The sequence below is a fragment of the Enoplosus armatus genome, chromosome 8 (assembly GCF_043641665.1).
Source record: "Enoplosus armatus isolate fEnoArm2 chromosome 8, fEnoArm2.hap1, whole genome shotgun sequence".
NCBI classification, from domain to species: Eukaryota; Metazoa; Chordata; class Actinopteri; order Centrarchiformes; family Enoplosidae; genus Enoplosus; species Enoplosus armatus.
Window position 1 is genome coordinate 11,558,062 of NC_092187.1, and position 114,150 is coordinate 11,672,211.

The 114,150-nt window shown below is 41.5% G+C and overlaps 7 protein-coding genes across 12 annotated transcripts; 5 read left to right on the plus strand and 2 right to left on the minus strand.

The window, feature by feature from the left end:
• Positions 1-3,198: 3,198 nt before the first annotated feature.
• On the plus strand, positions 3,199-17,166 carry sort1b (sortilin 1b). Its single transcript, XM_070910123.1, has 20 exons — positions 3,199-3,759; positions 5,451-5,510; positions 5,722-5,795; positions 5,881-5,983; positions 6,146-6,307; positions 6,690-6,763; positions 7,722-7,771; positions 8,016-8,143; positions 8,696-8,840; positions 9,110-9,265; positions 9,744-9,850; positions 10,080-10,182; positions 10,283-10,454; positions 10,978-11,168; positions 11,279-11,468; positions 12,364-12,480; positions 13,299-13,407; positions 13,549-13,661; positions 13,851-13,980; positions 14,793-17,166. Exons 1-20 carry the CDS (start codon positions 3,487-3,489, stop codon positions 14,805-14,807), a joined length of 2,472 nt encoding a protein of 823 aa, XP_070766224.1. The 5' UTR covers positions 3,199-3,486; the 3' UTR covers positions 14,808-17,166.
• Positions 16,966-18,817, minus strand: ngrn (neugrin, neurite outgrowth associated). Its single transcript, XM_070910124.1, has 3 exons — positions 18,409-18,817; positions 18,173-18,283; positions 16,966-18,101 (listed from the first exon to the last, which is right to left on the minus strand). Exons 1-3 carry the CDS (start codon positions 18,645-18,647, stop codon positions 17,510-17,512), a joined length of 942 nt encoding a protein of 313 aa, XP_070766225.1. The 5' UTR covers positions 18,648-18,817; the 3' UTR covers positions 16,966-17,509.
• A 367-nt stretch (positions 18,818-19,184) lies between these two features.
• nfyal (nuclear transcription factor Y, alpha, like) lies at positions 19,185-25,340 on the plus strand. Of its 4 annotated transcripts, none has more exons than XM_070910310.1 (10): positions 19,185-19,280; positions 20,063-20,167; positions 20,356-20,442; positions 21,396-21,542; positions 21,980-22,111; positions 22,209-22,311; positions 22,425-22,594; positions 23,250-23,423; positions 24,020-24,133; positions 24,355-25,340. In XM_070910310.1, the coding sequence occupies exons 2-10, from the start codon at positions 20,087-20,089 to the stop codon at positions 24,418-24,420; spliced, it is 1,074 nt and encodes a 357-aa protein (XP_070766411.1). In that variant the 5' UTR covers positions 19,185-19,280; positions 20,063-20,086; the 3' UTR covers positions 24,421-25,340. The 4 variants fall into 4 exon arrangements, with proteins under 4 accessions (XP_070766411.1, XP_070766412.1, XP_070766413.1 ...); XM_070910311.1 differs by having other exon boundaries at positions 24,023-24,133; XM_070910312.1 differs by lacking the exon at positions 20,356-20,442 and having other exon boundaries at positions 24,355-25,338.
• A 1,132-nt stretch (positions 25,341-26,472) lies between these two features.
• On the plus strand, positions 26,473-42,599 carry ahcyl1 (adenosylhomocysteinase-like 1). Of its 3 annotated transcripts, none has more exons than XM_070909751.1 (17): positions 26,473-26,696; positions 34,156-34,270; positions 35,104-35,247; positions 36,089-36,189; positions 36,299-36,401; positions 36,814-36,908; positions 37,056-37,162; positions 38,305-38,421; positions 38,566-38,629; positions 38,740-38,828; positions 39,025-39,095; positions 39,367-39,461; positions 40,103-40,201; positions 40,590-40,658; positions 40,812-40,890; positions 41,100-41,220; positions 41,316-42,599. In XM_070909751.1, the coding sequence occupies exons 1-17, from the start codon at positions 26,505-26,507 to the stop codon at positions 41,320-41,322; spliced, it is 1,668 nt and encodes a 555-aa protein (XP_070765852.1). In that variant the 5' UTR covers positions 26,473-26,504; the 3' UTR covers positions 41,323-42,599. The 3 variants fall into 3 exon arrangements, with proteins under 3 accessions (XP_070765852.1, XP_070765854.1, XP_070765855.1); XM_070909753.1 differs by lacking the exon at positions 26,473-26,696 and adding an exon at positions 31,233-31,322; XM_070909754.1 differs by lacking the exon at positions 26,473-26,696 and adding an exon at positions 32,789-32,928.
• A 1,186-nt stretch (positions 42,600-43,785) lies between these two features.
• On the plus strand, positions 43,786-46,178 carry hspa1b (heat shock protein family A (Hsp70) member 1B). The gene has a single exon (XM_070910055.1). It carries the CDS (start codon positions 43,786-43,788, stop codon positions 45,703-45,705), a length of 1,920 nt encoding a protein of 639 aa, XP_070766156.1. The 3' UTR covers positions 45,706-46,178.
• Positions 46,179-48,532: 2,354 nt separating this feature from the next.
• On the plus strand, positions 48,533-69,245 carry kcnc4 (potassium voltage-gated channel, Shaw-related subfamily, member 4). Its single transcript, XM_070910130.1, has 4 exons — positions 48,533-49,141; positions 63,237-64,173; positions 64,743-64,919; positions 69,178-69,245. The coding sequence occupies exons 1-4, from the start codon at positions 48,533-48,535 to the stop codon at positions 69,243-69,245; spliced, it is 1,791 nt and encodes a 596-aa protein (XP_070766231.1).
• A 21,059-nt stretch (positions 69,246-90,304) lies between these two features.
• Positions 90,305-103,669, minus strand: slc6a17 (solute carrier family 6 member 17). The gene is made up of 11 exons (XM_070909724.1): positions 103,369-103,669; positions 99,230-99,387; positions 96,984-97,110; positions 95,677-95,858; positions 94,845-94,955; positions 93,904-94,145; positions 93,612-93,804; positions 92,113-92,305; positions 91,854-92,013; positions 90,841-91,003; positions 90,305-90,667 (listed from the first exon to the last, which is right to left on the minus strand). Exons 1-11 carry the CDS (start codon positions 103,667-103,669, stop codon positions 90,305-90,307), a joined length of 2,193 nt encoding a protein of 730 aa, XP_070765825.1.
• Positions 103,670-114,150: the final 10,481 nt, after the last annotated feature.

A 114,150-nucleotide genomic window follows, 5' to 3' on the forward strand; every position in this document is an offset into this window, starting at 1 on the left:
ACAGCCAAGTTTGATTATATTTGTTTAGCTGTATGTCTGTCTCTATAGCATCCTGTAGATTGGTCATCTGCACTGTATATTGAGAGCTAAGGAACACTTAAGTAAATTTCCTGTATGTGTCAACATACTTGGCCAACAAAGATGATTCAGATCCTGATATATACGTATTAGCCAATGTTACTGTGCAGTTTCTGCATTGTTTATTTCACGTAATGGATCATTTTAAAGAGATTTTAATGTTTAAATCGACGATATGTGACTGAGTACTCTGCGAGAATGGATTGCCAGCTGAGCAGGAAACTGCCCCAAGGCCCCAAGATCCTCAAGAGCCCCAAAAGTCCCAGGTTCACTGCATGTCAATTAGTTGCACATAATTTGATCAATTGCAAATGAATGAACTTCAGACTTTGCAACACCAAGGTACAATATCAACTTAGTGGGTCCTGCATTTTTACCTAATCTTGTAGGGGGGACCTTGGTTATTTTTGTTTAAATTGTTTTCAAATAGTGCATATACCTAAACTGAGTTTTGCTCAATCAAAGCACCAAAAACTGACACACAGCACAGAAGGCAGGAACAGTTTTTTATATTGTATTTTTGCTCAAGACACAATGATGGTAACCGCTGAAAAGAAACAAAATACTTCATACTGCCTCCAAAAAGGTGAAGTGCAACCATTTAATTCTGAAAAAAGCAAAATTCAAATGCTTGAAACTATTCACGTACTGAATAATTCTGTTATTCTAATTATCTTTACTTCAGCATCAGAGTTTGCAGAGTGTAAAATGTCAAAAAAAAATGCTCTGGGAGGATACAGTGAATGCACAGTTATGATGATTCCTTTTCACTAGAGGTCGCCATTGCCACAGACACTACCTGAGCATTATTAACCTAACCATTTTATTACAAAGCAGGGCATGTGTTTCCCATGACTCCCATCAGTGTAGGCAGAACTCATTCACACACAGGCTGTCCATGTAATTCCCTCAGTGTGGGTCAATGGAAATGCTTGTTCTTGGGTTTGGTGAGCAGGGAAATTTAGGCACACTTGGTTCCATCCCTTAATTTGCCTTCCTTCTCTCAACACACCGGGCATGTCAAAAGGAAAGTCTGGGTGCTTGTAGAAAAGCACAGTACACTAACAGAGTACATCTCGAAGGAATAAGAGTGGCTTTGTTCTCCACCTTCTAATAGTTGACTGGGCTGCCATGGGGGAGGGGCTGCAACTCCATTGTACAGTCCCTTAGTGGAGGAATGCTGCTCTCCAGATCAGATTGTTTGGCTTTCTGAGTAAATCTGGGAATCAAGAAATACACAAGCAAGACTTAATACACGCAAAGGGTGTTCCTGATTTGCCAAGGCACATTTGAGTGTAGCTAAGGTGTGGATTCCTTGGGATGTTCAAGGTTTCAGGGTTTTTGAAGCCACTGAAACCTGTTCAACAGCCTTTTATTTTTGGCTGTGATGAGATGACTCTTTTTGTCACTTTGTTGTTGCAGGCTTGAAAACTTGTTGGACGGGTTGTGCCACACCAAAGGCTAAACAAGAGAATAATGAAATACTCAGCATGTCTATCTGACCAGGTTCCTCCCATATTCTACCAAGCCAGTTTCAGTTATCATGCTGGTGTGACCAGGCAACGATGTCCCGCCCCGCCCAAATGTTGGTTCACAGAAGAGACGACACAACAAGGGAAACCTAAAACTGCATATTGTCATATATGGATTACAGTTTGTGGTCTGTAGTTTGAATCTGTTCACTCAGGCCTATAGCAGCTGTGGGTACAGGGATTTTTTTCCTCTGCAACACATGACCAGTAGTCATGGGTTTGTTATGACCCACTGTCCCATCACATGCACTAATTTGATAAAGAACGCAATCTGACTCACGACAACCAACAAAATCAATAAATATAATTTAAGAATACAGCAGGTTATACAAAAGCATCCACTCAAATTAGTGTACAGAAGTTAAGATCATGTTAGTTAGAAAGGTTAGTTTTCCTCTTTGGCCCTGTTCTTCTTCACTATGATGACCGCAATTATAAGCTCACCGCTCAGCTATCTCAAAATTGTTGAGACTGAGAACTGAGACTGGAGTTCAGAGACATAAATGAAATACTGTGTACTGTGTTACTGTGTTAATATCCACTGGTCATTTGTTACAACAAATGTCATTATATTACGTGTTTTTTTTCTCCAGTGTTAATTTATATTTGCATAAAAAAAGCATTTCAAATACTCTGAGTGCACAGGATTTCGATTCATTGATGGTGACTGGTGGAGAGATTACTCAGGTTCAGTGTGATTTAATCTCTTGTTTAAGCCTCCAAACATCACACCAGATCCAGATGTTTAATCCCTGACAAAGCAAACTGTAGCACTTTGCAAAATGTTATCATTGTATTTCATTTTGCACATATTCAAGGAATTAAACTGAAATGTAATAGAATCAGACATAATAGTATAGTCATCACACTTATATACAAAGGCCAGTGAAAACACACCTCTGAATTCAAAGCTCACCAGTTTTTTGGACGTCTGTTGGTTTTCATGTGTGGAAACGTGGAATGTTTCCCAATGACATTTCCACCTCTGAATTGTGTGTTTGCATACAAAATCAACTATAAATTAACTAATATTGTCAGATGGCAGGTGGAATCATTAAAATAAGTTAACATGAGGGGGAAAAGGCTTTTCATCTTTTTAGACTTTGGGAAAATAATGGGAATTGAATAAATGCCAGAGCCTGGAGGGTGGACTAATGGGGCTGAGCCAATTAATGAAAATTTTAAAAAGCATTAAGGTGCAATTCCACTGTTATTACTGTGTGTGTAATTTCCCTGATGTGTGTTTCCTCTATTTAAATACGCCCCACCGCCACACACACACCCATAGACAGACAATAGTGAGCGAAAAATTCAATTTACCAACTAAAAAATTAAGTTCAGGCTGGATGGAGTTACATGATAGTATTGCTCAACCTATCTAGACGGGCTTTGACATCTAATTATGCTGCTTCTCACTTTGACACCGCCTTGTCAGAGTTAAACCAATCACAACAGCGGATAGGTGGACCAGAATAGAAGGCCAGCCAATCACAGTGGCTCGTCTCTGCATAGAGCATTACGACCGCAGCCACAATTTGCGTGATCGGTACAGTGTATCATGTTGGCTAAGGAGTTGCAGTGCTAATAATTGGCGTTAAATACTCCGGTTAATTTGGAAAAGTGCGATTTTTTGCCCTGTTTTGATATATTTTCCCGCTGCCTCGCGGGGAAATAGCCGGAGCTTTGAGGTCGCTCCGTGTTTTCAAAGCCCGAAATAGTCGCTGTCAGGACTACTGTTTTGTTGATGTCATCAGCGGCAGAGCTGTAGCGACCTTCAATTTCTAGGCAAGACCGGGATAAACAAAGACTCGTTTTTTGGAGGGGTGTTTTTTGCGTCTTTGTTTTGTTTTCTTTGCCGGTGACACTAGCAACGAGGATGGGACTGTTGCTGCCCTGTATCCTGCTCTTATCTGTCCCCACTCTCTCAACCGGTTCAGATTTTCAGCAGGGATCCAAAACCCTTGGACAGTCGGTTTTTGTGAAGCACTCATACATTGAAGAGAAAGCTGCGAAAATCGTAAAGAGGTCCCTGCCTGCATGGCTGGCTGCATCACCAAATCACAAGATAAAACGGAGGAGCACCGAGCAGGGCGACTCCTGCAAAGCTCTTCAAGGATTTGACACCAAGTTAGCAGACAACACCCACCGTGTAAGTTACCAACTGAGGTCCTGTTACTCTTCGCACGTCTTACAATTAAATGAGCCTAGAAAAGATGATGCGCAGGTGCTAACCAGGTGCACGTATAGGCCTAATCAGCTGTTCAGTGTCCTCAGAAACCTAGCTACTGATGGGCTGTTTTCCACTCAACTGTAAGCCCTGAAGCCCAGGGTAACAGTTGGATAGAAGATATTGCTATTGTAGATGTATTTCTCCTCTTGCACAGCAAAATCATGCTATGAAAGCATTATATATTATGTATCATCATCAAAATGTCTTGCAGAGTTCTGGCGTTTCCTACACCTTTTACTGAGCTCAAACAAGCCATTAAATGCACCTTCCTTTCTGTTGGCTACCAGTTTTGGACTGCCATGATTTTTTTTCTCCTTTTCACATTTGGTGCAATGAAATACAGTGTAGTGAAACGGCAACAACGCCTATTTTCCTCATGCTTTAAGACCTACGTAGGCTCCACTGGAGCACTACCAGACCGGTTTACCTCTCAAATGCTCCACTAATGGCTCTGACCTATATCTTATTCTTCTCAAGGATGCAGCTGCATTCTGTGTCTGAGGATCCCACTTTTCTCCTGCCTCACTGAGAGTGAATCGGCCTTAATGTTGACAGGGAAATTGGCTCAGGGGAATCCATGTGACCGGCTGTGTGGTAGTTATTTTGTAATTAAAAGCTGTGTTTGTGTGGTAGTGAAAGCAGTTAACAAGCAGGGGATACAGAGAGACTACAGTATTTAGTTTTTACTTGCACTTAAAATCCTGAATTGGAGGGTAGGCTGAATTTGGTTTCACCAGATGTGTAATGGATTTTATAGTTTTAGCACAGAATTTTCCCAAGAAGAGAAAGCACCCAAATTTATGCCACTTCTAAAATATCTTTGCAACTATGCAATGCTCTCCTCAAAACAGCAGAGCCCTGTGCTGCTTATTTGCCTAGCTCCTCATTGCCATGTGATCAACTTTGCATTGCAGTCTTTGTATACTCTGTCCCGGTAATCTAAAGTTGACAGAATTCCTAGAGGCTCAGCCTCGTCATTCCCCTCGAGGTTACTGCTGCAGGTCCCACCGGGACTGGAGCTGCTTACAGCATGAGCTGCTGAAAGAGACAGTTGAATGGGTTTCACCAGTCAGGACTTTTATGTCAGGCAGCTGAACTCTCTTTGACAATGAAAGCAAAAGTATTTCTGTTAGAGCCACGCTACTAAACTGACTTGATTTGCTCAAAATAATGCCCAGGGTTAAAATTTGATTCTTGATCCATAGTTTTAATGTGGTGTCTTTGCTGAGAGCAATCGGCTTGGAGCCTTGTGCTTGCTGAAATGCTTGTCTGGTCTGATAAGTGGTGCTCCACTTTTTACACTTTGTTGTCTGTGCTTGAACACACAGTGAGGTGAAACATGTTGCCAGTCAAAGCAATAAAGCAAATAAAAATGTAGTCTGGAGGCAAAATTTGCAAATAGGTTTTAACGTGCAGTTTATAATTGTGTGGTTAGCTCATCCCTCTTTGTGAGCCAGGCTCAAACGGTTTTTCCTCTCATAATTCAGTATCTTTCACACAGATGTTCAGACATACTCCTCAACTTGTGCTGTGGTTTTTAATACATTTATTGTTTAAAATTATTTTTGATGTATTTTACATATATGAACATGTTTTTGTTTTTTCCTCAGTATACCTTCAACGACCTGAGCGGGTCAGTGTCGCTGGCCTGGGTTGGAGATGGCACAGGGGTGAGTGTTATACTCCTCTCACATGCAGTGCTGTTCCTCTGTAGGACAAACTTGGCTGGGTTATTTAGTGAACTGCATGAAAGCGACAGGGTAGTCTGCTTGCAAAGAACCTCGTAGATTACATAATGAGTTCCCTCGCATCAGGGTCTCCTGCACATTAATAAATGATCCTCGCTCCACTTTCCTCAAGCTGAACCTTCTTTCTTGGCAGGTCATCCTGGCTCTGACGACTTTTCAGGTGCCCTTCTTCATGATCAGACTAGGGCAGTCCAAACTCTATCGAAGGTAAGTCTCATGATCTCACCTGTTGGGAAAAGGGACATGCTTTGTATTTGATTTGCATTAAAGTCTTGCTGACTTTGTCTGCCAGTGAGAACTATGGGAAGTCGTTCCAGGACGTGACCAGCCTCATCAACAACACCTTCATCAGATCAGAGTTTGGCATTGCTATCGGCCCCGAGAACTCTGGGAAAGTAAGTCATGTCCTCATCAAGTCCTCCGCTTGTGAATTCACCACGTTTACTTCATGTTGTCAAATGTAGAGCTTCTGTAATATGTGCCTGCTGTAAAGAACCTGTAGCATCTTATCATCTTGTGTGGTTTCATCAGTCTGATTTCTGGACTCTGTCTTGTAGGTGATCCTGACAGGAGAAGTGTCTGGAGGTCCTGGCTCTCGGATCTTTGTCTCCGATGACTTTGGAAAGAGTTTCACCCGACAGGACCTGCCCTTCGTCCCCCTGATGCAGATCATATACAACCCTGACAATTCCAATGTGCTGCTGGTCCTCAGCAACAACGTAAGTAGTGAATGTTGAAGAGCTATATTTTGTTGGGAAAGTAACCAGTCTGGGTGTAAGTTAGCTAGTCTATATAAACATGAAAGCTCCAGTATGTACATGGGTATCGCAGATTAGTAGATATTTTAAATATGTCATTTGTTTACGAGGGCGAGCCACCGTTTTCATGGCCTGTTGTTAAACCCTTAAGCAAATTCCATCATCTCACTTCCTCGTAGCAAGAAGACTCTCATTGGTCCATCATTTTGTCTGTGTTTGCACAGAGTACATTTATTAACACGGATATGGTGTTTATGGTCAGCTCTAGTATACTAAGTTCTGTGTGACCTTTGTAAACGTTGGTGTCAAGTTCATAATTCTAAATCTTTTTTTCCGTCCTCAGAATGAACTGTGGCTGTCTGAAGATTTTGGCAGCAACTGGAAAAAGATCCACGACATGGTGTGTCTGGTGAAATGGTAAGAAACGAGACAAACGAAGGATGTTAGCACCTTTTTTTCAGGTGCTTAGAGAACAAACAGCGGTGTTATTCAATATCCCCAAGTGTCTGTGTCTCAGGGAGATATTTCTCTTCGGTGAGATTAGGGAGGAGTGGAAGAACCCCATTCTTATTGGTCTGGCATGTAGCAAAGATTTCAAGAAGTGATATGATATCTGTTAGTCGGCTGTGAAGTCTTTTCTTTAGTTTTAGTTCCTCCAACAAGCTAATTATTACAAAAGAAGTGAAGTTCTACCTCTCTTTGCTTTGCTTTATCTGTGATCAAAGTACTTCATGACTTCTTCATGCTAACTTACTCTCTCTTGCTGATCGCAGCACTCTTGTTGTTCTAGAGGCCCGTCCTGGTATGTATTCCTTAGTGACCAAGGCAGCTTTAAATGTCTTTTTTAGTTTCAGTTTTAAGGCTGTGTTGTCAAGGTCACCAAGTCTGAGAGGAGTCTACGTACAAAACAGTCATCCTGAAACGTAACCTTTTATTAGTGTCCCAGAGATGCTGATGTGAACACGCCCCAGGAAAATTGGGTCATTTTCAACTGGGGCAGGAGCTTTCTGAAGTCAAAACACAACACTCAAAAGAAAGTACATATTTAGAAAGGGCATGGCTGTATGCTGGCTGTATTTGATAAGCCACGTCATGTGATGCTTACTTTCACAATCAAGCAAAACCTATTATGAGAATAAGAATGCGTTGAGAGTCCTGGGTGAGACCTGATTTCTTCCTTGATGCAGGAATACTCCTCAGCATTTCACATCCAGATTTAGTTGTTTATCGAGATGTAAGAACACAGAGAACTGTCATGTCCTTGTCAACAAAGCAGTCTACATCTATTTTGCTTCCATGTCCTTGACACTGTGGACTCAAAATGTGTGTGTCTGCTTATCTGAGATTCTTGGTACTTCTTCCACTTTGATTCTAGGGGAAGAAAAAATACCATCTTCTTTACGGCCAGCTTCAACGGATCCTGCAGTAAGTGATCCATCTTTAAACTAAGCCTGAAATAAAATATAAACATGCTCAAACCCCTCTACTTCGACCTCATCAATGTGTGTATGTGCATGTAGATTACTGTGGAGCAGTACATATAATGTCTTTTAAACTTTCTTGAGACAGTTTAAAAGATAAGCTCCTCCTGTCCACACTGAACCCCAAATTGCTCCCGATGGTCAGGCCAGTACCTTGCATGGTTGTTTATTTATTTTTTTTTTTTCAGGCGATCGGGGAATGTTGGAACTGAAGAGGACGACAGACTTTGGCAAAACCATCAAGACTGTCGCCAGTAAGATCTACTCCTTCGGCCTGGGTGGACGCTTCCTCTTTGCCTCTGTAATGACAGGCAAGGTCAGTATACAGCAGATACAGAAAGATGATCAGGCATCCAGAGACAAAATATTGATGGTTGATACCTCTGTGTTTGTAAGAAAAAAGCTTCAGTCTACTCAATGTGAAATACAGTACGCTGTCACGGTGTAGCTCTAGATTGTTTTCATGACAGGGAATTTCAAATGTTGTATTGTTATATTTAAAATTGATATTCTTCCTATCTCTGTGCGCGCTTTAAAAGAGAAGTAATTGTGTAAATATGACCCATGAGTAAATATGGAGAAGTATGGTATTTTAAAGGAGAACTCTCCTGATTTTACACATCAAAGTCTGTGTACAGGTCTTGGGTTCAGGTGAAATGCTCAGAATCTGCATGTATGAATAGTTTGCTAAATGTGTGCTCCATGGCTAGCTCATGTGGTCATAGTTACACTCAAAATACTTAGCTCTCATGACACATATTGGGTGCACATTTCTGTTTCTTTTCCTTTGCCTGATTTTATAAGTTTATAAGTCAAGTTCATTTGCATGAGGTTCATTATTATCTCTTTCCCGCCTCTCTCTCTGCAGGGCACTCTGAGGATGATCCACGTGTCTGTGGACCTGGGCGAGACGTGGAACATGGCCCAGCTGCCCCCTGTTGGTCACGAGCAGTTCTACTCCATCCTGGCAGCGAACGATGAAATGGTCTTCATGCATGTCGACGAGCCGGGAGGTCAGTCCATACAGACACCTCACCTGTTTACTCTTCATATTGTATAGAAAAGCAATAATAATATAGAGAGCAAAAAAAATAAAGAATTACATGTACTTTTGGCCATGTAGTAATAATAACTAAATAATAACATAATAACTCCATAAGCTGCCTTGTTATTTGTATTACCATCAGTGCATTATTTGAAATGACCAACTCTGAAACCCTGCATCTGAATTTCTCTGCAGCGTGTGTGAACCAGTTTTTGTCTTTTTTTTCTACGTCCACAGATACAGGATTTGGTACCATTTATGTATCAGATGACCGGGGCACTGTGTACTCCAAGTCATTGGAGCGCCACCTTTATACCACCACGGGGGGCGATACAGACTTCACTAACGTCACCTCCCTGCGAGGAGTTTTCATCACCAGTATCCTGGCCGAAGGTAGCTCTATTCATGTGCCTGTGCTTAGATAAAGGAATATCAACACATGCCTGTACTCAAATTCCCCTCAGAAAACACACACGTATGACTTCTCCATTACATATCAGAGGGAGGGCGTTAGGTAAATATTTAATTAGCTGTTAAGCGTTAGATGTGCTGTCTGTCTCAAGCGGCTGGCTGACACACCAGAAATACCTCACATCTTAACTCCATCATGTCTGCTGCTCTCTGTCTTTCCTCCGTCTTTTTCATTGTATTTTAATCTGCTCTTTTTCTTCCCTCCGCTCTTCTACATGACCACTCTGTGGTTACATGATTATTGCCAGGGCAGTATGAGTCTTACACTTGCATTGCTTACTCTTGCTTGCTTGTAATTTTTGGGTGACTGAATTTAACCTTTATTTACACACATTGTTTTTGAATAGGAGTATCAGCTAAACGTTTAAGGCTGCCTGCAAATGTGTCCTTGTTGTTTCAGATAACTCCGTGCAGTCTGTGGTGTCCTTTGATCAGGGAGGGGAATGGGTTCCACTGCGGAAACCTGCCAACGGCAAGTGTGATGCCACAGCCAAAGACCCAGACAAGGTAAAGACCAGAGAAAACATAGAAATTGATTGGTCTTGATGAGAACTGTTATAGGGTTAGATTGTTTTTGATTTAGTTTTGATAAAATTACTTTTGGACTGCAGTGCCAAAAAGACCAAACACAGTACATGTACCGTGGCAGTATTTGTTAGTGTTATTGTTTTGACTTTGGCAGTGTTGGTACTATAAACAGTCAGATACCAAATGCTGCTTGTGTTTGTATCAACAGTGCAGTCTCCACATCCACGCAGCCTACAGTACTGCTATGAAGCTGAACGTCCCCATGGTACCTCTGACTGAACCAAACGCTGTGGGTCTCATCTTAGCTCATGGTAATTCAGAGCTTTCATCCCAGTATTTTATTCTCAGTTATTTAACTGGATAAACAAGAGGCTTTTTTTGCCATCTGACCACTTCTGTGTATCTCATCAGGGAGTGTTGGTGATGCCATCTCAGTGATGAGGCCTGATGTATATGTGTCTGATGACGGGGGGTACACCTGGATAAAGGCCCTCGATGGGCCCCATCACTACGCTATTCTGGACTCTGGAGGGCTGCTGGTTGCTGTGGAGCACAGCCCCACTCAACCTGTCAGCAAGATCAAGTGAGTTACAGTTAGAGGGAACGGAGGAGTTTGGGTTGGACCAAAGCTGATGCTGAGAGAAGTCTTTTTCTTTTTCTTTATGTATGTATTCTGAACTGTAATTGGCCTTTTTCACAGTAGGTATTTTGACTTGTCATAGTAGGAAAAGCATGTTACTAATAACATTAACGATGGCTTGTCCCAGTAAGCCGTGACAGTGAGCCAGCATGCACAATACCAGGACTCTGAAACTGAAGCGGCTAAATGGAATTCAGCCATCATTCATTTTACACCTAAGCGTTTCCTTGTGAAATGTCAAAATGTCTCTTGTGAAGATTTTTTTTCCAAGGTTCTTAGTGGAATAATCCACTACAATCCACTACAGCCTTTGCTTGTTGCGTTGCGTTCCTTCACGCTACAATACATTACACTCTTTACATCACAGCAATGCTAATATTGCGTGCTATACAACTCCCTCTCATATGTTATGACTTTACTTTAAAGTTTCTTGGGGTCATGCTAATGTTCTTCGATGTCCTGACAGATTTTCTACTGATGAAGGACAGTGCTGGGGTGTGTACACTTTCGCCAAAGAGCCCATCTACTTCACTGGGTTGGCATCAGAGCCGGGAGCTCGCTCCATGAATGTCAGTATCTGGGGCTACAGAGACTCCCTCCTCAGCCAGTACTGGATCTCCATCACCATTGACTTCAGGGATCTTCTCACCAGAGACTGTGAGTGACATAACTTAATTTTAAAAGCATGCATAAATAATTTATAAATTGTTTGTCAATCTTTTTTTGAGATTACATGTAAACAGAGTCCAAAATATTGATGTTTGTAGGTGACGACAAGGACTATGTGCAGTGGTTGGCCCACTCTGATGACATCAGTGACCCCAAAGATGGTTGCATGCTGGGCTACAAAGAGAGGTTCCTGCGTCTCAGGAAGGACTCTGTTTGCTGGAACGGACGCGATTACGAGGTCAACACCCAGCCAACCCCGTGTCCGTGCACCCTGGATGACTTCCTGTGGTAAGACGTTCGCTGTGTCCCAAATCCATACTGCAAAAACGCCTGTCTTAAGATTTACTTAATACTTTTTTTCTCCCAGATCTTTCTGGAGCTGTTTCACCACCATCCATAATGTATTTCAAGCAGTGCAGCTCTTTCATTTCCTTTGTGCATTGCATTGTGGGAGATTATTATCCATCAGAAGCACACTCAAAAATTGACTATGTTTAAAATGTATTCTGTCTGGTTCATTTTGTCATTATTTCCAGTGTGAGCACACTCTAGACCAAAAACCTGCTTAGACTTCGTTTATATTTGGGACTTGCTGTTAGACTTGTATGCTCAAAAGCTCAAACACAACAACTCAATGTCATAAGATTAGATCAGAAACTGTTTATTGCCAAGTAACATACATTACAAGGAATTTGCCGTGGTCTGAAGGTGCTATTGTTTTGACAACAACAAAACAATGCGCTCCAACAGACCAAGGCAGCCATCCGCGGCGCTATCTTGGATGTAATAATGTTAGATTTCAACTTACTTTTGATGATTATGCACTTGTCCTTACTTGTCCTGGGTGGTGACTACCAAAATATCCTGTTTAGGTAGAAGTACTGCTAACTGACTCATTGCTTTTATTGAAAGAAAAACGATCTTCTTAAGTAAAGGTTAAAGGTTGCTCCTTTAAATGTGATTCACTTCAAAATCTGACGTTGGAGCTCATGTTAAATTTTGAAACATAAAATACAATAACTTGTCCACATTAAACATGCCAAACTGGTATTGAACAGCAGTGTAAAAGTATCCTGGAGGGGGTTTTTCCTCTAAAAAATTGGTCAGTTACAGAGATAAGAGTGAACGTAGGACATTTGTTCTACCCTTGCTTACCATCCCAGCATGTTCCGACTCTTTGCAGTGACTTCGGATACTACCGTCAAGAGAACAGCTCAGAGTGCGTGGAGCAGCCGGACCTGAAAGGCAAAGTGCTGGAGTTCTGTCTGCACGGCAAAGAAGAGCAACTGCAGACTAGTGGGTAAGGCTCTAACGTCAGTCCAACAGATCTCTGCGTGCCACAACCTTTTTTTGACAAGATGAAGGAGGTAGTAGTGAATGTGTTGACCCACTCCTTTGATAATTGATGACTTGTTTTAACTCGTCTCTAACTGTCTTGCTTGATAATTATCTGTATTTAATGTGTAATTTTACGACCAGAGTCTTACCTGAGCAGTGATGGTGATAAAAGGTTTATTTCTTTTTTTTAGTCCATTTCTTTATTTACAATATTAAAACATGTATATATATGTATATATATGTATATATACATAGTGTAAAAACACATTTTGCACAAGGCTATCACCTCTGCCACAGGATTGGCATCAGTGTTTGTCAGAGGAGGCGAGAGGTGAGAATGAGGAAGTAATTGTCATGCAGAGATCAGTCAGAGGAAGCTGATGAGGGTAAGAGTGAGTCTCAATGAGGAAGGAGTGAATGCTGACCAGAAATGCAAAAGGAAATGTTTGGTAAATGCCTCACTGCACACATACAACACATCTATTAGTTACTTAATAGAAAAGGAATAGTTGTAACACAGAACATGAAAACCCAGTTAATCCATTATGTGCAGTAGGTAGGGTAAGCTGTTGTGTTAACACAGATTCATTATGTGTAGGTAATCGTGAAAATCAAGAAATGAACACTTAGTGTAATAACTATGAACTGTTTTAGACTCATTAGCATTTGTCAGAGCCAAAACAAGTATATTGTTTTACTGAATAATAAATAAATAAGAATCCGTGTATCATCATGTGCAACTAACTATCATTAAATCACCGACGTGTCTTTGGTCCACAGCTACAGGAAAATCCCTGGAGACAAATGTGAGGGGGGAGAGATGCCTGAGCGTAAAGAGATCGACCTCAGTAAGAGGTGTGTGAGTGACCTGGTGGGCCCAGAACTTCTGGTCAGTACCTCTGTCTACTAAGGCTTCTGGAAAATGTTATGTATATAGATGTATTCATGCTGTATGTTTACCTACAGTGCATCTGTTACTGTACTATCATTTTTTCCTAATTTTTGTTTTGTCTGCTGTTATTTTTTACAGATAGACAGTCACTCCTCCAAGTCTGTACCCATAGTGATAACAGTCATCGTCGTCATGCTGCTGAGCATCGCAGCAGGGGTCGTCTTCGTCAAGAAATACGTCTGTGGCGGCAGGTTAGTGTATCTTTACACATATATGTGTAGTCCAAAACCTGTCTGCAGGAGGACATGTCCAGGATAGCAGACTGTATTTTTGTCATTGAATTTATTTTCTTTTATTGTCCTTGCGTTGATCATGAATGTGTTTCTGTATTTTTCTGATGATTTTTAGTGACCTGACAGTATTTTGAACGTGCCCTACAGGTTCTTGGTTCACAGGTACTCGGTGCTGCAGCAGCATGTTGAGGACAATGCTGTGGAGGGGGTGGACGACCCGCTGGAGACCAACCACACTCAAAATGGAAAGATCGAGTTTCATGACGACTCAGATGAGGTACAGTGGATAGCTTTTCCTCCATCACACACAAGCTAAGATAGAAACATGGCAACCAGGTTTGTCCTCTAAGACTGGGCTGGTGTTGCTTGGGTTTATGGACGCAGAAAGAAGACATCTATATGTCAAGGGCCTCATTTATCAACCTATTAAACATTAAGAACCCTACAGTAATGAAGCCATGCTGTCCCACTGTGCACACCTACTGTACAGGCCCACCACCTGCTGTGACGGCTGAACTTGTCTTCTATAAATAGTGAAGGTGTAGCTGATATAACACAAAACAAAGACAAACACTATTGATAAGGATCCCTTAAATGTGCTTTTTAAAGAATTGTGACCAACCTTTCAGTGCTCTCTGGTGGACAAACTATGTAACGACACTGCCTTTAAATGACCTCAAACAAACCTTTGCCATTTCTGGAATTTCTCAGCTGATGCATACACCGATACCAAAGTAGCTGTGATAAGCTAATACTTTCCTCATCACGGACAATCAGTTTGAATCAAGACTCCTGGGAAGGGACAGACATGCTTTGCAGCTTTCCAATTTTTGTTTTTACATACAACATACAACATACAACAGTAATCTGTCCAAGTCAGACATTGTAGCTGGGTTTTTGTTTTATTTTTTATCAGAGCGTGATTTTACATTACTGCTACAAAGTTATGACATTAACATGAATTCACCTACAACTGTGTCACTTGAGTAACCCAGTTAGGCGTGTGTGGATAAACATAAACCATAATGTTTTCTTGTTTGCTCACATGTTGGTTTTAGCTTCATTGGTTATGTCCTTGTCTTTACGCAGGACCTGCTTGAATAGCAGGCACAACCTGCCGTGCAACTGAGCACCAGGTTTCCAGTCCACCTTGTGGCCGGCTGCTGTTCCTGTCACTCTTTGTCTCCAGCTACTTCTTCCTTTCACCTTCTTGTATGAACATTGACCTCAGCTACCAGACGAAGAGTCTGCGTCACTCTGCTGTCATCTATGAAGTATAATGAATGTACGGAGGCCTCCTGGGACTAATGTCGCAGTTGAGGAGAACTATGAAGGAGGTCTTGTAGTGCTGTGCTTCAGTTACTGATTCTATTGGTCGAGTTTGAATCTCTAAGTTATTTATTTTAGGGAAAGAAGAACTGATGCAGCAATTTGAACTGCTGACAGAGCCAGAGTAGTGGGTTTTTGAGGCAAAGCTAGTTGTATAAATCCACCACCATTGCATTACGGGTCCTGCCTCTCCCATCACCTGGGAGTGCTCGTGGAAATACTTCTCACTTCTGTTGGAAGATCTGTGTCCTTTTTCTCATGCACTTGTACATAAACCTGTTTTTCTTTGCCATTTTTTTGATGTGAGATCATCATATTTGGTAGGTGTAAAAAACAAAACAAAAAAAAAAGGTTGCTGTTGGTAGTTGGTTAATAACTCTCCCAAACCACCCAAGTCTTAAATCCCTACTTTTAAGTATTTGTTGGTCAAAACGTGTGCCCCAGACAGCCAAGAGTATGTAAATGTAAGGGTTTTTAGCCTCCTCCTCTCTGGGCACTGATCCCTGGTTGTAGTCTGTACTTGGAATACAAGCCTGTATAATTTTGGTACTCCATTGGCTTTGAGATCCATGGTTGAAGTAATAAGACGCAAGTGGAGATTTCCAATTGCATTAGATTTGATAGCAATAATATGTTTAAATTCAGTATATTGTCCATGCACGTTAAATAATCCTATTGGTACAATATCTCTAATGTATCCAGTTGCTCCGTTTGATGAATGGAGATCACGTGAAACACATTATGCATCGATGTATAGGGCGGTAAAGTGTGTCTGTTTCAAGACAGGACTTGTTCAAAAATTAATGTCTGCCGTTCTAACTGCCCAAAGCACAATGTCCTTTGTATGCTTAGAGTTTGTAGTTTAACATTTTTCCTAAATGTGACCTAATGATTAACGTGATAAAGACTGTAATAATCACTGTAGTCATATACAAGTCGTGTTTATAATCATTTGAGCAGTTTTTGTACCAACAAACTTTTGAACTTTATGTAACAAATGACTAATTGTGGTTTCGAAGATGTTCAGAAATGATTATAGTTTGATAGTAAATATCTACAGATATTTTTTACATCAGATTCAGATAACTGAGTACATCAATATAATTTGGCAGCAAGAGCAATGCGAAATTCGATTCAATTATGTAAATGTTGTATAGCCTGATTAACACTGTAGCCTAGTAGAAGAGGTAACATACATGGTTGTATAAGTTGCTTTTTTTGTTTTAATTGGTATTTGCATCTGAGCTGGAGCAAATTCTCTAAAATAACAGGGTTATTGAAAGTTTCTCATTGGTGTCTTTTACAGTGAACTGGTGTTTTCTTTGTAATCATCCTGATACTTCTAAACTGGATTGGCCAATGCCTTTCAACAGCTCTGTCTCGTCTATCTCGTCAAGTCTTAGAGGTTTTTTTTCTCCTTCTTTTAAACGTGTTGCACAGTTATTTGTCTGTCTTGTGTTAAATACGTTGCTTTCATACAGGTTTTATTTATTTGTGACTAGCATGTTCAAAGTGCAGTAAATTGGATGTGGTTAGACAAGTGCCTGGTGTGAGGATATGATGCGAGGCCCTCCCAATGTGTGGCCAGCGTCTATTTACTGATAATTATTTATATCAGCTGATGTGTAACCAGTTTCATCCAGTATGTCAGTGACACCCCTAAGTTGCACTTGTTGCCTACAATGAATCCTTGAGCAGTAAAGGCATTGTCTGTTTCATACACGCTCCTATTGAACTGCATGTTAACTTTCAATAATATTTAAATCTACAGAGCTTGGTAAAGAAAGTAGCTTACAATAACCTGGTTATTCTTTCTTTCATGTCTTGGCATGAGACTAAATTCTGGCTGTGATACTTTTGACAAGAGATTCAACTCAAATAAAAAACATAAGAGTGGATAAAGAGTTAATATGTAGCTGCTTTACACTGGGAGACACTTATTAATGTTGTTTATTGCATTAAGTGAAGGTAACACATTTTTCTTACAGTTAAGAACTGCTGTTTAAATTAATTAGTCATTGTGATGGTTCTGTAAATATACAAGGTTACATCTTTGTATCTGCTATGTTTCTCTCTTCTGTATATTTGAGGCAGTTTTCTTTGGGTTTGCCAATAAATTCCTATGTTCCTCTTATTTTAGTCACCTGATTCTTATTTTGTTACTAATAGTGATGTAAAATTCTCGTTACAGGATTGCTGGTCCTTTAAGTACAACTTGAGCTTCTGTGTCCTCTGCCTAATTTCACAAAAGCTGCATTTATTTCAGGTATTATTTCCATGTTTTACCTATTTCTATGGGAATAAATACAGAGATCAAGATATAATTACATGGAGGAACAAACGTTGAAATAAACAAATACAGAAATTGTTGTTTTACTTTGCCTGTTTAGCCTGCACAATAATCATCTGTTTTAAGTGTTCTCATGCCAACCTGAACATCATACATGGTTAGCCAACAGTCCAACACAGGAAGGTCCTCAGATTCTATACAAAAAATTGCCCTCTGCATCAAAGAAGTCATTCCCAACTTGTGCCACGGGGGAAGGCTTTTCCATTTCCATAAACTCTTCGAGTTCTTCTTCTGTCAACACGAGTCCATCCCAGCTCTCCTCGTCCTCTTTGTCCTCCTCTGTTGGATTTGTGTTAGTAGCGCTGTCCTCCTCTGTTGTTTTTGCCATTGGGGCATCTTTACAAATAACAGCTCTGGACTGGGTGGGCAGAACCATAACAGGGGCAGGACTCTTATTAGCCAGGGATCCTGAGCTTTCACTTCGAAGCATTAAAGTCTGCTCAGCCACAGGCACCACTGCACCTTCTGTACTTCCTTTTGGGAGTACAGCTGCTGCATGGTTTCCAGGCAGCTTCAGCCTGTCCCGCCCTGCCCCAGCACCCGCAGGCAGCACCTGCTGACCGACTACAGACATTACTTTAGCATTCTGCTTGGCCTTTCTTTCTGGAGCGGGGACAAACTTGCTCCTGAGGACCCTCAGGATGACATCAGGGGTGACAGAGAAGCCCTCAGCCAGACGCTCTACTGTCCACTCAACTGGTTGCTCTTGCTTCAGATATCTGAAAATTGAGTAAGCCTCATTTATGTTGTAGACAGAAAAGCTATTTCTTGAGATAACAAAGCTCCTCACCTGATCTGCTCAATAGCATCCCAGGTTAGCTTCCTCTGTGGAGGTCCTGATGGAGTCATCTGCCTTCTCAGTATGTGATACTTCACAGTCTTCTGCCTCTTCCTCCCCTCACTGAAAAACACAAGATAGGTATCTTAATTATCAATAGATTTTAAAAGACAGCATAGACAGAGCATTGTGTATTAATATTTTTTTCTACACTAGAATAATGTGTGATTACTCCTGCTGACACTTACTCAACCAAGGCCTGGAGCTTGTCTTCTACATCCTCCATTTCAAGGTCTTCATCAGACATCTCATCGCTGTATCTTGAAGCTCTGTTTGATACTCTGTCCTTGTGCCCGAGGCTCTGTCCCATCCATGCCTTGCTGGCACCTCTGCTGGCAAATCGACAGCCGTTAACAGAAACTGAAGGCATCACTGACGGAGCACCAAGCCTGGAGAGGAGGGACAGGACCTGGAGAGGTCGGGCCATGCTCACAGACAGTGTGTCCTCCCTTTTTGAGCCAATGTAATCGGCTTGTTTTGCCAAAGACGAGGTTCACACAAGTTAAAACACACGTTAACTGACATTAACACACGTCTAGTTGCAAACTGTCCACTGTTTTGCTGGAAACACCTTCACCACACCTCCACAGACATGCCACAGACCCCATGAAACTCACAACTGGAACTTCCGCAAACATGAGTCTCACAACATAAAGACGGTGCGGTGCTGCCGACTACCGGAATGGAGGTGCAGATATTAAGAGGCCCTGAACTGAACAAAGACGTTCACTTGTAACATGAAACACAAAAAGTATCATCCATCGCATGATTCACCGGCTAGTTGATTGTGTCATTTCAATTCCTAATAATGCGATAAATAGACCCATACAAGAAATAATATATCCTAAGGGAACAAAAAATATAACTCAACGGCGACATCTGCCGGGCGCCACGGACTCTGCACCCTGCTCTGTCCCCAGGATCCATGTGTCACGCAGCTGCGCACCTCCTCCCAGGCGCCGTTGTTTCATTTGCGCCATTTTGTCCGCTCACTTTGTTGATTGGGCTTTAGCGAGCTGTACCAGAGCCAATCAGAGGGAAACCGGACAGCGGAGATACGGTAAGGGAGACCCGATTGAAGGCATTGGTAGTTGTCAGCACGGATTGGTTTGCTATGGACCAACCAAATTACTAACCCTGCTAAATGCAAAAAACTCGAATGGCAGTTTGATTTCGACCGCTGCGTCCGAGGCTGGTTAGGCTGCAAATACCTTCTCGTTCTCAATGTTGGCTCATGTGAGGAAACATGATCTCTGGTGGTCGACAAGCCTTAGCTAACGTTAGCTAGTTAGCTAAAATATCGAATCTCTAACAAAGGGGTGGCCCGCCCATCAGTAAACGTTGCTCGGGCAAATTATCATCAGCTCAAACGTTAATAAACAACAACCCACCTAAAGACTAACGTTAGCAATTTACCTGTTAACTAGCCTCCGTTCTATGCTTTCTAGCTTTTACCACGCTTTTTAGCTAGCTAACTGACGCTAGCCTTGTTAGCTCTTACGAAAACAGTCTGTTAACAAAACACCCTGTTCAAGAAAGCCAGCAACTGACCTAAATCACCCAGTGTTTGGAAGGTATATCACCTCTAAAATTCAGACATATGATTTGACACATTATGACACGAGTTAGCCTGTTGAGTTGAAACGAGAGAGGCCTCTAATGTGTCCCTATTTAGATAAATGAGTTGGCAACAGTAACACGAGCTAGATACCGGTTGGAAAGACAAACAACCTCGTTTTTTTTCTGTATGCTCGAGAAGGTTGTGGGCTGCGTCTAAAATACATTGCTAAGAATTATAAATCCAACGTTTGCTAATACTGTATGTGTCTCTTTTGTCTTAAGAGAGGATTGTGACAATAACAAGCTATGGAGCAGTACACCACTGCCACCACTACTACTGGGGAGCAGATAGTTGTGCAGACTTCCAATGGACAAATCCAACAGCAGGTGAGCTCAGAATTTACTCAGATAAATTTGGTTTGGATAATGATACCATAGCACCAACACTTAAACCCCCTGCTGTAACATCACAGATAACAGGTACCCATAATTAAAGCGCTCCAGTGGATTCCATATCCAATCTTTTTTTCTAATAATTATTTGTCTGAGACTGTATTGTCCTGCCTTGCCTGCAGACACAGGGCACAGTGACGGCTGTGCAGCTGCAAACAGATGCGCCAGTGGTGACGGCCTCAGGCCAGCAGGTGCAGACACTCCAGGTAGTGGTGTCACCGCCGCCCTGTGTCAGTGTCATGACAGTGTTACAGCCTACGAGTCTGCATGCTACAACCAGGGCTGTTTTTCATGACCCATCTTTGTGCTGTTTGGTTCATCCTCCTCCCCCAGCATGTCTTACAGCTGCCTGAACTGCATGATCCTCAACACAGTGTGTTGTGTGTCAACCTCGGGTTTCTGCTTGTGCTCTCATGGCTGTCAAAAGACTACTGTTTGTCTGAGTTGTGTTTGTCTCTTGCTTTTAAAAGCAAGTTTTGCAAGTCAGACGCTGTTCTTACTGATCAAGACGAAAGCCATCACATGGTTGTATTTTGCAGTTAGCATAAGAACCAGCATTGAACAGCATGGACCCATAGTCATCATTAATGGCTGTCTATTATCATTTAGCTGTGTTTTTCTTATTGTCTTGATGCAAAATGGCAGTGGAACCCACTGCCATCTTCCCTCTGGCATTTTTCCCTATGGTACAACTGCTGCCACAGGCTTTCAGTTGTCCATTGTGGTCACTCACTCATTTATGGATGCAAGTTGGACCATCTGTACTTGTCAAGTTGCATATGTGAATGCAAATTCATTTTATGGCAGCATCTTGTCTAATCATGTGCTTTTAAGCAAATCAAGTTGAAATGAACTTCATGTAACCTCTTGGTTCAGCAGCAGTATTCCAGTAAGTACAAAACCACTTTTGCATTTGTAGCCTAACTTCATGACAAAAATAGTTGAGAATATACAGTACATAAGCTACAGTTTTGATCCACTATGGAACTGGAAGGTTTCATGTTTGTATATCCCAAAACAGAAAGTGACAGCAAATCATCAAATGCTTACACCCTGGATGTTCCCAATTTGACATGATTGAGCAGTCCTGTGAGTCACACTTAAGTGATATTGAGGGAACAAACACTGGCAGTGCTACCATAACAGCTGTATCTTTCTGCAGGTCCAGGGACAGCCTCTGATGGTCCAGGTGAGCGGTGGGCAGCTCATCACATCATCAGGGCAACCCATAATGGTGCAGGCCATGTCCGGGGGTCAGGGTCAAACCATAATGCAGGTCCCTGTATCTGGAGCCCAGGGTCTACAGCAGGTAGGGGATAAGGCCCAGTTACTAGATTAAGATCTGTATTCAAATTGTGCCACATTATCCTGTACAAGGACATAGTGTTCCCTGTTTAATAGAATTGGTAGACGTGAAGGGTGGGTGTAATATTTTACTATGAGAAGTACATTGTGACTGGGCTTTCATTTATCAGTTCCTGTACATGTTGATGTTGACAAATGCTACTTACTTGTCTGTTTATGTAGCGATTACTTGATTTTGCAATGCAGGTGTAATTATTTTTTGTGAGGTTGTCTAATTTAAAGTGCCAGAAAATAAGTGTTTTCCTTACAGTTTATTTGTGCAGATGTTTGAGGTCACTGTAGTTAATTGTAAATTAACCTATTCTGGGACATGCTGAATTTACCATCTAATTGAAAAGTGAATCGAGGCCAATCTGTGTGTTGTGCTGTGTCCATGTGTAGATTCAGCTGGTGCAGCCAGGTCAGATTCAGCTGCAGGGCGGTCAGACTCTTCAGCTGCAGGGCCAGCAGGGTCAGCCCCAGCAGATCATCATCCAGCAGCCCCAGGCAGCCATCACCGCTGGGCAGAACCAGGTGTTAAATCCTGAACAGTTGAATGGCAAATCCATTTAATCAAACTATTATTGATATGATTACTGAGTGTCTTCTCTCCTGACTTGTGGTTCCACAGGGGCAACAGATCAGTGTGCAGGGCCAACAGGTGGCACAGACAGCAGATGGACAGACCATCGTCTACCAGCCTGTCAATGCAGATGGTACCGTCCTGCAGCAGGGTAAACTCATTTTTCTCCTACCTTTTCTGTTTGCCTTCTGCCGTGAAGACTTTACAACGAGGAGCACTGTTGAGTCATTTTGAGTAAGAACTGTGATGATAATCTGTTTGCAGGAATGATCACGATTCCAGCTGCCAGTTTGGCAGGCGCCCAGATTGTACAAGCAGGGGGTGCCAACACCAATACCACTAACAGCGGCCAAGGCACTGTGACCGTCACCCTGCCCGTCTCCGGTAACATGGTCAATGCAGGTGGAATGGTCATGGTAAGACCCTGTGCAGAGGTACCCAGCATCTTATTACTTTTTTTTTTTTTAAGAAAAAACCTAGACTCTCACAAGGGTGTGCTGTGTAGTGGAGAGCACATAGCTTTTTAGAGCACCAAGATAGTTTTTGTGCTAATCATAACCTTTCTCTATCCAATGTGAAACAGTAGACACGTAGTGTAGTAATGTATTATTTTGTTCTCGTGGAATCATATAGTGATGATATGATGCAGTGAATATTACAGTGTTTATTTAAAACCCCTAACACCCATTGTTCACCCACACAGGCATTATGTTGTCTGAATAGACCTCTTCTTAGGACTATATAGGCGTTTACAGACTGTGTTTGATTGACATCTCCCTCACCTCTACTGCAACTTACACTTTTATGGTTCTTATTAGTTCAGGATATTTGGTGGCCTCATGGTCCACCCAGTGTCAGCCTGTAGAAAAGTGTATTTAGCTAGAATGACCTGTGTGGGTGCACAGGGCCTCTGAAATTAGACTATAAACATGAAAGCTGTATTGTGATTGTACTGTATAAGGCCTAATGATTGCTCTGATACTAATTTAACTATTTGCACTGTAACTGCTTGTTTGTGTCAGTATGCTGGCTTTCCTTGCCAGAGGTTCTAAGCTCTGTGTCCCTTGTTTGTTCCTCTCCCTCTATCAGATGGTGCCTGGAGGTGGTGGAGTTCCCACAATGCAGCGTATCCCCCTGCCGGGGGCTGAGATGCTCGAGGAGGAACCTCTGTATGTCAATGCCAAACAGTACCATCGCATCCTGAAGCGAAGACAGGCCCGGGCCAAGCTGGAGGCTGAGGGCAAGATCCCCAAGGAAAGGAGGGTAAGACACATTAGTTTTCATCTTACTTCACAGAAACATGGGCACGTTGACGTTCTCTTCCTCACTACCTGCCAAATGCAAGTGCAAATGTTTCAAGCCCTTGTTCCTCTCTTCACCAGGTACTTGTTTATGTTGTCTTTCTATCATTTCATGCTGGGCTCATTCTGTATATCATCTTGTGCTGTGAAATCGGCTGTCCATGAGTTTATATGGGGGTTTTGGTGTGAGCCAAAACAATGAGCAGCATAGAGCCACAGACTGGGGTGTTAATTGTCAACAGGACTGGTAATACAACCCTTCCACATTAAAAGTAGTCATTTAATTTAAAGGTTATATTAAAAAATATCCCCGATAAATATTTTACAAATTGCATAAAGAAAACCTACCTTTAGTGGTATCTAGCCATGTAATCTCAGAAGGATATCTCAAAACCTGGACCAGTACCTGCATGGCTAGATACCATGGGAGGCAAATAAGAAAATGTTTAGTTTGTTGGAGTGGGTGAAGTGGCCTTTGAACCAGTACTGGTACAAAGGTGGTACAATGTATCCACAATGTTAAACTGGACCAAATCCAATACATTTGCATTTTCTTAGCAGAAATACCTACACGAGTCTCGCCACCGTCACGCTATGCAGCGCAAGCGAGGAGATGGAGGACGTTTCTTTTCACCTAAGGACAAGGAGGAAATGGCTTTGGCCCTGGCACAGGTAAGAAGCTGTGTGTAGAAAAACATCCCTCGGTAATAAAAAATATTTACTGACTCAAGCCTGTAAATATGTCATTCATTAAAACTAAGCACTTAAAACTGCCTGACGTCCTTTTTAATTTGTCACTTTGTTTGAATAAGTGATATCTAATTTTGGAATGAAACTACTCATAATTTATGATGGGGATACCATAATAATACCTTTCTCCCCCTCTGGCGCAGCAACAGCAGGATGCAGCCCAGGCAGCAGCAGATGAGACGGTGGCTCAGATGATCCGAGTCTCGTAGCGCCGTCGCCGACATCATCACTTCTGTCTGTGAACTCTACCCTGCCTGAGCCCAGCTAACCGATCTCCCGCACCTTCTCCTCTCACTTTCACTCCTTCCTGCCCTCAGACACCAAACCACGGCCCTGCCACTGGGCTACTTCTGTTATCTCTCCACTCCTACACCGGTCTTCCAGGGAGCTGGCCGTGTGGCTGCTGAGCCCTGTGGACTGTGCTGGTCTTCTTCACTGAAATAGACGATGCTTCCACGCTCAGCTTATCTGGTTGAGCACTTAGGGCCATCTTATTATTTTCATAAGGATTTGTTTGGACAATAATGAAACATGAAGGGATGGGTAACCAGGGCTAGAGGAAATGACAGCTGTGAAGCCATACTCTGTCAGACCCTGGTCTGTTTAAAAACAAGAGTTTGTCACCAGTGGATACTTGTTGCTTTAAATATTTTTTGTAGATGGTACAGAAGTTTTTTTCAGAGACACCCATAAAGCGTTGATGCTACGCTGGTGTCCAACATCTTTTATGTGATGCCCTGTATTTTGACATTTCATTTTTTTCAACCCATGAACTGTGGGGGATGGGGAAATGTGATATGTGTGAAGATATTGTACAGAAATTCTTTTCTTCCCCAGTGTGTATCGGATGTATTTACTAATTTGCCCAATTCAATTCTGTGGATGCGTTTTATACAATTTCCTGGTTAGACATAGCGTTTGTTGGAAAAAATGACAAAGTGTTGCATCACATTACACTTTCTATCCATGTAGTTACTACTTCATTGGTCAGTGTCAAGTGTTTCGTTTTTTTCATTGTAGATAATAGATTTTTTTTACCCATCAGATGCAGTTCTGCGATGTTATTTTTTTTATATATAATGAAAAAATATTGGACATTGAATTCATGAAACCTATGTCAATTAAATTTTATTAAGTGACTCAGGGTTATTTGTGGTTACTTCACTTCCAGTTTTGGTTAGTTTACACTGTCATCTTTTCATTATTCATTCAGGATCTCCCATGAGTCAAATCCAGGGGCATGCTATCAGAGTTTAATGGGAGCTGTAGTTGTATACTTTGGTTTTGGTAGTTTAATAAATAATGTATCATATTTTATAAATATTATTAATATTAATCTGCAAAGAAGTATCTAGTCAGAAATGTAGTGGAATAGTATGAAGTAGGATAAAATGGAAATGCTCGAGTAAAGTACAAGTATTTTGAAAGTGTTCTTAAGTCCAGCGCTGGAGCAAATGTTACCTTCTTGTACTGGCCATGTTGCAGCTTTAGATTATTACTTTATTTCTTAGCTAATTATAGTTAAGACCATTTAAATTAGTTGTATAACTTTGTGTTTACATATTATACAATATTCGTGTCTAATGGAACACACTTGATTTAAATTCGTTCTGAAATGGGACAACAAATACATGGTATTTTGCCCTGGCTTCAACTCACAGGTTAAACACTGTCTGCCAATCACACGCTATAGATTACACACGGCCAGCCAATCATAGCGAAGCAGGCGGGACTTGTAGTCACCCTTCTACGAGGTTTAACCCCGGGCTAACCGGATAGGTCAGCTATGGAAAAAGAACATCTAGGTCAAGCTTGCACCGACTGACAAGTAGTAACGACTAAATGCAATGTAATTAACCAAAGCTAACGCTACTGATGATACGAGGAACGAGCCTCAGCCGCTACTTCTCCATTTTCCTCTGCACCGGCGCTGACTGGACGATCACCGCCTACACACTGCCCACTTGCTCAGGTGACAGCCTCGTCGAACCGCCCCCTCCCCTCGGAGATGTTGCTGTCTGTGGATGACAGCAGACCGGGAGGACCGACACAAGTGTTTGTGCCGCTCTTTTAGAAAGTAGTTAAGATAGAAAACAGCTTAATCTCTCTTAAACTCGGCTGTCTAGCTAGTTGAGGTGCTTCAGCGTCGGTTCGGTCATTTTTTGTTTAAAGCCACGAAGCTTAAAAGAGAGCAAGAAGACGACGTACAGAGCTAGCGTTAGTCTGAACTCAATTCAGAACCGGCTTCCTTTTTTCCCCTCTCTAGCAGCAGTATCAATATCACCTGGATGCAATGACCGACTCGGTTGTGGACAGCAAGGCGGAGGTTAAACAAGCCACGAAATATGTCAAAGAGACCGAAAACGTGGCGGAGAAATATTCAGCGATGACTGTCAGCAAAAACAGCAGTGATGTGAACATGAACGTCGGCGAAATGCCCTCCGCAGCGTTCACCGCAGTCCCCACTCTGAAATCCGTCAAGAAGGTAAGAAACGTGATGCTCGCCATCAGTCACTGACATTGGGCGAAGAGACCGAGTGATACTGTAGGCAGGCACCTGTGAGGAGGACACATCCACGTTGGTACGCATTGTACTGCAGTGAAGTACTACTGTACAGCAAGGCCAGGAAATGTCCTGTGTGGATTAATCTTGTATTCATAAGGCAGTGAATGTATTTTCAACCCTAAGTGGACAGTAGAGAGGTCAATGGAGCTTTGATGCACTGATGGATGTGATGCTGCAGTGTAACAGTGACTGAGGGATCACTCCATCCCAAGCCCAGCTGCAAATTGAAAAATTATATTTACCATTTAAAAATAGTCAAGATTCAACTAAAGATTCTGAGAAATGAGGCCACGAAGAACAGCTTTGCTCCACTGTCTCACATGTGGTATTTGTCTAATCATATCTTTTACTATGTTATTACTGAGGTAACAACATATAATTTAAATGGAGCTTTCACCAAGACTGGATTATTGTTAAAATCTTGCCTTCATGGAGCCTTCCTGTTTTTTATTTTTAAATCTACATCATGCCAACATCCTGCAGGCAGGAAACAAGCCAAAAGCCAAGTTGAGCTCTTAAACCTGTGCAAAAAGAAGAAATACATGGCCTAAGATACCTGAGCTTAGATGGAGGCCCGCACGCTATGAGGTATTCAATGAGGTGGAGGCTTTATCTTTATGACGAATGTCAATCTGCCACAAATTGCAGTCTCTCAGCTTTGAATTCTTTGAAGGTGCATGGTCATGGAAAAAAATGAATCATGTCTGTACCTAGTGAACTCATCCTTCTGTTTGTGATATCAGTCTTGAATTTGTTCAGGAGCGTGTGTGTGTGTGTGTGTGCCTCATCACTGTTAGTAATAATAACAGTGTGATAAAAATGTATTAGCAAGCACAAGGTGCACCTGTGAGAAAAGCCCTTGAAATTTCTTGGCTGTGACACAACGGCACAGAACAATCATCAGAATGAAAGAGTCCCTTGAGGTAGCTGCTCATATCATTACAGATCCACCGCCGCGAGTAACAGCTGGCAACAGGCAGGGGATAAACATGGAACAGGCAGAAGATGAAAGGCTTCTTTTTGTGCTTTATCAGAACTAACCAGCTCAGATGTTGAGAAGAAAACTTCTTTTGTGTCCTTGTGCTTTGGGCTTCAGGTTTGGTGGTCTTTAAAGCAATTTTACTGGTTTTGTGAAGCACTTATTGCCAAGACGTGATGATGAAATTCTCTGGGACATTTTAATACCATAGTATTGTCAAGTTTGCCAGCTGAATTGTCCCTCTATCCCTCAAGGTGACCTTTAACTTGTGACCACTGTCCTTCGTACTGGTGCTCGTGTTGTCATGATTTTAAGAGCTGGAGCCTGATCCAGCAGTATGTGTCGATATTATGGCCTGATATATAAAAACACTGATAAGTATGCTGGCATGTCTGTCAGCAGATGTCCTGATATCCTTATATGTTATTACTTTGAATGTATTGTAGTCGTGTTTTTTATTTCTAGATATTCCTAATCATTTTATTTCCACCAAAATGTATTTTTACGTTTACTATCAGTGCAATCTTGATGTCAGCCTCACAAATTCAGTCTTGGTTGGGTCCTTCATGACACAATAAATAATTGTGCAGTGCTTGTGACTGACACAACTGCTATTCTGGCACCGTCTGTTGAACTCCATGTAGCTTTCGCCTCATTACACAATTTGGGATATTTGTGGCATCTTTGTACTTCTGTATGTTGCCTGATGTTGCTTTAAAAACTCTCAGAAAATCTCAGAAGTCACGATGACTTTTACCCAGTACAGGAAAACTGCAGGAAGACAACTAAACCCAAGCAGAGCACCACTGGTGACTAAAAGACAGTTAACTTGCTAAAGAATAATATAAATTATGGGCAAAGTGTAGAAGCCCCTATATACTTTATCTGTATGGTCCCTGTTGAATAAACTAAATAAATATAATAATAAACATATATATATTTTTGACAGACTCAGTCTCAACAAAAACAAAAAAAAATATGAACTTCACCAAACTGGCTTTTACTGCTAATATTCTGCAATGTAATGAGGTGGACAAAATGATCAGAATAATAAAAATATCTGTTTTCCCAGCAGCGGGGCTCACAGACTCCAGAATATTAGCTCAGACCCCCTGTCTGACGAGGCAATAATGTGTGGACTGTAAGTCGCCTCAGGGAGCCTGATTGAAAACATATTGGATGGTAGGAATGTGCACTCCGCTTATGAAAACAAAGCAGTGTGTTATGAATAAATGTGAGAGCCCTGTGTCAAACTGAGCCACCTGTTCGCCTGGAACAAATGCTGCAAATTGAAAAAAAAAGATAAAACTAATTAAAATCCCCTATCACAACATGAAAAAGTACAGTATGTTGAACTGAGGCTGGTGCATAGTCACATAATTTACCATGGCATGAGCACAAAACAATCAATGCTACGAATTATAAATGAAATGAATGTGAGTGTGTGCGTGCGTGTGTGGGTGGGTGAGTGAAAGAACACCACTACTCGGCCTCCTCTCTCTGAATCCATCCAGCAGTTACACAACACGCCCCCCTGGGAATGGGACTCACTCTCTGTGAATTTGTTCATGCATGCATGCATCGTTTTCTATCTGATCCCTGTGGGCTGTTTTACATAGATTCTCAAGTCTTCATACCTTATTTTCACCATCTCATCTTGTTTGTCTGCCAACATTATGGAAGAGTTTTTTTCCCCCTGTCAAGTTTAACTGAAGGCGTGGAAACAATAGTAGAGTACAGTGAAAAAAATAAACTCAGTCTCAGATCTTTGTGTTAAAATCCAAAAGTAACCCAGAGACAGTCATATTAAAAATGCAAACTTAAAGCCCCTTCAGTGTGTGAAGCGTTTGAAAATGTGTGACTTTGGTGACTCCTAGTGGTAAGATCGGACCTGGAAAATGAATGGGCTGAAAGCATTACATAGACCAGTTTTCACCAGAACTTTTACATTTTCCTACAAACAAATTTATGACAACAGAATAATTTGAAAGATGTTATTTATATTTCACATAATAAATGTGACACTTTGGGGCTTTAAGTCTATCTTAGCTATATTTAAAAGATGACATTGACAACAGTTTCTTTCTAGTGTTTATTGAGACTCAGTCTGCCGTGGTCCACATAAGTAAAGTACTGTGTACTGTACCACCGTGTGACCAATATTAACCTTGAGGGAAAAGTCACCATAAGATGAGAAATATAACACATCCATACTGACTAGTTTCATCATTTCCCAACTGTTCCCAGTTAAGCTGTTGGTATTTAAAAAGGATCTCTCTAGTTTAACTACAGCATTTGTTATCAGCATTTGGCTTTCTTAATATTTGACTTCTCATTTTACAGTTTTGGGAACAAAATGGTATTGATCATATTGATATTAGATGGTAGAGTTGCATTCCCTCGTGTTTGTTTATGAAATATGCTTGTGGGTTACCTTGATTGTTCATATTCACTGAAGATTGAGGTATATGGTAATATGTAGACGTTGTAGAGTTCCTGCTAAAAGGTCACATAGTTCTGGAGGAAGGATTAGCACACTGTATGTTTTTTTCACAACACTGTGTAATCTGTCATGCATGTGTTGATCTAAACTGGCGCCTTTGCAGACCAAAGGAAGTACAATGATTTTAGAACTACACCTGTCTGAGGAACTTCACTTGCTTTGCTGTCTATACACCATTTGTGCTCCATTTAATACGTCAGGCCTTCTGCCTTTGACTTGACCACTGTGAGTAGTATACAAAGATCTCTGTGGATGAGACTGCATGTCTTCTCAGTTAGATGGCGCTGTAGAGCGCTAGTAGTGTCTGGCGCTAAGTAGTTCATTTCGCCTTATGCCAGGCCCCCATTGAACCCTTTACACCACCGGCTGACTGTCACACCACAGCTTAAGTCTGTGACCTGGCCTGCTATCCTGAGAGAAAGGGTATTTTTAGCTGTAGGATGGGACTGAATGGGCCGCTTATTGATGCTGCAGAAGGCTAATGGAAACGGTTTAATTCCTCCTGTCAATCCCCTTTTATTTAGCCATCCAAATCAGGAGTACAGCCTGAAAGTAAAAGCTTGCAGCAAATGTGGTTTTGGTCTGTGTGTGTGTATGTGATTTTTTTTTTTCTGTGCGTGTTTCTCGTTTGTGCATATGTACATATTGGGATCTTGCTGTCTTTGCAACTTGTTTCTGCATTTGCTCTCTCAGCACTTAAAAAAATCAAGCATAAAATACAATCTACCGACTTTAGCAGCTGGTTGTCAAGGGCAGAACCAGAGTGGGAGAGAGAGAGAGAGAGAGAGAGAGAGAGAGAGAGGCTCAGTTGGAATCAACCTCCCCTTTCTCTCTAGGCCTCTCTCTCTCACTCTCCCTCTCCAGGTTGGCCATTAGAAATCACGATAATAGGTGGGAACCTCCCCCCGGCTCTGCCTGGGAGTGTTCTGGGATAATAGCATCAGGGACACCTAGTACCATCAAACAGAGGACACACAGGCACAGGGAAGTAGGCTGGAGAACTGGAGAGACCAATCAGTGACTGGCAGCCATGGCACACAAACATGGGCACGGGAGAGAGAGGGTGAGTCGCTGCTAATGCATCACCGGGAACTCATCCAGCGCACTTATTCTTAAAGATATAAGTGCATATCCCACACACAGATGTACCAAGTTTTCTTCTCTTCTTTTTGCAGTTATGTACAATAATTCTATAGCTTATGCAACAATGCGGAGCTTGCAGAAGTGTTTTTCTTTGACTTGCAACATAAATGCACAGGTTATTCACAGAGCTCATCTCTGGTATAGTTTACTGTGTAAGAGTAGCAGAAACAGAATGCTGTCTTAAGTAACACTGAGCAATTCATCATTAATCAGATTAACCTCTTGTTTTCCTTAATGCTAAAACCACAAGCGAAGGAGGCTCTGATTTTTATGTCTGAATTTTTTTGGGGGGAAGGACAATGCAGAAATGCGAGAGACGGTGCAAAAACCTCGGTTGGAGCCTCAAGAGTCCAAACTGATGCAAAGCAAACATAAAAGAAGTATTTTGCAAGTGTATGAGACAGAGCACACTCTCAATTGTGAAAACAGAGACATGCAGAGATCTCATCAGCTCACACTGCCTCACAGGCTTCTTGAGTTTCTTTACACTGACACACTAGGTTGTTGAAGCCCAGAAAGAGGCATTGTGGGACATAAACACAGGTTACTAGTGTTTTAGTCATTTCTGCTCCTGTTACTTCAATTTTAGATGAGTGGAAGTCATAACGGTAACCATGACGTTTTTCAAACTTTATGTAAAAGCGTACCCGTTTAGTCACACAAGGCAGAAGTAGTATGGTCGTGTTGTGTGTAAATTATGTTTATGCTGGCCGTTTGAACCCCGTTCAATCAGCCTTTGCGCTAACGTTTGCGTGGTGACTAACAAGGTAACTGAGTCACCCAGCTGTGAGCTTACGCTGTGATGTCCTCACTCTTCAATGTCACTACCATGAACACCAGACTTTACCTGTACGACGTGGCTGCAGCCTGATGTCTGCGTGTTACGGTGCACATCACGCTCAAATGTTACCCAACTCACTGTTGTTAGTCTGGCGTTCATGTGTTGCCGGATTTATTGTCTGTGTGTTGTGTCAACTCTGCTCGCCTGCACGTTAGTTTTTAGTCCAAACACGTTCTATGGACATCTAAAATAAGAGAACAAGGAAAAATCCTGCGGCATTGTCACAATGAATGAAGACGTTTGGAAAGGATTTATCAATGAGGCAAAGTGAATTTAAGGATAGCACAGAGTGAAGGTGCTTACTGCTGAGAATGGACTATAACATTGCATTTCCATTAAAGAAAACATTTTGTATAAGTAAATGATCAAGTCCAATAAAACACTGCAATGATACGGAAAGAATGAAGGCACAAACAATGGACCACAGGAAGAAATTATTCAAGAGAAATTTGTGTGAATGTGCTTGTTTTAAAGTCTTGATTGCGTGACATTATACAATGTTGTGACATTATACAATGTTGTGACACAGACAAGAGACACAACATCAGAGTTTGAGCTTGGACTTGAGCCAACACGCTTGCCTCTAAGCCACCAAGACACCTGTAGGATTTCTTGGAAAGGCAGAGAGAGAGAGTGCACAGCAGGTCTCTGTGCAGCACCTCATCAGGCTTTTAGCAACGTCGAGGTAACATTGGTTTAAACTTTTTTTGCAAGATAATGTTAATGCTTACACCCTCTGGCTAAACCTGCAGTAGTGATGTAAATGATATATACAGTGTTTTGCCAGATGGGATATTGAGTCTTACTTGGGAACAGATCAATGAAAGTCAAAGCTATAGGGACTAAAACTAAAGGACATCATGAGGTTCTGAAACCCACCTGCAGACTTCCTATTTAAGTAAAATGCTGAGTAACTCATGTACCGGTGACCCTGTCTGGAAACAGTCTCTTTCTCACAGTCCTATTTGTTTACAGTGCCAGGTGTAAGCAAAGAAGCCACAGCCTACAGCCCACCTGGGATTCTACGCATGTGAAAATAAAGTATTTCTGCATTAGGTTGGGACTGTTACTGACTTCTCTACATTTTTAATTAATTTCAGGATCAATGTAGTTAAAATGGTCTGACCCAGTTTCCTAAATGACCTCGGGGTTAGGTCTCGCTACTGTTTCTAATGCTGACAACTGACTGTTGACTTCTCCTGCTGCAGCCAGACTGTTACAGTTTCAGGGTGTTAAAGTGACACTCAGTGGATTTGTCAGATCCCATGTATAATTGTAGCCTGCCAATGCCAAGCCCTAAATAGAGCCAAATTCATACCAGGCACTGGCTTTTACTTAGTGGCTGAATGATAAGATTTTAAATGATGGATCAGCTTCTGTGGTTTGGTACAGTAACCCCAACGCCTGGACAGTTGAGACTTAAATCTTCTGTTAAAGGCTACTCTAGAAAGTAGCCAAGCTAGCTAGCTGTGTGTGCTGATCCGCTTTGTGTGTTTCCAGGTCTTTTATCTTGGGCCCTTTGAAGGGTTGGGTTGACACGATGAACCACACCAACAACTGAAGCCTGTGTATCTGAACAAAGCACAAATCACAGAGCAGGAGGGGCCGTCTAAAAATAGGCATCAGCTCCCTTCTTCTTGATCCACCTGTGATTTACTGTAACATGCCCAGGTGATTTACCTTCGAAAGGACAGTCTTAGTGGCTGAAACAGCAAAATGAGTCTAAATATAAACTAAAAAAGTGCAAATACATTATCTAAAGAGCGTCATCGCTGTTAATGTGTGGTGATGATGATGATGGTACTTTTTGTTCCTCATTGTTGACACTTGATCAGTACATAGAGACAGAAGAAGTCAGCAATATCTGGAAAAATGGTGCGTATCGTTCATCGTCTGTTCTGGTTCTCCCCAGATCCAGTTTGCTAACACGGAGGACAAACAAGAATTCAGCAAGTACCCTACCAAGGCAGGCCGCCGCTCCCTCTCTCGGTCCATCTCGCAGTCCTCCACAGACAGCTACAGCTCAGGTACCAAACACCCGAAAGGTTCATTCCACTTCCATGAGATGCTAAAACACCCACTGTGTTTCGACAAACTGAGTAATTATAAACGATAATTGAAATAGTAATAATTTGTTTTGTTCATTTGAAAAACTGACTGATGCATTTTATGTATCCTTTATATCATTTGAAATGAAGTATGTACACCCATTCACAAATGCAGCACATATAAGGTCATACAGTATATTTGAATAAAATCACATATACAGACACAAGTAGAGCTAGACTGATAAACTGACCAGACCAGTGTATCGGCCGACATTAGCTTATAGCAGATACAATATCAGTGTATATGTCGACTGATAACTAACAAGAAATTGCAGTACAGAAATGCCAAACTAGGTTTGAGGTAATTTAGCAACAGTGTTGATTTTTCACCTGTAAAATATCCTCCTCTGTGTCAAATTCTTGTAATGTAAGGGATCTGTATTAAGATTGTGTTTTTTGTATTACGTAATAATTGCTATCAGCCGACATGTAGATATCACATTTTTTTAAACTCCCAAATATCAATATCACTATCGGCCTCAAAAATCCATTATCTTTCTGGCTATGCACACTACATGCAGTACACTCTTGTTTACAATAAACACATGCAGTATGTATACATATACAGTATATATATGCACACACACACACACACACACACACACACACACACACACACACACACACTTACAGAGGAAACACACACACTCAAGCTCCTTCCTACACACAATGGATTTGAAGTATACATTTCATAATTGGCTCTTTTGTATGCTTTTCCACAATAGTGACCTTTTGTGTTCTCCGTTTCACAGCTGCGTCTTACACCGACAGCTCCGATGATGAGACGTCCCCCCGGGACAAAGCCCAGGTCAACACCCACGGCAGCAGTGACTTCTGTGTGAAGAACATCAAGCAAGCCGAATTTGGCCGCCGTGAAATTGAAATCGCAGAACAAGGTTCAAAGATGATCTCCCCCATTTTTAAATATAAAATAGTAATAACATAAAAATAGATCCTTTATTATTATTTAGTCAAGAACACTTTATTTTTAGCAGAGGATTTGTGACAGTAAATGGGTTTGAGTTGAGTTGGATTTGCAGTGTTTGGTCTCTTATGGAATCACTTTTCCACCACAGAGAGGCACTCATATACATGCTGCGATCAATCAGTCTTAAAAGTTGGTTTTCACAGTTTTTCTGTGATTTTGTTGTGATACAGTCGGATAAGAGACTTGCTATCAAAACCATTTATACAAAGACAGCTTTGTGCTACCTGTTGTGACTTTGTTCCCAGATACGTATCACATGGCGTCTGTACTGCTGCTTAGACACTATTTGATAAAGGTCCTCTCCTCCTTGTTTCAAAATAGTTTATGACCCAAGGCTGGGGCAGTGTCCATATTATTCTGGAAACATGATCGGAGTTCCTTCTCTCTGCTCTATTTATCGCTTACTTATTTTCTCCTTTATTACCTCTTCTTCCAGCATTTTGGTTTTGTGTGTGCTCCCTCCTCTTTCTTCTGTCTCTCTGGTTGTTTGCGTTGCCCATGTGAGTGATAAGTAGCCGTGAGTGCTTGACAAGTGTTCTTCAGGCTCAAAGCCTGGGCGGCAACAGCTGTTGCAGGAATTGTTGTTTAATCAGCCTCCATTTTACAGCCATTTACTGCACATCCACCTTGTAGAAAGGGCTTATTTTTGTATTCAGAATGCTCCGCCATTCTTCTCTCTCCCAAAACAAAACCTGACCTTTATGTCCTCTCAGCTTCCACTAACTTTTGCTCAATCTCTTCCTCCCCAGACATGTCTGCCCTGATCTCCTTGAGGAAGAGAGCCCAGGGGGAGAAGCCACTGGCTGGGGCGAAGATAGTCGGCTGTACCCATATCACTGCTCAGACAGCAGTACGTCCTCTCGTCCTGTTCACTGCAGATCACTGCGATTGTTCTGTCCTTCTCTTCTTTACCTCCGCTACCTGCTAATGTATCTGTATATTCCATCGTTCCCCCTCAGGTCCTGATTGAGACTCTGGTAGCCCTCGGGGCCCAGTGTCGCTGGACTGCCTGTAACATCTACTCCACTCAGAATGAGGTGGCCGCTGCTCTTGCTGAAACGGGTAAGATCCTCTCCTCTCTAAGGCCATGGAACACATCACCATTATCAAGTATTATTAGGTTTTGTGGATTAAGATTAGATATAAAACATATATATTTCTGATGATTAAAAAATATATATATATTAAGTTAACTTCAATATTAATAACATGATGCTAACTTAGCTGAAAACAAGCTAATTATAAGTCTATACATTAAATGTAATGGATGTCTATAATGCATTTAAGAAGTGTTGTGGCATTCATTTTTGATTTTGTTTGAAATCTTGTGTTAAAGTAACGTTGCATCAATCTGTGCTTGTGCTTTCACTGTGTAACGCTGCTCTAATGGACCTGTTGCCCATGCAGCTGGCCAGTCCTCTTCTCCTCTGCTGCCTGTCGTTGCCATTAGGTGTGTGTGTTTTGTTTCCTGCAGGGGTGCCTGTGTTTGCATGGAAGGGTGAGTCAGAGGATGACTTCTGGTGGTGCATCGATCGCTGTGTCAACACGGAGGGCTGGCAGGCCAATATGGTATCAACCTGATAATCCCATGATAAATTTAACACCAATCTTATTCTGTTCTCGTTTATCTGCTCTATCCCTGGGCTCTACTGTGCTATCATGGACTGTGGAGGTTATCAATCATGCCGTTAACTCTGCTGTGTTTTTTTTTCTTAGATCTTGGATGATGGTGGAGACTTAACCCACTGGGTGTACAAGAAATATCCCAGCGTCTTCAAGAAGGTCCGGGGCATTGTGGAGGAGAGTGTCACTGGAGTGCACCGGTGAGACGGGGCTTCGATTTGAGGAGTTTGGGGGTTTAAAAGGAAGTGGGAATTGAAGGAAAAACATTTTTGTACGCCCTGTGTCTGTTTGTGTAGTTAAAGCCACCATTTGGGAAAGAGCGACTCTATTTGATATTGATGTGTAAAATGTGGATGGTGGTCAAAGCTATTGTTGCTACTTTTGGCAATAATGGCCAAAAATATAAGAATAAGACCCTGGTTGAAGAAAAGCGTTTCTCTTTTAGCAACCAAGACATTACAAGATTGACTTGTCTGTGGCACAGCTTATGACAGCCCATAATGGACTTTGAATAATAAATAAAAGCCGGTGGCTGAGTTATTAGTATTGATCAAACCCCGGGAGTTATTTTATGGTCATTTTGTGCTGTGGGATAGTGAAATCTGGCTCATGGTCCCATTAACACTGACTAGTGGAAGTAGACAAAACAATTTAGCAGTATTTGTCAACCCCTTACATAATGTATATATCCCAGTTACTGATAGTTTGACCTTCTGGCAATGAAGTTCGTGTTCAGCATATGTTTTCATGAATTTTAAAACAGTGTCTCTCGCTATGTAAAATAATTTAGCAGCTTTTTTAAGTGATGCACCTCACTTTGGGTACAGATGATTTGGCCTTTTTGTACTTCTAATTACCAGAATACCTTTATAGCTAAGAAACTAAGATATTCAAGCTAATAAAACCCACTGTTGTAACATACTGTTTTATTTAGCTACTTCTAAAATGCTTTTCCGAGAAGTGTTTATATTATTTTGTCTTCTAGATGGAGCTGAGCTGGAAGCAAAACCTGCTTCCTGATGAATGATGTATTCCGTGTCAGCACAAACAGTATCAAAAGCAGTTATATAAGTCATAATAGTATCAACACACACTGACACTGCGGATTGAAAAGGTCACTGGCCTGATTTGACCGGAGCCTATTTGAGAAACATGACATAGCTCAACCGCAGGTCACAGCAGCTGTGCATGTACAACTCTCAATAGAGTCAATTAGCCAGACGCTCCGGAAAGTATAAGGTCACGAAGGATTGCAGCTCAGTTTGTGTATGTGGATATGTGCATGTGTGTTGTGTGGGAGTACAGTATCTGCCTGAACGTGTTTCCCTATGTGTCCTCTCAGATTGTACCAGTTGTCTAAGGCTGGCAAGCTGTGTGTCCCTGCCATGAATGTGAACGACTCGGTCACCAAGCAGAAATTTGACAACCTTTACTGCTGCCGTGAATCTATCCTGGATGGGTGAGGAGAACTAATCATGCAGACAGCTAGCCACTGTTTGCAAACACGCCACTGCAGCCTTTTTTTTTTCATAGTGTGAAGAGTTTCTGTATTCGAGTTGTGCAGATGGATAAAAGTGTGTGTTATTTTGCTTGTCTCTGCCAGCTTGAAGAGGACCACAGATATAATGTTTGGAGGCAAACAAGTTGTCGTGTGTGGTTATGGAGAGGTGAATCATTCTTCGATTACGTTAGCTCCTTTTTCACAGGTGCAGCAAACCTGTTTATATGTATTGTGTATTTCTGTTTACAACTATTGCAACTGTCCTGTGGCGCGTAGGTGGGGAAAGGCTGCTGCACGGCTCTAAAGGCCCTCGGAGCCATTGTGTGCATCACAGAGATTGACCCCATCTGTGCCCTGCAGGCATGGTGAGTCACTAAGCATTACCATTCAGCACTGCGCCATCAGTAAATGTGCCCCTCTAGTTGTGCTTTTGTCTCTATGTTGTGCATCAGATTAGCCGTGATTCCAAAAAGAAAATGTATTATCAGCGTTTGTGTGAAGTTGTTTCCACCGTGTTTGTGCTGCTTGAATTATTGAAAGTATCTCTGTGTATCCACGCAGCATGGACGGCTTCCGAGTGGTCAAGCTGAGCGAGGTCATCCGGCAGATGGACGTGGTGATAACTTGCACTGGTACTGCACCCCCATGCAGTGACATCCATTACTTCAGCTTTGATAGTCACAGTGTTTCCAGTTAACAAATGCGTGCCTCATTTAAATATGATTTCATCTGAATGCTAAAATGCTTTTTGGGTCCGCGTTCTAGTCAGATGACAACATCACAATCCCAATTTACATGTAGTTGTAAATCCATTTGTATAACAGATTTCTTTGCAATCATGACTTACTCTCACTTGTACTCTCACAGTGACTCACATTACATTACTGCTCTTTTTCTTTACAGGCAACAAGAATGTCGTGACCAGAGAACAGCTCGACCGGATGAAGAACGGCTGCATTGTCTGCAACATGGGACATTCCAATACTGAGATCGATGTGGTAATGTGTCTACGTAATTGTATGACTGTTCTGTAAATATTTGTGTCTGGGAATTTCTATTTACATTTCTAACTTTGAGAGCACACACACACACACACACACACACACACACACAAAGCAGGTGCAGACCAGTGTGAGTCCAACAAAATTAAAACATGTCGTCTCCTGCACACCATGTTTTATTCACCTACCAAATGTTTCTTTTTTGGGCTTTCTTGTCTTTCTTGTCTGAGGCTGTTTCCAATTTCCTTATATATAGTATTGATCAGTCATGTGATCTGTAGATAAAAAAAATGTCTTCTGTATTCTTTCAACCTCATTTTTCAAACAACATTTTCAAAATACAGTATCTCAAAATCTTTCTTAATATTTAGGGAAGTTGATCTTAACACATTGAACTCTTATTTAAATTTTGAATTAAATTATTCTTTGAGACCAAATAAAATCCAGTAGACTCTTGCTTCATGTCAAATTCCTCATTTAACCCTCTCAGATTGCCCAATTTAGAAATCAAAAATGCCTCTTAAGGAGCAACTTCTCCACAGGATCGATCTATTTCTTACATCTTGTTGTGTTACGTTTTATTGTATTTGTGTTTGTCGTGCAGTTGTAGGACTTACTTCTGTCTTTTATGTCCTCAGGCGAGTCTGCGCAGCCCTGAGCTGACCTGGGAGAGGGTGCGCTCTCAGGTTGACCATATCATCTGGCCTGATGGAAAGAGGGTTGTTATGCTTGCAGAGGTAATGTCCCTCTCTGTATCTTAAAATCTTAAGATTAGTTTTCATCATGGCTTTTAACACCACACTTAAACTCACACAGAACTCTTAGGCTATAAACTCAGACTACATCTTGCATTTACTCCGGGCCAAGAAGCATTTCTTTTGTGAAATACTGTGGTGTTAGCATATTGATAGGATGCAGGGTAAAACCTTGCTAATTGAATCACGTGGGTCAATTTAACATTCAAGTATAACAAGGCCTTTAGGTGTCAGTCAGCCAACAGCTACTGTGAGCTGCTTATTGTGTCACAGTCTAACTTCTCACTGCTGTTGCTTCACTTTGCCTCAGCGTCTGTTTAGAATCACTTTCTACAGTTGTAGTTCATACGTGTACTCTGTTATTTCTCAGGGCCGCCTCTTAAATCTGAGCTGCTCCACTGTGCCTACATTTGTGTTGTCCATCACTGCTACAACTCAGGTTAGTAGTTTGGCCCTCTCTGTGGGAGATTCTTGGACTTCTGGGGCACCTGAAGGGCCCTCTCACTACACCACCATGCTGTTCTATAGTAACTTATAGTTTATAGTATATATAGTCTTAACAACCAATGTGTGTGGTCTGTGTTGTCTGTAGGCCCTGGCCCTGATCGAGTTGTTCAATGCTCCAGAGGGGCGTTACAAACAGGATGTGTATCTCCTGCCCAAGAAGATGGGTAAGAAAGAGCAGGCTCCGTTTACAAATTAAAAACATTAAGGAACAGTGATCATATATACATTTAAAAATAATGCTGTAGCCAGTTTCTAATGCCTACTTTATTTGTGTTGCTCATTGTTGCCACCTTGTGACTTGACCTAAAGATTACACCAACCAGTGAACCAAAAAGTATGTAGACTAGAACAAACACATTGTCTTTGCCTCCAGATGAATATGTGGCCAGTTTGCACCTTCCAAACTTTGATGCCCACCTGACAGAGCTTTCTGACGAGCAGGCCAAGTACATGGGCCTCAACAAGAATGGCCCCTTCAAACCTAATTATTACAGGTGGGTTTCTTTGATTGTCTAGCATTTCCTATATTTTTACCATGATGTGTTATACTGGTTATACTGGTTGAATTAACACTGTATTTTGTTCACAGGTATTAATTTGAGTGTCTGATGGTGTGATCCTTAACACACAGTTGCCCTGGGATACAACAGAGATATCTATTTTATTTTCTAAATTGCTACAAAATGGAGGAATTATTTTACTTATGCTGAATGTAACTTATTAATAGCACTTCAGACATGGTGTTAAAACAAATAGGAGTAAGACTAGTAGGAAACATATGATGTATAACCAACTAACATTTTACATGTCTTGTCCCGTGTTTAAAAGAAAAAGCCTGCTTGCATGCTTTCATGTGTACGTACTTATTTAGTTGCTAATGCTTATGTCACTAGATCACAAAGTTGTTGATTTGTTTGTTTACCCTATTTACGCACAGTGCCAAATGATGGCTGAAAGGATGGAAACGATTTATGTTTTGTCTGTCAATGACATTAAGACTTTATTAGTACATTCCATGAGCCAGGGTTTGGGCTGAGCCAAAACAAACTCTGTATTACAATGTACATTATTATAGAAATGTTTGTTTTACATACATTATATAATCTCATTGAATGGTATCTGCATACATGCCCTAAAAGGTAACATCCAGTCATCCTTTTTGTTACAGTGATGAAATATAGCACTTGCTATATAAACAATATGACCCAATGTTGTTTATTTTAAGAAGTTATAATAGCCTGTGAAAGACGGAGTGCATTTTAAATCCCTGACTCCCTAAACAAAAGCAAACCAAAGGAATGTTTAATGTGCTACCCACAGATTAAGATGTTATGCTTTGTTAAAGATAATGGGCTGTATGCATTCCTAAAATCTGAAAAGGGTTGAGGAGAAGGAACCAGCCAAAAGATTTTCGAACTACTACTACTTCCCTCATTTAATACCAAGTTTCCATTTGCTCACTCAAATTCCAGCTGAGATCTGTCAGACTGAAGAGCAAGTGCGGTCGGCTATGAAGTGTTTTGACTGGATAATACCTTTAAGGCCATGGTATGAATGTGCCTTGTAAGTAATTTACAACACGTAAATATCAGCACTGACCTTAATTAAATGAACATTCCTCTTTTGTAAAACCACATCTGTTAGTGGTGCATTTAATGTCTTCCTTCCACTGCTTCTGGTATTAATTGTAACTCTAATGTATGAGCTATATGTTGAGAAAAGATATTAGGCTTTATGTTTGCCATATGATTGTCGCTGTCTTAATTTGATCCAACTGGGTCACCTAAAGTAATATTTCATGTGATCAAAATGCACAAGTGTATACAATGTATGTAAAAGAATGCATTAAATCAGCAATAAAGCAAATTCTTTTAACAGAGAAAAGTAACTTTAAGTAAGTTGTTGCTGTGTTTATACCAAGAAGAATGAAAGAGAGGCCTCTCTAGGTCAGTGGTTGAGTAATTACAGAGCATGTTTTTCATTATTTTGGGGATAAAGCTGACATTCATGGCTACTAACACTTCCACATACCTCCCTCAGTGTGCCTTACTGCTACATTCACTACATTGTGTTCCCTCGCAGTCAGCCCTGCTGGCCGAGAGTCAAACTGCTGTCCCACTCTGGAATATTCACCGGCTCTCGAGCACCAGGCCAGCTGCATTACTTGCTAATATTAACAGTTGAGTCACTGAGCTTGGAGGAGGGGTGGGGGTGCTGGGAGTGTTCTGGAAACCTGGTTGTAACTATATAAGCAAGGGGCCTGAGTCAGTCTAGGCATTAGTTCAAGAAGAACCACACAGAGGCGAAAGCTGACGCTACTCAAGGAGGCTGCTGGGGTCCTTCAACATCTTTGAGCAACAGAGAGATTATCACTGAAAGTAAGTAGCAATTGATTATCAGATTGTGGTTGAATTTATTTGAATGGAAACAGACTGCAGACTTCTTCATGTTAGGACATATCTGTGATGGTGTAGTGTGCATCCTCAGGCATTATTTTAATCCACCGGTTTCCTAAAAGATGTTATTAAAACTTTCTGGTATTAATGAATCAATTCTGCTTTATATTATGTCTTTATTAATGGCGGTACAAAGTTAATTTCACAATACACCAGAAAAACAGTTGAATTTGAGCAGTAATTATAGAAAAGATATTAAAATTACTTCAAGCTTATGTTTTGGGACATTTTCAAAGTAGACAGATTTCTAATTTATGTAATACATAAATCAAATGGATAAGGGTAACCACTCAGATTCAGAGATTACATTAGATTAAACCTGTGCCATGAAATAGTCTCCTCAGCATGGCATAACTAATAATAATAATGTTTTTCAGTCAGTGTTTCCTTAATTTTAACGGCACCTTAACATATGTCTCTGCCTGATAGTTGTATAGACAGAAATTGTGGCACTACAAACATTTTATCAGTATTACTGACATCAATAATCTAGTCATTTTGAATGATTTTAGTTGCAGTGATCAGTGATTTAATTTGCAGCATTACAAAATTAAAACATGATATTCCCATATTTCTTCCAGGAGCTCTAAAGCAACAAGCAAGATGTCCTCAGCTAAGGGAATCTCTATTGGCATTGATCTGGGCACCACCTATTCTTGTGTCGGGATTTTTCAGCATGGAAAAGTGGAGATCATCGCCAACGACCAGGGCAACAGGACCACTCCCAGCTATGTGGCCTTTACCGACACAGAGAGGCTCATTGGAGATGCAGCCAAGAACCAGGTTGCCATGAACCCCACCAACACAATCTTTGATGCCAAGCGGCTCATCGGGAGAAAGTTTACAGACGCCGTTGTCCAGTCTGACATGAAACTCTGGCCTTTCAAGGTGATCAGTGACAACGGAAAGCCCAAAGTCCAGGTGGAGTATAAAGGGGAGACCAAGGCCTTCTACCCAGAGGAAATCTCCTCCATGGTCCTGGTTAAAATGAAGGAGATCGCTGAGGCCTACCTGGGACAGAGGGTGTCCAATGCAGTCATCACAGTTCCAGCTTATTTCAACGACTCTCAGAGGCAAGCCACCAAGGACGCCGGGGTGATCTCTGGACTGAATGTTCTGCGGATCATCAACGAGCCCACAGCAGCAGCCATAGCCTATGGCCTGGATAAAGGTAAAAAAGGAGAGCGCAATGTGCTCATCTTTGATCTCGGTGGAGGCACCTTTGACGTGTCCATCCTGACCATTGAGGACGGCATCTTTGAGGTGAAATCCACTGCAGGAGACACACACCTTGGTGGGGAGGACTTCGACAACCGAATGGTCAACTACTTTGTAGAGGAATTTAAAAGAAAACACAAGAAGGACATCAGCCAGAATAAGAGAGCAGTGAGGAGACTGCGTACAGCCTGTGAGAGAGCGAAGAGGACCCTGTCCTCCAGCACCCAGGCTAGCATTGAGATCGACTCTCTGTTTGAGGGCATCGACTTCTACACCTCCATCACAAGGGCACGCTTTGAGGAGCTCAACTCTGAGCTCTTCAGGGGAACACTGGAACCAGTTGAGAAGGCCCTGCAAGATGCCAAGTTGGATAAGTCCAAGATCCATGAAATCGTCCTGGTTGGTGGCTCCACAAGAATTCCCAAAATCCAGAAGCTCTTGCAGGACTTTTTTAATGGCAGAGAACTGAACAAGAGCATCAACCCAGATGAAGCTGTGGCCTACGGCGCAGCAGTCCAGGCTGCTATCCTCATGGGTGACACTTCAGAGAACGTCCAAGATCTGCTACTGCTGGACGTGGCTCCGCTGTCTCTGGGCATTGAGACTGCAGGCGGAGTTATGACGCCTCTAATCAAACGAAACACCACCATCCCCACCAAGCAGACCCAGATCTTCTCCACATATTCGGACAACCAACCAGGTGTGCTGATTCAGGTGTATGAGGGTGAGAGAGCCATGACCAAGGACAACAACCTCTTGGGCAAGTTTGAGCTCACAGGTATCCCTCCTGCTCCCCGAGGTGTACCACAGGTGGAGGTAACTTTCGACATCGATGCCAATGGCATTCTGAATGTGTCCGCCGTCGACAAAAGCACCGGCAAAGAAAACAAAATCACCATCACCAACGACAAGGGCCGCCTTAGCAAAGAGGAGATAGAGCGGATGGTGCAGGACTCTGAAAAGTACAAGGCGGAGGACGACATGCAGAGAGAGAAGATTGCAGCAAAGAACTCACTGGAGTCGTACGCCTACCACATGAAGAGCAGTGTCGAGGACGAGAACATGAAAGGAAAGATTAGCGAGGAGGATAAAAAGATGGTCATCGACAAGTGCAACCAGACGATCTCCTGGCTGGAGAACAACCAGATGGCGGAGAAAGACGAGTTCGAGCATCAGCAGAACGAACTGGAGAAGGTGTGCAAGCCGATTGTGACCAAATTGTACCAGGGAGCAGCACCATCAGGAAGCTGCGGCAGCCAGGAAGGAGGCAGCTCCAAGGGCCCCACTGTTGAGGAAGTGGACTAAAACCATAGAAGTCAGCATTTTGTTGATAGAAATACTTTGGCCGCATCACTGTTGTTTGATACCAAAAGTTTTGTAATTTAACAGTTAAAAAATACAACTCTTTTTAATTTGTTCTTGTGAAGCACACATTTTTAATAAGTGATAAATGTTCTCTTCAAAGTCTTAGTTCAAGCTAAAACGTGCAGTTTGTATGAGCAGAAGTGTTTGTAACTTCAAATATGAGCTAGCCTGTTGAGGCTCTACTCATTATTAGAACACCATTTTATTTTTCTACACTTATCAGACTCACTCTGCGGACTGGTTTCTGGTTCCAATAATACATTTTGAGCTTGGAAGGTTTTTCTCCAGGAATAATTGACAACAGATTCTGATGCTTGATACCCTGGGCAGAAAATGTATTAAGGGAATCATTAAAAGTTTGTGGTGAAGACGCTTGATTGGTAATTTCCTGATACTTCTATTTCTACCCTTGTGATGGTGAATTTCTTTGACAGTGATCTTTTTCTTGTTTTTGAATATGATATATATCAACATATCATCAGTGGTAACAGTCAAGTCAATAATATATAAAAACAACTCTGACAGGGTCCACTACGCATAATGAGTTGTTTTACTCTTGATAGATTTTTCTGATAATATTTACGTTGCAACTCCACTGATTTAGCATTGCACTCCTATAACAATGTCGGACTCACGATGGACAATTTAATAAAATAAGTATTAAACTCGATGCAGCAGAGCCAGAGATAGGCCTATCATCTTTGTTATTCCTGGCACTCTTCTTCCTTGTCAAAACCTGGCGCCAACATTACCCACAATGCAACTCGATCGCCGACCGTTTGATTGGAGATTCAGGTGTGTTATGCTAGTAGCGGCTAATGTAGCCTCGAGCTGCGAGCCTGAAGCAAAGATGAGGAGGGGGCTACAGAGGTCAGGTGAGCTCACTTCTTGTTAACTCCTCACTCGCAGATTTTTTCATTTTCAAACTTGTAGTCTTCAGACTTCAACCATTAATCAGACTTCACGCAGCTCCCTCTGGAGACACAACAGGTGTATAGCTAGCTACTACAACTTTTGTCACATAACAGACTTTCAGAGTTTCCCTTTAAATAATATTTTGAATACAGTACTTTCCCTTATGAGTAGGAGTATTGCAACTTTTGGTAATGCAACTTTTACTTAAGTAAAGCAATGAAACACTCCTTCCACCACTCACAATCACTATTGATAATTGCTGAATGGCTCATTCAAGGGGCTCGCTCAACATGTTGTTCACTAAATTATCCACTTGGTGGCAATCTTAGATCGTGTCAGCCACACATGAGTTTTGACAACACACTGGAGGCCTCAAAGCTACCTGTTGGATCACATTTTGTAGATGCTGAATAATAATCTTGGCCTACCCCTGGAAATGACGGTAAAAGCACATCTGGATATTTCAGTTGGCATATTGAGACCACTGTTGAGAGTCGAGGCTAACATTAATGCTAATTTAAAGAGAGATGAATTAATTTAAGAGGTTAGTCTGTGTGGCTGTGTTTGCATGCAGTGAAACAACACCAGCACATGTTCAGGACAGTAATGTAGTTGTGTCTGTGCACTCCTTCTACGCCATCATCAGTCATCAAGTACAGTATGTCCCTTAACCCAAACCCATTTTCACATGCAGGAGTGGATCATGAACACCTGTACAACCTACAGCAACCCCATGCAACCGCCATGGCAACAGCAGGTACACTGCAATACACAACAATGCACATATTGTGGTCATTGCTATTTGCCATTGGTCTTCTATATAACTATTTACTTTATTATTATTATTATTTATTAATTATTATTATTATTATTATTTTTTTTTTTTTTTACAAATGTTGGTACCACAGTGCAGGTCTTAATATTACAGCCTACAAAAAAAGTAAATTGAGGGTTGATGAAACAGCTGAGCTATTGCTCTCATTTCTCTCTCTCTCTCTCTCTCTCTCTCTCTCTCTCACACACACACACACACACACACACACACACACACACACACACTCTCCATCAGCCCATCCTCTCGGTCTAATTAGAGGGAGTGGTTCAATAATGCGCCAACCTCCGCCAGCAGCCAAAGAGTTAAACCGTCGAGCCTGTTGTTGAACGCACCATCCAACCGGGCTGCGTCGCTAAGGGAAGATCGGCTACTTGTGGAGAAGCAACAGATCCCCCAGCTGGAAAACAACCCCACATCTGGCACGCGAGCTGAGCGTCGTTTTTCAGCAGGAAGAACTGGAGGGATGTCTCAGAGCGTGATTCAACGCGCGACTGGATCATTCTCGGGCTTCCTCCTCTTGTGCGGAGAAGAGAAAAGTTGTCAGGAATAGTTGTGGATTTCGGCGTTGCAGAATTTGGATAAGATTTGTCAACAAAGGGGCGAAGAGTGCCACATTACTTCAGGTTAAGTGGTTCATCCTACAGGCCCGTGCTACCGTGCGTAATTAGCCGATATATCTGTATATATATTTATCATTGGCAACAACCTTTTGTTCATGAGCGGGAAATAAGTGCAACATCTGGAAGAATCAATTAAAGTCACAATGTGCAATCTATTCGACGAAGACATTTGAAACCACATGCAGTGAGTCTGTCCACCTGCGGCTTGTTGCGACACCAGGCAGAGTTGTTGTAACAGGTGGTTTTTATCACTTTGTCGCTGTCTGGACCATTAGGCTGTTTTTGTTTGGATAAATGAGACACACGGACCATTTTAAGGACTGGGGTCTGAAATGAGGGCGCACTTTGCGCTACATTTCTAATTTTCTTTCTACAAGTGGACAACCCCTGCTTCTAAATGATAAGCTCGGTGTGTGTTTCGTCTTACCGAGGGCGCAAGTCAGGCAACAAACCTTCGTCCAAATCATGTCTGAAGGAGGAGATGGCCAGAGGAGAAGACTCGGACAAAATCATCATCAACGTGGGCGGCACTCGACATGAAACCTACAAGAGCACCCTCAGGACCCTGCCGGGGACCCGCCTGGCGTGGCTGGCAGACCCGGACACGCAGGTCAGCTCGGACGCTGCGCCCCCGAGTGCCACCGAGTTCTTCTTTGACAGACACCCGGGCATCTTCGCCTACGTGCTGAACTACTATCGCACCGGCAAGCTGCACTGCCCGGCCGACGTCTGCGGGCCGCTCTTCGAGGAGGAGCTGGCGTTCTGGGGGATTGACGAGACCGACGTGGAGCCGTGCTGCTGGATGACCTACCGGCAGCACCGGGACGCGGAGGAGGCCCTGGATATATTTGAACCGCAGGACCCGGAGGACACTGACGACGACAGAGAAATGCCTAGGCGGTTCGGCATCGAGGACTGTCCCGACAGGTCGAGGGGCTGCTGCGAAATTTGGCAGCCGAAGATCTGGGCCTTGTTTGACGACCCGTACTCGTCCAGAGCAGCCAGGGTGAGTTCACCAGGTGTTTTCTCCTCTGAGCGCTTTAGTGGGCACAGTGAGTCAGTGTGAGACCATAAAGCCTTCAAGTGATTTTCCATGTAGGAAAAAAAGGCGCACATGTCCTGATCAACAGGTGTCCCCACAAGGCTCAGCCAGTCAGGCTGCAGCAGGCACAGGTACAATGTAAAGTCTCTGTGTGTGAACCATCTGCGTTTGTATTTACACTTTTCACGTCGAGGTTTTTATCATTCACCCCTCACAATTGGGATTTCTCTGCATCAGTTGTGTTTTAGCCTAACTTGTAGCCTGTATCTCACTGTCTGAAGGGCCAGCAGCTCAATTCAATTTCGATTTACTTTATTTCACTCAATATCAATACTGCTTTCTCAGCCCTCCTGGGTACATAAGATCACAAGGACACCATAAAACAATAGAAACATCTGAAATAATAGCAACAGTCTGAATAGTCAAGTGGACCGGTGTCCAGGTTTCAGTTTACTCCTCAGTGGCCTGAAATGTTACTGTTGTTTGTTGTTAAGTGGTAAAATCTACCAACTCAATAACTCAATGAAAACGTTTTCAATGTTGTGAGTGATGACACTTTTCATGCATTTCACATTAATATCTGCACTTTTCCCTCCTGGCATCCATGTGACTGTCCCTGTTAATTTCGAGCACTCGCTTGATTTGCTGGAGTTTGAAACAATTCTAGGAAGTTTTTGGCGCGTTGAGTTGAGGCTTGATGAGATTCTTTGTATGAGAAAAGTGTTTGGGTTTTTTTTGTTGTTTTTTTTAGGACACGTCTGCTTTCTGGCCACAGTTCATATTTTGGCATCTGTTTCATTGACTGTCTTTCTGGGAACAGACTCACCCACACATCAACTCAGGATTGAATCCTAAAAAAGAGACGCACAATGAACATCCTCTATATCACTTTGTCTTGTTTTTAAACAGAGAGTTAAAGGAAAAAAACATACTGCTGTATGATAAATTATGCTCATTTGTTTGAGTTGGCTAATATCGTGAATGTAACACTTTTTTTTTACAATGTAAAAACACAAATGGCTGATTATTATTACTGATGTGGGAAAAGTGATTCAACAACTGAAACAAAGAGAACTAAATACAAAATTATACTATAATATCCAAACAATGCAGCCACTCTGACAAGTGGTTTCCCACCCAGAAGAAAAGTCAACATAAATTCAACAAAGATTTGATTGTGTTAGAACATCGTTTCTGAGATATTAAGATTACACATGTGCATTGTAAGGGGCATCTTCATGCTACAGCATACAATGGTGCTTAAGAAAAATCCAACATTGTGGCAACAAGACCCTTTCCTGTTTCAACATGACAGTGTCCTTGTGCACAAAGCCAAGTCCATAAATAAATTGTTTCCCCAGTTTGGTGTGGAACAGGTTGACTGGCCTGCACAGTGCCCTGACCTCAACCCCATCCAACACCTTTTAGATGACCTGGAACGCCGACTGTGAACCAGACCTTATTGCTCAGCATCAGTGGTGGACCTCAGTAATACTGTTGTGGCTGAATGGGAGCAAATCCCTGCAGACAGATTCCATAATCCTTCCCAGAAGAGTGGAGGCTGATATAGCAGCATTTTACTGCCCATAATTGCGAAATCAACCAATTTTCTTTTCTTGAAATATATTGTTTTCTATATTGTTTTACTCTGACCTTATTAAAACGCAATATGTAGAAAAGTTGTAACCCCTCCCTTTGCCATAATGTGGGCTTGCACAAAAACACATTCACAGACAGAAATCTACAGTATTTTATCCTTCGTAGTAACTCATGTCAGGGGTCAGTTCAACCCCAGAGAGGTCTAACCTGTTAGACCTCCTATGAACAAACTCCAACAACACAAATCCAAATAGATGTACAGTACTTGAACTCTGGGAGGTGTAGTGCTGTGTCAAACTCTCAATACCAGTCACAGATAAAGAGCATATGAAAATCCAATATATTTAACCAACATATTTATGTTTCTGTAGCGGACTTCTGAAACATGTAATCAGTTCAACATTATGTTTATAAACAACTCATAAAAGTAGGAGAAGTCATAACGTCATGGGACATTCAGGACCCCAAACAGAACATCAGGGTTAATGTAGTGTGTCTTTGTACTAAATTCAGCTTCTTACCTGTCACTCCACACATTTGTTTTGTTGCTAATAGTTATAAACCATAACAAATGTATTTATTTATAATTACTTTTTTTCTAGGCCGGCACTCTCTCCAGACAACTAAATGTTTCAGTTCTCACTTAAATATATGTTATGAAATTGTACCAAAAATTGCTGTAAATAGAGAAAATGCTGTTTCATGACAAAAATACAGCGATGCTGAAGTGTTCCCACACATCCTGTTCAAGGTTTGCACTCAAAGGTCCTCAAAACACGAGTGTTTGAAAAGGCTGCAGGAGTGTACATCCATGTACAGTAAATCATAGCGTATATTAAACAGAAGAATGGGGTCTAAATACACATACAGGCAAGACAAAAATAAACTAATCACCAATTTATAACATTAAGAATTAACAGCTTCAGGGTTTGACAAAGAAATTCATGATTTTAACATCTACAAAACTCCCAGAAAGTTATCTCAGTTTTTCATTTTATCATAATGAACAAGATCCACTTCTGTCTGGTGTATCGATTAAATAAATGTTGTTTATTTTGTAAATTAAAATCAATTTGCTCTCATTTCTTCCACAGGGGATATCTGCCGGCTGTAAGCGTTTGAAAATATGCTATGCCTAATGGCTTTGCAACAAAAGCAGCAGAGTGCTTAGTGAAGTAAACGTTAAAGCAAGTATCGAGTGTCACTATAGCAGGACTTGCCAGGAGCTTTCATCGATCAAAAAGAAAAATACATTTCGTCCGTAAAGAGAGAGGTTGATGCTCTCTCTACTTTGTGTTTGCCTGTTGGTGGAGCTGAGTGGTCGACTCAGAGCCTCGCATGCCAGTCACACCACAAATAGTGTTTATTTTAGCTTCTTGTCCAGGTGGCATTTGCAGGCTGTCACCGTAGAACAGCCGACATCTCTGAGTCACAGCTGCCACTGCGCTGGTGCCATCTGAAGATGACCGCGCTGTGCCTGCCAGTTTATCATGTCTCTCACCACTGAATATTTGTAAATGAATCAATTGGGATTTGGGAAGTTCTACAAAAAAAAAACATTAAAAAAACCCAGCAGTGGAGATGTGAATTGTTCTGGAAGTGTGCAATAAGAATGAGTGAGGGAGGATCCATATTGACCCAGTCGTAATGGTCTTTGTCCATTTCCTCTCCAGCTGATTCATGTACGTATGTTTGCTCTGTGTGCTTTCTGAAAGGATGCAGAGTGCATTTTGAGGGACTCACGTTACCTTTATGGCCTTTTTATTTCAAAGAGCCTCTGAGCCCATCACAAGTAATGTGATTCTTGAAAGCCGGAGGAAAGTTAATCTGTCCATCGTTTAAGCAACATCCACATCCTCAATATCAACCGAGACTGGAGGTGCAGCTCATGAGGCCTGTACACTGATTCTGGCATCACTCACAGCATTCATTTCATTTAGGTTTTCTTAGTCAAAGAAGAAATCTGCTAAGCCTGACCGTGTGGCGCTAATGTTATTATAACTTACGATATTTACCCTTGGTAACGGGCGTGCTGCTCGGTTGGGAAGCAGTGGCACTCAGTGTCAAATACAAGGCATTCCTGGAATTTAAGCCCATGTTGCGTAGAAAGACGTTTCAGCATATTTCCACCCTCACTTGAGATGATAATTTTACAGACATTACAACTAGCACTGTTGTGATCTTCCTTTGTGAAATGAAGCCACGCTTTGGACCGTTTCTTCTTCTCCTTCATGACTCCTTATTGTTTCCAGCAGCGCAGACGCATGAGTTTGACATTATTGTTTTGCAGTGAGCAACTGTCAGAAAAAACATGTCAATAAAAGGAACTGATAAGCTCGGAGGCAAACATTTCCAATGGATTGGACAATTTCTAACCGATTCATGATCCCACCCCAAATAAGATTTGTGAGTTTCATGGTCCACAGAGGATGTATCCTACTGACTTTGGTGATCCCCTGACTTTCCATCTAGCGCCACCATAAGGTTGTGACTTTGTGATTTTGAGTGAAATGTCTCAACTGTTTTATGAATTGCCATTAAATGTGTTAGAGATATTCGTGTTCCCCTAAGGCTGAATAACATATTTGCAAAACTATTGACATTCTCATCAACCCTAACCCTAACCCTAACCCTAACCCTACTTTCTGTTAGCATGCTAACACGCTAAACTAAGAGGGTGACAATGACGTAAGTAAACATTATACTTGCTAAACATCAGCATGTTAGCATTGCCACTTTGAGCATGATAGCACACTCACATTAGCATTTAGCTCAAAGCGGCTCTGTGCCATAGAGCCATAGACTCCACAATCCTTCAATTTTAGGGGACAAAGTAACTGGACAAATTAAAATAACCTTAATCTTAAGTCATGATAATTAATATTTGGTTGTAAATCCTTTCAAGTCAATGATTGACTGAAGTTTATGACTCAGAGACATCAGCAGACTTGTATCTTCCTGCTGATGCTATGCCAGATTTGGACACATATTCACATGGATTGAGGTCAGGTGACTGACTTGGCCAGTCAAAAACATTCCTGTTTGGCCATAAAACCTCTTGGGCTGCCTCGTCTGCATATTTAGGATCACATATCTGCTGCAGTGTCCTAAATCAAAGTATTAAAAGGGCTACAATGTCGACACTGTTCACCAAATATGGACGAATGCTTTCGAAGACCTTTAAAGCTGAAAGTCAGAACATTAACCTCATAGTGATTGTTTCACTTTTAAACCAAATTACTGGAGCACAGAGCCAAAATAATAACAATGCTCAAATAGTAATACTGTAGAAATAAACATGCAGTTAATTAGAATTAATGCCTTATTAATGACAGTGTTATTTTAGCTTAACACCTGGAGACGCTGATAGTGTACCAGGCTTTGTAATCTCAGTTTTGTAACACGTTACAATTAGACTTGACATTAACATTAAGCTCAGACCTGATAACTTTATTCTGTCTTCCCTAATGCAATATTTCATTGATTGCTGCCTGTAATTAATCACTGCTGTGGTAATGGTCTGCAACTTGTTATCAGTGGTGAGCAATTAAAACAGCTTTTCCCACAGAAAATAGCAGCGCATTTTATCCCACGTAGAGAAAGAAATCAATTTGTCTTTGTTGTGAGACCAAGGCATTGACTGATGTGGAATACTTGCGGTTTGATTATCTAGACTCTAAATTTCCATTAACCAATCTATTTGGCAATTTTAAATATACATTGTTTATTGATTGACGTTTACATTCAGACGTATCAAGGTTTAGACACCTTTGCATGATTTTTGATTTGTTAATTGTCAAATTAGACATGTAGACGTTCATCCTTGTTTAATTATTATTTATAGATTAGATACAGATATAATTCATGCCTTATTAGCCATCATTTTACTGATATTAATGCATTTTAAAAATGTTAATGTTGGGTGGAAAGTCTAACGCTAATAAAAATTAAATATTGACATCTGAACTTTGTCTTCATGGGATCATATTATTGTATTCACTTTGCAGAAATAGTGTCACCGCATCTTCATCAAAACCTGACTTCTGCATTTAGGGCTGAGGTGATGTTCAAGAAAGCAATTAACATTGATTTAAAAAAGGATATTGGTGAATATCAGTAAGTTGCTTTGTTCATTGCTGATTATGAAAGTTATTCTCACACCTCACATTTAGTCTTAAGTGTGACACCCAGCTGATAAATAATAAAGGAGCGTTTTGAGCAAAACCTCTTATTCCTCTGGGCCCGGCTTCCTCAGCACTGACACCTTTCTCTGCTGCTCTGTGAATGGAACATAGGATTTGATTTTTCACACATCATCAAAGCAGCGCCGCCTCGTTAAGGAGACTTTTATAACACTGAACTCTAAGTGAAAAAGGGATGTAATCCTGTGTGATTATGTTGGTTGTTTATTCTGCTCGGTTCTAAGCTGCTTGCTGAAAATAGCTGTGTTGCTGTGAGATGAGCGATTGCATTACAAAGTCTGCACAGAGTTTCAGAATTTTTGTTGCAGACAAAAAAAATCCATAAATACATGTACTGAAAATAGCATCTTACTTCCACGTAAACCAAAGAGCAATTATCAGTGATGTGTTCCCCTCTTTTAACTTAATACAACTGCACATCAAGTGCTGTCAGTATTTTTACTGGCTCACTAGATTAGAAAGGCTCTGATGATCAGTGCTGAATATTCAGTGATTATGTTTCTACATACTGAGACTCTGATGCCACTGGACACACCTGCAACTTTGAGGGTGGCCATGAGACACACAGTGAAACCTCTTCAGTGGATATCTTTGGATTTTGACAAAAAGTCAAAAACATACATAACAGACATAAAGTTGCAGCTCAAGGTTCGTTTTTTTTGGCTTTTTTCCCCCATTATTTCATCAGGATAGAGTATGCTCAGTTGTCATGGTGATGGCTCAATCGTCCTCTCAAGTATGGTCACTTCATAACAGACGGTCACATGGAGATTGTAACCACTGTCCCTGTTCAAAAATGGTCTCTGGTATCGGATGTGGATGGCCTGATCTTTCCCTGGTTGTCTCCGATGATGTAGAAGTGCCCATTCTGGTCTTAAGCTTTCTCATTATCATTGTTATTGTTGGGCCAGGAGTTCCCCCTCTCTCTATCCTCCTCCTCATTAATAAGATGTTCTGTTCTGTGTAGGAGGGTCTTCACCACTGATCTTTATGTTGGACTGTAAGTGAAGTCCTTTCTGTGCTGCAGTTCATTGATCGACGATTAAGGGGGATTAAAGCTGTAAATGACTTAATGCCCTTCAGTAGCATGGAGTCAAAACTTGGAATTGTGTTCTACCTCCTCTAATATTGTTTTATACCACGGTATAGATTACAGGAGAGTAGTGGGCATTAGTTCTCCTCCGTCCTCAGGTGAACTGACTCTCAGACACGAATCAGCGTGACATGGATTCTAAGAAAACACCCGAAGTGGCTGCTTTCATTGTCTTTGCAGCTGTTGACTGCTCAGAAGGCTCCTCGTTGTGGTTCTTGCATGTAGCATGTCCGTGTTAGTAACAGAGCGTGATGCTGAACAGCTGGAGGTGATGGCTGTGACGGGACTCCCCAGCTGCTGCACACTGACGCACAGCCTGCTTCCTGTCTCGCTCCCTCCCGCTCTGATTTTCCCAGCTGGGACCGGGCAGCTGTCCCCTTGGGGGACCTCTGCACTGTCTGCACATTGACACCTGATGACCTTGGATTGATGTCTTTTTGGCACCATTACATATCCTCAAATGCTGCACTACACTTCTGTAGGTATAGTGCTCTTTAGTGACTTTTATATCATCATTCATATAAATCATTCATTATTTCACTTGTAAGATTTACTGGAGCTTTTTAATTGAAAAAGAAGTGATGGAATAAGTGTTCAGATCGTTTACTTAAAGCTGCTATTATCAATATTTTGGTATTAACAATGGATCAAATGTGTAATGTGAAAGTGTTGTTAACAGTGACCAACTGACAGATATCACCAACTCTGCCGTTTCCATCAGCTCTACGGAGCATCTTTTAACACATTGGCTGTCCGGTCTGCAACTTTACTGTTTTGGTTCACTTTCACTGTTCTCACAGCGTTATGTTCAGCGAAAAAGCTCTTAAAAACTCCCCATACACTACCTGCTCAGCTCCAAAGAGCAGACAGACAAAGTTAACAACTAGCTGGTGAACATTTAGGAGTTAGTGGAGACCAAACACAGAGCCAAAAGGGAGTGAATATTAGACTTGCATTCACCAGGTTGACACAAACATGACTCCAAATTAATGCAAATTTTGCTCTTACTCTTTCCGTCTCTGCTGGATGTGTAAATAGACAGCTGTATGCTAACAAGTTCGCTATAACCACTTTATAAGGTGATAATATGTCAGTGTTGTGTTTACAGCTTGTTTCTGCAGACCCTCAAAAAATCAGTTGCTGCAGGTTTAAGTAAAAGTGAGAGTCCAGCTTTAAGAATCATACACGTTAATGTGAAAGTAGTAGTAGTTTATTGTTGCAGATGGTGCTAGTGGAGATATTTATTACTAGTCCCTTTTCCATGAGCTTTCAATCGGATCTCACAGTCTTCATCAGCAGATGTAGATGGTTCTGTTGCCTACAGCGATTTAAATAGAATGAATGAAGTGAAACATGACGGCCATTCAGTCTGATTATCAGGCTTACTAACTGTAGCTGTCAAACAAATGTAGTAGAATAAAAATGTAAATATTTGCCTCTGACACAGTAGCAACAAATGGAAACACTCATGTAAAGTACGTGTACCTCGTAATTGCACAAAAGAGTAGTCCATTAAATGTACTGTAGGAAAATCAAAGATATACACTACTCACAAAAAGTTAGGGATATTCAGCTTTCACATGAAGTCGATTCACATTGAGCAGAAATGAGGAATGAGATGAAGAAATTACCATTGCATGCTTCTACTTAAATGCCCTACTTTCATGATATAATATCACTGTAGCATGAACTTTTTACATTTTCCATAAATTTCACCCGAAAGTCGAATATCCCTAACTTTTTGTGAGTAGTGTAAATATTGATCCCAGGAGGGGAATTTACCATTAAAACAGAACAAGAAACAGACCATAGAGGAAGGAGGTAACTGGACAGAAATAAGTAGAAAAGATATACAGGGTACAAATAACAAATACATAATATAAATTATGTTTTATACTGCTTGTATCAGCGTTAACTCTCAGAAAGATTGTAGAAGCTACATTTAAGTTCCCAGGGAATAAAAATAAAAGCTCTGTGTTAACGTTATCTGGCCTCATAATGATTCTCGCTTGTATAACATCAGCAGGCTCAGCAGACCAACATAGAAACACTCTGTGGTGGCAAAGAGACATTATGGCAATCGCTCCAACACTGTGACTGTGTTTAAAGTTTCCACTGCTGAGCTGTAAACACAATGTTGTGGTCTCCCTTTGTGTCAGGCCTTAAATAAACTGCACAGACACATTTAAATGCTGCAAGATTTATTGGACAAGACAAAGACTGGCAGACATGCAAAAAATAAAACACAAACAGCCAAAGAGACAAACACTTCACAAACAGACAAAAGTACTTTCGGCAAGAGAAGTGGCAGTCATGCATCCACCTACAGGCACACACACACAGGTGTGAGGTCAAGCTGTGTCATGTTATCGTTAGACTGTTTTGAGCCTTTTATGAGTCGAGCAAACTGTACTCTGGACCTACAGCACCTTCCCCGCAGAGGTGCCCCTGGCTGCAGATACCGAGCTCTGTTTAGTTCTGGGATAAACCGTTTGGCATTTGAGTAAACTGAACGCTGTCAGGGCCTGTTGGGCTCATCACAAGCATCTGAACAGCAGCAGGACTCGCAGTTTCTTATTGGTGGCTGCTGGTTAGTTGCCATACCGAAGCTCAGTGTGGGACCCCCTTTCTGTGTGATGACGTGTTCGGCTGCAAGAAGATTTATGCTCACCAAGGTGATTAATGAATAAATTCTGAAAAGGTGCATTAGACCAATACAGAGATCTGATTGATGATGAAACGTATATTCAGTTAAAACTGTACCCCATGAGGATGTGTGTAAAAATGTAAACTGGACGCATGTATTAAGGCTTTTGTATAAACTGAACCTACTTGTTGCTCCATAGAAGTACACATTTACACACACTCGCATACACACACACACACATGCAGAAACACACAGGTGATAATTCCAGGTTGCCTTTTGAATCAAACAGAATTTTCCAAAATGTTACCAGAGTGATTACTGTTGTCCTTTTTATAGCCAGACATGCCTGATAAACACCTAATAACACATTTTGGTACTTTGTCAAGATGTCATTCACAGTCACTACATGGGAAACAGAGACACACAGCTGCCAAATTATGTGGAAAACTAGGTCAGCAAATAATTTAACTTATTAAAATGTAATTTGTTTGTAGGTTTTTGTTACTTTCAAAGATACACATTCATTTGCTTTCAGTGCTGCATTTAAGTATCCAGTCATTCATTGAGAATGTATTCGTCTGTGCCGGAGTCATTTTTATAACGCAGGACTAAAGTGGAACATGCTCCTTTCATGTTATGCCACAGTGACATTTATCATTAAACAGATGAGATGACGCACACAACATGTGATCATCATGAGATCATCATCAACTCAACAAATTATAATTAACTACACCAATATGACAGTGAGTTACATCTCGTATAGCCCAACAGTGGCCATGTTTTTTAAGTGGTGAAGATCCCCGACAGAGGTCATAGGTCATAGCACACATTAGGCCAAACATCCCACTGCAGTGAGGCTAGAAATGGGTGAAAGACCTAATGTGTCTAACTACACTAACTATACAGTGCAACGAGGGAAAAACCTCAGGATGGCAGAAAGAGGAAAGCCCAAAATGCGCTTAATGTTTAACTAAGTCACATAAGCATAAGTCAGTTCAACTCTGGATCAATGATGCATGATTATAGCAATTTCATTGATTTCTTTTTGGTACAATGCATTCAGATCTCGAATACAGTAACTTAAAACACATTAAGGAACACTAAGACATCCCAAACAGTCTCTTGCAGTTCTTATACCTGGGCATTGTTCACAACATTTACAGCACTTTGTGTTAAATAAAGTGGTGTAAGACTGTAAGTGTCGCTCACATCTACAGAGACTCTCTGTAATCTTTGTTTGGTTGTGCATTCAAACACAATTGGGTGTGTTCGCAAAGGGAAAGTGACAAGGCTTCAACCTACTGGATGTTTGGGGGGTGGGAGGTGCAACAGGTAGGGTATCATCCCACATGTCGCTGGCAGGCAAAAAGAAGTGGCTGTCTACGCCGCTGTGTCACAGAGGTGGCACCTGTCTGTCTACACTGTGTCCAACAGTGCTGCAGTGACGAGTACTGCAGTGCATACAGGGAGTTGTGCTCAACAAATTGGGAGAAAATGGGTAAAATTAAATATACTTTTCTTCAGTCATAATTACACACAGTAAAGGAGGGGGTGGTGCTGATCGGTATATGTCTGACCAGTTATTCAGCTCTTTTCGCTTTTCAGGTTATTATTCAGGTCTATCATGCAACCAGTGAAGAAGTCCGGAGAGGACTGATGAAAAGCTGGGGCCATTTTTTATTAATTGACTTTGGAAATTGTCTTGCTGAGGTGCTTCAACAGAGGCTTAACCCTCTCGTTTGGTGGACACCCCCTTAATTATCCGGCGCTGTCTGCAGCTCTTTTGTCTGGGTAGCTTTCCAATAGGAAATCATGGATGAGAGGACACAATGAAAACATATTTTGCATTTCTCTGTGTGTTTGAGAAACTGTGAGTGCATGTAAATTAGTACTTGATTAATTTTCGGGTAAATAAAGGCTGTTAAATTCAGTGTTACAGAAACACATTTTCAGATGAAGGGAAGACAAAAATCTGCAGTCTTTTTCAGTGATGCAGGATTTAAAGATTCAATAAGACCTAATGATAAATAATAAATCGTTTAAATAAACGTGTTTTTACATTTTGGAATATGCACAACATGTATGTCGACTCAATTACAATTTTGAGGCACTTGAGTATTTCTACTTTCTGCTACTTTATACTTCTACTCGACCACAATTCAGAAGACTTGAATTTAGTTTCTATGCTGTTTCTATGCTGTTTGGCTTGTTGTGATATACCCCGTGACTCAGCCCTGTAACACACACACATAGTTAACCTTGATCCTTCGGGGAAAATCATGTTGTCCATGCAACAGGGGGAACTCTGAGCTCCTCCTGGGGCAGAGTTGAGGCTTCATGGCGTTCCCTCTCATCGCGTGTCTCAGTCCTCGTCCTCTTGGGATCAGATCTGTGAGCGCCTCAGAGCTCTGCAGGGACAAAGCTGAGGAAGGTTGCCATGGTAGAGAGCTGCACATTATCTGGGTGCACAATAGAGATGTAAACAGACATGCATTACATGGAATATTTACATTTCTTTATATTTATATGTGCAGTTTTTGCTGTTTAGTACATGAGCTGCTGTTCTTCCAACTCACTAAACTGTCCAGTTCTTATTTATTTTGTTTGTTCCACAATTAATAATGTCCCCATTGGACATTATATGCTTTATTTGTTTTTTCTAATCACAGACCCAAACACTATAAAGCCAAATGATATGTGAGAGGCTCCCGGAGGGAGAAAATAGCTAAGTGCATGCAAGGCACAGGTACATATTTATCCAGCTGGAAGATTAGAAAGGTTGGAGAGGCATTACAATTTGTCCAGGCTTTAGTAAACAGTATAGACAGATCGGGTATGAGTTAGCACACAATGTTAAGACAAACACAGGCACGGCCATTGTGCTCAGGTGAATGCCCTGCAGTCATATTGTTCAATTGATGATGTGATGTGCAAAAGTGGTTTGACTCACTCGCCATTTCAATTGGGTTTGTATTTTTGAGACAGATCACTTGTATTATATCATAATGTGTTTATATTATATGGAGGACTGAGAGCAATGTTTCACTCAACGTGAAACGTGATAAATAGTAAGTCTTTCATGACTCAGCTCATTGTCCAGAATCTCTCCCTCTTTATTCCTTGTGCCGGCAGGCTCTGCTCGTCTTTTCACTTCCCTCTCCTCCCCTCGTGGCCGCCGTGTGAGCGCCCCCTGCTGTCTGCGGCTGGCAGGGCCCATGTTAATGGAATCACGTTTCCTCTCAGCGTGATTCAGTCTCTGCGTTCATGGGCATAATTGGTTTGAAATTGGTCTGTTTTCTCAGAGAACATTGTCCTGGCTCTCCTGCGGACAAAGTGCCTTTTGATATAAAAAAAAAAAAAAGAAGAAGAAGAAGATATCTTCAGTCACTAATCTTCAAACTAGAGTGGCAGTGGGCAATCACAACAATGAATATTTCCTGGCAGGTAATAGGATGTCATGAGGAGGCGTAGTGGAGGTAGAAAAAAAAAATTATGTTTGATGTTTTTTTGGGTTCCACCTTGGCTACATGATTGGTATAAATTAATAATATAAAATACTTTCCTATTTATGTGACTGACTGAACTTTTCATATTCAGCTATTATAGTGGCATGGTATAGGGATGGCAATATCAATCAGATATAAAAAAATCTCACTGTCTGGACCTTATAAAGACCTTTTTATTTGCAAAATACGCTACTTAAAAACACTATACCTATACTGAAATAATTTCTCTCAAAGACTGACTGAGCCAATCAGTTGTTCCCACTTTGCTTGTTGCTGCAATTATCCAATGTTGGTCAAATTAAGATGTATATTTTTCTTTCCCACTGGGGACACCTGCTGCTCCATTTTAAAGAACAATACTAGTATTTGTCATGGGTAGGTGGGTGAAAGTGTGTCACAGTGGTCTGGGTAGCCTCTTTTCTTTTGTATTATTGATATTTTGTATATTGGCATTGCATTCTGGCTGGTTTCTGCACACAGTCAGCATAGTTAGAGATAGTAGGGCTCATTTTCTCCCCTTCAGATGAAGCTTTTTGCTGCCATAAATTCTTGTACGCTCAAAACTAACTTCACAGACAACGATCCATCACAATAAACGTCCATTCTTACTTTGATGTTGTCGAATTTAGAGTCTTATCATATTTCTTTGTGCCTGACTTAAGTGTTCTCATATCAGTGTGTTCATTATTTTAGTCTTTGCTCACTGTCAATCACCTGACACTCGCTGCATTCACCAGAAAAGAATCCCTCAAAACATGCAGCTTTACAGACTTGATTGGCACGTCCGTGTCTTTTTATTGGTGATACTATAAAGTTTGTAGATAAAAAGAAGTCTTAAATTATAATTACATATGGCATGGATTGAAAAATAGGCACACGTCATGCAGACAAAGGTTTTAATGGAAGCTCTAAAACAATACTTGATATAATGAACACAGTATTGATTGCTTATTCATTTGTGGGAAGACATTCAATTGTGTTGATTAATTGTTTTATCTGTCTCATCCAGGGAGTGGCATTTGCCTCTCTCTTTTTCATCCTGGTGTCCATCACCACCTTCTGCCTGGAGACCCATCAAGCCTTCAATGAACTGCGCAACTGGACGGAGAAAGTTGTCGTGGGCAACGTCACACAGTTAGTGGAGAGGAGGGAGATGGTGACCAAGCCCATCCTCACCATAGTGGAGGGTGTCTGTGTGGTCTGGTTCACATTTGAATTCCTGGTGCGCATCATCTGCTGCCCAGACAAGGTGTTCTTCATCAAGAACACGCTCAACATCATTGACTTTGTGGCCATTCTGCCGTTCTATCTGGAGATGGGCCTGAGCGGTCTGTCATCCAAAGCTGCCAGTGATGTGCTGGGCTTCCTCCGTGTGGTGCGGTTTGTTCGGATCCTCCGGATCTTCAAGCTGACACGGCACTTTGTAGGCCTGCGTGTGCTGGGCCACACGCTGAGGGCCAGCGTCAATGAATTCCTCCTTCTCATCATCTTCTTGGCACTGGGAGTGCTCATCTTCGCCACCATGATATACTACGCTGAGCGCATTGGAGCCAGCCCCGACGACCCCACAGGCTCCAACCACACACACTTCAAGAACATCCCCATTAGCTTCTGGTGGGCGGTGGTCACCATGACGACGCTGGGCTACGGAGACATGTACCCAAAGACGTGGCTGGGCATGATGGTGGGGGCTCTCTGTGCGCTGGCCGGGGTTTTGACCATCGCCATGCCGGTCCCCGTCATCGTCAATAACTTTGGGATGTACTACTCGCTGGCCATGGCCAAACAGAAGCTGCCAAAAAAGAAGAAGAAGCACAACCCGAACCCAGACGCTCCGACTGACTCAGCCTCGTTTGGGAAGTCGGAAACAAACTCGCACAGAGACAGCACTCAGAGCGACACGTGTCCGCTGGCTGCTGAGGAGAGCGTCAGCAGGAACCGCTCAGGTCAGGCTGCAATGCAATATTAAAGGATCAGTTCACCCAAATTACAGAAAAAACTCACTTACCTTTTATGGTATCTCACCATGCAGATAGTTTCATTCAATTCCATTCACCTCCATTGTATTTAGCAGAGATCTTGTGGAATCTCTCAAAATAAAACCAAAACTATCTGCATGGCTAAATACCACTAGAGATAAGTTAGAAATTTCTTTATTTATAATTTGGGTGAACTTTAAGCTAATGGTACTCTTTATTGTAAAGATTATTTTGTTTAACCTGTACATTTAATCAGTGATAAATATTTGAGTGCAGTAACATGAAGAGCCACTGTATTTCTTGTAGTTGTGGCTGTGGCTTCTCAGAGTGTGCCTGACAGATGAACCGCGTTTAGTCATAAAGACAGTAACACACCGGGATCAAATTACTGCTTATAACATCTCAGTCAAATTGAATTTCATCACAGAAAAATACAGATTTTATGCAATATACCTCTGACTTTGTCTGGGCCCTTGGGGCAGTCTCAGTATAAGCTTTGGCATTTACGATGCCGTGTGTTTTTGTCTTCCTGTCAGACTCCAAACAGAACGGGGATGCAAATGTGGCCCTTTCAGAGGAGGAAGGCTGCAGCCTGACCCAGCCGCTGTCCCCGAGTGAAAAGTGGTCCCTGCGGTGCTCCCGAGGGCGAGACAAGACTAAGAAAGAGGCCACCTGCTTCCTCCTAACCCCTGGAGACCCCAACGACCATACTGGTAAGTTACATACATATCTGAACATACTTGAATATACTCATTGCACTGCATGCTTGCTGCATTGTAGCTTTACTGTGGTTTCAGTTCACTTATTTGAGAAAATTCTAATTTGGTTCTGTAGGTATGTTGTCAGGTATTGTGTGTGTTTCCTCCACTGGTGCTCTCTGGGAATTGAAGTTCCAAGATGTATGTTGCTGATGTATGATGAAGATGTATTGTGTGTATTCAAGAAAATCCTGAATGCTAAATATGAAGCTACAGGCAGGACACGGTTAGCCTAGCCTGGACCTGACACAGGAAGAAACTAGCCTGGCTCTGTCCAAAGGTAAAAAAAAAAAGCTGCCTACCAGCTCCTCTAAAGTTCACTAATTAACATTGCGCAGTGCATAGATGATATCTATTTCTTAGACCGACTGACCCACTCAAACTAGCCTCACATGAACTATGGACTTCATACTGTAGTTATAATTCTTTTCCCTCTCCAGCTGTCAGGAGGTTTAACAGGACTGAAAGTCTACAGCCAGGCTTGCAGCCCATGCTGTAATTACACACCAGAAAACACAGTTGATGGATGGATGACAAAATTGAGAGAAAATGTTGCTATTCTTAGTTCCTTACCAGTAGTGGACCATGTTTTTAGCTACATGTTGTTAACGCAATAAGACAGCTTAATCCTCTACACAGTGTGCATTCTGTTATTAGTTTTAGAGGCACTGAATCCCATCATGAACAAACGTAGGACAGTTACACATTTTGAGACATTGATGGGACTAAATGAGAAGTCAGGGGATCAAAGTAAAAATAATTCATCCTCTGGGGACCAAGTGTTGTGATAATCCATCCAAATGTTAAGATATTACAATTAATTATTATTATTATTATTATCATTGTTATTATAACTAAGTATTATTTTATGTGATATATTATAATCATCTCAGTGTTGATAAAAAATTATTTAAAAAGGAGTGAAATCCCACTCAACTTCAGCTACAAACTTCAAAAGGCTCTGTGAGGCTGTACTTAGGTAGCGCTAGAGCTAAATGCTAACATCAGCATGCTAACAGGCGTGTAATAGCTTGGTTTCCATCCAAATGTACCGCACATTTTAACCAAAAATTTGCCAAAGAAAATGCGTATTAATGGGTGTTTTAAATTAGGAATTGGTTTGTCGAGATATTCAGCTGGTGGCGCTAATTTTCCATTCGGGTGCCATTAAGCCATTGCAGGAAAAGAGGGGTGCAATTGGATGGAATGAAGAGTGGCAGTAAAAAAAAAGCATTTTGCTATTATCGACTATCAACTTTTTCAGCCAAGTGTAAAAACTTTTTGGGAATATTTTGAATTTTTCACTCAGTGTGAAAGTGAAATATGTGAAAATGGATAAAAACAGGCAGATGGAGACCCACCTAATGTAAAACATGTTTAGCAGATATAATGTTTAGCATATTCATCATGTTAGTTTAGTGTGTTAGCATACTAACATTTGCTGATACCACTAAACACAAAGTACAGCTGAGGTTGATTTGAATGACATTAGCTTTGCAGGTATTGGACAATTTAAAAGTTTTAACCCGATGATGGCAATAGAGGATCACCAAAATCAGTAGGATTTATCCTCTGGGGCACATGACTGTCTGTACAAAATGTCATGGCGAGCCATCCTATTGTTGTTGAGATATTTCAGTCTGAACAGATCACTGGTCGACATCCCTAGAGCCGTGCTGCTAGCATGGCTAAAAAGAATACAGTGCATGACAGTCTGGTGGACTGGCATACACTGGATTAACACAACAAGGTTTGAGTTTGCTCATTGAAAGGTGAGAGAAAACTCCAGTGTACTTCCCAACTTCTATCATCTGTCTTGCAACCTCCAACCTCCTAAAGGCAGTTTTAAATCATTATTCACAGGACCGATCAAAAGGAAATCAATGGGACAGCTTTGTAACACTAATTGCATCATCTATCTGTCTGTGTGCACTCTGAAAGAGCTTTTCTTGAATAATCGTCTTCACAGAGCACTGCTAGGTCAGGGTTAGTATAGTAACATAAGGTACCAACCTGTCTAAATATGTAAGAAAACGACTTACATACTCAAGTACATACGTTCAGGTTCAAGTAGAAGTGTTTGTAATGTAAGTTGCTGTAATTTTGACTATTTTAAGATCTGTCTGAAACAGGTAACATGGGTACAAAGAAGACGGCGAAGTTCCATTTAATCCTATCAATTGACATCCGCTGTCAGCCTGCAATCTCCTGCTGCTTGAATGGCAGCTGGATCTCACATCTGAGCTTCCCAAAGTACCCAAAAGCCCCTTGTGAGAAGAGGCTCTATATTTGGCAGTCATGGATCCATTCCTGACATCCTGAGCACACATCCCACCCAGTCGACATCCTGACTCTTGTCTGCAAACAGCACAACAACACTGAAGGTGTTTTCCTGCAAAATTGCACTTTACTGAGATAAATTTTTCTACCAAAGCTCATTAGCACATCATTGTCGAGAAAAAAACCCAACACATAAATGGGGCACTTACTGTAGCTTGGCGCCTATGAGAGTACATACCCTCGCTTTTTTCCGACAGCCCATTACAAGAAATTGTATTTGAACTTGTTTCCTGAAAGCCTCGCCAATCCCTGAATCTGTTGAGTGTTGTAGATTGGTGTAGGTTAATGGCATTGTGTCACATGCAGACGAAAAAGGAAAGAAACCCACACAGCCTCAGTTATATCTGTCAAATACGTGAGAAGCAGGGATGTTCATCTGTTAATATAACATTTAAAACAGCCTCACAGTCACAGTGGGAACGACAAAAACAGATTCAGAGAGACACAAATTGTCCCCAGCCTGCCTTCACTCTGATTTCTCTAATATTACGCTAAATTATCTGGTCAGCTCATAAAATTGCCAAGCTAGCTTTCCTCTGATTGCAGAGACAAACCCCCCCCAAAACAATGGAAAGCTGAGTAAAGCCAGAACACCTCAAAACTAATCTTTGAGAGAGAGAGGGAGGAGGGGGTAATTCAATCCTGAGCCCTGTGTCTGGTGAGTATGTGGATAATGACATCCCAGTCTATTACAGGGGAATATCACACATAAGCAACACATTTTAGTGCACATTACCTGCAAAAAGGGTTCAAGTGGACTTTCTCTGTTTCCTAACTGTGTTAAAAACTGTTGTGGCAGAGTTCAAAATCAAAAGCTCCTTGTTTTTGTCCAACATGCAAAAGGCTGGCCTTTGTGATTGCAGCCATTTTGAGTTGGTTAGATGGAGATCGATTATGGCACAGTGGCTCTGCTCAGAGCTATGCCCATAGGGGATGTTGTTAGGTTAATTCCACGGTTACAGGATATAAGGTATGGATAATATTTCACCAGAGCAGTACGGCAGGAAACAGAGAAAAGGACAGATGGATGCAGGTCTGAAGATGCTCAGATGGTTATCAGTGACAGGAAATGCGCCCCCCCCCCCCACCACCTGCAGTGGGAACAAAATGCTGGTGGATTTGAAGTGATTAAGGTCGTCACAGGGAGCCTGTGACAGTGTTAGCACTCGCTGTCACATTTTGTACATACAAAAAGCAAATGCTGCACTGGTCGAAAGTGCATTGTCTCAGCGATGTGACAACCGGCAGCTTGTTTCCTTATGATGAGTGCATAATGTTGTGGCAAAGCATTCAAGTGCTGGTAAGAGGAAGCAGCAGGCGGATATACAGGCGAGCGGAGAAAAGGCTTCTGAGCTGGGATGAGCCTCCACGCTCCTGAGTGACTCCTCTGGATGATTGCGACTAATAGGTTTCCATTAACAACATGGGTGGTCAAAGCAAAAGCCTCCTGCTGGCCTCTGAAGTTCAGATCTGATGGATTTCACTATCTGTGGAGTAGAGCTAAAATATTAGTCAATCTATTACTTGTTAAACAAAATTTTTTTGACAAAACAATTCTGATAATCGCTGAATCAGTTTAGACAAACATTCACTGATTTCTGCTTCTCAAGTTTTAGGATCAATTTGGGGTTTGAACTGTTCGTCAGACAAAACAAACGATTTGAAGATGCCACCTCGGGCTCAAGAAACAATTTTTTCATTGATTGCATTTTAGCTGCTGTGACGGCTTCACAGCCCAAACAGGGTCAGCAGAGATATTTCATTACACTACGTCAAAAGCTTTTCGACTCCAGGTCTATTTTCTAGGTCTTTCGTGCTCATATCATAAGTCACCATGTTTCGTTGTATTTCTGTTGTTCGTGTTTCCTCACAGAGGGCTGCAAAGACATCCTCGCTGCCACTGGAAACTACGCTCAGCCGGAGGTCACCACTCTGACCTGATGCTGATTACCTATGAAAAGGAGAAAGAGCACGGACCTGCGGTGGAGCACGTGCTGAGTAGAGGCTTTTTCCCGGCTTTGTTTTCCTTCCTGAATGAACTGCAGACCGAATTCTTTTTATTCAAGACGAGATGTTTTTTTTTGGTCTCTGTCATACATCCAAAACCCTGTGGTACAAAATCAGCTGCATAGCAGATTTACCATATGTACACTCATTTACATGTTACAAAACATTCTGCATGTATTGCATGATCCAGTTTGCTGGATAAACTAAAAGATTTTAAGTCCATTGTAAGATGTACTTAAATAACTGGCTATCATTAATATGCTTATCCTTTAGTGGACATAAAGGTCTTCAAGGTCTTGAAAACGTATTTTCTCGATTAACTTCTTGTTATGACTAATGGAGTCCAACATGAACACACACGTTTCTGCCAAATACAGCAACGGTTTTGGTTATTTCACTTTTCTTTTTCTCTGTGCTCTTCTCATTGGTTTGAAGTGGGCGCGGCTCAGTTGGAAAAAGGTGATGTCATATAAGTCCGTGCTCCAATCAAGATTTTACTGTCTCTGTTAATCAAATCTTATCAAACCACACTCACACAGTCCTGATGAAGCAGAATAGCAGAATTTTGGGGTCATAAACTCTCAATAAATAATAACTACCTTATTAGTTATTGGTCAGTTTGACTGTTGCTTATTCAGTCATGAATATTTCATGTTTTAGAGGAAGACTTCAGATTTGAAGTTTTCTTTAATCTGAAGTGACATCTGTTTTAACCATATTTGCTAATGAAATGTTGCATTTGTTAGTGTGATTCTTATTTTCTTATTGTTTTTTTCATGTTTGGAGTAGTATGTACAGAAACAGTTTGAGCTCTTTTTGGAACTAAAAAAAACAAAAGTTCATCATCATTTGGATTAATGTCTTATATCCATAAATGTTGTTAACTGTCGAGTAAGAACACCCAGACACTTGTAAATATGGGTTTGTACAGCGAAACTGTTACTGTGAACTAGGATTAGATGAAAACTTGAAATCATTGTTTGATGCTCGTCAAAAACGGACCCAGACTTCTTTGTTGATCATGCGGTCTCTGCCTTCTGTCGTGCCACTGCTTTTTAACACTGACCACAACGTGCAGATATTTTGTCGAGACACACGCGTGGTATGAATGCTGCTCGGGCAAGACGTTGTTTGTAAATCCTTGTACAATAAGAGAGTTTAACAAAAGAAAAAAAGAGAAATCAGTGGAGCAGTATTGTCTATTACATTAGCCGTATACAGTTGATGCATCATTACTGGTTGAGTCCGGATCAAATGTAGACTCTTAGATCACGTGGTAGTTTTCAGTACCATCGTTAGTAAAATAAATAAATAAATAAATAAATAAATAAATACATACAGTGCAATGCCATCACTTCCACTTGTGCCTCATGTTGAGTAATGGAGCTTAAGTGTGTGCAGTAATGTAATTAGATTTGTTCCTTAACACGTCTGGTTGTGTCGGATCTGTAGAAACCCTGTTACATGTTTCCACGGAGAGAGAGAAAGAAGTAGGAGGAGGAGTGTGGTTTCTTTCACTCGTGACTTATAATATATTCCTCATGGTCTACCATAGTGGCCTTATGTTTAATAAACAAAGGGAAAGTTCATTTCATCTTCATTTGCTTCGTTTCCATGCTGACCCACGGGTCTGTAATTATGTATAAGCACAGTTGTACGTATGTAGCACAGTACAGTATTCTGGATCATTCCTTCAACTAATTTCTCCTCTGTATATGACATGCACCATGAAATAGCTGTTAACCAATAATGAAAGACTATTATTTTGATAATTCACCTTTATAGCTTCATTTCCTGTTTTCCCTGTTGTATATACTCAAATGTGATGGAGAAGCACACAGCACACCGGTTTCATATCTCCCCGTTATGGATTGTATATGTGACTGTGACGGATTTTAACCCAGTCCAACTGTCAGATGTTGTGTGTGTGTGTGTGTGTGTGTGTGTGTGCGAGTGTGTGTTGTTGTATCATGTAGGCATGTGTTTCTATGCAGAAATAGAAATAAAATCCATTTCCCCCCTGGTGTAGAAGATGAAATCTTGTCGTTTATGTATATTCTGTTTTTTTTTTTTTTTTTTTTTGCTCTCACAGCTTGCATTATGGAATCTGCATTTTTTCCCATTACCTGCACAGTTTGCGGCTGTATAATGCTGCTGCTGCTGCTGCTGCTGCTGCTGCGTCATCTACTGTACCGCTATTTATAGTGGTGACACAAGCGTAGTCTGGTGTTTGATCTTGTGCTTGCTCAAAGTGGTGTAACGGCAGTCACAGCTGCACCTCCTGCTCTCCTGTGCCTCCATGATTATGTACCGAAGGTGTAGATGGCATACAGAACGCATCTCCATGGAGACTTGGGATGACAGGCAACACTAATTACTGCTCGGCTGCCTCCGTCTCCCCCCTCCCTCTGTCTTTCACACGCAAAGAAACAGCACTCTCTCTCTCACACACACACACATCCTCACACACCTCAGCTCAGCGGGATCATCATTAATGTTGTTGCCCATGAGGAACGTTTTGATGTTTAGGGATGTATTGTGTAGTGCACTGTGGTGATGAAGGGAGGAGGGGGATGGGGGGCAAGATGTCATGGGTGAGTCTAAACCATCAAGGCTGAATGAATATGAAAGCAGACGCCATGTGTTCATACAAAAGCAGACAGTGTTCTACCAAAGCTGAATGTGGACTGAGAGAGTGATTGGTCAGATAGAAGCAGAGCGACGAGATGAGAAGACGCTCTTATTCTGCCTCTCTCTCTCACACACACACACACACACACAGTATTTGACTGCACTGATGTTAACTGTTAACTTGAGGAAGGATGTACAGAGAAATATTCAGCTCATCTCCACAAAGTGGCAAGTTATTGGAGTTGTGTGCATGAATTGCATCTGTTCATGTGACGACATCTCAAAACCTGAATCTGCATATATGTTGTGATGCATTTGTGTGACAAGTGCATTTTGCTTGAGGTGTGAGATGCATTAAATCTCAGGATTTAAAGGGACAGGTCACTCATCTCCTCACTTAAATCTTGAGGCTAGTCATGCAGACGGTTTTGGATTTGTTTCTCCAGGTTATGAAATATAGGTTTCTGTTTACACATCAACACAATAAAGGTGAATGGAATTTGAAGAGCTCACAGTATTGAAAAGTTACATTTACAAAAGCATCTCTTTCCAGATATGGGTCCCCATTACTCACAACCACTATTTGGGGTTAATTTGGGATTTGATTGCAGATCAACAGGAAGCAGCAAAAACTGGTGCAACAATAATTTAGATACAATGTGCTTTGCGTACTGGCGTTGTTACTTTTTTGCCGTCATTTTTGGCATTTTGTTATCTTACGTTTGTATCTCTTAACCTGTAACTTCATTGGTTTTTAGAACAAATTGCCAAAGGACTGCAGTTGACAATTAGCCAGGCACATTTACAGAAATGTTGATTAATGTGCGTTTTCATTATAAGTACTGTGGGCACCACAAACAAAATTCCATTCACCTCCATTGTATTGGGGTGCATGTAGAAATTTAAGAGGTGAATATTTTAAAACGTGGGCAAATAAAACAAAAAATATCTGTGAGAGTGAGAAAATATGTTTTTTGTTGTTGTTTTTTGTAAAGTGGATGAACTGACCCTTTAATTCACTGGAAATTTGAGTGACATGGATTTTGCAGCCTTCTCCTTTGCTAAATGAAATCAAATCTTTTAGTTTATTTTATTTTAGTTGTGTTGTGTCAACTTTACATTAATGTCTCAATATTTTCTCATTAGAGAAACAATCCAAAAAACGACCCTGTTTTCAGGACACTGAATGTGTCGTGGTTCAGGCTGCCATTTCAAATAAAGCACCAGCCTTAAATGCTTTGTTGCAATTAAGTTTTCCATACAGTGGATGTTGGGTGGTAATTGATGAATAAATGATGAAAATGTTTTGCCGCTCAGTATGTTCTGCCAATCTGGCCTTTTAATGTACCTCATTTTTGCTTTATTGTTATTTGAATGTCATGGTCATACATCACAGGTATCATCATAATCACCTGGTTTTAACACCACTGCAACATCCGCACAGTGGATGAAATACAACGCAAATTATTTCTCTAACTCCAGAGGGAAATACCACCTTAACAGTCCTCTTTAAACCTGTGTAGGTCTCTGTGCTCAGAGGTGATAATTGACCAGCTGGATCCTTTGATTTGGTTGAATGCCATATTTTGATGACTCTATCAACACAAAAGCAGCCATCATGCTAGTAGCTGATAGTTTTCCACACCTGAATAACTCCATTAGTGAAGCAGCATCTCCCGCTCACGGGGCTCGGAGGAAAGATGATTGACAGATTTGCGGTGCCGTGATTCATGAAACAAGATGAGCTCAGGGCTGGAGGAGAAAGAGTCGGAGCTGGAACTTGAGAGAGAGAATCTGTCAGGGCTTGTCCTGTCATCCTTGATTATTCCCTTTCATCGTTTCCCCTCAGTCCTTGTTGTATTTTTTTTTCCCCTCTGAAGGTTGTCATGACAATATTGAACACAGTTTCCATGGAGAAAGGCTGAGCCATTTCACCATTTCATTATTGCTGGTGCGACCCTGTGGAAAAGGGACCATCTTGACATCTTATCTTGCCTGGTGGAATAACAAACTTTCACTTATTTATGGCTTTATGAGGATGTAATTTAGAGGGTGGGCTATAACAGGCAATGAGGACTTTCCACTATTCATAAGACATAAGGAGCTTTCATGTAACATATAAATTATATATTATTATTGGATAGTTGGGGCCTGCAGAGCGTGTGGAAGATTAAAATACGTGCAAAGTGAGATTTGGACCATTGTATTGAACTCACTTTGTGCATGTCATTTCTTTTAGGATACAAGACTCCATTCATCTGTTTGCAACAACATGGTTGTTTTTCTATTATGAATCAGATGATATTTTCAATCCAGGATAAGACTCTGACTTTTACTTCTCCTCTTCAATTTAAGATTTAAAGTTGAATGTTAAAAATTACAATCCAGCAACAGTAAAGCTACTGCGACGTCACATCAAACATGTCCGAATCCTATGCAGTTTTGACCCCGTCTGACAGTACTGACAGGCTTTGGTAAGTCCAGTTCCAGCAGCCTCCAGGGACAGATGAGAGGAGGGAGGACACCGCAGCACAATGTGGTTGCTATGCAGATGGAGCTTTGGGGTTCTGTTTTTTTTCTTTCCCTTTCATCTCTCCACTTTCAGAGTTCAAGGGTCGTCCCCACTTGGAGAGCTAACCTCTATTAGCCTTCAGAGCTTGAGTGGATGTGGAGCCTCAGGAGCTCTCCACCACCGTCAATTACAGGGAGCAGAAGATCTCGTGTCATGTTATTTTTGGACTGAGCTCACCGCTCTCACAATTCTCAATTCTCACGATTTTCACAGATTGATAGTCATATAATACACTCAGGTCAGAATCGCATGGGGAAGACATTTTCGTATTGGCCTGAATATTTGACGACCCTGATTATAAGACGTAAAAGTAAAACATATACTTCCATTAAAGTGAATCGTAAATCCCACATTTGTGTAGATTCATTAAATCACACACTCTCCTGTCAGGCTCTTGGAAACAGTCGGATGGCGGTAAACATTTCTCAGACTTTTTGAGCTCCTCATCTGTAACTCTCAGCTGCTTGACAGATGAATTGGTCCCCGGTGAGTTCCTGCCGTGGACGCAAGAGCTGTCAGAAACTCCTGTAGTTTGAACTGGACTCTAAAGGACATTAGATTAATAATTATTAATATTTGGGCCAATATGGTATTTCTAGAAAGCTGTCATGGCCGTGAGGCCCCATGTTTTTTCTATACCCTATTTCCAGTCTATAATCCATAGATACTAAAGGAAAAAATATCAAAAAGAGAAATAAATATTTAAATATTTATCTATATCGATCAGGTATGTTGATGGATATTTGATGTCCACCCATTCATCGTATCTGTCTTGCTAGCTATCTGGCTGTCTAGCTTACATAAGAGAAGAACCTGAATTGAAGTGTTTTTTTAGCACTGCCCTGACGTACAATTATAGGTTATTAATAATTACGGTTTGTTAGAGCATATTTAAATAATTTGGGCCATCATTCATACCAGCAATAACAACATTGTTCTCGCGTTAAGTGCAGAGATATGGCAATGCAGCAATGTCCCTAAAACATTGTCAGGCAGGGTAAGAAATGAGAGCAGTCAGAGAATCTGGTGTAGATAATCTGGCTAATCTCTTGGTTTGTTTACAACCTGTCTCATCGTCTGATTGCATGCTTCTGCTGTTGCAATTTTTCCGTTTTCCCGAATCTCTGCAATTAACTTGGTGAAAACAATGTTATCATAGCCAGCTGAAATGATGGTCAAAATTACGAAAATGAGAGCCAAGCTATAATAAACTAAACTACAACCAAAATGTCCATTTGAAACTACAATATCATCAGGGTACCAAATATCAACATGTTTCACAGCTGCTCGCAACCGTTCTGCCAGAGTGCTTCATGATCATGGCTGTCCTAAAGAGAAAAGCCCACTGACCATAACAACAAAAACCCCAAATAAAAAGTGAAACCAATCCAACCCTGCAAGAGGGGATGGAAATGTAATGATCTGTGAAGAGCAGGAGAATAATTTCTCAGCCAAGTATCCTAAAGGGAGTTCCCCCCGCCGCAGAAGCATTATGTGTTCAGCAGAAGGCAGCCAGTCTCTTGTGGGCCACTAATGGACAGCACTCCCTGTTCTCCTGTGCCTCAGTGTGTGTGTGAGTGTGTGTGAGTGTGTGTGAGTGTGTGTGTGTGTGTGTGTGTGTGTGTGTGTGTATGGAAGGGCTCATTCAGCATTGACCCTGGTGGACTACACATCACACCAGTTCCCCCTCTCCTGCCGCCGCCACCATCATGTAATGATCAAACACACCAGCTGAACACACATCAGCACTGTGATGTGAAACTACACTGCATTTTATGTAAACTGGCACTTCAATCCTGGCTGGTAGATTTGTCTGGTCAGCTGAAGAAACATGTAATGTGTGATGTAATGTGTGATGACTGGCCACTACTGACACTGAAAGGTACTGATGAAGTTTACTGTATGCAGCGCCAAGAGGAGGCCAAGAACAGTCATCAGGACATATGGGAAACAGCTGAATCAGTCACAAACAGCTTGTGACTAAAACAATTCAAGAAAGGTTTGATCACAGCTGAATGTGCTTCGCACAGATATCATGGAATTAATAAAACATGTGCATGAAGCCCAGTAAATGATTTTATGTGTTGTTTTTGTTGGCTGAATATAAATGCCTACGTTTGCGAATAACTGGCTGTTGTCTGTTTCCATCAGCAGGCCAGAAGACTCAGATGTTGTGCATCCACATCTTAATGACTGATCGAGGTGCAGCGTGCAAGCCAATGGAAAGGCCAGATGGCAGAGCTGCTTCATTATGAGCTCATTTGGCCTCAACTGAGGGAGGAAAATATGAGAAAGTGGTGTCTGAATTTGTGATGAGGAATCTAGTTCATACAGCTGTGTTTCTAAAGCGCTTCTGTGTGGATCCTTTCCTCATGATGCAAAACTTAATTACAAAATATATAAATCTTTAAAGGACTAATTCAACATTTTTGTGAGAGCGGGATGAGAAGATCCATATCACTCTCATATCTGTCAGTTGAATATGAGGCTACAGTCAACAGAGTTAGCTTAGCTGGAGCATTGTCTTCACAGTGGAGTTGCCAGGCAACCAGTAGAAACTCCAGAATTTGACTGCACTCGGTCAAGAAATAGTCCCACAGATAACCTCCCCATAAAACCACAGTGTGCCATTCTTACACTTGGGTTTTTGAACAGATTAAATACATGAGATATAACGTGTTAATTAGTGATCTTTCGAGGTGCAGGTAGGCAGATAATGTTACATTTGGACAGAGTCAAGATGTTCAGCTGTATCTAGTTTCCAGTTTTTGTGCTAAGCTAAGCTAACCGGCTGCTGGCTAACCCTTTACCGTACAGACATGACAGTCGTATTGATCCTTTTATCCAACTCTTGGAAAGAAAGAGAATCCACATATTTTCCCAAAATGTCTCTTTAACAGGTCATTTAGTTTAATGAGCCTTTACATTTTATATTTACTAGAAAATAACTTCAAATAAATAATATCATAAAAATCACTATAGATTGAACTGATCATTTCTTACACAACTGGCTGATATTTACACATCTTATGTAAGAACATGGATTTTAACATTTGATAATGTTTTGTGCATTTGTGAAATGAGGATTTACATATAAAATAAGTATAAGTAAGTAGGAGCTATATATAATCTGGCTCATGTGTACTCCACCTTTTACTTCTCAAGTTTCCTGATTGTTGACCCTTTTGGTCATGTTCCTGCTCTGGAAGTCTCAACAATCAACCTTCACCAAGTGACTCAGCTGATTGGATTCATGCCAAAATCTGCTGCTTCTTTATGCTTTTCTGAGAAGTCAACCCCCTCATACTTAGATATCTCCCAGGTGGATTGTGCATATAAACAGTTCTAAGAAACATTTATGTGTCCTGAACAAACTTACAACAATATCATCAATCAGAGTGACAAGTAACTAACTGACTGTTACTTTTTCGGTTGACATTTCCGCTGTGGCTGCATATCTTTGTTTTGAATCTGGAGTCATCTTAACAGCAGGGAAGTTTATGAAACTTTGAACCAAGTGTTTTCTGGACAGCCTCTCTTAAAGCTCTTTACTACCATTTAGTAAATTCATGATACCGAGGGATGAGATTCCTTTCAGACGAGAGGGATGTCTTGTGTAAGAGCTCGGCCATTATGTCCAAAGACAGGCGGGAAATAACACAGCCATTAATACTGGGTCCATTTAGATACATTCCCATACACTTTGAAAGGGGATTTAAAGACAATAAAAGTAGGAGCTCATGAATATTCATAAATCATATGGCTTCCTTTAAAGACACTTCATTACATGCTGTGACGGCCTCTGTTGAGACATGACAGACAATCTTCTCTTTACAGTAGCACCACAAACATACAGTACGTCATTACTTATACATGATGAATTCTTTACATCACTCTGAAATCAATGAGGAATTACAGAATGAGGAGAGTGTTTTTCTTTCTCAGCAGTGGTCTAATCAGTGCCCACTGCTCCTCGGCTGTCATTATGGACAGGGTGTTTCAGAGCTGCACTCCAACACAATGGTTGAATGGGTGCAATCATCCCTTTGACCAGCGCCGGCATACACTAAATGGCTAATGCATTAGTGATGAGGCCCCCCTACCTTATCATTAAGGCACCACTGTTATTCATTCAACTCCTCAGTGTAGCCTACAATGTGAAGTTGTTGATATTTGATATTTCTATCTATTTACTAATTGCAGCCTCGTCAAGTAACCTCCTTTGGTTGCATGCGGATAGATTATCTGACTTCAAGATGGATCTGAGGTGAAACAAAAAAATGCTGTAGGCTTGAGGCTTAGACTTGAGTTGGACTTACATAAAACGGGTCTGTTCTTGCAAATTATAAACAAAACTGAGAGTCTACAGCCATGCTAGTGGCCCTGTGAGGCTATACTCAGGCACAGACATGCTTTGAGCTAAATGCTAACATCAGCATGCTAACATGCTCACAATTACTACGCTAATGACAATGCTAACTTGCTGATGTTAAGCAGGTATAATGTTTACCAGGTTCAACATCTTACATTATGTTAGCATGCTAACATTGCTAATTGGATCTAAACACAAAGTACAGAAGCTGATGGGAATGCCATTCGTTTTTCAGGTATTTAGAAACTGGAAATCTGTATCTGTATCTACTTCACCTGTCATACACTACCTCACTATTTATTGTGAATGTTTAAGTGCAATACATGTATAGTGCAATACATATATAGTTATACACTACAGTTCAACACATCCATACATATATATACATTGTTACTGTATATATATATATATATATTTTTTTTTTTTTTACCTCACTTCACTTAAATACTGTAAATGTGTATATTTTTTATTTCTATTTCTTATTTTTATATTTTGTACATACCTTTAGTTCTAAATTATGCTATTTTTCTACTCTGGAATGGGAGCACCGGTACTGTACAATTTCCCCCCGGGGATCAATAAAGTATTTCTGATTCTGATTCTGATTCTGATTTACTCATAAACCAAAGTATTGGACAAAATAACATTTTGACCTCATGAAGGCATCAGATGAAAACTCCAAAGCTGATGACCAAAGCTGTAAGTCCTCCTCTGGAAACGATGAATACATGCAACAAATTGAATGGCGATCCCTCCATTATTTGTCGAGATATTTTACTCAAAGCCACAAATGTCAGCCTCGTGGTGGCGCTACGGGAAAAGTTAAAGGACCACCCAAATCATAAGGATACATCGTTTGGGAACCTTACATGTCTGGCCAAAACTTTTGGATGGCAAACCATCCAATATCTGTCAAAACATTTCAGCCTGGACCAAAGTGGGGAATTGATCATCCAACTGATATTTCCATCCTCGGAGCCACACAGCTAGCATGTTTAAAAATCCTATTTACCTAGTGGTGTAAAGCCAAAGTTTTGTTCTTATTTGCACAGATTTTGAGGACTCTCTTAAGGCACCTGCTTTAAAGACCTCATCATTAGGAAACCTGACTGAGAGCGAGCGCAATGGGACCACAAGGAAGACACAACAAACACGTCTTCTGGGAAAGTACGATATGTTTCCTGCTTGTTTTTGTAATATAAACATTTAAAAACGTTTACGTTTAAAAAATTGTGCCCAAGTAGAGAGGACAATAGCCCAAGTAGAGAGGAGTCATGAAGTCAGCAAACTGACCCAGTAATGTACTACACAGACATAATCTATGTGAAGTTTGCTAACATTAGCCACCATAAGCTACAAGTCATACCGGACCAAGTAAGGCTGTAGCAGTAACAGCGTGCACAGTATCGCTTGAAAAAGACGTGACTTGGACCTGACGGTTTAAAGACTTTAATCCTTGTTGTCAAGACAAGTTGTGACCTGGTAATATCTCTTAACAATAAAGAATAAATATCACAGCAGCAACAGGCCGGCCTTGCATAACCATTAGACCTATATATTGAAAGGACTTTATCCTAGCACTGTAAAAAAATAACTCATCTAGCTATTGCTGTTAAATTCACCTTAAAGCTGAGAAAAAGACTAGACATGAGTGTGTACCTGCAGCATCATGTCTGTACATTAGTCATCACCATCTGGGTTATGTATTCGTTGGTGGTGATTTCCCTCCTTTCATTCACACCAACTTGCCTGGTGTGAGCAAAAGCTCTTGCGAGGCAGCGTCAACAGACAGACAGATTTAGCATAGACCTGAAACCATGGCAACCAATGAGCATCTCTATAGGAGCAGCTTCAATCAATGCAATGATCAATGCAACAAATCAGCCTCATCAACCATCTGAACTCACAAAAGGGAAACCACAAGAACCCCCCCCCCCACCCCAAACTCCCCCCACTGTGGGACAATAGTCTTCCAGCTCTGGTGATCTGTTACAGAAATGGTTTAAAATATATTCTTTATGGATTTTTAACGTAGCTGAAGCACAAGTCATTACTCAGCTGCACTTCTTGTCTGTGTTTTACGACGCAGCAACAAACCCACCATTTGCAGTAAAATAAAATTGTCACATTTTTGGAGAGATGCCCTCCAGGAAGTCAGAGGTATGAATCACTCAAGTGGGAAATTCATGTCTGCCTTTGAAATTGGTGTGAGCCATCACTGTCACACCATTGATGATGAAGATGTGGTGTTTTCAGTTAAGATACCTGATTAACTGAGATCTATATCACTATTTCGACTTACAAGATTCCTGCCAAGCGCCGCTGGAGAAGAATCTGAAAGAATGAACTGATTCCAAATATTTCCAGAGATCCTGATGCCAGACCCCTCCCTACGCTACGAAGACATGTTGATGTTTCCATCTGTTCACGGGTCTGGCCTTTGCTTTTGATGAGTAATGTTTTGTTTTTGGTGGAAATTGTTTTGTATTCGTGTTCAACAAACCATCATTCAGAAATCACCAGCAACAGTTTCTAATAGTGACACCAGAAGTTTTTAAGCTGTAAAAGAGGTTAACCTTAAATTACACAAAATTACATGCATGAATTGAATTATGCTCCAATGTGTCAGTTGGATGTCAGTTAAATGTAATTTCAGGCTAACTGTTAGCTTTTAGTTAAACAATTTTTTATAAAATATATAAGAAAGTAGCTGGCTAACATTAGCCATTAGCTGGTAAGACAGCAAAGCTGGATGCTATGTATCCCTCATTTTAGTAACATTACATGCGTTAATTAAAGTTATTAAAATGGGATGTCTTAAAAAACATACGGTATGTAAAATTATTATATAGCTACTGACGCTTTATCTGTGAATTTATTTTTCAGTTGATAGAAGTGTCTCAGTTTTAGCCTAAATGTCTTTTCTTTGTGTCTCAATGTCCTTGTTTCTTAGATCGCCAGAGAAATACTGCCCATCTACTACCACCACTCTGATAAGGAACCCTGTAAAATGGTTCTTACTGAACCATTTAGGGGCTCCGTATATGTACCAAGATATATATAAAGCCACCAACCCTAAAGCTACTTAAGGGGAAATAAAAGGGGAAAACTGGATGCCAAGAGATTAAATCATTGAATAAATACAGTAGTTTGAAGTGCATTCCTGGACAGGTCCATATATTATGCTTCTGTCTATTTAGTCTACTCTCAGCAGAGCTTATTTATCATCATTGAAAATAGTCTTAAAAAAACACAGTTAAACTGTCTTATTACCTCTGTTTCACAGCAAATGTTTTCCAGATAGACTTCCATAATACCAAGAAATGACTGATGCAGTCAGATGGCAGTGTTTGTCTGTGGGCTTGTTTGTTTATACTGTATTACTCTGATGGATCCTGTGACCTCTGCACCCCCCCTCTCTCTTCCTGGTGCTTTTTAGACGTCTTCCTGTTTACCTGTGACCTTTCAACCTCGCAGATACAGATAGCGTTTATGTGACGATGAATGGCACTACTTTGTATGTGTATGTGAACATTATTGCTAACAAAAAGAAACTGAGCATTTTCTCTGTAATGGAGTGTTGTTTTGTTTTAACTTCCTATTCAGATACTGTTGGGTAAGGAGGTTTTCTGTCCATCAGCAGCTGCTTTTACAGGCCAATCAGCTATGCTTTGGTAAACTCTTCTCGTTGAGAACACAATCCTCTGTCTTTATTGCCCGTCCAGAGATATTTCTGGCTCCTCTTTAATGCAGCACAAGCTCCAGTTCAAGTGAAACATGAAAGGTTCTCCTCTTCACAGTTCACGTCAATGCTGCAGTTAATAAAGGTAGCTGGTTGTCAGTGGGTGTCTGGGGCCGCAGTCGCCTCAACCATCTAATTGGGATCCAGGAAGACAAGGTGCATTGTGGTCCAGCAGGGCTGTGCAGAGTGTGGAGATAATTGCTGCTGTGAAGTTTTTTCGGTGAGATGGTCGGTGCAGAAGGATTATTCTCAAAAGCTAGATCTTGTATTTATGTATTTTCTAATTTAAAGATCCCTGTTTTTAAGTGAGCTATATCCTTACATATGTCTGATCATATTTAAGGAAAAACAAATGTTCCAAGATAAATTTGGGTGTTTCTTAAAATCCTCTCATAGCTTCCTGCTTCCCTTCACTCTACGTCAGATAATTGACCTCTCCAGCTCTCTCAGCAGTGCATGAAGTCTTGCACACAACTTGTTACTCATCCAACAGGAAAAAACAAATGGAGCGGAAACATTCGCCTCTTGTGACCTGCTCTACCTGTTTCTCTGTGTCCGAATAGTCTCCCAGTGAAGGGAGTAACAGGCCTTGGTTTAGGTTCAAAAAGGCTAACAATTTTTAATAAGCACTAGGGCTGCAGCTGACGATTATTTACATTATCTGATGCTCATTTTAGTTTTATTGTATGATCTATAAAATTACTTTTTCAAATACCTTGTCCAACTAGAGTAAAATCCAAAGATATTCAGTTAAACATTATGTAAAAAACAGCATGTCTTTACATTTGAGAGGCCCGAACCAGAGAATATTTGCTATTTTTCTGGATTAAACTGTAACAATGAATTGTTAATTGTTGCCATAACTGTTTCAGCTCTAATTACCACTGAACACAATGTCGTCAGTTTTGCAGGTATTTTGGTCATAAACCAAAGTATAGGACGAATTAAAACTTTGACATGATGATAGTGCTGTAAAAGTCAGGGGATCATAAGTAATCATAATTCATCTTGTCTACAAAGTTTAATGGCAATCCATCCAACAATCCAATTTAGGGAGGTGTTGTTAGGCATGACGCCTCACATGGTTACACATTCACATTTTGGAGTCTTTTGCAGTTTCTGTCCACCGAGCAGACAGTCCAAGGATTCAAACTAACAACACATCTCTCCGACCTGCTGCCTAGCTGAGATCTGTGTTAAGGTCTTTAAAATGGATCAGATTTAAAAGCAAGTGAGGAAAAAAAAACATCCATCTCCAAAGCATGAAATCAGAGGGCAACATGTGGCCTCCTTCACTAAAAACGCTGTTAAAGCTCAGAGTTGTTTGCAGTGAGACTAGCTGATCAAACAGTAGGCCTAATGAGCTGCCGTGGCAGTCGGGTCAGTCCTCTGAGCAGGCCTCATAGAGGACCATCTGGCCTCTGCTGTGGAAGCTGAAAGCAGCTGAAAGAGCCATGCGAGAATATGACAGATCTCTGCCCACGCAATCCCAATCTGCCAGGAAAATGACGCTCAAAGTGTGAAAAATGTCCACCGACACAGTCTTTTCCTGGATCAGGTGGCGGGGCAGTGGGAAAATGGGAAGCGGCCTCTTGGCTGCGTGTGCTGTTTTTAGATAAACATCTGTAAGACAACCTGCAGCTGGGATTCCCATTACTGCGTGTGCATATACACTCTGTGCGTGTATTATCAAGTCACCTCAGACTATTTGTGTATCTCATGTGTTACACTGCGGTGGGAAATTATTTGTTTACAGGATACAGAATAGTGAGATGTTCTTCAAAGTGCACCGGACAGCCGAGTCAAGAGAGGAAGTGTGACGCAGCCTGGGAGACAAATAGCTTGATATTTACGCACACAACATGTTTGGCCAAAAGTAACACAGCAGCAGCATCAGCCCCTGCTTTATTGAAACTCTGAGTGCATGCAGTCCAATATCAATTAAAGTAACATCATTCTATAGACTCCAAGATGGCCTGTGGGAGTGGAGCAGCATTTTGTTAAATCCACTTCTCAGCAGAAGAGAAGCTACAATCAGACTGGAATCATCTTGGTCATATTTCAAGCTCAAGTACGTGAGAATAACAGGAGCCACGTGTTCAGAAACAGAAACGAGGATATTTTCACAGCGTTGTTGCCACTGATGTTCTGCAAATGTGTCTCTGTAAATGTGCCGTCTGACTGCACTTGTATAAACTACGAAGAGCCAGCAGGTGATGGACCTCGCAGCTCAAAAGGCAGATGATGTATCCCTGTCCGTAGTCCATAATAAGTCTGCATTGCGATGTGTGTATGAATGTGCGCAGCCTTTACTCTGGCAGAAGGCCCATATTGTGTCAGTGCCACGATATTAGAGCTGGCTGAGCCTGGATCTGGATCTGTGCTGCACACGCTGGAGCTCATGGCGGTTTCGGTAGGATAAACTGCACATAGTGCAAACCGCTAACCCTGACCCAAATTGCTGCGTCCATTTCCGTCTGTCACGGTGGGACATGAAACAAAGCAATTTAGTCAATTTGAAGAAGCCGCATGAGTGAAGTACTCCAGAGAGTCAAAAGGAGCTGCGAGTGCAATTAACAAGATGTCCTCTTTGGTTATTGAATGCCAATAAAGCAAATTGATTATGACTTTATCATTAAGAGTGGGCTAAGAACTACATCATCTCTCTCGTAGCTTGATGACACATTTACAACATTTTCCAGAGAGTATCAAAGTATTTACTCAACCTGTAGACGACCATTACCTTTTTTAATTTCATAACATTCTGACAGGCACCTCTCTTCAAAATGAACAGTGATAGTTGAGCATATTTTACTGCTAAACCTTGTAAACTTTTACTTGAGTGAAATTTCTGAATGCAGAACTTGTAATAGTGTTCTTAAATCGTGGTATTGCTAATTCCATATAAGTAAAAAAATGTACTTCTTCCTTGGCACCAACACTCACATGAACACTAAAAATGTGTTATAGGCATCATTCTTCCCTTTATGTCTCTTTTTCATACAATCATATTGTCACATACTTCCTTCCTTTATTTAGAGTAACACAGTCAGTAATTATAATGACTATACCAAATTAAGGAATGTTGTTTCAGGATTACAATTATAATAATTACACATTTTAGAGACACTAGACCAGATTTTATGATTACAGTATCACAATGTTGAGGATCTTCCACGTGTTTTTTCTTTTTTCTTCACGTCATGCAACAATACAGTTTAAGTGTCGAGGCTTGAACAGATCACAAACTTAACATATCTGTGCATTTGAACTTTCACATGAATCATAATAAATGAGACACACACACACACCAGGATCTGTTTAACAAAAGTGGTCATTTTAATTTCCCGTCGCGTTTCTACAGACCGTCACTCTCTTCAACCATAGAACTTTTTCTGAAGGTTTCATTGTTACACCCAAACATTTCCTTTTTGATTGTGTTGCCAGTTTTGTGCTGGAAGCCACTTGCAGTTCCAGTGACAAACACAGAGAAGAGATTGCTTACATTAGTGGTCCCAGTTCACTGTAACAACAGGATTTAATCTACTGGATTAGATCAGCAGCGCACAACACTGAGAGAGGAGAAAAATAAACACACATTTAAACACCAAAAACCTACATATACTTTTACTTTACACACACACACCCATACATATACACACGCACACTCACACACACTCACAGTCACTCAGCTATTTTGATTGAGAACAACCACACACTAACACCAGAAACCAACAGACACCAAAGTAACATTACCTACAGTACAAAAATCAAAAAATATCTCAAAATATACAATTATTATTTACAGCTCAAGTATACACCTTGTCACTCTTACTATAGATACTCAGTGTGAATTTATCAGAATGTACATCAATATGTACAGATTAAATACATCGTCTTAAATACTATAAATATAACTATGGGTTTGGTCACATTAAGACTATTTGCACAGCTAAATAAATACACTATTACTCTACTTTTGTTGAGTTAATCTCAGCGACTTCACTGAGTTAAGCTCTAGGAGTTGCTCTGTAGTACATAACGCAACACAGCCGACACACGGACAAGACAAAGAGACCCTGGAGTTGGAGTCTTTGTTTTCGACAATAAATATCAAATATCAGTATGCCAATACCTCATTACTGAGCAAATCTGAACCAATATGACGACATTTTTTTCCACTGAGCAGAGTATTTCAAGTGTGGGAACTCCTTGGCGAAATGTGGCAAACTGTGCATCATGTATTTAAATAAGCCACATGGTTTTAATATGAGACATATAAAGTCACGTGTTTAGATTGTGCTCTCTGTCATCCTCCACATCAGTATGTAGCTCAGGTTTTTTGCAGTTCAGCCTCTTGTGAAGATGGCAGTGCGTTTCAGTGTGCAGTCCCCCCCCCGGGAGGGCGCAGGAGTCAGACTATAACTAACATAAAGTTTCATCATCTAGCTCACCCGCACTGACTCACAGTGTTTTTAACTCATTGACTGGTGAAATGAACTGCTCACTAAGACATGAAACTCGTTTGTGCTTCCCTAAATGTGCTTTAACTCTAAGCCAAAGCTGCAGGTGAGTACAGGTGAGTGCCTTCACCTGAGGTTATGTGCCATTAGTCAATTGGGTTCTTGTACATGCTACCACAGCAGTTCTGTATGTTTTTGCAGCTAAATTTTTAGCGACGGAACCGGTTATAATCTGGCGTCTTACGACATTAAAGGCATTTAAGATGGAGAGGAACCTCTTTCCCTGTGATTTAGGGGAGACCAGAGTGGAAAGATCCCTTCGCTTTTCTATTGTTTTGTTTATACAGTGGTTCACACACTCACAGCATTGTATTGCTGCCCTTCACTCCCTTTAATGCAGACTTTCTCTACTTGAACCCTCTTATTATTATCATTATTACAAAAATATGTGCCAACAGAATGTTAAAGAACATATAAATCTATGAAAGACGAGAAAAATAGATGATATAAAGTGGTTTATGGTAGATCAGTGGGGAATATTATTCATCACTTCACTATATACATATGTATATACCGCAATATATATCACAGCTACTGTAGGCAGGCACTACTACGTAGTAAGTACTGTAGCCTGATACCTGAGCAGATGCAAGAGCCATGTGGCCACATGACCACATATGACAACAGCGTAGGCATGGGCCAACATTTACATCACGTAAAATAGGGAGGAGCTATTGTATAATTTCCCCCCGGGGATCAATAAAGTATTTCTGATAGCAGTGCAAGCCAAAGGTATGGAAGCATAAATCAACATTGCCATGATAACAGGGCAAAATTTAACGTATCAACACGCTTTTAACATCACAAGATACCACATTATATCTCATTAAAACGCTAAAATTTAGTGAGTAAAGATATAAAGATCTAGCATACTGACACATAAGAAACCAGATACTTTTCATGGACACTCAGCCCTCTATCTCTCTCTCTTCATATAAATATTGCTAACCAATACATATTCTGTGACAGTATTCTTGTAATTAATGTTTAAACTCCGCAAAGCTTTTGTCAAATCTCTACCTAACAAACAACTCCAGGGTCTCCACCTAATTAAAGTGCTCGAGAGAATCAGATGAGACGTCGGTCCAAACTCTACACAAATGCGCTACGTAATCAAGAAAACAAAATGACAAAAGCATAAGGCAAAACAGACAAACGGAGATGCTGTTTAGGCACCAAACAATGTGACAGACTGTGCTTCACACTACATCTGTTCAGTCTCAAGTATTGGTGTTGTCTCAGGGAGGGGCAACGAGACAAGAGAGAGCTTGTCATTAGCTCTGCTGCTGGCCAGCAGAGACACCCAGTGGTTAAATCTGTGTATTACCACTTATTCCAAAACATTTATATCACAGTACATTTTCCACATTATACCCCTAAACATACATTGTCATACAAGAGAATACATTAAAAATGAAAAAAAAAAGACTTCAGTTTTCACGCCTCAGTTCACAAAAAGACATCAAAGTGTAGATTGTAGTGCTTATGAAATGATGTCTGTAGTGGTCACAATTTGAGGAATGTACAGCAATTAAACCTAAACGTCATCCTCTTAGGGATGATGTATGATAAAGCCACAGCGTGGCATGGCAGTGAACCTCTCACTCAATGCACTGTAACAACATTAGAGATATTTTCTTGTAGGACAGTAAAATGTCTCATCTCCGTATTGCTGAACAAACAGCCGTGCAGGTGGAGCAGACAAAGCAAGGTGTCCGCTCTCCTCCCTCTTCCACATCAGAAGAGGATCTGTATCTATGGTGCGTTGCCACGGCTTCCCCTGGGTAACGCAGCTCTATTTTTAAAGAGGCAGGGTCACCGGGAGCTCTCATTCAAGTGGCAGAGAACACACTTGCACATGCACATCTGCACGTACACAAAGACAAAACTCACATTTCCTTCTTGGTCTGCCTCTCTAAACACAGACAGACAAGTGTGAAGCTCCCCGCTCATAAAACACGAGCCGCTCTGCTTATCTCTGCACGTGCACCGCCACCTCTGCCCGCCAACGGACACCCTTGATTAAAATGATTGATTAAAATGGAAAAGCTTTGTCTAGGTCAGCTGCGACTGGAAAGGCGCGGTGACGATGTGTGCAGTGTTGTTGGCAACAACTCTAGAGCCTTATTTGTCGAGGAGAAAGGTTGTTTGAAAGAAAAGTGCTGCTCTGTGTTAAGGCTCAGAGATACTCCAACGATAGCGGGCGTCTGTGCTTCGGAGACGAAATGAAGAGGCGAGAAGTTTTGCACTACTGCGGTGTATATACACGATTTACGGCGACATCTCAGACAATTGCACAACACGTATGTACAGTATTCTACATCAGTGGGGAAAGTAGGGATAGAAGGAGATCCACAGTTTTATGAGGACCCTACTTTGACTGGTTATTATTGCTGATGCATGATAGGCACAATAAACTTAAAGATGTAATGTGCTTGTAACACTGTTTACACTATCAGAATCACTTATTACATACTGTTACGGATGCATTTGTAATCATTTAGTTTTCTGAGAAATGCTGTCGTACGTTGTTTTTTTTTCTGAGTCTCCTTCCATCCAAACCCCACAAATAACAATCCTCTACAACTGAACCAGAATAAGACGGTGATCTCCTAGGAACATCCAACCGTCTCAAAAATAACCTTCTCTTCAACTGGTGAACACATGGCGGTTCAGTACAACGTAAAGCATTTTGGCGTTGCGCACACCTTAACCTCAGCCAGAGCTCATTACAAAACAAAGCCTGTATCTAAGCCCTCAGTGGACCTTTCTAAGCTTCATTCATCCCTCTGTTTCCATCTCTGTCCCTCTCTCTCTGCCCCTGTAATACATTAACAGATGGAAAAGGTCATCATATCTGGTGGGACTCACATTCCCGTGATCCCGTCATCACAGCTGGGATTGACGGGCAGTTAGCAGCACGGATCCTATGGTGGGGAAGAGGGGAAGAACCACAGGTAAGGAGCGACGGAGCAGGAAAGATGGGATAGAGGGATTCAGCTCTGGGGGTTAAGGTGTGATGAACGCTGCAACAACCGGCAGTGGATTTTCTCTCCCTCTCGACATCCTCTGTTCCTCCCTTTCTTACTCTGTCTCCCTCTTTCCAAGCAGGGCCGGGGTTTAACGTGCGGGAGGATCTATGAGCTCAGTGGATCATAGCTCAGACTCGGGCGAGCCGATGTTCTGGTAGCCCGTCTTGGTGCTGGTGCCGTAGTTGGTGTTGGTCATCTCCTGGGTTCCGCCGGGGCCCAGGTAAGCGCGGTGGGCGGGCATCGGGGACGGAGCCTCGCTGGGGTTCTTGCTGAGGATGAAGCGCTGTTCGTCCTGCTCTTCGAGGTTGGAGATGTCCTTCATCATGCCTTTACGGTAGGAGACGGACAGCTTGTTGGAGCCGTCAGAGACCAAGTTGAAGTGGCGGGCGATGAAGACGATGGGTAAAGGCAGCATGGCCACCACGATGAGGGAGTAGGCCATGGCTAAAGCCCAGGGAGGGTAGCTATGGAAACGCTCTGCGCCCTGGCAAAGAAAGAGTGCAGAGGGAAGATGATGAAGACAAAGAGGCATAAAAAGAGGGGAAAGTGGAGAAGGGCATTTATGGAATAATGATGCAAGTCTGGTTGAGCTATCACTTTGTTTATCTCCTTTCTCACTCTCTTTCTTTCTTTTTGTACTTGAAACTGAACACTGACCTCAGCCTCCACCCAGGCGTTGTATCCTGCAGGACTGATGGCCATCTCGATGACGGTGGCGATGATAAGCACCACCAGGACAGCTGGTGACACGTACCTCCACATGTAGTAATAGAAGGAGTACGGCCTGAAACCAAGCATGTCCTCCAGGTCCTGCATGAACCTGTGAGGAAGGGAAACAAAGAAAGAAAAAAACTAAAATTTATATTTTGAATCATTATAATTTTGCGTCATCGCAAAAAATTGTAATTTTCACATCTATAAAATATGGAGCATTGCATTGTGGGATTGTAGCGTACAAGCCCTAGACTTTTGAGTGCACTATATAAAGCATAGATTTGCACTCAGAAATCAGATGCTCAAATTAAATGGCGGATAGTAAATCAGAATCAGATCAGAATCAGAAACTGTTTATTGCCAAGTAACATACATTACAAGGAATTTGCTGTGGTCTGAAGGTGCTATTGTTTTGATAACAAATAAGTAGAATATAAAAGCTAAAATAGGAATAAGAATAAAAGTAAAAATAAGATAAGAATCGTACACCATATAGTAAATAGGAGGTGATTTTGGGTCCCAGGAGTCTACAGCCATGCTAGAGGCTCTGTGAGGCGTTGTTTTGAGCTAAATGCAGATATCAGCATGCTAACACAAGTTAACATGCTGATATTTAGCAGGAAATGTTAAGACTGATCACCATTTTAGTTTAGCGTGTTAGCTTCTCTGTGTTGCTGAACGATGCTAACAGTGCAGTACAGCTCAGGCTGATGGGAACGTCATTAGTTTAGCAGATATTTGAACATAAAAGTATTGGACAAATTAAAATTGAGGGGCTAGCGTGGCTTAAGTTATTTTGACTTTTGGTGATTAGTATAAGGCTGGTTTTCAAACTGATCACAAAGCTCTCTTCACAAATAGATCAGACATTGCAAATGTCTACTGGTATTAAACGTGCTGCCTGAAAACTAATTCTGTTCAAATATGGCTTCAGTCTGCATATCCAGCAGAGTTACCTCTTAGTGCCGTAGATCCAGGCTACAGAGATGTTCTCCAGGATCACCACCACAGTGAGCGGCAAACCAGCTGAGTAGTCATCAAACATGGTGACAAAGTAGTTCCCTGAACGCTGCACAAACAGCAGGCCTAACAGGAAGGCTATGACACAGCAAGCCACTGAGAAAGAGGAGAAGACAAATCCAATCACAAACACTTTAATGTCATCACGTACAAGAGATTTGAGTTTGATAACCAGAGTGAAGACGGTTAGCTCACCACACAAGATCTCTTTGCGGATCTTGAAAGTGTCCAGTATGGGCGTGGTGATGCCGGTCATGGTGCCGATCATGCTTCCCAGACCCAAGTTGATCAGCATGAAGAAGAACATGACGGACCAGAAGGGACTGGCAGGGAAATGTGTCATGGCCTCTGTGAAGGCGATGAACGCCAGGCCAGTGCCCTGAACCGCCTGGAGGATGGAGAGAAGGACGTGGAGGGTTACACTGGTCAAAGGTGGCTAATGGTGGCTAATGTGCTGCTTGGAAATGAATGATCCTAAACTTAACTTCCATTTCAGGGTTCATTAATTATAGTGCAGCCATTTAAGGCGATGCACTCATCCAGAGACACTTTAAATGAGCGGGTTAGTACTGTAGTAGACTATGCTTAAAATTCCAACACAACAGGCAAAAAAACAATAAATGTATGACTGACGATCACACCGCCTTGACAACATTCCCGTGAAATCTAAATGACCTTTGTAGTAAGAAGTTCTCTGAAAAGCATTAACAACACTAAAGACTAAACAGAAAAGGATAAGCTTTGTTTATATTTCAAGATGTGATCAAAAACATTTGTAAACTGGAGATAATAGGGATATCTATTAAGAACTGGGTGTCATAAACTATAGCCCCCAGACTAAGTCTCACAAGATCACTTTTCAGTCCAAGATATTAGTTTGGAAAACATCCACCGTTGACTGATTGACCCTGTGTGAACTATAGGGAGTGGTTTAAATAATGACAACAAACAGTATCACTGTGTTTGGAAAAAGGAAAATGTGGATTGTGAAAATGACTCGTTATATCTTGACCCTGTAGTTTTAGTTTTCTACTCACTGATGGGGCTCTTAAATCAAGCTAGTGCATTTGCTTTATGTTTCTGGTGTTTAAGCTTAAAGTGGTTAAAGTAACTATATAAAAAAGCCAAAAAACTGAATGATGATTTGAACACAGCTTCTGGAACAGATGCAATAATACACTAAGAGATGGCCTGCTATAGAAAATAACACTCGGTAAAGGAAATATTTAAAAAACGATTATTTTCATTATTGATTTGTCTGCTGATTACTTTCTCAAAGAATCGATTAATAGTTTATTATATCAAATTTCAAAAGATAGTGAAACATGGTCATTAGAATTTGAAGTGATTGGTGTTTGTTTTATCTGACCAACAGTTTAACACCCAAAGACATTTTATTTCATCACATATGACAAAGAAAAGCATTAAATTCTCACATTTGAGAAACTGGAACTTCTTATGGCCTTTTTGCAATTCATCGATTGTCAAATTGATTGTTTGTTTAATTGATAAACCGACTAATCTTTGCAGCTCTAGAGGAAACACATCATATTTTTTACTTTCTCTGGGTTTATTTTATATACAGTATTAGGTATCATGACTTCAACTACATCTTGATAGCTAAACACACCTCTGATTATTCAGAAATACTCAACAATCACATTCTGATTTCAGCTTGTGAACTCCCCTCTGACCTTGTTGAGCTCATCCTCCAGCATGCAGGCGTCCAGGCCCAGCTGGCCGAAGCCGTCCTCCTTCACCGTCTTGATGACGCTGTACATCTCCGCGTAGTCCTCTGTGGACAGGTGGGAGAAGTTGATGTGAGGAGGGATGAGCTCTCTGCTCAGCACACCTGTGTTTAAGAAGCCCAGGATCTTCTCTGCATTGCTGCACGTGGAAAATCGGAGATGTGGAGAGGAGTGAGTAAAGTTTACAGTAAAAAGAGAGACTGGTCAGGTAGCATTTGTTACAGGATGACATACTCACTCCACAACACACTTCTCGTTCATGACGTTCGCCTTGAAACCCAGGACAGCAAACACAACCAAAGTGGCCAGGATGGAGGTCACAAAGTTGATGGTGGAGACCAGCGCTGCATCAAAGTGGCAGTTGTTGTCTCGCTTGTTGTAGCTGGAGAAAGCGATGACGCCTCCAAAGCCCAGACCGAGAGCAAAGAAGACCTGCGTGGCTGCTTCTCTCCACACCTGCGGCTCCAACATCTTCTCCAGCTAAAGAGAAGGGAAGAAATGTCAAAGATTAGTGACAGATTAGGTCATACTTACTGTCATTTATCCTCCTTCCACGCTTGATTGAAGCTACTGCGTATCACCCAGAGAGAAATATTTGAACTGATAACACACTTTTTTCACAGCTGCCCCAATATAACAAATTGAAAAAGATGTTTTGGACATTATTTTAATTCAGCAAATTTGAAAACCTTTCAACGGAATTAAAAATAAAGTTATGTGAACAATACTTTGTCCTGCAACATGTGTTTGTAATAGGAAATAAAACTGGAAAAAATATCAAATAAGTAACTTCACATGGCATGATGATATATAGCAAATAATAAAGTAACTGCAATTTTTTCACTCTATGTAATGATGCTATTCGGTCTCCATTTTTCTATGTAATTATATATATTCACCACTAGAGGGAGACATCAATCCAACACGTGACACATGGTGGATATTAATGACATTTTTGTATGAGGCAATCTGAATGGCCTTGGTGGTAAAGCAGCTAAAGCCATCATCCAGTCATGGCTGAACAGCTTGCAACAGACTGCATCACTCATGTTACATATCTGTTTGGGTAACAGTCCGTGAATGAGTGATGCCTTCCAACACACCACGGTTACATTATGTTTATTGTGAAAATGTCCTACAATCCTTTTTTGGTAAAAATCTGCTCTGTTTTTCTCTCACCTTAGGGGTGAACATGTGAGCGATGCCGTCCACCGCGCCCTTCAGCAGCAAACCTCGCACCAGGAAACAGAAAAGCACCACATATGGGAAGAGAGAGCTGAAGTACATCACCTAAGAGAGAGAGAGTGTGAAAGTCAAGTACATTACACAGTGTTGCCATGGACACGCTTTTCTGAGGCCTCACACATGGAGGAGGACCAAACTGACACACACACACACACACACACACACACACACAATGAATTAATCCCAAAACTGCTTTGTGTTTGCTTGGCACTGAATTTGTGAAATCTTACCAAGTGTGGAGAGCTTTGGAGAGATGAGTCAAAAATCCTTCCTACAGCATTTCGGGGAATCAATGCAGTACTGACTATGATAATTGGATTACTAAGTTTAGTGTTTAAAAAACTGTGTCAGACCTTGGCGATCCATGTATTTTCCTATTGAAAATGTGGGCTGGATGTTGCGCTGTGGCATATGACTCACTCCCTGGATCGAGATTACAGGATGTTGTTGCAGTTGTTGCCAAACTGAGCATTTTCCATCTGCGTCCTGTACCGGGCTTTGCTTGGTATACAGTTTAAGCTTATTAATGTTGCATGTGCCTCTCTTCCATAATATAGATGAGATCCAAAAATAGACTAGTGCTGATGACAGGCTTTTGACTGAAAAGCATTTGCAAAGTGAGTAAAACACTTGATATGGATGAATCATTGATTAAAGCGTTTGTTAAAATGATTTATTGTGTGCATCTTAACACAGAGTCTTTAGTGAGGGATTCTCTACAGTTTGCAGGCTCTGGCCCTGCTCTGAAACCATGGAGACCACATACCTTCCCAGAGGACTGGATGCCCTTGATGACAGCCAGGCAGACCAGGATCCAAGCCACCAGCAGGGACAGGGTCATCTTCCAGTTCAGGCCGCCTGTATCGTCGATGGAGCTGGTGATGTTGAGAGTCTGGCGGTACCAGAAGTAAGTGGTGGCCGAGCTCTTCTCACACTCCGGCACCACGACTACAACAGTAACGAGGAAAGGGAGGGAAGTTGCATAAAGAGTCCTCTGACAGTGGAGTCTGCACATATGCAAAATCAATGATGGTCAATTTGGTTACATGTTTTACGGGACACCTGAAATATTTCTGTAATTTAATCTGTCAGATAAATGTATTTGCAAATAGCTAGTGGTAGAAGAATGTACAAAATGACCCTTTTAAAAGTAAGGTATACGTTATGCAGAAAGGTTCCTCTTAAACATTTGTTTACAGCCATGCTTGCTAGCTTGCAGTCTTCTTCTTCCCTGTGTTTGCTGTTTCCTGTTGTTCAGTGGAATAGTGTTAAACCATTGGCAGGAATGTGTATCATGTCACCCGGCTGCATGTGCATGTGCATCAAGCAAAGTGGGGACCCACTCAGTAAAACATCGCTCTACTAGTCAAAAACTCCAGAGTACCTTTAATGTGCAAACTAAGTAAATACCTGCAACTGTCAGATAAATGTAGTGGAGCAGAAAGTACAACAGTACAAAGTAGTACTTCATAATTGTACTGAGTAAATGTACTTAGTTACTGTACTTTCCACCGTTGCACATAGCTTAACTAAATCCTATTGGACACAGCATCCCCACTGCATTCATAATCATAAGCAGAGTCGACATCCTGCCCTCGAATGCTAATGAAAGCTCGTGCCCTTCACTCTGCCAGAAGCTGCATGTGCCTCCACCACAGGCAACCAGCTGACAGCCATTCGAGGTATTGACACTGTCGGCCAGGTCATACCATCTGACAGGCCTCGCCAACAGAGCCGCCCCGTAGGATGAAGTGAAGGGCCAATCTCGGCTATAGAGACGGCACAAACACTTTTCTGTTAGCCTGCAGAGAGGCTGCTGCTTGACTGCAGAGCCACAGCGAGGCAGGCTGTTTCAATGCAAAGACACGTTCTGCAGCTTTAAGCACCGCCCTGCGTAGCACAGGGTAGCCTGTGAGTCTGCATCCGTTGAGATACTTTGCTGAATATGGAATTGTCTTGCAGGACTGCAGTATTCATTTTTCGACCACATGGTGTAGACATCTTTATAATAAAAAGCTGTATATGCACTTGTTTTTCGTTGTACATCTCTATTCTCTACTGTTGTGCACTCACTGGCTTGGGTTCCATTTATCTGGATGGGGCATTCAGCCCAAGGCAGTGGATACTGGAAAGACTGGAAGAAATAGAAGATGCTCCAGCCGATAATCACATTATAGTAGAGGCCCACAAAACCGCAAACCTGAGGGGGAAATAAGAGAAAACAGCAATACTTATCACTTCTGAAACAACCACTTTCACGGGGGACAAACAGCATGCAGTTTGTTGAGGTGAACGCCCCTTCTTGAGTCAGGGCAGAGACGCTGAGCACACAGCTTAAGTCGGAGAGCGTATAAATTATTGAGCTGTTTGCTCTCAGCAGCCAGGGCTGGGGTCCTCTGTGAGAAGGTATTTATAGCTGCTGAATCTCCCTCTGCCACATCTGAGCTGCCACACGCCTCACTGCCCCAGGCCAGGCCTCTCCCTCCCCTCTTTAGCACTAGATTGATGAAATCAACAATCAGAAAGACTGACGCAGTAGATCACAGACTGACCGACTCAGCCGCTGACTGACTATGTTTGAGGCTGATGACGGCGATGGGACGGGGACACGCTGGGTCACCACTCCTGCAGATGATGGGGACAGATTATGACAGTGATCGGCGCTGGTCTTTGCATGCCGCTCGCTGTAAATCATCAAGAGGAAGTAATGTGAGCAGGCAGAGGGAGCCCAGTGAACTGAGCTGTACAGCACGTTTGTTGTCTCTGCACATAACACGTCCAACTCTGAGCCGAGAAGTGAAAGTGAGAAAATGACCGTGTTAGATACAACACCAAACCCCAAAACATGGACATTCAGGTTATTGGTCCCAAATACACATTGCATTTCCTCAAAGCCTGCTGTAATCACAACAGTTATGGAACTACGTTAATGTGAATGGCATTTTATAAAAGGGATCATAAATGGTCACCAATAGGTTTATTAATGATTAATCAATCATTTTTAATGCTTAACAGATCAGTGATAAGCCAATAAAAAACAAATAAAATGACCTTTTGGGTTGTGAGTTTCTGTTTGGTGTGTCTCTTCTGTAATTGTAGCTTCGTTCATTGTTTTACAGTCTCTAATGGCTGACTGTAAAGTGGAAAAATATGGCATGGGTTTTTCCACTAATAGTAAGAATTCAAATATTTGTTGGTCAATAATAAATCAGCCTTCCTGCAGAAGGTAGGCACTCAAACTGTTTAATGGGACAGGTTTCTTTACGGATACTTTAAAGAGACAGGGGAGAGGAGAGATCGTCTGTGGTCGACTTGAATTCATGTCATGTGCAATAGATTCCAATGTGAAGTTTTCATTGAGGGGAAGTATCAAAATGCCCATAGAAACGTCTCAAACCACATCATTTTCCACTGTATAAACCACTGGATTACACTGTAATTTACGTGATTTCATGCTGACCTTGTGAATGAAACTACAACCATTTTACAGCCATCATTTAAGCCTACAGAGGTTTTAGTGTTTGATATTTCAACAATAAGATTTTGGGTGTGTGCAGTATCACTCGACATGTGGGGTCACAATCTGGCCAGGAAAATGTTTCAATTATGAATTATAACATCATATCACTGACCTGGACATCATTAATAACTTGACTTGAATCTTTTTGCGTTTCATTTAGCATTCAATTTAGTATTAACAAGATTTGAATGTATCAAATACTTCGTTAATAGCTATTTTGGCCGCCCCTGGTTCTGAAAGTAAAAGTCCCATAGACGATATTACCTGGCTCATAGTTGGAGCTCTTCTACGGATTGGATGGACATGAAACCCTCCAAAATATGAACAACTGCATTAGAAAATATCTGGTTCTTTGATAAAAGTGTGCTGTTAACGGCGGGTGGAAGCTAAAGATTATACTGTTGAGGAAACTCATTTTATAATCTGCAGTTTACATGTAAATCAGTGCTGTTTTTAATTTTGGGGTCAACTTTGGTTGAATTCAGCAACTATGGCAACTATCATGTTTTGTTAACAAATGCAACAACAAAGCGCTTTGAATTGACAACCGCTCAGATTCACGCCTCTGGCTGGAGTCTTCTCCATGGCAACGGTGGCTAAGGCTCTTGGGTTGAAAGTTGAAATAATTGAAACTGGTGGTCCTAACGTAAACCTTTATAATGGGAGTCCTGTGTTTCTATGTTAAGCAGCACTGAGGATATTGGATTGCTCCTCCCACTTCGCAACTCTAATATGCCGTATTGTAAAGTGCGACTAGTATGATGACTTAATTGGCTAATGAGTTCATGTTGGCACTTACCATCAGACTGGAAACCCCGATGCCTCCCAGCTGTGGGTAGACGTAGTTCCACACCCCTATGCTGCCACGCCTGATCCTCTGACCCACCGCCAGCTCCAGGAAGAACAAGGGGATGCCGATGAGGAGGAGGAGAATAAAGTAGGGCACCAGGTATGCACCTGAGACAGTGGAGGGACAGAGGAGAGAGGCATTACTGCAGAGTGTACAGCTACTTTGGATAATCTGAATGTTTCTTTGCTCTGTGTTTGAAATCCATGTATAGTGACGAACAAAAGCTCATTGTAAAACAGCAGAAATAAATTCTCTTTGTCAGGTTCTATTTTTGGACTCTGATCTCTTTATCCTCCAACTCTCTAATTTCCCTTCTCTTCCTCTTTCCCCTCCCACACTTTCTCTTTCATCCCTTTTCATCGTCAACTGCCATTTACAACTTTGTCAGATGTGACCATCTTCTTTTTGGAGTGGACAATGGAGAGCGAGAGAGAGCAGAAGGCACTCAAAGACAACAAGTCACGTCCATTCCTGCTTACGTCAAGACACGAAGGGGCACCATGGTGACAAAACCATTCACAGCCAGAGGGAACGGGCTCGTACTGATGGACAGCTGGAAGGAGCAGCCTGTTTCCAGACCAAAAACAAATCACTGTGACGTTTGACTCGATCAAAAATACTGATCACGTCGTGAGAGGCTATTAGAGCTAGCAGCAGACAAAGGAAACAAAGACAGGGACCCAGTGTCATGTTACACAGTGGTATTATTATCTGGACTGTTAGAAGTGACTTCTGTGTTGCTGCCTGCTTTCACTGATCTTTGATGTCTATTCTGAGCAACAGACACACAGACGAACAGAGGAAAACAAAACGTGTCAGGGAGATGATAGGCAGTTACCTCCACAGTTTTTCCTCTTATTGTTTTTCCTTACAGATATTTCACTTCAGCCACACTGGTGTGGATTCCATATATAAATTACTCCACCCGAGGTTTTAGCCCTACTAGCAACAGGATGGTGAAGTTGATTTCCTCAAGCACTTTAATCTAGCATGGTCAGTACATGGTCACCCAGAGGATGATTCCTGTTCATTTTCTAATTGTAAAAACATATTCTTGATGAAAGTAGGTTATCATATGTGGTAGCACATTCATAGAGATATAAATCCATTATACATTCAATTTCAGTTAAACCTCAGACTCAAGGATATAGATCTTGATGACTGGCACAATGAGGTGTATAATAACCCGCAGTGTAGTAGCAACAGACTGTTTAAGACTGATTGATTTTGCTCAGCCTTGTGTATCTGTATACATCTAGGTGTGGTAATCATACTCCATTAATTTCAGAGAAGAGATATTTGCATGACTATGTCCTAAGATTGTGTACTTTATGTCTGACAGGAGATCATTATATATTAGTTTGTCCTGGCTTTGATGATGAGAGAAACACAAAGTTAAAGCATTAAATTGGAGTAATCCATTGTTAAATAAAAAACAAAAACTCCTCATAATGCCAATGCCTTCATCACGTTGCCGTCACAGCATAAAGAACATTAAAGCCACTGAGAGCCGCTAGCGGTTTTAGCTGTAATTAATACAAATTAATTTTACTTAAATTACTCATTTGTAAGACAGAATAATATAGTAATTTGTGAGGTAAGAAAGCCTGCCAACATGTTCTTTTGTTTCCATAAGTTTTATTTTGTTGTGGGCTGTATGGCATCATTTTGTTTTGTGATTAATTATTGTTCATTCTATTTTAAGATGAGCCTTTGTGATGAAAGGCAACAATACAAACCTTCGCTTGACTAGAAACGACAAGAGAGCAAGAGAAAAGAGGAAGAGATGGACAAGGATGGACAAGAGACAGAGACAGTTTGTCCTCATCTCTGGAACAAGCTCAGACAAGACAATGCAACACCGCCCACTGAATCCAAATTCAGCAGGGGATACACACAAGTTCACGCACACACTCTGATTAATATGATTCAGCTTTGTTATATCATGCTTTTCAAATACCCTCTTTACACACACCTCCCACACAAGGTAGAACCAACATTGTCTGAAAGCCCAGGAAATCAGTGTTTACTCTTCCACTTCCTCCATCTTAGTCATCACCACCCTCTCGTCTCATCACAAACCAGTAAATCATAATACCGAAGAGATAAGGCTGAGAAACCTGCAAGAAAAGCAAATAAAGACATTATACCCGACCTCTCAATGTTCCCTCATCTTGCTGACGGCACAAGTTCACAAAGTCTGAGAAATGCTGAAGAGGCTGCCCCTCTGACTTGCATGATTAGGTGGCTAATTGGTTGACAGGATGCAATTTATCAAGGAGGAGGAGGCTGCAGCCCCATCAACAGGACTTCAATATGAGCATGGTGAGAAAGGTGCAGAGCAGGCCGTTCCATTGCTATCCATTGTTATTACAGACATAATATACTTATTAGCTTAGCTTAACTTAGCTTAGCTTAATTTAGCTTAGCTTAACTTAGCTTAGAACAAAGACTGGCTCTGTCCAAACGTAAAAACAAAAATAAAGCTCATATTGTGCACCTATTTAACAATGTATGCCACAAAATCATTTTCTTTGTATTTTTACAACAATTTTTTTTTCCTTTTTTGTTGACAAAATATGATGTGTGCTTACACAAGCTCGAACCAACCAATTTCAACCAATAATATCATGACATCCACCAATCAATCAATCTTCAACTTTAGCAGAATAGAGCTAGTTAGCTAGCTAGTGACAGCATGGTACGTCGGTCATGACACGCCCACTTTTCAACGTTCAAATCAATTCCTCCCAACGTTATGTCCCGCCTGCCCATCACTTTCACTTGGAAATGCGTCACCATATGGAGGCTAGATACTCTCGAAATGCTGTTTCATCTCGACTTTAACATGTTATATCTTGTTTGTTTAACTGGTACAAAAAACAAAGCTTAAAATCAATTAGCTGTGGCCAGGCTAGCAGTTTCCCCCTGTTTCCAGTCTTTGTGCTAAGCTAAGCCAACTGGCAGCTGGCTGTAGCTTCATATTTGCAGTACACACAAGAGATTGGCATCAATCTTCAGATCTAACTCTCGCCAAGGAAGTGAATAAGTGCATTTCCTAAAATGTTAAACTATTCCTTTAATCAAAATAAAGGAAAATTGAGGCAGAGAATAGATTCAAATTCTGGCGTAGCAAAATCCACCAATGATGAACTCAAGTATTTACATGATATGGTAATATGAAGAAACATCTAAGAAAACTTTATAAGAGACTTTCTTTATCACATCGTGGAAGCCATTTTGCAGTGTTCAAGCATTTCACAGCAGCAGTAACATCTTCTCACTACATTTACTCCTCTGTCTAAAAAGCAGATGGTTAATGGTTCAGAATAATGTTGAAAGTCTATCTGTACGGTGCTGAGACTTTGTGGCAGTTTTGACAAGTGCAAAATTTTAGGTGGTTGAAACTGTCACCACACTGGTTTGTCCTTGGGTGAAATGTTTACATGCTGGGAAGAGTAATAGGGTTAGTGCTGTGTGTGTGTGTGTGTGTGTGTGTGTGTGTGTGTGTGGCAGAAAATACAGAACAGTACTTCTTGACTTTATCTGGTAGAGGAAGTAAGAGCAGAATAAGTCGAAGCTGCTTAAGTATTTTTTTTCTGTAATGTGATGCAAATGAACATTTAAGAGATAGAGCAATGCAGCATTAAATTTCACGCTAGTCACAGAGATCGGTGGGCACTCATGATCAGATCATGTCTCAGGGAACAGTTGCCAGGCACAGAACAGTCTCCTGGACGAGACTGCAGACAGGAAAATGCAAATCCCATGCTCAAACAAAAGGATAAAACCAAAATCGTTACGTGCTATTAAGTTAACTACTCCCATCTGGCGGCTTATTTCATTGAGGATTTTACAGAACTAATAAAAGAAAATTCACATTAACGGCATTGACTCAGCACAACATTTCTCGTTGTTAACAATTACTCAGCACCCTGAGGGGACACATGTTCACTATGGGTGGCCCAATTAGGAACCGACTTACAAACCAGGGAAGTGTTACTACGCTTTGCACGTTGGGCTACACAAAACCTCAGGTTCCTGTGATTCAGACGCTGAACTGTTAAAATACACAGACATCCACCTACCTCCACCGTTCTTCTGGCACAGGTAGGGGAACCTCCAGACGTTACCCAGGCCCACAGAGAAGCCCACCTGGGCCAGGATGTACTCCAGCTTGTTGTTCCAGGCTGGTCGGCCGTCCTCAGCGTCTGGGTCAGGGGAGGGTAGCAAGGCCTTCACTGGAGCCGTAGAGCCAGGACTCAGACCCATGCTCATCTGACTGCTCTTATAGTCCATGGGGTGCTCCAGGGACAGCAGGTCAGCCACCGACTCAGTGACCGGCTCATTGCTGTGCTCCCGCTGGGTCACCTTGGTGTTCTTTGGCATGGCTGCAACACAGGACCTCCTGGTGGTGGAGGCAAGGAGAAGAGCCTGAGGTGACTGACTGGAGGGAGATCAGGAGGCAGCAAGGGAAGAAAGTTGTGTTTTTTTCTTAAGTCTGTGAAGAGAAAAGGTTGGAGACAGACAGGAAATGTAGGTTATTTATGTCCTTTTTCTGCCTACACCATAAAATGTTATGATAACAACACAACACTTCTCATGTAAAGACCCAAACTTTTCTGTAACTGTTTCTCCTTGATCATCTGGATTTGATGAGAAACTAACAACACTGAACACTTTAAACTAAGTGAATTAAAGTGAAAGTAAAAACGGAGAGAGAATGGCCACCATCAAAAATGGTTTCAGCAGTTTGAAAGAGTAAAAGGTCAGTTGCTAATCCAGTTTTGGCACTGAAGGCAGGTCACATTGAATTCATCAACATGCTACTTGTTTCTGATGAACCTTGAACTGGCTCTACATCTTGGAAGACAGTCAAAAATAAACCCTACAGCTTATTTCATACAGCTTCTCCAATGTGAATATTTGCTGATTGTCTAAGTCTTCTACAATATCAAACAAAAACATTTTTGTTGTTTGAACGGCTGGTTGGATATTAATTCATTAATTAATCGAAAAAAATAATCAGCTTAAGCGATAATAAAAATAATCGTTAGTTGCAACCCTTCAGGAAAACAGTTCAGAAGACAAGTGACTTTAACCATCTTGGTTGAGAGTCATGTGCACTGCTTTTCCTGTTAGCTAGTTAGTACATGGAGTATTTTAAAATGGCAGTAAAACTCCAGCAGTTTAGAGCCATAAGTGAGGTATTTTAGTAATCCACTTCATTATGGTGAATGAGACACAAAGATTGAATTACAATCCATTTCACAGCAGAGCCCATTATACTAAAGTTGAGTCATGTGAATAGCATGAGCAGCAGTGAGCAGTTTGTCTGTGTGACGGCTGGTCTCAGGAGAACGCAGTGCAATAAAAATAAAGCCTCTAAACACGGGTTTCATCAGTTATTAGTGGCTGTGTTTTTCTCTCATCACGCAGCTTCAACATCTGCAGTTTGTCTTAAGATTTCAGCCTGCTCATCAGGCTGTGATGAAAAAGTCCAGTAGTCCAGTCCTCCTGAATTAACTGTCTTTTTTCATAAAGAGAAAACCTGTCAGGAAATTTAGTCGCTCCAAGCTCTCTGGAATGTGTTACCTTTCCAGAGGCCCTTTGCAAAAATCCACTAATAATCCCATAGTCCTGTGTGTAGCGCCTCCCCTGAGGGATAACAGCCCAGTATAAGAGCTACTGTGTCAGAAATTACAGAAGGCCTGATTCTCCTGAATAAATGAGGATTTTTACAGTCATTGTTTTAGCAGAGGCTGTAAGCCATCCAGATCCTGACACATCAGGATCAAGTTAGTAGATAACGGACAAACAATAGACGCACTGATTAAATGAGTACTCCACCGATTTAGTATTGCACTAAAGCCCACATTACCCACATTACCACACAACTCGGCCACCAACAGTTTGGTTGGAGATTCATTTTCAAACTTCTTCAGCTCCGACCGACGCTGACCCAAGTGACATCACGTGAGGCAGTTTATTAGACTTATTAGACTCTCTCTGAAGCCACAACAGGCTTTATACAACTTTTTTCACATGTGCAGTAGTACCCCTCGAGACCTGTGAACAAGCTTTGATGTATACAATCGGTGGAGTTCCCCTTTAAATGTGGCATTTGCTGAGTGAAATAGCACTTCTACTCTGTCATGATGTTAGTGGAGGTGGTCTGTATTTCAGGCAAAGAGGCCCATCTCCGCTATAAAACACTATGGGAAACACTGTAAGCACTGGGGACCTAATTCTTTTAAATTAAAATGGAAATTTGTAGCTGCAAGCATGAAACATGCAAATGTCAAGAGCCTTGACCCTCAAAGACTGGCGTTTGAATATGACATGAAGACATTATGAGACAGTTAGTATTTACTGTACATTAACTAATCAACTAAAGGTCAGCTTAACAATGAATGATGCAAACAATCTTGTTTAAATGCCAAATCTGCTACAGGAACATAAGACGACAAAAAACAGACTTAGAAGACAGAAAAACACAGTTTAGCTGTGTGGGATGGACAAGCTCTGACTTTTCACTCTGGCAGCTCGAGGGCAGAGAATAGAGGCAAGAGGTGTTTGATCTGGAGACAAGGCCTCTAATCTGCAAGCAGCCAACTGAAATCAGAGCTGGGCTTTTATTCACAGTGACTTCTCGAGAACGGCTGCCAGCCGGCTGGACTCTAAGCCCACCCAGAGGCCGCACCAGCAGCACGCACACCACATTCTTCAACGGCGGCGATGAGCCCCTGCAGTCACGACACGCAGCAGCTCCGAGGCTGAGAGCTGCACACAGATCCTAGAACAGCAGTGACCTTTCCCACAGCAGTCTACAACTACACAATACTGAGTCATCATCGAGCACTCTTCAGATGAGGTGTAAAGCCATGACGTGCATGTTTGCAAACAACATTTTTTGGGGGGGCAGGCTGCAGAGTTTTGGGTGATTTTAAGATTTGTGGAGTGGAGCTCGGACAGACTGTTTCTCACCATGTTTTGCTCCACTTTTCTTACGAATGGAAATGTTATAGTTAGTAACAAGCTGTTCCAATTACTACTTATGGGGTTAGGATGACGGTGGCCCGTTGAACACAATAGGCCAATGGGATTCTCACTTTCTAAGCATGAAAAAATTCAGTGAAAGTTTTTTCGGATGTTGATGCAGAAATACCAGCAACTTTCAGAGTTTCACAGTATGTGCTGACACAGATGGCACATTACAGAGACAGCAGGACTTCACGCACAGTGCAAGACACTGTTGCAGATTATGACTCAGTGATCAATCTCCATCTGAGGGACAGCAGTGAGTGGCAAGAAGGGTTTTCCCCCCCTACCAGGATACTCTCAAAAAGTGTACTGATAGATAATAAAATGCATGTAACAAAGGAAAAGGTGCTGCAGAGAGTGAAGTATTTACTTTTCAAAGAAAGGGGAGTGGTGGTAACAAACCCTTGTGACCAGCATGTGCATGACAGTCCAGGGAGGCAGATCTGTGATTCTTCTGCGTGATCCTGGAACTACATATTCCTAATTCTCTATTCACAGTTTGGTGTTGATGATGTAACAGTGCAGGTTGTCTGTTTCTCCTACAAAGACACGATCCACTTTTATCTAGTCTGGTTGCTAAGCAATGGCTCTTCCTGCTAAATTGAAATCCCATCCCTGCAGCATCAGTGGTCGCCTATCTCTCCTCTCGCCATCTCAAACGGACAGACGTGATGTCGCCTGATGGAGCTGCCGCTGAGGGGGGCGATAGATTGTGGCAGAGCTGGACGTGACGGTCTGTTGTTGGATCTATTGCAGTGTCAGTCAGTCAGGCAGTCTGGCATTTCTGGATAGAAAACTGTGTCATTGTACGAATATAAGGTTTGGACAGATGCCTCTCAGTAATGAGGAGTGACTTTCCTCCCACTGGGATTTGATCATGAACAACACAGTGATTCTGACAGGTACAAAGCAGCACCTGCACGGCCACGTTCAGGCATCCTCCAGACACGCTCACACACACACACACACACACACACACACACACACACACACACAGGCCCATTTAGGCTACATCTCAGCTCGAGGACTGACTCTCTACGTGGCTATAACCTCTGATGTCTTGTCAAGGTCAAATGAATCACCCGATAATAGCAATGCGGAGATGCGAACAACACCAATATAAGCCCGCAGGTGATCAGCGGCCCCGCAGATTTTTGCCATATTTGAGCCAAATTTGGGCGCACGCGGCGCTGCGCCGTCAGACGCGGGGGGTTAATGAGCGACGCTCACCGTCAATGTTGCGGCGAAATCAACGTTTGTCAGGTGATGAGGTGAAAGCTGACGCTCGTCTCTATCGAGTTTTTTTTATGGGGAAACTATCGCCGGTTATTCGAGCGATCCACGACGATAGGGAACGATTTCTTCGTCACAGAGGAACACATTGATCAAATTGTGAAAACACTAACAAGAACGTCATTCTTACCGTGTGTGGCGTGCAGAGCGGCTATAGCGTCCGTGTCAGCGCGACTGTATGAATCCAAAGTGTGTGCACGGTATCTTCATGCAGGCGCCGTCTCCGTGTGCAACATCTCTGCGCGCACAGAGATGCGAAATCACAGAGCTTCCAGTCACACAGGGCGCATGGTGCGTAAAGTCTGACGCAGGAGCTCAACGCCTGCCACAAGTTCGGTCACTACAACAACACCAACTCGTGCAGGTGATGCCTTATTGCAACTGTTTGTCTTTGACGAGGTTCTGCAGCTCTGCTCTCACCTCTGGTTTCCACGTGGTTGTGGCCGTGTTGTAGGATAAAACCAGGTCCCCATAGGATGAAGAAATTACTATGGCAAGTCACGACGAAGTCTGACGCAGGTTTGAGTCACCCGCTCGTGCGCACGTCAGCAGTTGATCCAACAAAACATCTGCAGTGTTCCCAGTTCCCAGTAAGGGCATCACACATGTCGCTTGTAATCAGGCACATCAAACCAGTTGATTGAATATGCTGCTTGTACAGCAGCCCCAATGAAGACTGAATGACAATAAGTCTAATTATAATAATAATTATTATTATCTGCAGAAGTAGTATAAGAAATGAACCGATCAATCACTTCATCACATTGCATTACATTGATGGAAGCTGCCTTGACACAGTTTACCTCCATTACAGAGGCTGTACTTGATGTTGACACCTAATAGACATGTCAGAATTTGCTGTTGTGGCCACAGTGATGTAAAATAGGTGTGTGTGTTTCCTAATTTGACGTTTCTCAAGTGTAGATAATTTGTGACACAGTCATTTTTCTCTCTGACACCAGCAATTTATTCTGCCCTTGGCTCTGTCTGCCACGGCTCCACACTCCATATTTCTTCCCTCTGAGCTTGCTGGGTGGCTTTTTAGTGTTTTAGACAACAGAGAAGTTTGCTTGACTTTTCTTTAGCATGTAATTGTTTGCCCAAACAATAATAAGGATGTGGATTTTTCAGACAACTCAAAGGTAAATGGCTTTGTCAACTCAGGGTACACTTCAATTTGAGGTGTCAGGGAGGGTGTTTCAGAGAGCAGCTCATGGCAACATCCTCTCTCTGTCACCAGAACAAGCTTAGAGAGAGAAAATGAGGCCGTCAGAAGGTGTGAGTCAAACAAGGACACGGATACTGTTTGAGGGATTAGAGCATTTAGAGATGCAATGTGCTACTAGTGTGTCAGACGCTGAAGGATATCCGCACGGAGTGACAGTTTGCTTTTCTGCTGATAAATTCTTGACTATCTTCACAGAATATAGCCCAAAGTTTGTGAGTTTCACAGTGTGTCAGCGTCGGATTTTCACAGTGAAGGTGTTGGATGATTGCTCCTGTTCCTATACTGTACATCGTGTTCCACTCTATGCCTAGTGATGTTTAAAAAAGAAAAGAAAAGCATAAAGGACATCCTGACCCTGCTGTAAGTGTTAACCCCGGGCAATTCTCACACAAGACACCCCCAAAACACACACACTCCCTCCTCACTCACACACACACACACACACACACACACACACACACAGACACACAAATAGGACTGCATCAACCAACATGTATGCACAGTATGCTTCCTGTCTCCTTCAATTCACTCGTGACTCACTTTCCAAGGGCTGACTGCTGGGATCAGTTGCCATGGCAACCACAGATCATATGATGGTTACTCACCCTGTGAGCATTTTTATTTCTTTTCTATTTTTTTCTCTCGAGCACCTACTGGTGTTATGCAGTACGGCTGTGAATGAGCCACTGAAGTAAAGTACTACATCCTCCTCCTCCTCCCCTTCTACAAAACACAACTTATCACGCGGTTGGTTTTCTTGCCTGCGGTGTGTCGCTGCTGATGTGTGACTCGACTCGTAAACACGTAGTTCATCACACCTTTAAATTATGCAACAGGAGACACAACGTGCGCTGCCCTCTGTCATAGCCAGAGATCTGCTGCAGTATTACTCACCTTAAAGCTTCATGAATAATCACAGATTATAATTCTCAGAGTGGCATTGGATCATCGATGCAGCACACACAAACAAAATCACATTTCATAGCTGATAAATGGTGCCACAGGAGAAATTTCACTCACAGTGCAACATCAACACAGCTCTCCATCATTTACAGCTCTGACCTGAAACATCTTGACCTTGAGCCGGGTGGTTTTATTTTTATTCATCTCACACAGCAGAGAGGGTAGTCGAGGGAGACGCTGCAGCGAGGGCCCTTGGATTCAGCCTTAATATTTCACATGTTGTTAAATCGGAGCACAGAATGGAGGGGTAATGAGCCGTCAGACTGTGATTTACTGAGCCATCTACAAGGGTGTAGTTGTGTGGAGTCGGACTGCTACAGTCGGACGGCAGACAGCACCCTGAGACTGAATGCAGTCGTATGCAGCAATATAATCCAAGAGTGCACTGTCAAATATTGATTTTATTTAGGATGTGAAATCTGGCATTGGAACAGGTGGGAGATAATATGTTGTTCAAATTGTGAATGGCGGTGATGTTTAAATATTCGATAACATTGTGAGAGTCCCATTCACCATCAGCGGAGCACCAGCCCTTATCTCCAACCTCAGGAGAGCCAGGTTGCCAGGTCACAAATTAAACATGCTGACGAACACCGGCGGGCCAAATCTGATCCGTGTCTCGGGGGGTGTTTCTGTGCAGCTGAGCCTCATCAGCACTCACGATTCAACTTCCTCCCTCTGCTCCCTCCCCCCTTTGCCTGCTGTTAATGGTGCAGTCCCGACTCTGTCAATGCACTGACACCTTTGTCAGCTCCCCTCTGGGTGTGAGAGTGCTGCCATAGGAAAGAGGATGGACAAATAAGGAGGGAGGGATACTTCAGCTGGTCCCCTGACTGACTACTTGCTGCTTTTCTGTCCATGAATAAGGGGAAAGAGGAAGACCGCAGGGAGACTGTAACCACGCTGGCTCAGGTGCAACACCAACACATTGACCGAAAGCTCCACTCTATGCAGAAATGCTGCTGATGCAACAGCAGTGAAAAGGTGGTGTTTTTCCACATTTGTTCACTAAAACTTTAAAAATCAGTTCACTGGTGTTAACAAACTATAATGATCCAGGACAGACATCTCATTAAGTGTTCCTCCACCGCCCTTTGCCTATATTTCAATTTAATCACCCCTCCCTGCTGTTCAAGTGACAAGAGGCTCATTAACACTCTCGTAAGGCTTCACTCCTCTTTCCTAGATAAAGAAACATACACGAAAGTCATGACCGCAAGAGGACAAGCAGGAGTATTGACACCTGTGATGAATGTGCAGCAGTAAAATTTATGAAGATTTGGCCTAAAGGCCGTGTAATAAACACAGAATTAAGCTGATGATGCACGATGGGCATGATGGTTGGACACAAGACACCATCAAGAGCTTCTCTATAGACAGCATTTAGGTTTGGTTAAATAGCATCTGAATTTGAGGCTGTGATTCTGTTGGATGAGTACAAAGAAGGCTGGCCGTCTACCAGATGAATGGACTATAAAACTGTTAGATAAAATGAAGTTCCACAGGGAGAGTGAATTTACTACTGAGGTAGCTTTTATGAGCTCAGAGGTGACAGTTGGCCTGTTATCACTGGTAGCAAAAAATAGAACTACTATAAAATCCTGACACTAGTCATGATTCACCAGGAATAACATCATTCAAAACATCTCAAAAGTCAGCAGAAACTTCAGCTGTATGGAGAAATCAATCATTTGTCCATCGCTTTACATCGCTGGCATTTACAGCCCCTCTTGATATTGTCCTTTCTTTCATATTAATCCAAGATGTAGAGGTTGTTTCATATTGTTTGAGTTCTTTAACAGTGATTATTCACATTATGAGGCTTGTTCAAATGGAGAAATAAGCACTGCAGTGCAAACCACTTATGCCAAATTCCTCCATTAGTGCCTTATGTGCCCTGTGGTTGGCTATAGCATGTGTGTGTGGGTGTGTGAAGTGAGGAGGCTGCTGGAACCAGATCAGACAACTTATCATGTCAGCAGGATTACCACATCACTGATCATCTTAATCTATTCTCTGAGGAATGTGTGATGCAAGTATTGTGTTGAGAACAATTAGTATTATAACACAACGGCTTGATTGTGTGATTGCTTTGCAATCTGAATGTTTGTTTCCTGAGGGTAAAACCAATGAATTGTGAAATGAAACAACTCTTGTTTTTAGTCTGCAGCGCTTCCACCAGCTGCTTTAACAAATTCAAAGTGTTAATCATTTTTTTTCATGCAGTGCAACCAGCTGTAAAGGTCACCGTAAAGTAAAGGCTCAGAGAGGGTTAAAGTCATCCCTGTAGATTTAGGTGTCATAGTCTGAACACTGTCCTCCGTGTCCCGTCCTCCAGTATACCAGATGGCTGTTCAGAGCCCTGCTGTTCAAGGCTGGACAGTAAAAGAAATACGCAAATAGCAAAGACTTCCCACTAGTTCGTAGATCAATGTGCATTCATGCTTTTCATGCATAATGAAAACTCATTGGGCCTTGTTGGTATTAACGTGAATGAGCCAGTTTACCCCGATAGAAACAACAAAACAATTAAGTGGGAGTTGTTGTTCCTCAGGTTTATGCAAATCCTGTAAACAACAAAACTGAACCGTATGAGTAAATGTTAACTTGCATCAATTATAGTTATGATCACAGTTTTTATGACTAAATGTGGAGCCTGTAATGACCTCAGCAGTGCAGTGATATGTGCCCCTGTGACCAGAGGACCGTTTCTAAACACAGTGACATGATATACCAAAACTCCAGAGACCCAGTCAGTGGCCTGTGAAAAGTCCACCTCAGACTGTGGACTCGTCTCTGCCACCTCACGATGACTAATCCACAGCGAGCGGTGCCAGGAGGGCATTACGAAGCTTAAAGAAACAGAGCATGCACCGTCTTTTATGTAACGACATAAAAGACTGTGAACAAAATGTTTGCACCCTGGCTGTTGTGACCCTGTCAGCTGCATTCTTGTCAAAAAAAAACCTGAACTCCCTGGGGGACGATCAGGCTGTGCTCATGTGTATGTGTTGTGTGTGTGCATTTGTGTCTGTGTGGCTGCTGTATTAACTCCCTGCATTTCTACTGTCTCTGTCTCTTGGTTAACCATCCTCGACCACGGCAGATTCTGCAGTACAATTAAAAACAGAGGACGTAATGAGGTCTTTCTTTGTCATATTTCCCTAAAATCCATGTTACACCCAAAGGAGTTCCACTTCCCATCATGTTAATCAAATTTCTATAATCACCCCCACTGTTCTGACAATACAATGGATGTTTATTGAAATTTAAATAGGTATCCAGTCTTTGATAACACTATTTCACCCAGCTCCCATGCCTAAAGAATTCCCATACAGTGAGGCTTATTTATTCATGGATGAACATCTAATGGACGTATGCAATTTAAAGGCTACTGCCTACAAACCACAGGGTGACTCATGTCCCCCTGGCTCTAATACCTCAGCCAGCACTCTGTAGGGACTTCAGTGTTAAAACTAAGCTGCTCTGAATAAGTAAACAAGACAGGAAGACAAATTCTGCACAAGCATTAGATTTTTCTTTCTTTCTTTTTTTATCCAGAATTTGGTAGAGGAGGATAAAGGTTGTGAATTTAAAAATCCTTCTCAGTTTCACACCCAGCTCTTAGTGTGTTAGGGTTAGGGTTTACTTGTGTTAATGGAGAGTGGTCTTTGCAGAAGTCCACTTGTCAGCCAGCAAGCTAATTCAAAGCTGATGCAGTTTCTAAGTAACATGACAGAAATGTAAATAACTGACCTATCTCTGAATTATCGCTCACTGTACTATATATATAGAATTACTGTTTGGACTGTGCATCATTTATATACACTCCCTGACCACTTTATTACTGCAATCCAGTACAACACCTCTGTCACATATTATGAAGTTTAAAATGGACAGTTTTTGTTTTGTTTGTTTGTAACCTGTAATCTGCTAAGAAACACCTCTTAATATCATGCAGTCCAGCTCAACACCACTGAAAACTACAATCTCAATAATAAATATATGATTATAATAAATAAACACATTTCTGACAGTCAAAACAATCAAAACTCAACATTATCTTTGTAAAAGTAGAATTAATGGCTGAGCTGTTGTATTGGATTGCTTTAGATTTTAAGGATGTACCAATAATAAAGTGGCCACTGAGTGTAAGATCCACTGTAATATTGTTGTGCCCTCTACTGGTTATAACTGTAGCAGCACCATATAATGTGAATTTAAAGACTAACCAGTGCTGAGAGATAATTTCAATGCAGTTGGTATCATCTGTATGTCTGCAGTGTGAGACAAGATTTGGGGAATTGGTCAGAGAAAACTTGTCCACACTGATGTTATATTA

Excerpts from the sequence above, each read along its gene's own strand:
- sort1b (XM_070910123.1), top strand. The coding sequence starts at position 3,487 with ATGGGACTGTTGCTGCCCTGTATCCTGCTCTTATCTGTCCCCACTCTC. Across the intron at positions 9,266-9,743 it reads CACCAGTATCCTGGCCGAAG|ATAACTCCGTGCAGTCTGTG; the intron begins GTAGCTCTATTC and ends TTGTTGTTTCAG. Across the intron at positions 13,662-13,850 it reads AAATACGTCTGTGGCGGCAG|GTTCTTGGTTCACAGGTACT; the intron begins GTTAGTGTATCT and ends CGTGCCCTACAG.
- hspa1b (XM_070910055.1), top strand. The coding sequence starts at position 43,786 with ATGTCCTCAGCTAAGGGAATCTCTATTGGCATTGATCTGGGCACCACC.
- kcnc4 (XM_070910130.1), top strand. The coding sequence starts at position 48,533 with ATGATAAGCTCGGTGTGTGTTTCGTCTTACCGAGGGCGCAAGTCAGGC. Across the intron at positions 64,174-64,742 it reads CGTCAGCAGGAACCGCTCAG|ACTCCAAACAGAACGGGGAT; the intron begins GTCAGGCTGCAA and ends TCTTCCTGTCAG. Across the intron at positions 64,920-69,177 it reads AGACCCCAACGACCATACTG|AGGGCTGCAAAGACATCCTC; the intron begins GTAAGTTACATA and ends GTTTCCTCACAG.
- slc6a17 (XM_070909724.1), bottom strand. The coding sequence starts at position 103,669 with ATGCCAAAGAACACCAAGGTGACCCAGCGGGAGCACAGCAATGAGCCG. Across the intron at positions 93,805-93,903 it reads AACGAGAAGTGTGTTGTGGA|CAATGCAGAGAAGATCCTGG; the intron begins GTGAGTATGTCA and ends TTCCACGTGCAG. Across the intron at positions 92,306-93,611 it reads TGGAGGATGAGCTCAACAAG|GCGGTTCAGGGCACTGGCCT; the intron begins GTCAGAGGGGAG and ends TCCATCCTCCAG.
- nfyal (XM_070910310.1), top strand. The coding sequence starts at position 20,087 with ATGGAGCAGTACACCACTGCCACCACTACTACTGGGGAGCAGATAGTT. Across the intron at positions 22,112-22,208 it reads TCACCGCTGGGCAGAACCAG|GGGCAACAGATCAGTGTGCA; the intron begins GTGTTAAATCCT and ends GTGGTTCCACAG. Across the intron at positions 22,595-23,249 it reads TGGTAAGACCCTGTGCAGAG|ATGGTGCCTGGAGGTGGTGG; the intron begins GTACCCAGCATC and ends TCCCTCTATCAG.
- ahcyl1 (XM_070909751.1), top strand. The coding sequence starts at position 26,505 with ATGACCGACTCGGTTGTGGACAGCAAGGCGGAGGTTAAACAAGCCACG. Across the intron at positions 26,697-34,155 it reads CTCTGAAATCCGTCAAGAAG|ATCCAGTTTGCTAACACGGA; the intron begins GTAAGAAACGTG and ends GGTTCTCCCCAG. Across the intron at positions 38,422-38,565 it reads CGTGAATCTATCCTGGATGG|CTTGAAGAGGACCACAGATA; the intron begins GTGAGGAGAACT and ends TGTCTCTGCCAG.
- ngrn (XM_070910124.1), bottom strand. The coding sequence starts at position 18,647 with ATGGCCCGACCTCTCCAGGTCCTGTCCCTCCTCTCCAGGCTTGGTGCT. Across the intron at positions 18,284-18,408 it reads AAGCTCCAGGCCTTGGTTGA|TGAGGGGAGGAAGAGGCAGA; the intron begins GTAAGTGTCAGC and ends TGTGTTTTTCAG. Across the intron at positions 18,102-18,172 it reads GATGCTATTGAGCAGATCAG|ATATCTGAAGCAAGAGCAAC; the intron begins GTGAGGAGCTTT and ends CTCAATTTTCAG.